Source organism: Pinus tabuliformis, chromosome 1_2 (assembly GCF_031772625.1).
Source record: "Pinus tabuliformis cultivar Carrire ecotype Pingquan chromosome 1_2, CPIR1, whole genome shotgun sequence".
Classification (NCBI taxonomy): domain Eukaryota; kingdom Viridiplantae; phylum Streptophyta; class Pinopsida; order Pinales; family Pinaceae; genus Pinus; species Pinus tabuliformis.
In genome coordinates, this window is record NC_142298.1 from 1014875154 (window position 1) to 1015019332 (window position 144179).

Genomic DNA, 144179 nt, shown 5'->3' on the forward strand with positions numbered 1-144179 from the left:
GTGCAAGTACAAGTAATTTCTCTTATACATTTCTAAAGTACACGGGGAAGTTAAATCAACCCTCTAGAAATTACAAATCTATCTTTGTACAAATAATTTCACTTATATATTTCTGAAGTACACATGATAGAATTGCATTTCTAGAATCATGAAGACTAATTCTTTATTCTAGAACTCAAATAAAAATACAAATAATGTCACTTATTTCCAAGTACACATGATAGAATTGAATTTCTAGAACTATTAAGACTAATTCTCTATCCTACCATTCAAATAAAATAAATTTGAGATGCTTCTGCATCGATTCATCTCTCCTTTAAATTAAATTAGATTTATTTGTTTTGATTGGAGGATGCTTTCTTACATATTTGAGTAAGGAAGTAAATTAGTTCTGGAACAAGATGCATCTCTGCAATTTTAAGGATAGATTGATTTTTCATCTTGGTCTTGATGATAAAACACATTAAAGAGTTCGAAAACCAGCAAATATTAATGTTGTGATTAATCTGAAATTCAATTTCAAAATATTTTTTTAATATTTTTAAATATTTTTTTTATTCAATAAATTTAGATAATTAAATAAATATATTTAATTGCATTATTTTTTCTATCCTAGTTGATTTGCTATGTAGGAAACTAGACTATAGCAAAGAAACAGCTGTAATTGTCTATAATTATTCAAACATAGTCACCAAATTAACTAAATAAAATAAACTAAAAGAGTCTAATAAAGTAATACATAGCGGTTTTCTTCATTACTTGCGTTAGCAATCAGGCTGTTGTAACTAAACAAAACAAAGTAAACTAGAAATATCATTTAATTGGAGGGTGAGTCAACCTAAATGGCCTCAGGAGGGTTTGTATCTCTTGTGGAGTCAGTGAACTCTAGATTTGGAAGCTTTTTAGTTAGCACATTGACTTTTACATCCAATCTTCTAAAGTGTAAAAGAACTTCATCTATACCCTTGAAAAATTTCTTGTTGAGACTCGGAGCACTCAACTAGTACCTTCCTTATAATTATTTTCAACTTCCAGTAATGTCAATTGTCTGCATCTACCTAGTTTGCTTGGTCCTTGTGTTTTCAGTGTTGAGGATCCATCCCCCAGCTCCTCTACCTATGCATCTGACAAAAATCTTCTTTATATTCCGGCTTATTTCTCAACATCATGAATTTCCCTTCTTATCCCTGGAGGGGTTAATTGGATGAACATTGCTACTAAACATTCTGCCCAGGACATTGAGGGAATCCTTGAGCTTCTTCTTCCTCTTCTATCAGTAGATCCCAAAGCTCAAGGCATGATGGAATAGGTGGTCCGAGAAGGAATGGTAAGAGATAGAATGGTAGGGAAGGTCCATATGAAGCTTACTATGCTAGTTGGGGAGTACCACGGGAAGAAAACAGAGGGGTCAATCGAGACCTCCACAAAGGATAAGACCAAGCAGAACGAAGCAGGACAAGTAATAACACTATAAATTCCCAGAATCCAGAACCACGATAGCACTGGATACTCAATACCAATAACATATTTGGGGTACACTAACCTACTACAAAGAACCTTAGACACTAGGAATAGAGACCAGATAAGTCGTCCAGACACATGAACCATCAAATAATGAGCCCAAAAAAAACTAACAGAAGAAAAGAGATGGGACTAACACAATAAGAACCTGGATGCCACCGACGGGACGAACACAATAGGAACCTGGATGCCACCGATGCAAAAAGAGTTGATTTTCCTATCCTTGCCATCAATGCATCTACAATCTATAAACCATTGCCTCGAACGTACCGTTTACATGTGATCCGGCATGGGTTCGCTGCCAAGTGGATGGATCTCTCAATCTCCACTCCCCTCAGCTGTCTAATCCATTGGATTTCCACATTCTCATGGTGACTACACACCGAAGGTGGGTGATGTTATAAATATAATATTGATTTTGGTCTTTTTCTAAAAAAGTTGTCTGGTTAATTTGATCCAAAATATAGTAGGGATTTGTTGGAAACACAAGTTTGAAATGTGAAATCTGCATAATTCAAGTGTTCCGAGGGGTTTTTCAAGGTGCTGAATATATTTATGCATTCAAAAATATATTTTAAATAACAAAAAAAATGATTTTGCCAAAAATTGTATTGTTGTATTCCAATGAAAAAAACTAAAATTTAGAAGAGTTAGACTCTGTCTATTTTAAGTGGCATGTTTTTTATTGGATAATGATGATGAATCAGCCTGCATTCGTAAATAGAATGTTGAGTGTGTGTTATATTCTTTCCACGACTAGCCCCACATGGGGGGGGGCATAGAGGGGGCATTAGCCCCCAATGTTCGTTGCGTCGGGCACAGCAGGGGGGGTCACATGGGGGACGGAAACCCCCCCTGTCGGGGGGTTTGCAGGGGGGGCAGTAGCCCCCTGCACGGGGTCGGGGGAAAAAAATTGGACCCTATACTAAGTGGGCGGACCTACCTATGGTTTTGTTCATAGATTTCGCACATGGTTTTGGGAATGATGGTTTTTTGCCCATGGTGTTTTGTAGATCCGGTCAAGGGAATTACGGTTATGTTCTAATCCAGGGTTAATGGATTGGGGTTTATGAATACTTTGGCATATATATATATGTATTGTAACATTGAAAAGAACATAATGAAAAATCAATCTGGTAGTCCCAGTTTTGGGATTATGTTTTCGCCATTGTTTATTTTCTGTTTTTAGAATTTGTATGCAGGTAATTTCTATACGGGGTTAAAACCTACATAGAAACCCACTATAACTATCCTCACTACTGGTTGACAACTGAGTTATAATAAAGTTTACCACTTTCAAAAAGTAAAAAAAGAAATCAATGTCAACTTTTAAAAAGGGATTACCCCAATAAACTTGGCATTCTAAGAAAAACTTATATTCTCTTCTTGTGGAAGCTAAGGATGAGATGCCAACTATGTAGGGACGACTAAACTCCGTGGACACATCTTGGCTGAATGACGTATATTTTTTCAGTACTCGGCACTTTTATTGTTAGTAATGAAATAGAAAACAACTTGTAACTAATCTTGAAAAGGCCTCAAACAAGGAAAACTACTTGTATTCCTAAATTCAACACTCGTAAGAATAAGAGTTGGAATTCAATCAGTGCTTGCTTCGTAGTAAGAAACCAATCAGAATTTTATTGCTTTAATAAATAAACAATGAAATTATCATTTCTCACACCTGATAAATAATGGTGACAACAATGGCTGTTAGCATACAAAACATATTTCACAGTTACCGTCATGGACATAGAGAAGATGTTGAACGAATTCAGTTCACAACTCTTTTAGGATAAGGTGACATTATACTGGGATTTATAGCACATTACTGCCTTCCAATCCTTTCAGGACCAACTCTTCTAAGGATTGGGACCAACACAGTAAGGCCGACTTTTCAGGACCGACTCTTAAAAGAGCTAAACTTACCACTACCCAAAGCTATACTTAGCTTTAGGCTCATATTAACTTCCATCAATACAGACAATCAGGCACAACCAATCTGAAAGCCGTGTACATACAACACCCTGCTAAAGACTGAAAATATTTATGTTGGAAACCAATAACTTTCTAGGAAACTCTGAGAATTTAATTAACTGCTGGACAGCATATGCATTGGCTAAAGATGGACCTTGTCTTTTGCTTATCTTTCCTAGATGGTGAAGCAACAAGCCTTGCAGGTGATTCCCACACATCCTCAGCAGACTTCAGTTGAGCATTTCCTTGTTCTATTGGTGCAGAACTTTGTTTGGGAATTGTATCAGGGACATCTGTCAAATGGTGGCGCAGAGGCATGCGGAGTTTCTCAGATTCTGTCCTCTCCAAGGATACCTTAGAGTTATCCAAGTTTAAGTCACTAGGCAATACTGATTCCTTCTTTACTTCAGGTGATCCTTCTGCTGTGGCAAGTAATGGGGTTTTCAAGTCATCTCCACTCTCCTCATGCCATGATTCTAGCTTTGGACAGTTTACATAATCTGGAGATTGCAGTGATTGGTCAGGATGTGATGAACATATTTGTTTATTGGAAGATGTGACCTGATTTTCTTCCCGTTTTGGAATTAGGCTTTCATTGGCCAAATCTGGTCCAGGTTCACCTAGTGCATTGGCTGCAAAAGAAATAATGCAATTAGGATTTATCATCAGTTTGTCGACATGTGAAAATCAAAATTCAAAGTGCAAAATCAAAGCATAATGATTGCACAGAGAGAAGCCATAAGCACTCTAAATCCCGAGTATGGATGAAGTGTAATATCCATGTATAATTTTTATAAATCAAAATGGAAAAAATTAAATCTGTGATAATAAAAAAACACCTAACATAATGTTTATATATATATATATATGAAAGCATATATATAAACCGGCATAGAGTCCCAAGGGTTAGCTCAAGCTTGAACTATTTGCCCAGGGTATGTTGTCCATGGGGAGGCCATGCTGCCATATGTCACAAGTTGAAATCCAGTAAAGTCCCTTAGGGTTACCAGGAGCTGTTGTAGCTGGCAGTTGGGCGGGTCTCCAATGTCCATCCAAATATTCTGGGAAGGAGAGGGATCATGTCAATAGATCAATCTTTACTCTGGAACTTTTAATCATTGAGAGATTTGCTCCTGGGTTCTTTTTATCCATCTCTGCACTTAATAGATCCGGGGTTAAGATGGATCTATTCTGGTGTAAGACGCGAAAACAATGTGTTGGATGGTGAGGTTGCTGGTTCATTGAGGTGAACAAAATGTTAAGCTCTCACCAGAATTTCATTATTGCTGTGATCCGCTCTACCAGCCTGGCATGAGTTTCAAAATGGATGAGGCTAGCTGCAAATTCCAGGTGATTTTGGCAGAAAATATACCACTTATAATTGGTAGCTAAGCCAAAGGAAGTCTGTTATTTTCGGTGGAGCCTCTCCAGCGATATGGCGATGCAACCTCTCAGTCAGTGTTTCTCTAATCATGTCCAAGAAAAGAGAATGGTGTGTTTGGCAACTTAGGAGTTTATGGTATTTTAGGACAACCTATGAACGTTTTATTAAGCATTATACAATATGAAAGCTAAGATTGAGTTGGACTGGTCAAGAACAGGATGACTGATTGGTGTTACGTTTGTTTGTAAATTCAAATAATACCTGTTGTCATATTATTAATAGGCAATGTCAGAAGATCGTTATCTGCAGTGAGCAGTCTACCATCCTTTGAACTCCTAGTGTCAGTACTCAATCCATTCACATCTTTGTTTTCCACTTCATATAATGAATTTCCACTTATATCTTTCCGTTTTCCAGGTGGATGGGCTTCGTTCAGACATTCTAAGCTCTGCAACAATTCATTTGAATTGTCTTTAGTTTCACTTGAATCAAATTGAATCCTGGAAATAGGACATTTCACAGCATCTGCCTTGTTAACTTCGGATTCAAAATTGTCCATCCTATCTCCTTTAGTTGTTCCCATAAATGTCTCCTCTGAATGTAAATCATTTTGGCTCTGTAAAGCTTTATCTTTCGTGTCAACAATTACAGAAGAAATTGCAATCTCTTTTTTGGGAATGCTGCATGCTTGGGCTATATCTTCAATCATGGTTACAGGAACAAAAGGTTCCATCTTTTGTGCTTGCCGTTGTATCACACCAGCTGACAATATGACAGAGGTGCTCAATGACTTATCTTTGGTTTCAACCAACAATGCCATATTTGCTCTATTCAAAGATTGTGAATCAGATAACCCTTCAATTGCTTCCTCTGCAACAGCCAGTTTTGTACCATTGTCGTACCCATTCTGATGAACTTCAACAGCAGACTGTGCTAAGGAAGGTTTTCCCAGCACCTCTACTGCAGTGGAGACCTTAATATTTTTATTATTGCATGATTCATCCTTCAAATCCTCCAATACGTTCATATCTTTATCCTCTGCAGACCTTTTATTACGTAGCAAAGTTATGGACTCCTGAATTACTTCAATTACAGTCAGATTTGTGTCCCCTTCCTCTGAAGAAGATTGCTGAGTCAATGGAATTTTAATTGCCTCCACTTGAGAGATACCAGCTTCCTGTTTCTCCTGTTCGTGTTTTTCTTTTTCCAGTATAGAGTGCAGACTAGTAGGATTTTCAAGCTTTTCCACTGACGATACCGTTGTTTCCTCACTATCATTTTTCTTTTCACCATGTATGATTTCACTGTTCATTTCTGAAACAAGGAAATGACCACCTACTTTTTCATTTTCAGTACTAGTTCTTCCCATTCTTCTATAATCGATTGTTTCTTCCAAACCATTTTCTTCAGTCTGCATCGTCTTTTGTGGCAGGTGCAACACATCTGTAGCCGGTTCAGTTCCTGAGCAGGGCCGCAAGCCATTTGGCATTGAAGTTGAGTCAGCATCACTCGCACATGATTCTTTAGCAAAGGCCACTGTACTGGTTATGGAGTTTTTACCAAATCCTGTCATTTTGAGACAGCAAAAACCATTAACAGAGTTTTAAGTTCACAAGTCATTAGCATCTAATTATTGTCTTATATGTTGCAGGCAAATCTTGATAAACATTATATCAGGCAAGCAACTATTTAATTTTCTATTCTTATGCATGATACTTACAAAATAAATCAATCTGGAATGTTTGACACCATAGTCATACAGACAGCTAAAAGGTGAAGAGAATTAGGAATATAGAAAGCCAAAATCAATCATTTGTTACATAACGAATGGTAGGTTAAAAGAAAAACTGGGAATGTAGATGTCATAAGCATGAATACAAATGAAGCAACCTTCAAAAGCCTCAGTAATAATAAAAAATGTTGAAACATACCTCTATCTTTGGGGAGTATTGTTCGCTATATTTGTTAATATTGTGTTTTATGAAATGCCTGGATTTCTGGGGTGAAAATAACAGTCAAATGTCTTCTAATACTAGTGAGAAAAGACGGAGATGGCTAGGAAATGTCTATAGAGTCTCAAATCCATTTTGTCTTTTATAAATCTTTCCAAAGGTTTTGGTAAGATATGTCCAAAGGAACCTCAGCTACATTGAGCTTGACCAAAGATGTTTTGAAAAGATAATTGAACTTCAAAATCCACTGTATGTTAGGGAAACATGAAACAAGCAGATTACTCCACTTTTAAAATTTTAAGAATTTCTATGTCTGTGTGTGTACAATATACACACAATATGTGTGTGGGTGCACGCGCGTGCCTGTGCATGTGTGCTTTTTCTCACACAGTCAGTCCTCACTGCTCCAAAAGCCTACTTGGACAATGGAAACAAACAGATAACGGTGAAGATGGAGAAAGTATTACGCTATGAAGAGAGTGTTGCAAGTAATTCAGGTAGTAGTAATAATTTAACAATTTCTAATGTAGTAGTTTTCTGAAGCTGACCAACTAGTTGCATCCAAATCCATATAAGCTAGGTTGGCCCTTGGGTACAAGATGGGAATGAAGTATATGCATCTCATCTATGTTTGGCTATTATCAATTTGGGGTGTTAATGTTGATAAAGTGTGGCATGATGTTCTCTTCATGACTGATAATCAATGATCATATATGATGTTTCAAGGAATTTGTGGCTTTTTATTGAAAGTTCATTCAAAATGTTAATAAGATTGCAGTACCTATGATCTCTCTGATGAAAGCCAATAAGAGCATTTTGGGGAAAATGGCAGTGAAAGAGAGTTTCCAGATTCTTAAAAGATGAGGAGAAGAAGCTCCGGTTTAAGCTCATGAAGACTAAGTTTTTGAGCAGTACATAGGAAGGTTATCCCCTAATTACTACAATGAAAAGCCTAATGAAGAAACTAAGAGATTGTGTGCATGATTAGGAAGTATATCATATGTGAAATTTCATAAACCCTACATCAGTGGAGGCATTACTTGATAACACAATCAAGGATTATATCTTATATGCAATTTTATAAACCCTACATCAGTGGAGGCATTACTTGATAACAAAATCAAGCTTTGAAGTATTTCTGCAGTCAAGACGGGTTTGCTTGTCATGCTATTTTCAAAGTTTCACTTTACAGCTGTAGCACAAGGAAGGTAAAACAAATATGGTATCACACTGTCACAGCCGTAAGTTGAGGGAGGACACTGCTGATAACTATGACCAATGAGATTCTAGGTTTTGAGCAGCAAGCAAGGATGCTTATGAGGATGATCCAAACCTCAGATTAGCTTTGGGTTATGCAAGAACTGGCTATAGGGGATAGATGCATAGGATGAAATTTTATTTTGGGGGAATCAGTTATGCATACTAAAGGTACAATGAGGGATATACATGTACATGCAGCACATGCTAGAGCTCTTGGTTGATAACTTGTTAAACCTCAAACAGTTGGAAGACCATTATTAGTGACCAAGCATGGACAAAGGTGGCTAAGTTAGTAGTCAAGTATCACATTTCTCAACTGTCCAAAGGTAACCAACAAAATATTAGCAAATAGTAACCCTTGACTGTACCAACTTCCAAGGAAATCCTGGGAATGCATAGCATGTACTTTGTGTTGGTTACTGCAAACATAAAGAGAGGATGACATTACATTTGTTGTCATTGATTTCTTTTCTAAGTTAGTATATTATCATAGCTTGTAATAAACATGGAGATGTGACCCATGTTGCAAAGCTTTTCTTCAAAATTTTGGTTCAGTTACATGGACTCCTCTCTCTATCACCTCCAACCAAATTCTTGAGACCCTTTTTGACAAACACTACGGAAGATGTTGGGAATGAATTCAATTTAGTTCTTCCTGTCATCCTCAAACTAAAGTAGTAAATAAAATACATGGTAACTTGTTGTATTTAGTAAAGAGCCACTAACATAGGACTTGATGTTACACCTCAAGCTGAGGTTGCTCCTAAAATTTCTTTGCACTATGCTACTGGGTATTTGCCTTTCCAAATAGTATATGGACACTCACTTGGAGGGTTGAAATAATTAAGTCTTATGCCATCAAATGTTTGCATTTCTGCTGCCAAATAGTTCATAGAAGGGATGATGGAATTCTTTAACCAAATTCAGAAAAGCGTTGAACAACATAAGGATGTCTATAAGGATAGAGCTGATATGAAGAAATGAGAAAAGGGGCATCAGTTGGAGTTATGACGGTGTATCTATGAGGAAAAGTTCTCAAAAGAATACGTTTTGTGAGAAAAAAAATATAGGAAGTTCAAAGCTTCCAAACTAGGAGGTTTGAAGTAGGAACGTGATCTTATCGGAGGGGCTTCATGTAGGAGTTTCCTCTAATTAGTAATTAGTGATCCTCTTTTGACAAGCAAATAAAAGAAGAATCATATCTATGTTATCTCTTACGGAGGTGATTTTGGTGGGTTTATTAGGAAAACAAGCGGGCAAAGTTCCCTAATTAAAGGGTTGAGGTGCATTATTTTAAGCATATTTGTAAGGATGCACTTAATGAAGTTGAGATTTATAGAATCAGTTTGCCTCGAATTTTTAGAGTAATTAGCTATGTTGCACTGTTTTTCGGGATGGGGGAACAACGGGGATGAGTGGACACATCCTTGCAATGGATAGAGTGCACCGCCAAATTTTTCAGGGGACGGCATGTTTGAGACACTAATAATATAGCTATATATATGAAAGAATATGTCTTGATGATGAGTCCTGTTTGTGACTCGAAACGTAGACACTTAAAAATGACAACTGTGGATTTAATTCCGGAACAACATTCCTCTAATCTCAACCACAGAAATCTACAAACAACAATATTAAAAAATTCAAAATTCACCATAAACATTTGTAGTTGCCTCAAGCTTGTTAGCATAACAAGCTATACCATATAGTATAATAGTATTATGCACAGCCAATAAGCTCAACCAATTTAAAAAAGAGGCTAAGTGAACAAAATGCAGTTTAGCTTTAGGTAACTAAGTGTAAGCATTTTCAATTAGCAATGAGATCTGAGAAGGGTCTATGACACAGAGAACTGTCTCTATAGAATATTTCTTCCTCATATTTTTTGTTAATGATGATCATGTTAAAAAAAAGGCATTCCCTTCTCAATAGGTCTTCCAAAAGTTTACAGGTGTGTTGAAAACCACTATAAAAAACTTTGGTTCTGTAAAAGATTAGATCATATTTTAGATTAAGAAGGTAATTGAATAGGAATTTATTCAAACATTTAGTACCTAATCCAAGTCACTACTATTTGATTGTTTTCACAATGCTTGAGGTTGGGATGGTGGAAGCACTGGACTTGAATGACTCCTGGAAACCAATGTACAATATGTAAAAGATGAGATGACCCAAAAAATGAGAAGAACAAGAGCAATAACCACAAAGATCAGCCCTTTGAAATGCTGCATTTCCGTCTTCTTGACATGGAGGCTTTGCTTGTTGTAATGTTGTTGTTGAAAATACAATGTTTAAATCACTAGAAACCCAAATTGAAACCCATCATAAAAAAACCCATTTTTTGAGCTGCAACTTGCACAACATATTTGGATTTAGTGCTATACAAAAATAATGGATGAGAAAAGTAATCATATTGTCCAATCATCAATGTCCATGATTGTCAAAACTGAATATATATGCCATGAATATCCCTCAAATATGCCCAGAAAATCCTTGATCTCTGCCCAAAACATCCTTAAAGTCTGTATGGAATGTCCCTGAAATCTGTTTGGAACGTCTTGGTGACAACCAGCAAGTCCCCAGTGATGTCATCAGCAGTTTGGGGACATTGTCCAAGGGTCCCCAGATCATCAAAACAAAGGAATGTAGGGTACATGGGTGTTTTTTGGGTGGTGGATCCCCATGCAACATGGGTAATTAGCTCAGAGATTGTACGTATAATGTTCAAGGTTATATTTAGTGCTTTCTATTATTCTTTAGTTAGTTTATCTGTTATTTTCTAGTTATCCATCCAAAACAATTGATAGAATGTATTTAGTTTATCTGTTATTTTCTAGTCGTCCATCCAAAACAATTGATAGGATGTATTTCCACTTCGAATCAAGACATGATGATTCTTATCTCTAGAATGCTTAGAGCTCATCTACCAAATAAAACGATGTTTAATAACATGATATTACTATTCTCTCAGTGTCAAACATCTATTGATCAATATTATCACTATTGATTAAGCATTAATAAGAGGGGCCATTGTCTAGACTCTTGACACTATAACTATAATGTCTCAAATATTGCAAGATAAGGATGTCGCAAACTTTCTTTTACCCTTGAGAAGAGTTCAAGGATAAATCTATCCTTCTGAATTTGGGAGGGAAAAGAAAGGAATTTATGGAATATTAGATGGAGGGGGCGAAGATTCGGCATTTCAACCTTAGTCAGTCCACACAAACAATAATTTGAGAGAGATTTTTTTCTGTCCATGGTATCAATGAAACTTTTAGCTTTTAGAACCTTGATAGTTGAACCAACTAGGTTGATACTTTGATTTTCCATGGCCTGGTTGATTGAGCCATGCCTCTTAATACTATTCATGCAGAAGTAGCAATTCTCTGACATACCCTAAGAAACATACCTTTTCCAAAGTAAGGTTCAATAGGATATTTAGCCAAAGGTTTTAGGTGGAAAGGCAGATCATAGATGTGTATTTTTCATTACTTGGAAGACCTAGGATGTTCTATATGCTTATATTCAAATAATACAAAAAAATTGTTTGAGAATGCCCCATAGAGATTCAAAGCCATTGAAGTTTGAGTCATTCAAGAAAGTAAGGACCATCTATGTAATTTCCTTGTTAAAGGGAGGAGGATAAATTCAATCTTATTTTGTGGTCCTATTACCCACCACAAATGGGTGACCCCATAGGAGAATTTTTTTTCCTAGATTTATCTTCAGCTGACAGCCAAAAACCCTGACAACCACCAGTGTAGCCAATATATATTGTGTCAGTTGATCTCCTCTCCCTAAGCTAGTCATATGTCCCCTCGCCCATCTATTGAGAGCGTATGTTTGAAGGTGGGCCATCCAATCCTAAAGGTATGTTTTTCATTATGCAATCAGGTGTTTATGCTTGTTTTTCCTTGGGAACATTGGGTATGGATCATTGGGTGACTTGGAAGGAGGAACGGTTTTGACTGTAGTGTTGTTCCCTCACCTTAAATGGGGGGTAAATCCTCAATCCTACTCCCATGAGATCTTCCCTATTGACTTATAGTTTCAAGATGGGCACTACTCGGGAAACCCCAATTTTGGTAGTGTGGTCCCGTTTTCCTGTTTCATATTTTTCACTCCCCTCCGCACATTGCATGCCTGATTTCATTATCTTTCCTTTTTAGGTCCACATGACCACTGGTTCTGCAATGCTTTGGTACTCCCCCTCCCCTTGTCCACTTGTCTAGGTCGAGCTTGAAACGTTGGCCTGAAGGTTGATGCAGCTAAAAAAAGGATTAAAAGCATATCATGGCCACATACAAGAAATTAATATCACAAAAAGCAAAAGATGGTCGGGACATTATATTAGCGCGTGGAAAAAAGTCATACATGAGCTCTATGTGAAAATTCCAAACCGGAATCCTTTTGTAGCAACTAGAAATTATTCTCCTAATTGTTAATTTAATTTAACAATTTATTTATTGTTTGCTACAACAAATACTGAATAAATCACACTGCAATCTACACAAATAAAACTATGGAAGAATAAACGCTGGAAGAAATGCTAGCACACACACAAAATAACACAATTATTTTTGGACAAAAGTCCAAGAAAAACCCAACTTGGGAAAACTGGTGCAGCAACTGAGGGTTTTATTATTAAGTAGCGGTGAAATAATCTGAGTACAACTGGATGCCCAAACTAGAAATCCATAGATAAATATTGGAAAAAATCTGGAGAGGAATTTTCCTCGCCAACAAGCAATCTCCTAGCATAACTTTCCTTCATAATTTCGGCCCTCTGAGCCTCTACGCTGCGTTGCGTAGTTGGATGGACGTCTAGCCTCAAGCTGGACTCTGATGAAGTCGTTCTACCTTCTGCTTACCAGAAAGATGCTTGGACTCCTACCCTGCCTCAAGAACTGAAAATATCAATCTCTCCCAACAAATCAACTTTGCCTCTAGAGGCTATTGCACTGCCCCAACATCAACCTCTCTGTGGCTCTTTTGCCTCTCTGCAAATGCACTCACCGGATCTGGAATCCTTCCTCCGGCGTCACTGTTTTTTCCCCTCTCTCATTGCTTCGATCTCAGTAGCTCTCTCTCCGGCAACTGACTGCTGCTACTCTGGAAATCAATCTGCTCAAAAATCGAACCTTTCAAGTGTCTTCTCCAAGTGCCCGTCGACTTCTTCTTATAATCCTCTATTGGGACTCCAACGGCCAAGATTAAATCTTAATTGATGGCTAGGATCATCTTGAAGTCGATTTGTGTGAGTTTCTAGATGATTCTCGCCTTTACGTAATTAATACTGATTAATTAACCATATTCCCTAACTTTAGACTTAGGAAATATTTAAAAACTAGTTAATAATCTAATTAAGTCATTTCTAGGCGGAATTTCCAAAAATGATTTCTGAGTTTTGGAGATCTCATGTATTCTAGCCTCTCCACAAAATTTTACAGCTAGAACACATCGGATGCTACAAAAACTAACACTCCCTCTTAGCGAGGAATGTGTTCTAGTGCTACTGCATGCCCTGTAGCAGCACCCTATCTTTGCATCATCTCCTGTCACGCTACTGATCCTTGCCCATAATGCCCACCAACTACTGTGCAACTCTGATATATGCTACAGCTATGTTGTTGCTAACCCTGTTGAACTGCTGCCAACACTGCATCTGCACTGCAACTCCCTTTCATTTGTTGTTGTTGCAAGTGCAACATCTGCAACTAAAAATCATCCAAAAGACTGAATCAGTTGTGATCATTATAATGCATCTGTCACCCGAGTCTCTGACTGCTGCTAGTATCTGCATTGTCACTGAAGAATTTGCGTTGTTGCTGACTGTACATTGTTCCAACTGCACCGTTGCCAACTCTGCACTGCGATCCCCAGCATCTGATTGCTACTAGTCTCTGCAACTATCACTCTGGCATCTGACTGCATCAACTGTGATTGATCCATCCTGCTACTAAATATTGTGGGCCCATGTAGCCAGGTAATGATCCATGAGGTGGACTCCTCAAGGATCCTACCCAACTGTAGTGCTCTAGGGCTACAATACCAAATCTCCCCACCTCACTCCTCGAGGTATATCAGCGAACATAGTGAAGTCTTCCTCCAGCCTGGAGGATAGCCTATCGATCTCTACTAAAGTTTTCTATTGGTCTTGCTTCTCCTCCATTTCCTTCTTCCTGAGAGGACACTGGGTCCTATAGTGACCAATCTCACCACATCTGAAGCATTTAACCTTTGATAGGTCCTTCTTCTTCATCCTCTCCTACCCTTGTCCCTGACTGGGACCCTTCAATGCAAGGGCCACATTCTCCTCCTCCTTCACCTACTTCGATCCACTGCTACTGCTATTGATGGAGCTCTTCAATGGAGCTCGTCTCAACTCCTCCTGCTACAAATCGTCCCACAGCATGTTCCATCTTGGCAAGGTATCTCTGCCCAAGACACTTTGGACGAATACCCGCCACTCCTTTGAGACATTTTTTAGTGCCAATCGCATTAGCTCTGTGGGTTGAGGCACTGCCCAACAGCTGCAAGCTGGTCCCAGATCACCTGAATCCTGGTGGGGAAGGGGTCTATGTCTTCTCCCTTCTGCATCCTAACACACCTCAGCTTCTCTTCTAGGTACATCCTCCGCTCCTCGAAAGTACCCTGGTACAGTGTAGAGAGGGAATCCCACATCTCTTTGGCAGTATCTTTGCCAACTATGTGTGAAACCACATGATCTCAGACACCATCTAGGATCAAATGTTTCACTCGGGCCATCTCCTTTTTGTTCTCCTTCATTTGATCTATGTCCTGGTGAATTGCTACTAGTGCATCGATATACATTTTTTATTTCAGACCAAACTCATCGATAAGGAAGGACATCCTTGCCTTCCAGATGACATAGTTGGAAGCCCCATCCAGCCTGTGCTAATCAGAAAGCCCAACAGTGGCCATCTAAACAAAATGTCCATAATATCCTCTTTCCTTTTGCTCAGCTAGTGTTCAGTTATTCGCACTGCCTTATGGAGTGAGAAGATCTTCTCACAACGACTGTTGATCTGCAAGGAAAAATCGAACTTCTTGAGACTAGAAGTTCCCTGAGGAAAATTTTCCCTCTGTGTGTGCTCTTCTTCCTTCCACCGAGTGTTGGTTCTGCTCTAGTGAACTGCTGCAAAAACCATTACGTCCAGCTAGAGATCTGCCCAACGAAAAATCTAAGCTGATCCCTCTGCCTCTGGAATCACTCGATCCGAAAAGATCGAATTTTTCTGCCCTCACTCAGAAAAATCGAACCTCCTCAAGCAACTCAGCCTCCTGGAAGAATGACTGCGTTGCCCATGGGAATTGCAGCCTACTGCCCACACTAAGCAGCAAAATTCCTTCTCTTTTCGCCTCTAAGTTGTCCGACTGATCAACTGCGATCTGATACAATGTAAAAATTCCAAACCGAAATCTTTTTGCAGCAACTAGAAATTATTCTCCTAATTGTTAATTTAATTTAACAATTTTTCACTGTTTGCTACAGCAAATACTAAATAAATCACACTGCAATCTACACAAATAAAATTGCGGAAGAATAAACACTAAAAGAAATGCTAGCACACACACACATAAAATAACACAATTATTTTTGGACAAAGTCCCCAGAAAAACCAAACTTGGGAAAACCGGTGCAGCTGCTGAGGGTTTTATTATTAAGCAGCAGTGAAATAATTTGAGTACAACTGCATGCCGAAACTGAATCCTACAAAGAAATACTGGTAGAAATCTAGAGAGGAATTTTCCTCACCCCACAAGAAATCTCCTGGCACAACTTGCCTTCAGAATTTCTAACCTCTAAGCCTTTGTGTCAGCCTCTGCGCTGCTCTACATCGCTGGATGGACGTCTAGCCTCGTACTGGACTCTGATGAAGTCGTTTTGCCTTTTGCTAACCAGAAAGGCGCTTCTCCGGCACTTTGGGACTCCTTCCCGGCCTCTAGAACTGAAAACATCAATCTCTCCAGCCAAATCGACTTTGCCTCTAGAGGCTACTGCGCTGCCCCAGCGCCAGCCTCTCTGTGGCTCTTCTGCCTCTTTATAAATTCACTCACCGAATCTGGAATCCTTCCTCCGATTTCACTATCTCTGCCCCTCTCACTACTTCGGTCTCACTATCTCCCTCTCCGGCAAATGATTATTGCTACTCTGGAAATCGATCTGTTCAGAAATCGAACCTCTCAAGTGTCTTCTCCAAGTGCCCATCGACTTCTTCTTAAAATCCTCTGTTGGGACTCCAACGGCCAAGATTAAATCTTAATCGATGGCTAGGATCATCATGAGGTTGATCCGTGTGAGTTTCTAGATGATTCTCGCCTTGACTTAATTAATACTAATTAATTAACCATATTCCCTAAGTTTAGACTTAGGAAATATTTAAAAATTGGTTAATAATCTAATAAATTCATTTCTAGGCGGAATTTCCATAAACGATTTATGCGTTTTGAAGAGCTTATAATCCTCTAGTTGAGTAATCAATGATGCAGATTAGATTCTAATCAATGGGTCAGATCATTTGGACTTGATCGTTGTCTTCTTCTAGAAGTTTCACCCTCTGTTTGATTAATACCCTTTAATTATTTTAATTTCCTAAGTTTAGACTTAGGCACCCATTAAAAATAATTAATTATTTTAATAAAACTGTCTATGGTTGGAATTTCCCAAAATGATTTCTGGGTATTGTGGAATACATGTGTCCTAGCCTCTTTGCAATTTTTGAGGCTTAGACATACGATGCTATAACACTCCACCCCTTCATTATGGCCATCACCCTGGTTCCTAGGGCCCCATGAGTGTCCCCTGCATCATTATGGAACCCATGCATGTCCCAACCCCTGGGGGTGATGAACTACCCAACCCTAAGGGGGTAATCACTGCTTATATCATACACAACAATCTCTCATCTCCTAGAGCCTCGAGCAGTATAATAAAGAAAAATTAAGAAAAAACAAAAGGCAAATGAAGAAGGGTGTAAAAACAAAGCCCAGGGTAATTCATGTACCACGATTTCTCCCTCCTACATCTATACACTCAAATATGTGGACATCCCTCATCATTACCACCCTTGAACCCATGTCATTTGGCCTTGAAACACGTGTCCCAATCCACCTCATCATTATCCACATGACCCCTATCACTTAAAGGATGTACCTTGGACAGGCCTTTCCCTTTAGGGGTTGGGAACACCTAATAGGGTTGTTTATTAGCCACTCCTACCTAGGGAGGTAACATTATTAAATGCTCAAAGCCCCAAATTTGGAAGGGAAGCCCATTATGAAGTCTCATTTGTGCCCTTGATTAACAAGCTTAGTTCACTTAGATGCACTAATGAATTATTGTACTTGATGGTGAAGAGATGCATTAAATCTTATATGTAATTGGTAGGTGGTTTCATCATGGGTTGGGCAACTTAACTGGGGCCCAAGCCCACCAGAGGATCATATTGACACTTGTAGGGGATGCGTTGAGAGCCATGGGACTCCGTCATGTGATAGAGCATTATTTCATGTCATGGGCACCTTCAGCACCTTTAGCAGCTTGTTCGTTGCCCCGCATTATTCGCAAGATGATGCACTTGAACCAGTATTGCCCCAGCCGGTTAGCAATGTACACATGTTTTGGCAACCAATCGAAGTCCCAAAGGAGGATTGTCTCACCCTTGAGACACGGGAGGGAAAGAACCATCATCAATACCCTCATTTGGAGTAGTCTACAAGCTTATCTTTCACCAGGAGACCCATGAGACTAGTATTTGTGCCCCAAAGCCACTTTGGAGCACCACATGATGACTTACATGGACATTAAGGGGCCATCCCCTTGTGCATCATTTATGGAGCCCTCTCTCATATTTTGGCACTTTGAAGACTCAATGTGGCATTCCAACGGCCTCACTTCATCATTTTCGCCTACTATTGGATGGTTTGTTCAGAATTTTTGAAGCTACTGGGTGGGCTTGTCACCAATGCCTTATTCTTGCACATTAAAACAATGTTAGGGGATTAGAATAGGAAATTCGACCTCTAAGGTCATGTATAAATAGAACTCACTCTCATTGTGAGAAAGCATCACCATCACTTGGATTTCTCTTGTAAAAGGCATTCATACTATTTTCTCTTGGACGAATTGGAGACTCTTTGATGCATTTCAATATCTCTGGAAGCTAGAATTTCGATCTTTCTTGGAGCTACTTCTTAATTTGTGGTTGGATATATCACATTGTCACCGTGTAAGTGCTCTTTGATGAATATTCTCTTTTGAAATGATGTCTAATATATGGAATTGTTGCAACTAATTAATGTTATTGTGCCCTAGTTTATTGAATACAATTGTAAAAGGTTTTTGCGTTGGAAATTGCATATGTTATCCATTGCATGACAATAGATTAATGTTCCTCGTGGATGAATTTCTTCCATGAAAATCCATAGATCTTGGGTGGGTAAATGTTAAATCTTGGTTGTTATGGCATCCATCTTTAGCCTCCTTGAAGACAATTTTGGAAATTTTTGAATCATCTTAAACTCCATAGACAAGGGATATAGGCACTAGTCCAAGAACAGTAGTGATCACCCTCTCTTTTCCATCTATTTTCTTCTCCCAAAAATTTTGGCCCCTCTCCATAGGACGGATAGCTAGGGCATCCTGCAAATTCCATTGGAGTGAGAATTTAGGGATTTCGTTTGGATATAACACTTCCTTTGTGTTGTCTCTTGATGATCTCAAATTTTGGTTGAGTTCCCACAATGAATTCTCCCTAAATTTTTATGCCCTGGAAGGGAAACCTAGTTAGTTTTCCTTGGATAAGATGGCCTTCTTGAGGGTCATATGGGCCTAGTATTCAGTGGAATAATTCTAAAGAGACCATTTCCTCTCTCTTACCTTAACCTAGTGAACACCTTGAAGGAACTCCTCCCACAATTATCTTTAAAACCCTAGGTATAGAATAAGATCTTTTTAGGTCTCTTAAGAAGAGCAAAAATCCTATTTAAGGTGTCACATCATCTTGTAGAGATTCTTGAGAGGTCCTCTCTCTCCTTTGCAGTATTCACTTTAGGCATATTTGTCATCATTGCAAATTTCAAACCCTAAGTCTTGATCTCCATCCTAGATCTTTCTTGGAGAGCCCATAAGCTTCCTTGAACCATTGTGCCTAACATAATGTCTCTCTTTGAATGGGCCTTGGGAATCACTTCATACCTTGTCATTGACATTATCATTACAAGTGGTTTTCTTCATCTTGGGACTCCTCCCATCGGTGAAAGTCTGTAAAGAGAAGTGGACATTGACTAAGATGACAGTGGATCTTTGTCCAATTACCACTCAAACTAGCAGGGGACCTAAGGGGAATCCCTAAAGGGAAAATGCTAGGCCAAGGGCAACAAATGGAGTCTTAGCCCACTGTCACCTCAACTAAGGCTCCCTTCTATTTACGTAATTTCACCAATGGGAGGAGACCCGATATGTATGGAGTCACTAATGAATAATAATTCAATGGATATGAGTGACCGAGACCCTTTCCCAGAAGGTTTTGAAAGATGGAGCTTGCTTGCTTTCTAAGGAAGGTACTATTTGCTTCTAGGGAAAGGAAGAGGATTTTGGGGGTTAGGTGTATGGGAATAGGCTTTGAAAGGAGTTCCCGACACCCTAAAATCCTTGCTAGAATTGGTATCCCGGATGGTTCTTTAAGAATGGTCCTTTGAAGGTGCGGGACCACACGGGGCCAAGTGGACCCGGTCTAGGGTATGAGGAAGGTATGAAACAATCAATGATATTTTTACCCTAGACAAGGTGGGAAGGATAAAAGAAAGTATTTCAATCAATGGTGTTGCTTTGACCCTGGGAAGTGCTAGCCTTGGGGATGGCAGGGCAAGTTTTTGTGTTGGAGCTAGGGCTTGTCTTTTCTCCCAACTACACCATCGGAATGTCTTCAAATTTGGATGAGGGCTAGAGGAAAGGCCAACGCAGGAGACCCAAGGAGATTGAACTTTTTTCAGTGGCTAACTTGTCAGAAAATTGATGCCCTAGGCACCCCAATGTGGCTAGGCTTGGGAGAAGGTGAAAGAATAATTGTTTTGGTGACCACCCTTGGTAGATCAGTGCCTTAATCATTGGGAGAATGGAGTCTATGTTGATTATGTGTAAGTCTTCTTGGTTCCCAGTAAAGGAGGCCTCAAAATTACTTCACAAACCCCTCTAGGTTAAGTGAAAGCAATCTTGCAGCTTTTGTACTACAAATGGCACAATGAGCTACCTAATGGCTGCAAGGGGTTGCTGGCTACCGGTTGAGGACCATCTTGGAGAAAAAGTTTCTCCTAGGGATATTACCCATAAAATGGTGGGTAACATTTGGCTCCAAATGGGACGTGATCTCTCGAAGAAGTGGGCGAAGCTACTCAAACGAGAGGTCACGAGAACTCCAGCAATCTCTTGGTTATCGTAGACCTATCACCTGCACATATAATAGATGGAAAAACATGGGGCAGCATGCTTTCGCAGCGTCTCATGATCGCACATGCTAATATGTTAGGCCATAAAATCAACAGAAAATAAAATATGCAAATATGCATCTGTCTACCATGAGAAATATCATATAACGTTATTTCTAATGCAAAAATCAGCATGCAATGCATCCTACTCTACCATGCATATGACACAATGTCAAGTGCTAGGTATAATCATAGACCCAATGCAACCAACATGTCAATCAATCAATACAAGAATGCATGCTTCCATGATTATTTTTGTAATGGACTGGCAATGGGAATAATAATATGAGGGCTTGTGAGGGAGGGAAGTGGGAAAACAAGAGACCCATATGTCATAGAAAGGGATCCTGGAAGAAGGAAAAGGCACCATTCGAGAGGAGGATTGGGTTTGACCCTTTAACCAAGAGATGGAAATGTCAGTAACCCAGTATATGAATCCTTGATGGAGAACTATCCCAGGGTTATCATCCTTAGGGTAAGAAGGGGGAAAAGACTTAGACATATTTAGGATGATACTGTTTTGGTCATTGGGAAAACAAGAGTGGGCTTGTCATCGTACTTGGGGAAAAACCATGATTCCTAGTTCTTTATAAGGGAAATCAGTTCTTCATCAAAAGTAGGGGGGTGAAAATCATCACAAACATCTATCTCTAGGGTAGGGGAAGAAAGCTCAAACATGGAGGAAAACCCTTTAGCGGTGGCATGGCCTAGGGAAGTATCCTCCTCAATTTCTTCTATGTTAGAGTCATCATAATTTCCCACAATCTTGGAAGGCTCTTCTTTTATTGAATCATCTTGGAACATAAAGAAAAGACCTTTCCAATCACTAGGAAGGGCTTCATAAGGACAAACATTGTTATTCGGAAGGGGCGGAGCATTTTCTTCTTCCCTAAGCTCATTCTTATGGTCTTGAGGAACCATGGGGTCTTCATTTCTATAATCATACCTAATTCCCCAATCAACAGCCCCAAAGTCACTCGTAGGTTCTCCGTTTATTTGACTTCCGTTTATTTGACTATCATGATCCTCCCCAGAATCCTCAAATTCTTCACTATATATTTGGTGTTGGTTAGAATTCCATTCATTCCCTTCTTTAGATAGGGAGGATTTTTCCTCCTTCATTCGTTCTCGAAGAATGATCTCCAAGGTATTTACTACATGATTTCGAATAAATGCCTCAAGAAGAAGGTCATCGGTAGGATTCTCTTTATATATACTCTTTGTGTTACAGAGCCTTTCTAATTGCTCACAATAGTGGGAGAAAATCTCTTGAGAGTCATATGTGGCCATCAGTTTCTTGCAAGACTTTTCATATTCCATCATCCATTCTTACAATGTCTGAGGGCTCTCAGGGTTGAGATCTTCCTCATCATCTTTAGAGGATATGCTTTCCAATTCATGAGTCTCTCTCTTGGCATTATTATTAAAGTATGCATCAATAAGAGGCCCTTCTTCAAACATGAAACCATATTCAATAACTTCCTCCTCTCAAAGGGCCATATCTAACATTTGGGATATGTCTTCATGAGATTGGAAACTCGATCCTTCATGCAACAAGAACTGCATAATCAACATCGGAAGAGAAGGAATTATTTTAGGTTTACATGATTCAAACCAATCAGTATTTGGGCAATGGATAAGACAAACAATTCCATTTGGTCACAAGGTTGAGTTATATTTTGCTTTGAAAGGTACCTTATGAACCTTACCACGTGGTTGGTTGCGGAATGTGGATCCCCATCGAACATTGGCATATTCTTCGTGGATTTCGATGAAGGTCATCTTGGGGTCCCTATCATATCTATGGTAGGAAAATATGTGGTCAACAATTGTTGGGTCCTTAATGACATGGGAGTCACCAAGGTGAATGAAATTGCCTTAACAAATGCTTGTTTCAACCTACAAGCATTGACTTTGAAGTTCAATGAAGAATTATGGCTTTGTTCTTCCAATGGAGTCACCAATAATGATATGTCAATATGTCGTATAGGAAACAAAACACACGTTTCGTGTCCCCGACAATTGCGCAAAGATGTTATTGCTCAAACTAGAAAGGGACCTAAAGGGAAAATGCTAGGCCAAGGGCAACAAATGGAGTCTTAGCCCACTATCGCCTCAGCTAAGGCTCCCTTCTATTTACGGACTTTCACCGATGGGAGGAGACCCGATATGTATGGAGTCACTAATGAATAATGAGTCAATGGATATGAGTGACCCAGATCCTTTCCCAGAAGGTTTTGAAATATGGGGTTTACTTGCTTTCTAAGCAAGGTACTATGTGCTTCTAGGGAAAGGAAGAGGATTTTGGGGGTTAGGTGTATGGGAATAAGATTTGAAAGGAGTTCCCCACATCCTCAAATCCTTGTTAGCATTGGTATCTCGGATGGTTATTTAAGAATGGTCCTTTGAAGGAGCAGGACCACATGGGGCCAAGTGGACTCGGTCTAGGGTATGCGGAAGGTATGAAACAATCAATGATATTCTTACCCTAGACAAGGTGGGAAGGATCAAAGAAATTTTATTACTCAATGATATTGCTTTGACCCTGGGAAGTGCTAGCTTTGGGGATGGTGGGGAAAGTTTTGGTCGCGGAGCTAGGGCTTGGCTTTTCTCCCAACTCCACCATCGAAATGCCTTCAAATTTGGAGGGCTAGAGGAAAGGCCAGTGCAGGAGACCCTAGGAGATCGAACTTTTTCAATGGCTAACTTGTAGGGAACTTGATGCCCTAGGCACCCCAATGTGGCTAGGCTTGGGAGAAGGTGAAAAAATAATTGTTTTGGTGACCACCCTTGGTAGATCAGTTCCTTAATCCTTGGAAGACTGGAGTCTATGTTGATTATGTGTAAGTTTTTTTGATTCCTAGTGTTGACGACTACGTGTCAACGACCCATAGTAGTACCCCCCTTTTTCGCAAAAGGAATAGCGCCTGATTGATGTGTCCGTGCCGTTCAACTATCATCATCAGCCTGATCATCATATTATATTGTAAACCCTTTCTGCATGTGTAAAATGTAAATAATCTCAGCAGATTTGTGTCATGTATGTAATTGCCTAGGTAAACCTACTATTCTGGTGATGATCTACATTCCAGGAAGTTTTTTGTTTCACTGATCCATTCTCAAATGGTCGCCAGAGTTTTCCTTCAACCTTACTCCAAAGCCGGAATGGATTTTGTCACTAGGATCTTAGGCAAGTCCTAGTGTTCTAGATCGAATCTATGTAAAAGTGATTTGGGAATAATCCTAACTGTTTAGTTAGGTTATTTTATTACAAATTGCTTGGTTTGCTGGATTATATTTGTGTCGCAGAAAATGGGAGTCTGTGAGGGTCTATTTCAAATGGGTTTTTCCCCTTGTGATGTAAAATATTATGAAAATCATGATGTAAAGTGTCTTGAGGGTTAGAAAAATAATTTATCCCCTCATAGGTTAATTAATTAAATTTTCTAGCCAAAAATCAAAATCCTAAACCAGAAATTTAATTAATTATAGGTCCTAGGTAAATTTAAATTCTCCGAAGGCAAAATTCATCAGTCCTTAAAAATTAAATTTTAAGAGATCCAGGGACTAAGGTAAATTAATTATTTTGATCAATTTTAAGCATTTGTTTCCTGGGGTTAAGTCAAAGTCAAATGTTTGAGGAAATTAATTCAAAAAATTTATTTTTGAATTAATTAAAATGCATTTAATTGAAAAATTCGGATTTCCTCAAGAATTTAAAATTTTGACGGATGAGATTAAACGAAATTTTGATCATCATCAACGATCGAGATTGCTTTGACGAGGATCACTCGAACTAGTCGTTGGAGGATTTATCTTTAAATAGTAAGTCATTTGCCAGTCAATTCATCCGACCTTTGAGTCGTGTGCTAAGTGAAAAGTTCTTCTGTAATCTTTTTTTGAATAATAAAAAAAAAACTTTAGGGTTAAATTTCGTCGGTGTTACTCTTCATGGAAATACTATAAGATGTATCGTTTTTCATGTGTAAATTTTTTTTTAGCCATTGATGACAACTTCTTAAGTGTGATTTGAGTACAGGTATCTTGCTCAGTCACTGAGGTTTGAATAATAATCCAAATTCTGAACGCAATAGCAGGTATCTCTATTTGTCTGAGTTTTAATATTGTTTTCTCGCTCTATTTTGATGGCTGAATTGAGTTTTGCAGGAAAATCTTGATTTTTAGATCATCGGGCGTTCGGGGAAGTTTTCAGTTGCACCAGCCAACTCCCGATTCATGTTTTATGAAGAGCCCATTGTGGGCTTATCATAAGATTTCTACTGGTGATGCATGAAGGGTTTTGAGCTCAGCACCTCCTTTAAACTTTAAAAATTTAAATTTTTTACATGAAAAATTGATGAATCTGGCTGTTGAGAGCCTTAGATTGTCAGATCAGGGAGCGTAGTTGGACTCACACTCCTCAAATCTGATAGATCTACTATTCATGTCCATAGATCTGTAAATTATTTTTGGTTTTCTAACTTAGGTTTTTCTGCGTCATTGTATATATCGTTTGGGTATTTCTTGTTGTCTTGCAGCTACAGATCTGAAGAAGAAAACTATGTAAAGTCCAGATCTAGGCCCTGGACGGTAAGATCTGGATCTCTCGGGTTCATCAACATCATTTTTGCAGGGATTCTATCCAGATTTTTGCAGTCCAAGGGTTTAAATTTAAATTTTTACTTTTGATCTCGAAATTTCGTGAGGGTTTCAGGGTTGAATCTAAAACAAGTGGATTCAAAATTTTAAATTAAGATTTCTGGATATTTTCTAAAGAGGTTCTGGGCCACCATTTTCGCTGATTGGTTCGCTGCCTGGGTTTTTGGGTTCACTGTGCAATTTCGAAATTTCTTTTAAAACCCTTCTACTGCAGCATTCCCGCAGTCATTTTTAGCGTGGCCTCCTTCCTGCAAAAAATGTGTTTTTTAAACCCTCGCGAACAGTTGTCTCATATTCCAAATTTGTTGTCGCTCCTCCCTCTGCAACCCACATCTATTTTTCCCTCCGCAGTTCACCATCGCTGCATTTTCTAATCTATCTACTGCTTCTTCATCAAAACAAATCTACCAAATCATTCGCAGTCCTCATTGCCCTCTCCCCATCTCTACAGCTCCATATCTGGAAATGCACACTGCCATCCTCACACCCCTGCCTTCCTGCGAAAATCACCATTCATGCTGGCAGCTCCATAGTCCGCTCCTCATCCTTGTTGCTCGTCCATCAAACCTGCACGCTGCTTCATCGACCAAATTCCCTCGTCGTTGCAGCTTAACCCTCAGCTCATCGCTTGCCTTTCAGCGACGGAGTCCATCTTGAGTTTCCTGTTTGCAGCTTCCCGTCACTTTGCAGCTTCCTCTCCCTAATCTATTGTTTGTCCATCTCTGCTCCTTGCTCCCTCGGCCACCATCTAACCTGCACCCACAACAAACATACATTTCGACTTTTTTTTATTTGCATATAAAGTACACATATGAATTAAGTTAGGTTTTTTACAGTTTAAGTGTTTGTATACAGTTAGGGTTAGCGTATGCACATTTTTTTTTTTATGTTTCATTTGATTTTCGACTTAGGTTAGGCCCCTTTTCTTTTTTAAATTTGATTTTATTTTTTCATTTTGTTTTATTTTCGATTTGGTGTTTTGACTTTTATTTTTTAACTTTTTTTATTTGATTTTGATTTTCTTAATTTTTTTTATTTTTTATTTGATTTTGAATTTTGAATTTTTTTTTATTTATGGTTATGATTTTATTATGATTTTCATTTAAAAATATCTAGAATCCTAAAAATCTTAAAAAAAAAACATTAACAAAAAAATCTAAAACATTTAAAAAACCCAAAAATTTTAAATTATTGGTGACATGAGAATTAAGAATAAAATAAATTAAGGGATTTGTGCTTAAACATTAACTTTTTTTTAATGTGGCCTGTGGCCCATTACAAATTTGATTTATTAACCCATTGATTTGTTTTACTTCTTTATTTAGCACATTGAAGTTATTGCCTAAGAAATAATTAAAATTAAAATTTGAAATTCTTTGGTGTTTCTGGTATTAAGTGCTAAGTCTTAAATTTTCATGATTCTTCTATTGTCAAGGTGCGATAAATGTTTCAAGTAATATTGGCGAAAGGAGAAAGTTAAATGTTCTAGATTTGAATTCCTAACTAAAATCATTTTAAGTCTGGAATCCCTTACATGATACAGTTTTGGGCGTTTACATTTAATCGTTCATGATTGTCACTATTCGTCACATATTGGAAAAGTGTTCTGGATAACTTGTTTTCTTACTTAATCTGTGGTTAATTCAAATCAAAGGCACTGGTCTATAATCATTTCTATCTTGTGGTCGTGTCTTGGTTACATAAGCGTTTAATCTATTCATCTAAGTCAATCGAGATTCGTTTACATTCGTCAAGTTTTCCATCTTTAAGTCTCTTAGAGCCTGTGTTCCACAGGCTATTCTCATTCATCCACCTCAGGGACTACCCCCCTTGATTTGTCTAGGAGAGGGTCTAAACGGAGTGAGTAAGGATTAGAGTGACAACCCTTACTCTAAGCATTGTCGCGGTGCCTAGACACTTTGTGCGACAACACCTAGTAAAGGAGGCCTCAAAATTACTTCACAAACCCCTCTAGGTCAAGTGAAAGCAATGTTGCAACTTTTATACGCCAAATGCATAAGAGGAATGACATATCAAAGTTAGATTTAGCCCTAGGAGATTTCGCTCATGCTACATGGCCCATACATGGAAAGAATGTTATAATAGAGACAATCCCACAATATTAAGCAATAATTTGCATGCAGCAATTAGCCCTAAACAATGAAAATCCCATCCAGCATATATGAGAAAAGTAACAAGAATAACATCCAAATTTAGTACCTACAGGCAGTAGAGTATATCCAACCATTCACAAATGACAATAGAGAAGCTCCAAGAGAAAGTAGACCAATAACCATACCTCAAAATTCATCCATAAATGCTCCAATTCATCCTCTAGAAAAAGTGTGAAATTCTCTAAGGAAGAGAGAGATCCAATCCAAAGTGATGATGAGAAATGATCTCACCTCACTTATATTTATACACATCTTAGGAGTTCTAATTAGCCTCCTTGGCCTACATAAGCCCCAAAAATAAAATAATGTTCTAATAATACAACTTTTAGTGACAATCCCACCAAACTAGCTCATAAATGAAAAGATAAGCCTCTCAAGAGATCAAATTATAACCTATGCATTTCGTAGGGACCTCTAAGAGGCCTAATGAGGTCCATGGGTGCCATAATGAAAAGAAGGACCCTCAAAAGCAGTGGACAAGGGGGTGACCCCTTGTAATAACCTGTGGTGCTCCAAATGACATCTGGGGGCACACAAGTGTCCTCATGGGTCTGAAAACAAATCGAAGATGCCTGTAGGCTGCCCTCAAGGTCTAGGATGATGGTGTAGGTAATGCCACATCATTGTGGAAGTCTTGGATCCTCTGTCAAGTGTATGGTGTAGATCTAGGGTCGGCTGGGCATGATGGATCACATGCATCCTCCTCGTCCAATAAGTGAACCACGAGCAAAATCTCTGAATGGCCGTGGGGATCCATGGAGTGCAATCTACTGTTGTGGAGGCCCATGGCTCTCAACGCTCACCCTACATGTGCCAATGTAGCCCTCTGAAGGATTAGGACCCCGTATAGGGAGACCAAACCCAAATGGAAACCATCTGCAACCCTGCATAAGATCCAATGCATCCCCTGGCCTTCCAGTACAACAAGTTATTAGAGAAATCGAGTAAATGAGCTTACCTAATCATGGACCAAAAATGGGGACTTCATAATGCTCTGTCCTTCCATAATGGGCTTCGGGATGTGCCAATGTCTCCTAAACTCCAAATTGGGTTAACCAAGCACCCTATTAGGTGGTTTCTACTTCTAAAGGGTACAATATTCAAGGTACATCCTTCGAAAGGTGGTGGCATGTGACAGATATGGTGAATGAAGTAGGGGGTGAAAAGGGGTAGCCTTAGGTCACATGTCGGGGTGCAAGGGTCGCTAATCAAGGGAATCCCACACTTGGGTTTATAATGTATAAGAGGGAGCAATCGTGGTACATAAGGTTCCTCGGCCTTGATTTTTCCACCCTTCTTTTATGCCTTTTGTTTTTTTTTTATGATTTTCTTTGATCAACTGCACGGGGCTCAAGGGATTAGAGCATGATGTGTAAGATATAGCAGTGGAATCCCCCTTTTAAGGTGGGGTTGTTCATCGCCCACCAGGGGTTGGGACAATTATGGGTTCCTATATGATGAAGAAAGTTCATAGAACATGTAGGAACTAGGGTGATGGCCATGATAATGGGGTAGAGCTCATGTATTGGCTTTTTCCCACGTGCTAAAATGTTTTAGTCCGGGCCATCTTTTGCATTTTGTGGTACTTTTCCTGTTGAATGTGGCCATATATGCTTTTAACTTTCTGTTCAGCTACATCAATCTACGGGCTTCATTCCAGGCCATGACCCAAGGTGTGGGCAACGGGAAGGGGCAAGCTAACCCTATGTGGACCCAATGGAGGAATGTGGACCCAAGCGGAAAAAATGATGCATGGGGTCGTAATGAATGGAAAGAGGGTAATATAAGCGGATAAGGGAGTGGGACCACACAACCAAAATTGGGGTTTTCCGTATAATACCATCCCTGAAACCAAATGGTCAATAAAAGAGATCCCACGGGACTAGAATCCAAGGTTTATTCCTAAAAGAGGTCTAGGGGACAAAAGCACAGACCTAGCCCATCCTTTCGCCGAATCCGCCCATTATTCCATGCCTTGAAGTGTCCATGATAAGCAAACTACAATACTCAATTTCAAAATGACAAGGCATATCTTCAAATTCGGGAGGCCCACCTTCAAACATACGATCATGGAAGATGGGCGAGGGACCACATGGCTGGCTCAGGTGGCGGAGAAATGGCACAATGAGCTAGCTGATGGCTACAAGGGGTTGCCAGCTGCTGGCTAAGGACCATCTTGGAGAAAAAAATTCTCCTTGGGATATTACCCAAAAATGGTGGGTAACATGTCCCATTGTTGTCACTTAGTCTAGTAGTTGTACCCTAGTTTCCTCTCCTAGGGCCCTACTAGATTTTGTGGTAACAGGTCCTATATTGATCCAAGGCTTCATGACTTCCAATCTTGAAGTTATTTCAACCCCAAAATGGTTGTTTCTAAACTTGGCTAGGGACAACAAAGACTAGGAAACGTTTTTATTTTAAAATGAGTCAATTGAAAAGAATGGTTTCAAAATTATTCTCAATTCAATCATTTCTTTCCTCTAACAATTAAAATGTCTCTCTATTTGATTTGCATGCAAGGAACATTGCCCATTTGCAAGCCTTAGTTTGTTTCCCTTCAACTTCTTTGGATAGAATTTATTAAAGAGTACAGTGCAACATCAAATATGGTGAATGTGTAGACAAGTTTAGAGATGATTTTAATCGTTCATTTTGTGTGACCAACCTTATTGTAATAGACTTCCTTCACTTGATCGATATGTTAAACCAATAGTAAAAAATATTAGAGCTTATAATGCGAAAGAATATTACTTTGAACCCTACTAAACCCTACTTTAGGTTTGGGTGTTGCCACACTCTATTTGGAGGAATCTTAAAGTAGATTACACTTCAATTTTTATGGTGATCTATACTAGAACTTATTGGTGCTTCGATACCAAAACAATCTCACTTGGAACTCTTCTTCAACCTCTTATACCAAATTACGTGTTTGGAACCAAAGATCTTAGCTCTAATATTGGCATATAAGCTTGATCCAACCTATATCACAATATTAGTTTATGACACAGTGATAAAGACCTATATTATTATAAACAAGAAACACAAAATAGGCACAACACACAAAACAAAAATTTTCTCATGATTCGTTCAAGTAATTTTTTTTGGGTTTTTTAAATATGTTAATATACATGAGAAAATAATAACTCCAATTATAGTACTCATTTTCATTCTCTTCTCTCATTAACATGGTACCTTTGTATGTTCCCTCTAGAATGGAAAGAAGAGTCCCCACAAGGCTCTAAGACTTCATTTTGAGCAACTAAGTTCTTGAGAAGAACACTGTTCCATTTACCTTGGACATGTTACCCACCACCAGTGGGTGTCCCCATAGGAGAATTTATCTCCTAGATTTGGGATCAGCCGGCAGCCCCTGACAACCACCAGTGTAGCCGATATATTGTGCCAGTTGATCTCCGATCCCTAAGCCGGTCATATGTCCCCTCGCCCATTGATTGAGAGTGTATGTTTGAAGGTGGGCCATCCAATACTAAAGGTATGCCTTTCATTGTGCAATCGAGTACTTATGCTTGTTTTTCCTTGGGCACATTGGGTATGGATTATTGGGTGACTCCGAAGAAGGAAGGGTTTGGTTGTAGTCTTGTTCCCTCACATTAAATGGGGGGTTAATCCTTAACCCTAGTCCATGGTATCTCCCCTATTGGCTTATAGCTTCGGGATGGGCACTAATTGGGAAACCCCAATTTTGATAACGCAGTCGCGTTTTCCCGTTTCATATTTTTCACTCCCCTCTCTGTGAAAATTTCTAAAGTAAAATTCTACTACTGCAGCAACTGATTTATTTCACCTACTTATTATTCACAATAAGTTATTTACGAAATCCCTTCGGCAAATATTAAAATAAATTCTACTGCAGTTATCACACAATTACCCAGAGAAAAATTACATGCACAAGAACTAATCACATCAACACAGTTATTTTTGGACAATTGTCCCCGAAAAAACTAATGTGGGAAAACCGGTGCAACAGATAAGGGCTTTATTAATCTTCAGCAACAATTTCTTTTACAAGGAATGATTTTACAGAGAAACTGAAAGAAAACACCTGAGACTTTCCCTTTGAGACCTTCTGACACTTTGGAGACCCTACTCCCACTTCTGCGTCACCCCTGCGTCACTCTGCGGGGCTCTGCGTCAGCGTGCGTAATCTCTGCGTCTCTCCTCTAGACTACGTCTCTCTCTGCGTTGTCTCCCACTGTCCCTGCGTCACCTCCTCCTCAGTCACTGCCTGCTGCTGATGCCCTCCTCTTCCTCCACCCTGCAACTCTCCCTTTGAAATCGTTCTCCTCTATTTGAGAATTGATTTTCCTTGAGATACTGAGTCTCGTCGGTGTGTCTCCAAATGATCCTCAAGTATTCTCTTATACTTTTCCTATTGACAAATCAACGGCCGAGATTAAGTCCCTAATCAACGACTAAGATTAAAATAGACTTGATCCTCGTCTCTTAAAAGCTTCTCACCCTTATCTTTATTAATACACACTAATATTTTTATTTTCCTAATTTTAGACTTAGGAACCCATTAAAAATATTAATTATTTTAATAACTCCTCATCCGGGTGGAATTTCCCAAAACGATTTCTGGGTCTTGGAGATCTCATGTGCCTTAGCCTCTCCTCCAAATTTCAAGGCTAGAGCACATCCGATGCTACCAAAAATCAACACTCTGCAAATTACATGCCCTATTTCATCATCTTCCCTCTTTGGGTCCACATGACCACTAGGTCCACAAGGCTCTAGTACTCCCCCTCCCTTTGTCCACATGTATGGGACGAGCCTAAAAATGTTGCCCCAAAGTTTGATGCAACTAAAAAAAAATATTAAAAGCATATCATGGCCACATACAAAAGAAAATAATATCACAAAATGCAAAAGATGGTTGGGACATTATAATAGCGCGTGGCCAAACATGAGCTCTACCCCTTCATTATGGCCATCACCCTGTTTCCTAGGGCCCCATGAGTGCCCCCCGCATCAATAAGGAACCCATGCATGTCCCAACCGTTGGTGGGCGATGAACTGCCCCACCTTAAGGGGGTAATAATTGCTTATATCATACACAACATGCTCTTATCTCCTGGAGCCCCGAGGAGTAATAATAAAGAAAAATCATGAAAAGTCAAAAGGCAAATGAAGAAGGGTGGAAAAACAATGGTCGAGGTAATTCATGTACCACGATTTCTCCCTCCTACATCTATACACCCCTGTGAAAATTCCTACCTCCATAGGAACCCCTACTGCAGCAAATCTGAATCTACTTCACGTACTTGATTTTTAAATTACATTCATCAAGTTATTCTTCTGAATATTGAAGAAAATTACTTATGCAACCTACACTAATAAAATATTTGATCTCATGAAACAGAAAACAAAGAAAAGAACAAGATACATAAGATACACTTATTTTTGTATACAATAGTCCCCGGAAAAACCTAATGCGGGACAACCGATGCAGTAGTTCTAAGGGTTTACTATTATGCAAGAGAAATATTTGAATAAAAATCTAGGACGCTCATCTAGCAATCCTTTACAGAGAAAATACAGGAGGAAAATCTCAATGATTTTTACCTCACTTCACCCGGCAGAATTCTGGCTAATCTGGCACAAGACTGGCTAACTCAGTTATTTCTGCGATGGCCTTGCGTAGGCTCTGCATTAGCCCTGCGTCACCTTTTCTTCCCTTTGCGTCAACTATCCTGGTTGTTCCAACAGTTCTAGATTCTGCGTGACAAACAAATTTTCTACGTCAACTCTCCCAGCTATTGCGTTGCCTTTGCGTCAGCTCTCCCGGCAGTTCCCGACAGTTTCGGTTGTTCCGGCAGTTCTAGATTCTGCGTGACAGACAGTTTTTTTGTGTCAGCTCTCCCGGCTACTGCGTTGCCTCTCTGCAAGCTCTCTCTGTAGAAATTTTGAATAATTTAACACATATTCAACAGAGATTATCCTGATCATGTACTATTGCGGAATACATACACAATACATAAGCTCCTCTACGTTGATCATCAATATAGCAGCATCAATAACAATAAAACATCAAGAGCATTCACACATTAACACAGTATGTAACCCGGGGAAAGCATCTCGCTAAAAACCCCACATTATCTGTATATTAATGATTGAGACCATGTAACATTACAAAGTACAATGCTTATCACAAGCAATCCAGTACCAGCTCCACCTGTTACACACAATACAGCTCAGATCTGATCTCCAAATCTATTCCACTGCTTGCCTGCCTCCACTGCTCAATACCTGCTCAAGAATTGATGAGAATGGCTTACCAAACTCGTATTTCACCTCAAAATAATCACTCACACTTTGTTGGACGTGAGCAAAGGCTACAATACTGGGCAAATACATGAGCAAACTCATTGGCATACTCAATCCCTTGATTGTGCAAGATCTGGTGCACAACTATAGTCACAACTGATAGCAATCTGATTCTCTACCACCTGTCCCTGTTGAACTGAACATGCACTGACATGCAACTGAGTTAACTGATGTATTCATTAGTTGCATCATGAGTTAATAATTAGTTTAACAACTCATCACTAGTCTATTTGCAGTTAGACTAATTACAACTAGTTTAACCAAGTCAAACTGAACACAACTCCATCAACTCCACAATCAACTCCACCAAACTCAACTGATTGAGTTCTAACTGAAGTCATGCATGCAACAACTCAACTGACTCATAAGAAAAGCGTATTTCCTTCTGACAGCTACATGTGCCACCTCTGTAGCTCAAACTGAAGTGCTCCAAGAGAATAAGATCAAGTTTATAGTCCAAATATTATTATGAGACAATAATATTTGAATTTTCTATTTTTGGCAGCCAATCTAAAAATAGACCTTGATCACTCACACTTTGATCAAAAATAGAAGTCCATCTATTTTTCCCAACTTGACCAATCATCCATAAACAGCAACCTGCAATCCATAGACATGATCCATATGTCTAAAAATAGACATAGTCTAAAAATAGACTTGCGCCAAAAATAGCCTGCAGGCCCACTTAGTGAAGGCGACTCTTTTCACTAAGCTCCATCATCTTGTTGCAATCTCAACACTCTCCGCCTCTCTATTCTGTACTTTCCATAAAGTCCTTCTCCGGGATTCTCTCTACCCCTCAGCTACAAGATCTCCCCAATCGATTTTCCTCCTGAGAACATCTCACCTCAGAAAATCAATTTCCTCAATCTCTCTGTGTGTGTTTCCAAATGAACCCCAAGCCTCCATTTTATACTTTCCTTTTGAGTCTTCAACGACCGAGATTAAGTCTCTAATCAACGGCTAAGATTAAAACATGACTTGATCCGCCTTCTAGATCATTTTCACCCATATTTTGATTAATACCCACTAATATTTTAATTTCCCTAAGTTTAGACTTAGGACTCCATTAAAAATATTAATTATTTTAATAAAAAACAATCTGGGTGGAATTTCACCAAACGGTTTCTGGATTCTTTAGAACTCATGTGCCTTAGCCTCTCCACCAATTTTCAAGGCTAGAGCACTTCCGATGCTACCAAAAACTAACACTCCCTCTTAGCGAGGAAAGTGCTCTAGCAACAATGTCCACCTGCATGCTGCTCTATTTCTGAAGCACCTCCTTTTTGCACTGTTGCTGCCACCAACACTGTGTTGTTGTTGCTACTGTATTGTTGCCCATGACACTGCCACTGCCGCATCCGTACTACAACTCCCTCTCAACTGCTACATATGCTATGCTACTAGCATTGCCCCTGTTAACACTGCATCCATACTGCAACTCAGTTGCTGAAAGAAGCAACTAAAAAACATCTAAAATTAGTTGAACTTAACTGTGTTCAACATAATACAATGAATGTTGGAATCTGACTGCTGTTGATTCTAACCCTCTGAATCTTTTGCGCTATTGTTGACTCCTACATTGCGCCAACTGCACTACTGCCAACCTTGCTCTGTGTTGATTAGTCTCTGGTCCCAATCCACTACATCTGTCCTCCAAACAATCCACTGCATCATCTAACACTAAGTCCATCTCGCTACACTGAATCTTGGGCTCCCGTAGCAAGGAATTGATCCAAGAGGTGGACTCCTCAAGGATCCTACCCATCTGTAGGTCTTTCGAATTACAGCTCTAAATCTCCCCACCTCCCTCCTGGAGATGCGGCTGCCATCTCTGCCAAATGTCGAATGACCTCTCTCCTCTCCACAGCACTAGACGGACCTACGCACTCCCTGCTGGAGCTTGTAGATCTGCCCCTTTCCATTGTTGTTTAGCAAGTGAAGATTCAGACTCCTTGGTTGGAAGTCCTCTGAGGAGAAAATTCCCCTTCTATGTGTCTTTGCTCTTTTTCGACAGTTTTCTGCCCCGGCAGAAAATGCGTCCTTCAAGCATTGCGCTGAGGCTCTGCGTCACTCCCTCTACCTCTGCAAACTCACGAACCGGAAATTGTACCTCTTTGTTGTCTCATTCAGAGAGAGATTTACTTGGATTTGTTTCCCGGCAAGGACTGCGCAATCCCTTCAAGGGGATTCAAATTGCTGCCAAGTGCAGCTTTTGGCCTCACTGCTCAGCACTGGATCTACTCTTCGTGTTTCTGTGAGAATTTCAGAATCTACACATCATAAATCCTACTGCAATCACTATTTTATCATCTCCTACTTGTTCTTTACATTTAACAAGCTATTTAATCACTTAAACAACGATGAAAACATTATTGCAGCCTACACATACATACAAATCATGAACTGAAATAAACTGAGACAATCACACAAGGGACACTGTTATTTTTGGACAATCGTCCCCAGAAAAACCCAATTCGGGAAAACTAGTGCAGCATATAGAGGGTTTGTATTATTAAGTAGATTTCTGAATACAACTAGGGTGCCAAATCTGGCTCACCCAACAAAGAATAAACCTGGTAGAAGTACCTCTATCCGGAGACAGATATTTTGACAATTCCAGCAACTAGATGATCAAACCCCACAAATGACAATTGTTGTTCCCAATGCTGGGCAGCGATGGCTGCTCCAAGCTCTACGTTGGAACTGCGTCACCTCCTCTAGGAGTTGCGTCACCCTCCTAGTGAGCCTCTCTTGCGCAGAAGCTGATATGTTGAACTGTTGCTCTCTCTGCCCCACGGAAAAACCCCAGCGTTACCTCTAAGGCACTACGTCAGCACCACTAGCTTCTGCGTCACCCTCTCTAGAGTTGCGTTGTCTCTCCTGTCGCTACTCTGCCTCTCTGCTATGTATCCTCGGCCTTGGACTAAAGTCCCTCTGTCGAACTGCACCTCTCACTGCAACTCAGATCACTTAGCTCGACTTTCTCAGCAAACCACGCCCTAGAAAAATCGAACTCTTTGATCTCTTGGTGTATCTCCAACTGACCCTCAAGCCTGATCTTATACTTTTCTTGTTAATGAATCAACAACCAAGATTAAGTCCTAATCAACGGCTAAGATTAAAACAGACTTGATCCTCGTCATTTAGAAGTTTCTCACCCATATTCTTGTTAATACCCAATAACATTTTTATTTTCCTAAGTTTAGACTTAGGAACCCATAAAAAATATTAATTATTTTAATAACTCCTCATCCTAGTGGAATCTCTCCAAACGATTTCTGAATTCTGGAGATCTCATGTGTTCTAGCCCCTCCACAAAATTTTGGAGCTAGAGCACATCCGATGCTACACAAAATCAACACTCCCTCTTAGCGAAGAATGTGCTCTAGCAATACTTCCCCATAGAAGCATTACACTGAACCACTGCATCAGTGCTCTGTGTTGCTGATGCTCGGCCTGGTGCCCTTCATCCACTGCACTATTGCTTCATGTATGCTGCCCATGACTCTGCCACTGTCACTGCTACATTTGTATTGCAGCTCCCTCTCAAAATGCTATCTCATGCTGCCCATAACACTGCCACTGCTAATTGTTGCACTGCAACTCAGTTACTGAGAAGTAAGTAACTGAAACTTCACCCAAACACTGACATCCTGGTCAGTATGGATGCCTCATGATGCTGAAGCTACCTCTTCTGCTATTCTATGTTGGCCCTCTACTGCAAACTGCTCCGTGCCTCTTGCACTGCTACAACATCCACTACGCTGCCTCAGACTTTGGCACTCTAGCTCTGCCACTATCACTCCATCACACTTCGCTCCAACCGATACACGTCACTTTACTACTGTCGTTAAGGGCTCCCGTAGCCGTATGTGATCTAAGAGTTTTGGCACCTCAAGGATCCTACCCCACATGTAGTCCTCTCGACTACAACCGCATATCACCCCACCTCTTCTCCAGAGGCGCACGAGCACTCATGGCACAATCGTCATCCTTGACATCCTTGTCTGCTTTCGCTAGAGCGGCCTTCGATTCAAAAGCTTCCCCCTTGCCCTTCTTCCGGGGGCACTGAGTGGCATAATGTCCCAGTTCCCCACAGTTGAAGCATCTAACCTTCGTGATGTCCTTCTTCTTCCTCTTCTGCTGCACTTGCTGTCTCGACGATGCGAGAGCTGCATCCTCCTTCTTAACTCAGGCTCCCTTGCCGCTACTCCCTCTCTTGGCCATCCTCCTGAGCTCTTCTTGTCGAAGAGCTACCCACATCTCCTCCCAACTAGGGAGAGTCGCTCTGCCCAAAATACTTTGGACAAATGTCTCCCAATCTTCGATGACAGCATTCAGGGCAATCCTAACCATGAACTCAAGATCTGGTGTAGACCCCATGGAAGTCAACTGTTTGCGAATCCCTTGCAACCTGAGAAGGAAGGGATCGATCTCTTCTCCTTTCTGCATCTGGTACTATCTCAGCTGATTTTCTAATAGCATCTTCGTTGGACGGAATATAAGGTGGTCAGCGCCTCCCACATCTCCCTTGTTGTGTTCTTCTCAACAATATGTGGTACTACATGATCTTTGACCCCATCTAGGATCATCCACTTGGCCTTAGCCTGGGCCTCCTCGTACTTCTTCAATGGATCAGCATCGATTGGTTCAGCAACTACCTTCAAGGCATAGTCCTTGATGCGATGTTTGTCTAGGATTGCCAGGATCCTGGCCTTCTAGATGACAAAATTGGATGCTCCATCCAATCTATCTTGATCCCTCAACCCATTCATTGCCATCTCTGCTAAAAAATAGGACTAGTTCTCTTCTCCCTCTCCTACTGTCAATCTAGCAAGACTTGGATCTGGATTTCTTTGGCGCAAGAAACCCTCTAAGGAACAAGCTCCTCTAGACTCCCTCTGAGTCTTAATTTCCTTCACGGAAATCCTTCTGCCAACTGTCGAATCACTTCCTCTCCAATCCTCCTTTGTTGTTGCAACCCGGATCTAGATTTCTTTGGCTAGAAATCTATCAAGGCAGTGACTCCCTCTACCTCGGCTCTGTCTCCACAGACACTGTTTTGCACCAACAGAAACAATGTCCCACCAGCTCCTCAAATCGAATTTGCTCTACTCCTCCAGCCCCAGCAACTAGCTGATTCGAACCTTTCAAGCTCTGCGTTGGCCCAAAGAGCTAACGCAATCACTGTGTGGGCTCCTCTCTAGCTCTATGTCACCCTCTGCAGGCTCGAAATGCTGATGCAAGCACTACGTGAGCCTCTACGTCACTCCTCTAGCTTTGCGTCACTCCTGCAATTGCTTCTCTGCTCCTCTAAAACAGAGTTGTCATTCGGGACAACTACTTCTCTGCAGCAAATTCTCTGGAATTCTCGATTGGTGTCTTCAGTGATCCAAAATGGATTCAGTTTTGCCTCCGAATCAAAGTCTTCAAATGCAAATGAAAGTGGTATCAGAGCAACGAAGCACAGTTGTTGGATCAGTCAAATCAACGAACGAGAGTAAGGGAGATAGGCGGTTAGGATTAGGTCGCGCAAATTAAAGTTAAGAAATGAAGAGATCAGATTAAGCCACATGTTATCAGAACAGAGGAGTATTATTCATAAGTGGTAATCAGTATCTCGCGCACTTATAAAATGGTAAACTGTATTCCTCAATTTCACGCGATTAACCTTAGCGGGCGACACGTAGCACGAGAAAACCACTTTTCTCGCACGCTCTCGATCTAATATTGGTCGTACAAGATTTTGCGCGAGATTGCGCGATAGCCGTTCGATTGGACAATCACATCGACGGTGGAGATCGTCCGAGCTAGTTAGCGAACGGATGACGCGATAGCCATTGGATCACGCAGGATTGATCGACGGTAGAGATCGGCCAAGATAGTTAGCGAAGGGGTGAAGCAATAGCCGTTGGATCAGATGGGACTTGGTAATAGATATGATAAACTTGTATTTATTTTGGTGTCAGGATCTCCGCCGGAAAAAGGTCGGATGGTCGGGGTCAACCCCACGACCGCCGATCCTTTGATTTTATGTTATCACATTATCCCACATTCACCGCAGATTGCAACTACATATGGTATATCAATACCATATCACCAAAACAGAACCAAGATGCCGAAGGGTGGGACTTGGTTAACCAAGCCACCAATTTTTTAAAACCATTGCAGGTGCCGAACCCGCCCTACCACCAGCACACAGTCCGAGGTGGTTTTATGCAGGCCAAGGCAGTTTTTTCCAAACAAAGGGTGGTTTTGCAGGGACAGAGGTGGTTTTGGACCATTCAGGGGGTTTGGAGGTCACAGTGGCCAAATATGGTCGAGTTTATACTCGTTTGACTCGAAATTTCGAGCTGAACGCAGTGGCGATGTCCATTTTCTTATTTGAGACTCTGTTTTTGAGCTCATACCTGTAATAGCAATTTGAAGACAAAATAAAGAGGTCAGCACTGGAAGCGAAAGGACCAGGAGACGTAGCCAGAAAGTCTGGTGAACTCCTTTATTAAATTTGGTTGTGTTGATGTCTTTGAATGTGTTTTCAAGTTGTTTATGTGTTTATGTTATTCGCAATCTTTTCGATCTGTTGCACTAAGTAACATAAGCGAATTCACACATAGTCTATAATACCTTTTTCATTAACGGATCATTCAATCTCCTATGATCTGCACTGCTCTGATACCATGTGAGAATTTCTTAATCTACACATCAGAAATCCTACTGCAATCACTGGTTTATCATCTCCTCCTTGTTCTTTACATTTAACAAGTTATTTAATTACTTAAACATCAATGAAAACACTATTGCAACCTACACATACATATAGATCATGAACTGAAATACACTGAGACAATCACACAAGGGACACCGTTATTTTTGGACAATCGTCCCCGGAAAAACCCAATTTGGGAAAACCGATGCAGCATATAGAGGGTTTGATTTATTAAGCAAATTTTTGAATACAACTAGGGTGCCAAATCCAGCTCACCCAACAAAGAATAAACCTGGCAGAAGTACCTCTATCTGGAGACAGATATTTTGACAATTCCAGCAACTGGATGATCAAACCCCACAGATGACAATTGTTGTTCCGAGTACTGGGCAGCGATGGCTGCTCCAAACTCTGCGCTGGAACTACGTCACCCTCCCGGTGAGCCTCTCTTGCTCAAAAGTTGATATGTTGAACTGTTCCTCACTCTGCCCCACAGGAAAACCCCAGCGCTGCCTCAAAGGGACTGCATCAGCCCCACTAGCTTCTGCATCACCCTCTCTGGAGCTGCGTTGTCTCTCTTGTTGTTGCTCTGCCTCTCTGCTATGTATCCTCGGCCTTGGACTGAAGTCCCTCTACCGAACTGCCCCTCACTGCAACTCAGATCACTTAGCTTGACTTTCTCAGCGAACCACGCCCCAGAAAAATCGAACTCTTTGATCTCTTGGTGTATCTCCAACTGACCCTCAAGCCTCCTCTTATACTTTTCATGTTGATGAATCAACGGCTAAGATTAAAATAAACTTGATCCTCGTCACTTAGAAGTTTCTCACCCATATTTTTATTAATACCCATTAATATTTTTATTTTCCTAAGTTTAGACTTAGGAACCCACTAAAAATATTAATTATTTTAATAACTCCTCATCCGGGTGGAATTTCTCCAAATGATTTCTGGATTTTGGAGATCTCATGTATTCTAGCCCCTCCACAAAATTTTGGAGCTAGAGCACATCCGATGCTACCCAAAATCAGCGGTTTCAAAATCAACTACTCTAATACCATGTGAAAATTCCTACCCCTGAAGGAACCCCTACTGCAACAAATATGAATCTACTTCACCTACTTGATTTTTAAATTACATTCATCAAGTTATTCTTCTGAATACTGAAGAAAATTACTTTTGCAGCCTACACTAATTAAATATTTGATCTCATGAAACAGAAAACAGAGCAAAGAACAAGATACATAGGACACACTTATTTTTGGACACAATAGCCCCTGGAAAAACCCAATGTGGGAAAACCGATGCAGCAGTTTTGAGGGTTTATTATCATGCAGGGGAAATATCTTAATAGAAATTTAGGATGCTCATCTAGCAATCCTTTACAGAGAAAATATTGGCGGAAAATCTGAGTGAGTTTTACCTCACTTCACCTCGAAGAATTCCGGTTGATCTGGCATAAGACTAGCTAACCCCGGTTATTTCTGCATTGCCCCTGCGTAGGCTCTGCATCAACCTTTCAAGCTCTGTGTCAGCCCTATGTCACCTTTTCTACCTTTTGCGTCAGCTATCCCAGTTGTTCCGGCAGTTTTGGACTCTGCGTGACAGGCAGCTTTTCTGCGTCAGCTCTCCCGGCTATTGCGTTGCCTCTGCGTCAACTCTCCCAACAGTTCTCGGTAGTTCTGGTTGTTCCAACAATTCTGGATTCCGCGTGACAAGCATCTTTTCTACGTCAGCTCTCCTAGCTACTGCGCTGCCTCTCTGCAAGCTCTCTTCGCCTCTCTGTTCTGTATTTTCCGGAAAGTCCTTCTCCCAGATTCTCTCTGCCCCTCAACTGCAAGATCTCCCCAGTGAATTTTCCTCCTGAGAACTTCTCACCTCAGAAAATCGATTTCCTCAATCTATGTGTGTGTGTTTTCAAATGAACCTCAAGCCTCCATCTTATACTTTTCTTGTTGAGTCTTCAACAGCTGCGATTAAGTCTCTAATCAACGGCTAAGATCAAACATGACTTGATCCGCCTACTTGATCATTCTCACCCATATTTTGATTAATACCCATTATTATTTTAATTTCCCTAAGTTTAGACTTAGGAACTCCATTAAAAATATTAATTACTTTAATAAAATACAATCCGAGTGGAATTTCACCAAATGGTTAATGGGTTCTTTAGAACTCATGTGCTTTAGCCTCTCCATCAATTTTCAAGGCTAGAGCACTTCTGATGCTACCAAAAACTAACAACCCAAATGTGGGGACATCCCTCATCGTTACCACTCTTGAACCCATGGCATTTGGCCTTGAGACCCCTGTGTCCCAATCCACCTCATTATTATCCACATAACCCCTTTAACTTGAAGGATGTACCTTGGACATGTCTTTCCCTTTATGGGTTGGGAACACCTAATAGGGTCATTTATTAGCCACTCCTACCTAGGGAGGTAACACTATTACATGCTCAAAGCCCCAAATTTGGAAGGGGATCCCATTATGAAGTCTCATTTATACCCTTGATTAACAAGCTTGGTCCACTTAGATGCACAACTGAATTATTGTACCTGATGGTGAGGAGACGCATTGAATCTTATATGTAATTGGCAAGTGGTTTCATCATGGGTTGGGCAACTTAACTGGGGCCCAAGCATACCATAGGATCATATCAACACTTGTAGCAGAGACGTTGAGAGCCATGGGTCTCCATCATGTGATTGAGCATTATTTCATGTCATGGGTACCCTTAGCACCTTCAGCAGCTTGTTCATTGCCCCACATTATTCCCAAGATGATGCACTTGGACCAGCATTTCCCTAGTCAGCTTAGCAGTGTACACATATTTTGGAAGTTGATCCAAGCCCCAAAGGAGGTTTGTCTCACCCTTGAGACATGGGAGGGCAAGCACCATCATCAATACCCTCATTTGGAGCAATCCACAGTCTTATCTTTCACCAGTAGACCCATGAGACCAACATTTGTGCCCCAAAGCCACTTTGGAGCACCATATGATGACTTACATCGACATTAAGGGGCCATCCCATTATCCATCATTTATGGAGCCCTCTCTCCCATTTTGGCACTTTGAGGACTCAACGTCGCCTTCCAACAGCCTCACTTCATCATGACATCATCATCTCGGCCTACTATTGGATGGTTTATTCATAATTTGTTATGTAACCAGCTCACAAAATAGAAGAAGAGATAGATCAACGACTTCAAAATTAGTCTCTTCGAAGGGGAAACCTCCTTTACATTACACAAATGAAAATTTCTTGAATGATACAAACGACAAGACCTCCTTTCTATATATAGGAATCTAAGGGGCCACAATATAATCAGATCCTACATAATAATAATATTGTAAGGGCACAACAATAACAATAGTGGGCTTCTATGGAGCACAACAATACAATAAGGGGTTGCACTAATAAAATAAGGGGATACACTAATAGTATAGGGACCTAACATGCCCCTCTCCTTTAAAAAAGTGTTGTCCTCAACGCTTGAGTAGTTCTGGATGCTTCTGTATATAATTCTCATCCTCCCATGTGGAATCTTCAACGAGTAAGTTCTTCCACTTGATGAGATACTCTAAATTTGATCGATTTCGTAGCTGTCAGGTTCGTGTTTCCGTGACTGCTTCAAGTTCCAATATGATTTTTCCTTCTTTGTCAAGTTTTGGCAATATTGTTTGAACTAGGAGCTTGTCACCTATAATCTTCTTTAAGCATGAAACATGGAAAACTAGGTGCACTCGGGAAGATGCAGGAAGCTCCAATTTGTATGCCATAGTACCAATCTTTTGCAACACCTTGTAAGGACCATAGTACTTTGGTGATAATTTATTATCCTTCTTAGTTTGCTTGAGGGACATTTTTTTGTATGGTTGTAGCCGTAAAAATACCTAGTCACCTACATCAAAATTTCTTTTGCTGCGATGTTGATCGGCCTGTTGTTTCATTCGATTCTGCGCCAAAGTGAAGTTATCCTTTAAGGGTTGGAGAACTTGTTGTTGATGCTTGATGTGATCTTCCACTGCTTGAAACTTAGAATTTTCTCTTAAAGATGATGTGATGGATGGTGGATCATATAAATAAAGTGCCATAAATAGGGTCATTTTTGCTGAAGCGTTATACCGCCATTCAACCAGAGGTAACCACTTGACCCATTGTGTTTGTTTATCAGATACAAAGCAACGAAGATATCCTTCCAAACATTTATTCACTATCTCTCTTTGTCCATCTAACTTGAGAGTTTGAGTGGTAATTCCTGCCAATGCATTAAAAGATATGGTCGGATTCATTCTTTTTTCTCTGGAGTTGGTTCCTGGTGTATATCCTCTTATTTTGACGTTTCTTGATCCTTTTCTTCCTCCTCCTCACAATCTATGTAAAATAATTTATTCTCAGCACACTTATGACCTTTAATGTATTTTTTATCACAACTGTAACAAAGCACTTTTGCTCTTTTTTCTTCCAATTGTTGAGGTGTCAACCTTGTAGGTTGTGGAAAGCTAGGAGCAACAACACTTCCATCTTTATAGTTGTGAGTGGTAGGATTCCTTGTTGCCATAATTTTGCTTTCAATTTTTCTTGCCAACCTGAATGCCTTCTCCAATGAATCAAGTTCCCAAATACAATCCTTTAAAGTTCCTATGAAGACATCAATCCTAGACTCATCTGGAATATCATTTACCCTTATATTCAATTTTTGAAAGTCCTCAATGTGCTCCACCACTGAACCCTTTTGTTTGAGATTTATCAATTGGCTAAAGAAGGTGTTGCTCTTTGTATCCTCATAATGTGCTATCATTTCCTCCATAAAAAATGACCAAGTGACAATTTGTTTACGAGAGCAAAGCCATCGATACCACACAAACTGATTGGGTTCTAAATATAAAGTTGCAATACGTACCTTTTGTGTGTTTTACACATTATGGAGATCAAAATATTGCTCCATCTATAGAATCCATGTTACGGGATCCTTTCTATCGAAATTCCTCATATCGATCTTTGGAATATCGTGGGTCTTCAATCCAATGTTAGATTTTGTGAAATCATGTTTAACATTTCTTTTGTTTTCATTATGAGTTTCCTCTACTACCTTTTCGTCATTAAGGAGCCTTTCTTATAACAACTTTGTCCAACCTTCCTTCAAACATTCCATGTCTTTCTTCAAATATTCCATGTTGCCTTTCAATTTTGCTTCTATATCGTCGATCTTAGCTTCCATGCCATAGATAAAACCATTTATCTTAGCTTCGATCGCATTCTTCAACCATCCATCCAATTTTGCTTACTAAGTGTTTCTATTTTCTTGATACGAGTCATTATTTTTTCTTGCTTTTAGGAGCTCGATCTTGAAATGATTGTAACTCTGTAATTTCAGATCTCCAAGTTATAAAATTTTGTTTTGTGGTAGCCCTCTGAGTACAAGACTGATCGAGATTGGATTCTTCAAGAAAGAGTTATGCCCAATCTCCCACGATGACCTGATTATAAATTGGTTCCGTAGAGTGAACTTGTACAGAGTGCCACATGTCACTGTTTCGATCTTCGGCCCTGAAAGTTATACTCAAGAAACTACAGTCCGTCTTCTTTCTGTTACTTTTTACGAAATTTAAATCTGATGCTCAGAGAGAAAGTTATGACGATTTTCCCAAGGTCACCTATTTGAGATCGAATTATGGAGGCTGCAAGAATCCTAACTTCGTTGGATCATATCTCCAAAAATATAGCGAAACAGGATCTGAAATTCGTACTCGAGGTTTACCAAGATTTCGGCTCCATGGGGTTTTAATTTCAACCTCTTAAGCTTCGTAGAAAACAAGTTATAGCAAAAATGCCACGATGCCCTGTTTGAAGCGGAAAAACCCTAGAATCCAAAGCTCTAATACCAAATGTTATGCAACCAGCTCACAAAATAGAAGAAAATATAGATCAACGACTTCAAACTTAGTCTCTTCGAGGGGGAAACCTCCTTTATATTACACAAATGAAGAATTCTTGGATGATACAAATGACAAGACCTCATTTCTGTGTATAGGAGTTTAAGGGGTCACAATATAATTAGAGCCTACATAACAATAATATTGTAAGGACACAACAATAACAATAGTGGGCTTCTATGAGGCACAATAATAACAATATGGGAACTACATGGACACAACAATACAATAAGGGGGTTGCACTAATAACAATAAGGGGCTGCACTAGTAGTATAGGTACCTAACATAATTTTTGAAGCTACTTCGTGGGCTTGTCACCAAAGCCTTAGTTTTTCACATTAAAATATGCTAAGGGATTTAGAATTGGAATTTGACCTCTAAAGGTATCATATAAAGAAAACTCATTCTCATTGTGAGAGAGCATCATCATCACTTGGATTTCTCTTGTAAAAAGAATTTCACACTTTTCGCTTGGACGAATTTGAGACTCTTTGATGCATTTTGATATCTTTAGAAGCTAGAATTTCGATCTTTCTTGGAGATACATCTTGATTTTTGGTTGGATATATCTCATTATCATCTTGTAAGTGCTCTTTGATGAATATTTTCTTTTGAAATGATGTCTAATGTATGAAATTGTTGCAACTAACTAATGCTATTGTGCCCTAGTTTATTGAATATAATTGTAAAAGGATTTTTGATTGGCAATTGCATATGTTACTCATTGCAAGACAATAGATGAATGTTCCTAGTGGATGAATTTTACTTTCTTCCATGAAAATCCATAGATCTTGGGTGGGTAAACGTTAAAGCTTGGTTGCTAGGGCATCCATCTTTAGCCTCCTTGAAGACAATTTTGGCAAATTTTGAATCATCTTAGACTCCATAGCCAAGGGAAATAGGCACTGGTCCAAGAACATTGGTGATCACCCTCTCTTTTCCATCTCTTTTGTTCTCCCAAAAACTTTGGCCTCCCTCCATAGGACGGCTAGCTAGGGCATCCTGTGAATTCTATTAGAGTGAGAATTTATGTTGTCTGTTTGGATATAACTCTTCCTTTGTGTTTTCTCTTGATGATCTCAAATTTTGGTTGAGCTCCCATGGTAAATTCTCCATAAATTTTTGTGCCCTAGGTGTGTCCTAGAAGGGAAACCTAGCTTGAATTTCCTTGGATAGGTGGCCTTCTTGATGGCCATATGAGCTTAGTGTTCAGTGGAACAAATCTTAAAAGACCCTTTCTCTCTCTTACCTCAACCTAGTGAATACCTTGGAAGAACTCCTCCCACAATTATCTTTAAAACCCTAGGTCTAGCGTAAGCACTTTCTAGGTCTCTCAAGAAGAGTGAAAAGCCTATTTAAGGTGTAACATCATCTTGCAGAGCTACTTGAGAGGTCCTGTCTCCCCTTTGGGGTATTGACTCTAGGAATATCTATCAACATTGCAAATTTCAAACACTAGGCCTTGATCTCCATCCTAGATCTTTCTTGGAGAGCCCATAAGCTTCTGTGAAGCATTGAGCGTTATCTTGTGTCTCTCCTTGAATGTGCCTTGGGAATCACTTCATACCGTGTCATTGAAAAAATCATTACCAGTGATTTCCTTCATACCGAGACACCTCCCATCTGTGAAAGTTTGTAAAGAGTAGTGGACATTGACTGAGGTGATAGTGGGTCTTTGTCCCATTCTTTTCACTTAGTCTCGTAGTTGTCCCGTAGGTTCCTCTAGTAGGGCCCTGCTAGATTGTGTGGTAATAGAACAAAAATTTCCCACAAGGTGCAACTAAGTTCTCAAGATGTGGTTGAGAAGATGAAGACATGAAAATTCAAGAATATGGATAAAGAACAATCACAAGAGAGACAGAAAAAATAAAAATTTTAAATATAAAAAGATGAAAAATGAAATTAAATGGGCCCTAACATTGTGCAACTCTACTATGTGGTGCAAAGTCAAACAAAAATGAAATGCAGTGCCAACTCTCCTCTAGGATACAAGAGTCTCTTGTATTATTTTACAAAATTTGTGGTAACAATGACATCTTCATGGCTTTATAAAACTATTTTATTATTTAGGGTTACGGTTAAGAATTTATAGTAATGTTTTTCATTTTTCCATTGGTATTGTTTATCTGACATGGCCTATGTTTCTCGAGAAATACCAATGGTTTCATAAATAGATGGGCAAGTTTTGCAAATAATGGAGGGGTTTTCTCAAGAAATAGCTTAGTCATCAAGAAATAGAAAATTGAGTACCGGGGTACAAGTTTCTTACAAGTAATGGATTTCTCCCAAGTACAGTACCTCAACATTAGGTTAGCGGTAACTTGAAGACTATTCTTCATTATTGAATCAACCAAGAATCCAAGGTATATGTATGTGTCTTTTGACAATATTATCACTCACATCATCCAATAGAGTTTACATAATCATTGACAAAAAATTGCACATGATGTTGATATAGTTCAATGTATAGAGTTAGTTTTATTCAACTCCAAAAGCTTTTTAAGGAATTACACAAAGCAATGGGACATGAATTACAGCTCCAACTCACCTAACAAAATTGAAGAATCTAGCTATTAACTCTATTTCTAAATGGAACTTTTGAAAATCATGTCAAAGACTACAAAAATTGTATGAGATATACTATTTTACAAGTGTTCATTAGCTGTAGAATGCAAGCTCTGATGATCCTAGTCCAGATTTAGATCTCAAATGTCTAAGGATGTCAAATATTGCCTATCTATCCCATTTTTTGCTAGAGTTCGTTATTATACTTCTAGATGGTTAATTAATCCATTAATTTAGTTACATATACATTAGTTGTAAACATATATGCCTATAATTGTCACGACAATTGCCAACTGTAGATCATAGGCACAATCTATATTTGGTCAGTGTCCACTTGTTACTTCTTTTTTGAATTGAATGTCAACTTAGGAATGGAGTTGACTTGCAAATTTAGACATCATTTTTGAAGTCGGATATGAATCATCTAGCATCCTCCAAGAATATATCAAGTTACTTTTGATCACTACTAAAAGCAAGATTGATATTAGCCATCATATGTTTGGCCAAGATAGGACTTCAAAAAGTGATGGGAATTCTCACAAGGGCTACGATGGTGAGTCCATAATAGAAATATTTGATAGTATTGGCCTCTGCTATATGGAAATTTGACAATGGTATGACATTCAATGAATTTTTGTATCACACAGATACAGTACAAACAACCTTGTTGACCACTACGTGTCAACGACCCATAGTAGTACACCCCCTTTTTTCGCAAAAGGGATAGTTCCTGATCGATGTGTCTGTGTCGATCAACTATCGTCATCAACCTGATTTCCAAGATGCTATAATGTAAACCCTTTCTGCATGTATATGATGTAAATAATCTCAGCAGATTCGTATCGTGTATGTAATGGCCTAAGTAAACCTACTTTTCTAGTGACGATCTACATTTTGGAATATTTTTTGTCTCACCGATCCATTCTCAGATGGTCGGCAGAGTTTTCCTTCAATCTCACCCCAAAGTCGGAATGTATTTTGTCACTGGGATCTTAGGCAAGTCCTAATGTTATAGACCGAGTCTATGTAAAAGTGATTTGGGAATAATCCTAACTATTTGATTAGGTTATTTTATTACAAATTGTTTGATCTGTTGGATTATATTTGTGTTGCAGAAATGGGTAGTCTGTGAGAATCTATTACATATGGGTTCCCCCCTTATGATGTAAAAAATATGAAAATCATGATGTAAAGTGTCTTGAGGGTTGGAAAAATAATTTATCCCCTCATAGGTTAATTAATTAAATTTTCTGGCCAAAAATTAATTAAAATCCTAAGTTAGAAAATTTATTTAATTCTAGGTCCTAGGTAAATTTAAACTCTCCAAAGAAAAATTCGTCGGTCCTTAAAAATTAAATTTTAAGAGGCCCAGGGACTAAGGTAAATTAATTATTTTGATAAATTTTAAATATTTGATCCCTAGGGCTTAGTCAAAGTCAAAATTTTGGGGAAATTAACTCAAAAATTTAAATTTTAAGTTAATTAAAATGCATTTAATTAAAAAATTTGAATTTCCCGAAATATTTTAAATATTTCAACAGATGAGATTAAAATAAATTTTAATCTTCATCAACGGTCGAGATTGCTTTGACGAGGATCACTCGAACTAACCATTGGAGGATTTATCTTTAAATATGAGGTCATTTGTCAGTTGATTCATCCAATCCCTGAGTTGTGTGCTAAGCAAAAAGCTCTTATGTAATTTTCTCCTGGATAATAAAGAAAGACTTTGGGGTTAAATTTCGTTGGTGTTACTCTTCATGAAATATTGTAAAATGTGTTGTTTTCATGCATAATTTTTTTTTTAGCCATTGATGATAGCTTCTGAAGACTGATTTGAGTACAAGTATCTTGCTTAATCGTTGGGGTTTAAGTTATGATTTAAATTTTGAATGTAATAGCAGGTATCTCTATTTATCTGAATTTTTATTTTCATTGTATCGCACTATTTTAATGGTTGGATTGAATTTTGCAGGAAAATATTTATTTTTAGATCCTCAGGCATTAGGGAAGTTTTCAGTCGGACCAACCAACTCCCGATCCATGTTTTCTGAAGAGCCCGGCTAAGATAGCTCTAGGCTTATCAGAAGATTTTTAGCAGTGATATACGAAGGGTTTTGAGCTAAGCACCTCCTTTAAAATTTAAAAAATTTAATTTTTATGTGCGAAATTGATAAATCTAGCTGTTGAGAGCCTTATATTATCAAATTTGAGAGCGGAGTTGGACTCATACTCCCCAAACCTAATAGATCTACCATTATTGTGCATAGATCTGTAATTTTTTTTGTTTTCTGACTTGGGTTTCTGGGGTTTTATTTATTTTTGTATATCTGGGTTATGGGTGTTATTGTTTTCAAGTACAGGTTGTGGATTTAAAAGTGAAGTTTGATTTGAAGCCAAATCTAGGCCCTGGAGGGTAAGATCTGGCCTCAAAATCATTTTTTCAGGGATATTATCCAACTTCTTGCAATACAAGGGTTTGAAAAAAAAAAATCTGGAAATTTTCTACGAGGCTTTCACTGATAAATCTAAAGCAAATATATCAACTAAATCAGAGATTTTCTGGAAATTTTTCTTGGGTTCTTTGGCTACCATTTTGTCTATTGCCTGGGGTTTTTTGCATTTTTGCTCCAGAAATTTCGAAATTTCTTTAAAGAAAGGCCCACAACCCTCTGTTACTGCCTGCAACCCTCATTTTTTGTATGCTCTTCTCCTCTCAAGAAGCTCCCTCAACGCTACCCATAGCCTCCATATTCCTTCAAAAAAAAAAAAAAAAAGCTTCCTAAACCCTTCTATCATCGCTCTCTCTGCCTGGCCCCTCAAAACCGCGTCGTTTTCCTCACTGCTTCATCCAATTTCTCCCTCTGCCAGCCCGCATCCTTCGTCCTTCTCTGCGGCTCCCTTTCCCTGCAATTTCCTCACCTGCAGTTTTAACTCCCGCGTCTATCCTTTCTCCTTGTTGCTCTGTCAGCGCCCTCTTTCGACCTGCATCTCCTACGCTGCCATCCGTTCTACTCCTTGAACCCATAGCTCTAGCCTTCCTCTCCAGCTGCGTCCATTCCACACCCCGTCGGCCTGCATTCTCCTCCCTCGCTCTCCTCTGCATAAACCCTCTCCATACATCGTCGCCTGTCCAACCTCCACACGCACAAACAACTCAAACACATTCGATTTTTATTTTTAGGTTTCATTTGTATATTTTTTTTTTTGTTTTATTGTATTCACGATTCAGGTTAGTTTCGATTTCAATACATTCAACTTTCCTTTGTTTTAATTTTCATTCTTTGCCTTAAGTTAGATTCTTTTTTTTTTCGATCTTTATTTTGACCCCTTTTTTTCACTTTATGATTTTAAATTTTTTTATTTTCATTCGAAAAAACATTCAAAAACATAAAAATTCTAAAATTTTTAAATTTTTAAAAATTAAGAAAATCTAAAAGATTTTTTTTGAATTCTTAGTAACTTTAGAATTCAAAATGAAATAAAATAAAGGACTTGCACTCTCACATTAAATATTTTAATGTGGCCTATGGCCCATTAAAATTTTATTTTATTAACCTTTTGATTTGTTTTACTTCTTCATTTATCACATTAAGATTACTGCCTAAGGAATAATTAAAATTCTAATTTAAAGTTCTTGGTGTTGTTTGGTGATTAAATGCATTTGTGATTTCTCTATTGTCAAGGTGCGATAAATTTTTAAAAATCATATTGATTGTTGAAGAAAGATAATTTTACTAAATTATCATGCATGTTAAAGTTTTGAGTATTTTATATTTAGTTGTTCATGATCGTCGCATTGCCACATTATAAATTGCTTTGGGTGACTTGTTATTATTTAGTCTTTGGTTAATTCAAATATAAAGGCACTGGTTTGTAGTCATTTTTATCTTGTGATTGTGTCTTATTTCAATCTATCTATCTCAATTGACTGAGACTCGCTTTAAATTCATCAAGTTGCTCATCCTTAAAATCTCCTAGAGCTTGTGGACTGAGACTCGCTTTAAATTCATCAAGTTGTTCATCCTTAAAATCCCCTAGAGCCTATATTCCACAGCCTATCCTCATCCATTCACCTTAGGGACTACCCCCCTTGACTTGTCTAGGAGAGAGTCTAAACGGAGTGAGTAAGGATTAGAGTGACATCCATTACTCTGAGCGTTGTCGCGGTGCCTAGACAGTCTGTGCGACAACAAACCTATTTTTTACTAACCTTGATACCAACTGATCTAGAAGCCCCCAAAGTACAACTCAAAAACCTCAAAATATTCTAAAAATCACTAAAGAAGCCGACAATATAAACTAGAATGAAAAATATTCGAGGAATGAATTATTTTTTACGGATTGTTGTGCATTCCTAAAGGTGATGTAAAATATAGAAAATGCATATTTTCCCATTGATGAATGTATACTTCCATATTGGATCCATACTAAATCTTTTCATTACATATTTTTTCTATACTAAATTGTATCTAAGCATGTGTTTGTATTCAAACCTTTCCACCACTGGCACAATCTGGAATGGATCATTATATAATTTTGCATCTATCTTGGTGCTTTTCGGGAGGAAAAATTGGAAGAATTGGCTTTCAAGGCCTATTTTAGGGGCAAGTCCAAGTTTGGTGATATTTTGGGGAAGAAACTTTGTAGCCTTAGCTCCCACCCCCTTAATGCTATTTTACACATTGTAATGTTTCTAACAAAGAAAAAATCACCTCAATAGGAATTTGTATACATAAGTTACGCCTCCTACAAGTTGACTTACCTATTGATCACCATGGGAGTGGATGCCATGCTAACCCACATTACTCACACGTGGGGCTAGTCATATGTCTACTTTAAAGAAGATTCTAGAAAGTCCATAACCCTAACAATGATTGAGGGTTGAGACATGCAAAAACCCTAACTATAATACTATATGGTTGTTAGTATATGTTAAATATTGGGCCACTAGGAAGAGAAATAGTTCCATTCTTTTAGTATTTGTTACTTTCATAGTTAAGCATAGCATCTAAGAGTGGGACATTGAAGCATTAGGCGGTAGAAGCTTCTATAGGGTCCATTCAGGCCACAGTGTCCATGGAAACTCCATGATGAGTACCCCCTTTATTTGAAATTGCATTTTGTTACCCACCAAAATGAGTAACCCCTTAGGAGAAATTTTTTTTCTCCTACATTTGATAGCCAACAACCCTTGACAACCACAATTTGATGATGATATGCCATTTGCATCAACCACATCGCTCTACACTTAGATGAAGGTGGGTTGCTATTCAAAGGGTATTTTGATCATTTTGCAATCAGGTGCTTATACTTGTTTGTTTTAGGAACTTAGTATGGATAAACGGGTGATCTGGAAGATTGACTGATCTTGACTATAAATTTGTTCTCTCACCTTACCAAAGGGGTTAATCTTTAGCCCTAATCCAGTGGGAAACCAGTTAACGCCTTACGAGTGTAGGAGGGGCACTACTTGGAAAACCACGATTGAGATAGCATGTTCATTGTCCCCTATACCATACTTGACATTTTCCATCCTACATTACAAGCCCCATATCTCACTATTTACGAAAAACTATTTTCCTGGAGATTGATGCAGTTGAAAGAATGAAAAAGCATATCATGGCCACAACAAAAGAAAATGAAGAAAATAAAACTGCAAAAGTTGATTAGGACGTAATATTAGCACATGGGAAAAATCCTAGCATGAGCTCTACCCTCCTCATATGCCATCACCATGTTCTTGAGCACATGATGCTCCTTTACATCAAAAGGAACGCTTGCATGTCCCAACGCTAAAGAAAGATGAACTAACTCATATTAAGGGGTAACAAAAATGTTATATCGTAAAGAGCAATATCTAACCCTTGAGCTATATGGGGTGATACAAGGAAATAATCAAGAAGTAAAAGGTGCACAAGACGGGTGTAAAAATCAAGACGAGCAGGTAGCTCATGCCTCCATGATTTCTCCCTCCTTTACGGGACTTGGTCTAGTTAGATATTGGAAGGTGATCCTTGTTTAAAGAATTAAAATGCCCTTAACACTCAAGTTTGGTCCACTTAGATGCATATATGATCTTAGTCTTTGATGAATGGTTGCATTCACTTGAGTTCATGTTGTTTTTGTAAGGTGGTCCATAGCAGCCCAGAGATGTCAAAGAAGTGTATGGCCTTAGCAAATGCAGCATTGAGACAACTAAGCCTCCTAATAGCATGAGCAGATGTTACATGTCCCAAAGCCCCTTCAGGACACAGGTTGTTGGTCTACTTTGACGTAACATTCAAGATTCTTCATGATGACACCACTGGACCCAACATGCCCCTAGGATGTCCTTGATACAACTTGACGGGAAGAACCTAATTCAGATCCTAGATGAGGATGGACTCCCATTGAGAGACTAGGGAGGGCTTGTTGCATGTGGAGAAGCCCTAACGTTGGTGTTGTAGCAACTACAACCACCCTCTAAATTTTTTCCTAAGCTTCGATTTTGGAGCCTTCCTTCCTATCCTCAAGAGCTTATCTTGTACTGATTCAGGTATTCATGCTTCGATTGAGACTTATCCTTTTCATTTGTGCTTGTGTTTACTTGTTTCCACACCTAACTAATGTTTCTAAGTCACAAGCTAATCTCTCGACTTGTTCTTACAGTAATTTTGGGCTTGCCTCTAGGAACTACGCAATCCTTGAGGGCAAGCAACCTTCATGATTGGAATTGCATAGTTCAGAATGGCAGTCAGCCTTGAGCTCAGAAACTGCACAGTGATGGAAGGCAGTGTAACACTAAGCCCAGAAGCTACACAATGGCTGAGTCGGAAAGTTGCCCAATTCCCCGAAATTGCGCAATCTTTCCTAGCAGTGTGCATGGCAAGTTTCCATTAAAAAGCAAAAAAGCAAAAAGCATCCCTAAAAAATAAGGATCCATTATTAGTATCCCGAAGGAGGCACACTCGCTATTTTTAGAAACTTTTGCCAAGTGTCGCTTTTTCCTTGATTTTAGGCATGCGCGTCATAAACCCTAATTCTCTCAAATCTATTTAATCGACACCTCTAGAACTCATTCGCACATTCGAGCTTGGAGCACTTGTTGGAATTTCTAAGTCTAATTGTTAGAAATTCTTCATGTACTTTCTGATTTATTTCTGCCTACTTGTTATGTTTAATTAACAAGTTATTTACCATATAAATACTGAAAATAAATACAAGTACATGCTCAACACATTACAGATCATCAACAGAAGGAAAAACAAGCACACAAGTGACATTGTTGTTTTTGGACCAATGTCCCCGGAAAAACACAATGCGGGAAAACCGGTGCAGCCATCTGAGGGTTTTATTATTAAGCAATTTCAGAATACAATCTGGGTGCCAAACCGGCTCATCCAACAGAGAATGATCTCGGCAGTGGTACCTCTTAGTCAGAGACAGATATTCTGGCTAAAACCCCGAATGAACAATCCCACAATTCTCAACTCCAATCTGCCCCACGAAATCCCTAGTGTGTGCCTCTAGGGACTGCGTCAGCCTCTCTGGCCCTGCGTCAGCCCAGCGTCTCCTCAACTCGCCCTGCGTCAGCCTCTGGAGGCACTGCGTTAGCCTCTAGAGCCTCTGTGTCACCCATGCTGGCTCTCTCTGGCCCTGCGTAGCTCCTAGCTGCCTCTATGTGGGCCCTAACTGGATCTACGTGGCCTCTAGCTGGCTCAGCATCCCTCTCTCCCAGTTTTTGTGCTGATGCTCCTAGTACCCTCTCTGCCTCTCTACTTCTGTATTCACTACCCCTTAGCTGCAACTCTGATCACTCCTTCGATTTCCTCAGCAAGCCCTACCCCAGAAAATCGAATTCTTGATCAACTCGGTGTGTTCTCCAAGTGACCCTCAAGCCTCCTCTTATAATTTCTCATTGACAATTCAACGGCCGAGATTAAGTCTCTAATCAACCACTAAGATTAAATCTGGCTTGATCCATGACTTTTGGACCCTTCTAACACAGTTTTATATTAATTCACATTAATATTTTATTTTCCCTAAGTTTAGACTTAGGGACTCCATTAAAAATATTAATTATTTTAATATCTCCCAAACTATTTAGAATTTGCCCAAAACATTTCTGGGTATTGGAGATCTCATGTGCTTTAGCGTCTCCACCAATTTTCATGGTTAGAGCACATTCGATGCTACCCCAAATCAACAGCACTAGCATTCCCGAGGAGATTAAGGAACCTTCGACGTGGTAATCATTGCTTTTTCAGGTGAGTTTCGCTTTTATCATCTTTTATCGCTTTTTGTCGTTTCGCTTGTGTGAATGTTGCTTTCCTTATTTCTCTTCATAGTTACCGGTGTTTCAACTTATTTTAGCTTGTAGAAGTGTTGTTCCAAGTTGTGTTTGTCTTTCACAAGTGTTGCATCGATTTTCTTGTTTTTTCACCAATGGTCGCCCTTGCGGCGACTCTCCTCACGTACTTGATTTTCCTTCTGCTTGTTCAGTTTTTTCATTTGATCTACATTGATTCATTTCATACTTAGTCAAATCTACTCTCAAGATCACATCATCACTTAGTTCTACTCGTTTTCCACACTTCCACCAGGCAAATCTGCACTTCCCTTGGCCAAATTTTTCCTTGCCCAGTTGGGCACTGGGCGATCCTAAGGCTCAAGCCGAGAGCTTGGCCTCTGGAACTACACAATACAAGTCGGCCCAACTGCGCATTACGCTTTTCCAGGGCTCAACATGTCACCTTGGCCACTGAGACTACACAATGCGCAGTCTCTCCCTGTCTCTGCCCAAGTTGAACTGCACATTATGCAGTCTCAAGCCTCAGGCTACACCCTTGGTTGTTGGGATTGCAAAGTGCGCAGTTCCCACAACCAGTCTCCCTTGCTTGTTGATGAAAATTGCGTAATCCCTCTCATCAGTTTCTCGATTTGTTGCTTGATCATGCTTTGAAGTTAGATTTGCAAAAGGCTAATGTTTGCTTGCCATGAGTGTCATTTTGTCCCACAGGTACCACACTTGTGAATCACTTCTCTCCAACAGTCATTGTTACCATGGCACCAAAGAGAGCTGCTTCAAAAGAGACCACTGAAAGTAGTACTAGGGAAGCAGTTGAGCAAACATCAGTAGACTTGCCAGTGTATGTGGACACTCAATTGTTTATAGAAAAGGAGTCAACATTAACATGGCAGCAAGTTAATGAAGCTCTTTCAGCAAAGAGCCTTGAGGTAGATCTAGAGGACCGGCAAGTTTATCTCAGTATCCGACAGTCAGGACTACACAAGGTTGCATGCAAATATCCATCCTTCCCATGTGCAGATGTCATCAGCTGGATTGTTTCACACATTGATGAGAAGACCATGACATTGAGCAATGCTAGCGGACAGAAGCCTGCTAGCTTTCTGGCAGAAGATTACTAGTGCATGTATCACTTGCCCGAGTCAATGAAGCTCATGGACTCATTTTTGTATGCCACCAATAGCTATGTGAACACAAGAGATATTGTTAAAGGTTGGGTGAAATAGCCATCGAAGGTTCGACAGAAACCCACCCATTCATACAAAACAAAGTCTCTCAAGAAGCCTATCATCTCTTGGTTATCTTAGCTTGCAGGATCCATGGTCAGCAGAGCATGGAGACCTTTCCTGAAGGGTGGGTAGTCTTATTGAACCAAGTTGTGAACAAGGGGAAGTCGTTCAACTGGTTAGATCTGTTGGCTCGACATTTGAGAGCCCACGCTCAGAATCCTCCCAAGGGCGAGCAAGCAAGGTCTTATTTGTCTACATATTTATTGGATGCAATCTGTGCACAACATCAGTTTCCTGGCATGAACTGGACATGGACACCACGAGAAATTGTCGTGCATATCTATTGCAAGCTACTTTCGGATTGCAGTCATCGAGGAGTAATGGAACACCTAACTGACCATTTCATCATCCCGCTTTACAAACTCATCTTTGAAGAAGAAACACCTGACATGTCACGAGGAGAAAAGTAGGCAATAACAAAGATCGCAAATTGGTTTGCCTCACCGGTTGGCACCTTCCTTGGAGTGTTCGACGGAGAGAATTCGCCGCATGTTTTTCCAAGGTATGCCACCGACAAGCTTTTCATGCAAGAAGTGTCATATCATCTCGCCACAGGGTTGTCAGCAGCTTTGCACAGGAAGAAGAAAGCACCATGGTCCACTCTTCCTTTTTAAATTGGATTATACGAGATAAAGAACTTGAAAGTCGCAGATACTAAGGGAAAGGAGATAGTGAAGTTTGCATTCGGTACTCGAGACTTTAATTCGTATGATCCTGTAGTATTTGCAAAGACCATTGTGCGAGAATTCACTTTCAGTGGCTCAGCGGGGCATTTCATTGGCCAGAGGAGGATCCATGGAGGAATTGCTACAATGCCTCCAAACTCTGTGAGCCATTCAACTTAGCAAGGACTTCACAGGCTACTCTGCAGAGGGCAGCAACTCTGAAAGCATCAGCAGCAAAAGGCAATAATCCCGTGCAGGATAAGGGAAAGAGAAAGATTTCCAACCGTCCAAACGGAGAACAAAGCTGCAAGATGAAAGCAGATCTGATTCTTATGAAAAAAACTTTAGCAGCAGAATCAAAGAGGAAGCAGAGGATACAGAGAACAGAGCGGAGAAAGAGAGAAAAGCAGAGCTTACATGGAGCAGAACTGAGATTGAAGCAAGCAAAACAAGAACTGAAGGAAGAACGAGAGCTAAGGAGGAAATAATAAGAATAGAAGCAGAAGAAATAAGAAGAAAAAAGGCAAGGCACCATAGCAAGAGAAACAGCGTCGATACAGGTTGAAGAGTAAGAACAGAATCGTCCAACAGTTGAGGAGGAGGGTGAACAGATGCAGGATCGGGAGCTTGCTTAGCAGATTGAACACTTGATTGAAGTTACAGACATGGAGATGGAACAGGAGCCGCAGAATGAAGATGTCGACCTGATGTCGAGCGCACCATAGGTCACTGTTCAGTCTCCACCACCTCCAACAGCAGAGTTAGCTCTGGGTGAAGAAGGGGATGTTGTTCCTCTTGATGATAATCCGGTAATGGACTTGTACATTTTGTCATTTGATGAGTTCCAAAAGAAGATTGTACAAGCACGGAGAAAGCATTTTCTGGATGATCATGCATCACCTGCATTCGTTAGAGAAAGGGTGATAGTGACGGACACCAAGAAGAATCCAAATGCCATTGTCGAAGCCAACTTGGCCTTTGTAGGTGCAACAAGATCAAAATTTCAATATTTGACGGCCAAGAATGAGCAATTGGCACAGAACTCAGTTTCCGCACAGGTCTACTTGGAGGAGATGAGAGCAGTGATACTTGCTGAAGTATCAACACTTGGAGAAACCATGCGGAACCTCTATGAGGATTTTGTGACAATACATAAAGAAGTTGTCTGTTTTCATGGCCTACAACCGCAAAGAAAAGATTTTGTTAAAACTCTCAAGAACATGCAAGTTGCCATTACCTATGTGCAAGAATGGACAATGCGATACAAAGGGGCACCGCTTTACTTGGGGAAGAAAATGAATCCATAGGCAGAGTTGGAAAGAGCGAGAGTTTGAATGTTGATTCAGAACAAGCAGCATCTCGCCTCATTTATTGGTAACATTCAGGCCTTGTATGTATGGTTATTTAATAGTTTGGATGTCTTGGTGAAAACACACAAGATCCCATTAGTTGGCTCGCTCACCAAAGCCAAACCCAAGAATTAGGTCTAGCAAGAGATCGAAGAGTACTTGGAGCAGCTGAGACAGATTGCCACTAAGGAAGATTTGGAATTTAACAAACAGAACATGCAGAACTACATCGGTGGTCCTGTCTAAATTAGAACAATGTGTGAAAATTTGGAGACCCCAAGTTTCTACTACAGCAACTGATAAACTTCCTTCTATTTGTTAAGTTACTAAACAAATTATTCACTACCAAAACTAATACACTGCATCCTTCACCAATTAAATTAAATGCGGAAACAACAACACAACACAACACCCTTATTTTTGGACAAATGTCCCCAAAACAACCCAGTGTGGGAAAACTGGTGCAGCAGCTGAGGGTTTGTAATATGTATTATTAAGCAATAGTAAATTTGAGTACAATCCGTTGGATGCCCAACTGGCTATCTGATACAGAGAGAAACTAGGAAAAAATAATAGTGAGATGATCTCACCCTATTACTAGAAGAACTAGCACTGATCTGCATTGGAGAGGAGCCTTTGTATTGTTCTTCTTCAAGCCTACGCAGTCACTGCGTCACTGCAACTAGGACTGCACTCCACGTCCTTTTGATCCTTTGCTAACTAGAAACTTCAGCTCTCAGGCCTCCCGGTCTCACACCCTGGCTTCTCACTCTTGAACTTGACTTCTTCAGCAAAATTTCGATCTCCCTCTGAAGCTTTACATTGCCACAGCATAGCTCTGCGTGGCCCTACGTCAGCCTCTTTGGACGTCTCTCTGCCCTCTCTGCCTTGTACTCTCCGGCCCATGAAAACTTCCCTCTGAATACTATCCTTGCCCCTCACTGCAAGAAATCACTTCGAATCTCTCTCTGGCAGTTGTTGCGTTTCTCTCTTCATAAATTCGATTTTTTATCTCACTCGATGTCTTTTTTGAATTCCCATCGATGTCCTTATAATCCTCCAGTTGAGTAATCAACGGCCCAAATTATATTCTAATCAATGGCTCAGATCATTTGGACTCGATTTCTATCTTCTTCTAGAAGCTTTACCCACAGTTAGACTAGTAACCTTTAATTATTTTAATTTCCTAAGTTTAGACTTAGGCACCCATTAAAAATATTTAATTATTTTAATAAAACTCTCTCCGGGTAGAATTTCCCAAAACGATTTCAGGTATTGTGGAATGCATGTGTCCAAGCCTCCCTACAAATTTTTAGGCTTAGATCACATTTGAGGCTACCATAAATCAACACTCCCTCTTAGCGAGGAATGTTCTCTAGTAATGTAACTTGCTGAAGCATCACTCTGACTCTGTAACATCTCCCTCTGCGCTGCTGATGTCTAACATCACTGCCCACCAACTACTACAAATGATGCATTTGTATCGTTGTTGGCCCTACCACTGCCAACACTACATCTGTACTACAACTCCCCTCAAATTCTGCATTTGTGCTATTGTTGGCCCTGCCACTACCAACACTGCTTCTGCACTACAACCTTCTCCAACTGCTGCTACTACTGCATCAGCAACGGAAAAAGCATCCAAAATTACTGAGCAGGTGTTTAGTATGATGCATCTATTGTTGGAGTTTTCACTGTTGCTAGTCTCTGCGCTGACCCTTTGAAGCCTCTGCGCTGCTGCTGACCTCTGCTTTGTGCCAACCGCACTGCTGCCAACTCTACTCTGCGATGCTCAGTCTCTGGCACTCCTAGCCACTGCAACTGTCACTCCAGCACTCCTCTACACTAACTAACACTGGTCCATCCTACTACTTCAGATATGGGCTCCCATAGCAAGGTATTGATCCAGGAGTTGGACTCCTCAAGGATCCTGCCCATCTATAGTTCTTTCAAACTACAGTACTAGGTCAACCCACCTCTCCCCTGGAGGTATCTAGGCAACCATGGCAAACTCCTCCTCGATCTTTGCAAATGCAGCCTTTGGATCATGCTTCTCATCCTTGTCCTTCTTCTTGAGAGGACATTGTGTAGCATAGTGACCATATTCATCACACTGGAAGCACTTGAACTTCGAGACGTCCTTCCTCCGCCTCTGTTGCTCCTGTTGCCCCTTAGATGCAAGAGTTGCATTCTCTTCCTCCTCCTTGGGCTTCGTCACACTATTGTTGTTGCTGTCAATTTTGCACTTGACCAAGTCTCTCATCATCTCTTCCTGTTGAAGAGCGGCCTACATTCCTTCCCAATCTAGCAATCTCTCTTGCCTAGGATACTCTAGACAAACACTTACCACTTCTCTGAAACTGAATTCAGGGCCAACCTTACCATCTCGAAAGGCTGAGGTGTTGACCCTACAGCTGCAAACGAATCTCGGGTTTCCTGAAGCCTTGTCAAGAATGGATCAATGTGTTCCCCCTTCTACAGTTGTGTGGATCTCATCTTTTGCTCCAAGTACATCTTTCTTTGCTCCGAAGATCCTTCGTATAGTGTAGCCAATGCCTCACACATCTGTCGGGTTGTATCCTTGCCAACAATGTGACAAACTACATGATCTTTCACTCTGTCGCGAATCCATCACTTGGCCTTTGCCATCTCAACTTTGTACTTCTTGAGCGGATTTGGATCCATGGGTACAGCTACCACATTGTCAACATAAGTTTTGAGATCTGCTCATCCAGAAGGCATGAGATCCTTGCCTTCTAGATCACATAGTTGGATGCACCATCCAACTAATCCTAATCTCGTAACCCACTCGTTGCCATTTCTGCCAACGAAAATGTCGAACAACCTCCTCTCTCCTCTGTGTAGCATTGGGTTGGCCTATGCACCCCCTGCTGGAGTTAGTAGATCATCTCCTCTCCATTGTTTCTCAGCAATAGAGAAATCGAATTCCCTGACTAGGAATTCTCTGAGGAAGAAATTCCCTCAACAGTTTCTCTCTTCTTCCTTCTGACGTTTTTCTGCCCCAGCAACTACTACAGAAAACTGCTCTGGTTTGAAGCTTCAGCACTGCCTCTTCTGACAATGGCAAACTTCAATATGGAAGTCTTTCTCTCTGTCAACTCACTCAGAGAGAGATCTTCCTCAAAAAAAATTCCCTCCTGTCCTGGACTGCGCCATTCCTCTGGGGATTCGATTTGCTTCCTACACAAAACTTCGACTTCCTTCCTTCTCTTTTGCGTTGGGCTCTTCCAGCGCTACTCTCTTGTTTCACCTGCAACTCTGAATACCATGTGAAAATTTGGAGACCCCAAATTTCTACTACAGCAACTGAGTAAGTTCATTCTGTTTGTTAAGTTACTAAACAAATTATTTACTGCATCCTAAAGCAAATACAAAAACTAATACACTGCAGCCTTCACCAATTAAATTAAATGCGGAAACAAGAAACTAAGCAAGAAAGAAATACACAACACATGACACCATTATTTTTGGACAAATGTCCCCGGAAAAACCTAGTGTGGGAAAACCGGTGCAGCAGCTGAGGGTTTGTATTATTAAGCAGTAGTAAATTTGAGTACAATTCGTTGGATGCCCAACTGGCTATCCAATACAGAGAGAAAATGGGAAAAAATAATAGTGAAATGATCACACCTTGTCACTGGAAGAACCAACACTGATTTGCACTGGGGAGGAGCCTCTGCGCTGCCTCTGCACAGTTATGCGTCAAGCCTACGCAGTCACTGTAGCTAGGACTGTGTTGCACCTTCTTCTGATCCTCTGCTCACTAGAAACTTCAGCTCTCCAGCCTCCCGGTCTCACACCCCTGCTTCCGGCTCTAGAACTTGACTTCCTTAGCAAAATTTCGATCTCCCTCTAAAGCTCTGCACTGCCACAGCGTAGCTCTGTGTGGCCCTACGTCAGCCTCTCTGGGTGTCTCTATGCCCTCTTTGCCTTGTACTCTCCGGCCCAAGAAAACTTTCCTCTGGATACTATCCCTGCCCCTCACTGCAAGAAATCACTTCGAATCTCTCTCTGGCAGTTGTTGCGTTGCTCTCTTCAGAAATTCGACCTTTGATCTCACTCGATGTCTTTTCTGAATGCCCATCGATGTCCTTCTTATAATCCTCCAGTTGAGTAATCAACGGCCCAAATTAGATTCTAATTAATGGCTCAAATCATTTGGACTCGATACCCTTTAATTATTTTAATTTCCTAAGTTTAGACTTAGGCACCCATTAAAAATAATTAATTATTTTAATAAAACTGTCTCTGGGTGGAATTTCCCAAGGATTTCTAGGTACTGTGGAATGCATGTGTCCAAGCCTCCCTGCAAATTTTGAGGCTTTGAGCACATCCGATGCTACCAGGAATCAACACAATGTTGCTCATGCTTCAGGAGGAAGTTGAAACTGGTTCCAAGTAATTGTACCCGGATGCCATGGAGGCTAGAGTTCGCTTCAATCCAAACACCATCATGCAGTTTGGGGATGTCATCGCATAGTACCAAGCTTGGAACCAATATGTTACAACGAAGCATCAAATGGAAGCTGTTGAGCTAGAGTTCTCCCAAAGTCAAGCATCATAGTGTCTTGTCTTGTTAGGTTGTCAAGTTGTCCCTACCCTATTTTGTCTTATATGGGTACAAATGTAAATTGTAATATTATTTGTAATTATTTTGTATGTGAAATTCCAAGTCTCAATATTGGAATATGAAGAGTCATGATATGATGTAATAAGTCATTTGAAAAAAGTTGAAGATTCATGAGGGTAGTCCAAAGGTCATAAAGGGGAGTTGAAAGGTCATCCACCCCCTTGTTATAAATAGAACCTCTTAACTCATGTAAAGGGCTTTTGGGAGCCAAGCTTTTGGCTAGGCTTCGGCTTAGGAAGAGCTTGGGAGTTTTGTGAGAGCCTTGGCTTTTTCGTAGCGTAGAGCAAGTATACTTCTTTAGAGGAGCAGGGGTTCTTGACTTTAATGTTCCATTATTGGGGCTAGTGGTCCATCAATGGCATATGTATGAATGGAACTTTCACTTATAATAAAAATCAGAGTCGGCACGCCTTCATGCATATGTTGTGAATATAGTAGGATTATTCTTGTTGTATTTGCAATGTATGTTATTTAAATTTGCAATGTATTTATGAACTATTTCTTTTGCATTTGTACGAATCTTGTTGAATGCGTGTTGATGTATTAATTTGTCACCTTAACTTGTGGACTATTCTGCATGTTAGCTCGTGACGTCATTATGCTCGTGTGTTCCTTTTACGCTGCGTACTATTACAGGCTCCTAAGGGGCTCACTCTCTTTTCCCTTCGTGTGTTGTAACCGTTCATGAACACTTGACTATCCGCAAGGTCACACACTTGTTCTCACCAAAGACACTGTGCACCACTCTATGCGTATTTGCAACCAAGGCAGATCATTAACACCCTACTGCTAGGACTCCTACTCCAAATGGTGTGAGGTCTAATTGGGACTTCACATTGAGGAGATCCCCTGAATGTTGATGGGTCCAACACTGTCAATAGCTGGAGAGAAGGAGGCCTTATTTGAAAATTGGAGACCCATGGAGAGCACATGATGGCACCCCAGCTACACTTAGGACCCCACAAGAGGATTTGAGATGGATTTGAGGGGTGATTTCTCAAATTATGGATGATCCAAGCATTTTGAAACTCTCTCACACCTCAGCACACATTGGCATGGCATTTTGAGCCCTAAAAGGGCATCACGTCAACATTATGAGAGGCTATGGCTCACATGTGTGGGCATTTATGGTCTGATTTGTCATTAAGCGAGTGGGTTTGCTTGTCACCCAAGTTCAATTTATGTCAAACATGTTATTAGGGGATTAATTAGGCTAAAATAACTTGAGTTAGACCTCATATAAATAGAGGTCACCTTCATTTCATTTGCATCATCACTTGTGGACCAATTCAGCCCTCTTAGAGATTTCATTCTAGCTCAAATTTGTCTTGTATCTTGTGGAGATGTGATCTGTTGTGGAGTTTTTTCTTATGGAACTGTTCTCTTGTTTTGGAGATGTCATTTTGGAACAATAAATGATTGGTTCATGCATATTTCTTCTAAGTATTCTTTGTATTTGAATATCTTGATGGCTATTGCATGGAATGGATATTGTTAGGGTTTCTACGTGCTAGTTATTATTGAAATTTTTTCTATGAAATCTTGGCAATGGTATTGTGTGCATTACCCTATTAGGAATTTGTGTGACAATCCCATGAGTGATTCTTCATGTCAAGCTCTCCTCATTGTATTTGTTCCCTTTTAAAATAATAACTAGAATATGAAGCTAGGGTTTTCATATTCCCTTAATCCATCTTAGAGTTTAGTCTTTTATACTAAGTAAATCTCCCATATACTCCATAAACCAAGGTCAAGCACTTGCCCTATTCACATTGTTGATCACACCATAAATCACCTACAAATTACATTTTCCTCCTTGAGTCCCTAATGATGGGTGGTGAGACCACTCGAAATGTAGGACATCGGTAAAGTCTCACACAGCATATATCCATAAACTTATATCAACATATCAACATTACATTTTTCTCCCCTTTTTCTTCATTTCGGCCTCTTACGGAAAGTCGCTAGGCTAGGTTTGGGGTTAGACTTCAACTAGGGTTGATGTGTTGGCTTGTGGGAGGATTCAACACCTAGATATGAAGTCATTGCCTCAAAATCAGCTCTTTCCTGTGGCCAATTCTTCCATTTTATGGCTGACATTATTCGCCCTAGGCAATTCTCGTCCTAGATAAACCCTAGTCTTGCCATAGGATTCAACTTGGGGCTACTTGAAGGCTTGTTGTTCCTAAAAGTTGATCATATCTATTTATTCAAGCCTTTTCTTAGCCTTTTGCACCTAGGTAAGCATATTGACCTTGCTTATTCTAAAACCATAGGTCACTTGTGACCTAAATAGGACTTTTGGAGGGTACAAATTGCCTTCTTTGAGTTAGCTTAAGCCCTATTCTTAAGCTGAGTGCCCATCCTCGACCTTTCATTGTCACCTCCAAGCCCTAGACTTGATATATCTATTAGGTGACCTACATAGGGAAGCCTCCCTTATGGTGAAAATCCACTGAAGAGCAGGAAGGTAGTGGTTGTGGTGGCCTAAGTCACTGCGTTCGTTTTTGTGTTAGAGTTTGGAGACTTTGAAGTTCGAATAAAGTTCAACTGTTAAAATTTTGGCAATAATATATATATATATATATATATATATATATATATATATATATATATATAATTCAATTAAAGTTTAAACACATTTTAAGGTATGAATCCTAGTAGTGGCTCCTATCAGCTACGGCCCGCGATTGTGGAGTCACGACTCACGAGTACGAGAGACAAAGTGTGGTCGTCAACACTAGGCACTAGGTAATCGTTGCTCGTGTGGATTCTAGAATGATATAACCATAGACTGGAGTCCAAGTCATGACTCACGTTGATGAACACTATGACAGAGCACCGTCGAGCGTCGAGGCTACAAAGGGGCAACACTATAGCATTAGTGATCCAAGGTCTTTTGGAATGAATCACAATTGAATTTTCCGTCGTTGTCCAGACACAGGGGTTGACCCATGGGAGTGTGTTGTGGGTTGTAGCAATTGTGAGGTTGAAGAGGTAGATCAAGTGTTCAGTGTAGATGTATTAGGGTTTTAATTACCCACAGACGAAGACAAATTTCATCGAATTTAATGTTATTTTTGTGATTTTGTTCATGTTGGAGTTTGTGTTTGCGTTCAATGTGAGTTTGGGTTTGTGTTCACCTTCAAGTTTGGAAAACCTGATGGAATAAGTTTAGCACCCAATAAAATTCAGCAAACTTTGAACTTTAAGGATTTTGTTCGTTGAACACGATGACTTAGATGGTGACAATGGACACACCTCATAGTGTCATCACTTGGTCTAGCTTAGGCCTTGTGAACTCCCCTCACAAGACCTACTAGATTTTCAGGCAACACATTTCATAACTAAGAAAAAGAGAGTAGAGCATAGGCCTCACATTTTAGTTGAGTTTTCTCTCATATTGTGTTTCCTAAGTCGCCTCTTCTGCTAATTTGTGTGGATAGTGTGTTCATTTGCTTGTTTCTTTCATTTTGGTTTCAATTATTTCCATAATTTTTTATACTATGCTACTAATAGTAACTTTGAGATATAAGGTGAGTGCCCCTTTATTTGTACTTGCATTTCATAACTATGAAAAATAAAGCAAGAAGAGGGCTAATGTCGCTAAATAGTATAACATCAAGGTGCTTGAAATTTATGGAGATTAAACTGTCACATTTTGAAATGTCCAATGTTTCGAGTAAACACTGCACCCATCATCAGGAAGAAACAATGATATGAAAAAAACTAATAGTTTTGTTTTGTCTTTTTTGTTTTTTTATAGCTTTGTTTGTCCCTAATGATGGGTGGAGTGTCAAGCACCGATGTAAAACTTTCTGTAAGTGTAAACTATATTTATAAAGTGAAAGCAGATGTAGTACCACTTGATGTGTATGGTGTAGTGTTTGGAAGCCCCTACATGTATACAATGGATGCCATCTTCGTGAGGAGAAAAACCAGTACTGCTTAGTCAAGGATGGGAAATCTTTCATCATTAATGAACACAAATGGAAATCCAAGATCTCTCTTGTAAGTACTAACCAAGCCAATAAATTGATCAATTCTAGTAGGAAGTTTGTATTACTTTTCTTAAGAAAGAATCAACTAGGTAATGAATTGGTAGAATTAAAGACATCTCTAGAGGGATGTACGAAAGAATCATAGACCCCCATCATTGTTTCTTTTAGTTTCCTTAATTGTAGCACAATTTACTATTTTTGGCAGTTTTTTGGGTCCTAAACTTTTGGAGTCGTTTTGAGACCCTAAACGATGTTTTTTGGAAAGCGGGCAATTAGTAGGCATGCTTTAAAGGCCACCCACATCCAAGATTACAACTTTGGGAACTCTTATGTATATATATCCTTTTACCCATGTGATCCAAGTGGATATTGGTGGCCACCCACCTATTCCACTTGGACCCCCACCATTGTTTCTTTCAGTTTCTTTAATTGTAGCACAGTTTACTAGTTTTTGCAGTTTTTTGGGTCCTAAATTTCCATAGCCATTTTGAGGCCCTAAATGACAGCTTTTTGGAAAACAAACAAACCCATAGCTTATGGCACGAGTTTTCAATTGGAATTTGTAGTCCCTAGATCTTTCTAACGAGGTATCGTACGTGTCAAATGGAGATCGTATGCCAATGTTACGACCCCGAGAAGTTGAACCAATTTACCCCAACAGGGCCCACAAACTTTGGCACTTCATCTCCTAGGGTTAGGTTTTTGGATGTTTAGGGTTTTCCATTGTTTCTCAATAATAAATAGGTCTCTAAGCCTCATTGTAACAGTTCAGAAGGCATGTAGCCGCCACATCTCTTCTCAAAGATAAGCTACCATCGCCTGAACTAGTTTATTTCCATTCTGCATGTAACAATTTTAAGTACTTTATTATTAATGAATTAAAGTTATGTTTTCGTTGTAGCTCTGTGTTTTTGTTTTGTCTGTATTTCATTTCGTTCCTGCATAAATTTGGATCACCGTGATGCATGCAAAGAGGCGTACACAAAATACGAGGATTTTAAAGAGGTTTTTCATTAGCCATAGGGTCAATTTGTGTAGAAGAACTTGATGATAAGGCTGAATATGATCTCCATAATGGATTGATTTACTAGCTAGACAAGCTTTGTTTTCCTAAAGGTGAAATATTGCAACTTATTACACAAGCTCAAACCTCCAAAGTTACAAGGCATTTTAGTGTTGGGAAGATAGTTTCCAACGTACTATGGTATGTGTATTGACCCTGTTACCCACCAAAAGTGGGTGATCCCATAGGATAAATTTTTCTCCCATCATCTCTTCCAATCAACTAGCCAGTGGCCCTGACAACCACTACTAACCAATGACGATGTGCCATTCATATCTATAGTATACTTAGGGGGGATAATATGGGGTACACAAGGAAGTACCCAAGGGAATAATAATGGGATGGGCCATAGTAATAAATAAGGTGGTTAACCCGTATCATGTAAGGAACCACAAGTAGTTAGCAATAATGTAATAAGCCCATGGTATTAGATAGATGGTATTGAGGAAACCATGGTAATGACCCATGGTATTGTATGTATGAGGCCTATATAAAAGCTAGAGACTCCCCATTGAGAGATGTCAAGGAATATTGTATGAACAGGCATATGGCTTGTGGAGTGTTCTCCTTCCTTAAGGAGTGAAAGTATGGTGTTGCCCTACCTTAAGGGTTTGATTAATAAAGTGAAGCATTTCCATATTCAGATCTTGTTATTTCTTGGATATATTTGTATCATTTCATATATTTGCAGGTTAGATCTATAACAAGTGGTATCAAAGCACTTTCTTGGGCAAAACGGAGTACTGTTCTTTAATTTTTTGCAGGAATTTTTTGGGCGGCGAGTTTGCAAATCAGATCTGTATGTTCTGGTGCAAAATCTGTAGAATCTAATTGCGGATCTGGGTTGTTGGCGAAAAAATACCCAATTTGAAAAAAAAATCAGCCGAATCGGAGTCTGGATAAGGGAGATATCATTGATTTAAAAATCAGCTGTGTTGCAGACATTTTTCGGGGCGGCGAGTTTTGTAGATCAGATCTGTACGTTCTTGTGCAAAATCTAATTGCAAATCTAGGTTGTTGGCCAAAAAATACTCAAGTTGAAAAAAAAAATAAGCCAAATCGGAGTCCGGATAATGGAGATATTGCTAATTTAAAAATCCGTTATGTTGCAGACATTTTTCGGGGCTGCGAGTTTGCAGATCAGATTTATGCGTTCTGGTGCAAAATCTGCAAAATCTAATTGCATATCTAGGTTGTTGGCCAAAAAATACCCCAAGTTGAAAAAAAAATAAGCCAAATCAGAGTCTAGATAATGGAGATATTGCTAATTTAAAAATCTGTTGTGTTGTAGACATTTTTCGGGGTGGAAAGTTTGCAGATCAGATCTGTACGTTCTGGTGCAAAATCTGCAGAATCTAATTGTAGATCTGAGTTGTTGGCAAAAAAAATCCCAATTTCAAAAAAAAACAGTCGAATCAGAGTCCGAGTGAGGGAGATATCGCTGATTTAAAAATCCGTTGTGTTGCAGACATTTTTCGAGGTGGCGAGTTTGCAGATCAGATCTGTACGTTCTTGTGCAAAATCTGCAGAATCTAATTGCAGATCTGGGTTCTTTGCAAAAAAATATCCAATTTCAAAAAAAAAAAAATTGGCCGAATCGGAGTCCGGATGAGGGAGATCTAGCTGATTTAAAATCAGCGCCTTTTTCAGAAATTTTTGTGACAGTGGGACAGTTGAAGCACGAATCTGAAATTCCAGTGCCTAGATCAGAATTTGATGAAGATGTATAAATTTCATGGCTCTGAACCGACAAATATGGGTAACACAAATGGAACAATATTTCACTTTGAATCACATCGTAGATGATGAAACTAAACTAAGTGTGGCAGCCATTTACTTGGACCAAGAAAGATGGCAATGGTGGCAGTGTCATCAAAAATGCTATCCAAGGACAATTACTTGGAAGATGTTCGCAAAATCCATTTGTGACTGCTTTGACCCTAAATCTAATTTTTTGGGTTCTCTTACTAAGCCTCAGACAAACAGTGACACAACCTAGCAAAGATTTTATTTATACAGGAAAGAAGGAAACCAAGAAACCTAAAGGATTATTTTCTGCTAGTATCTCCTTATTGCAAGTTCATGGATGTATTCAAAGGGAGAAGATCATTGTGTCTATAAATCCTAGCTGCAAGCATAATTTTATCAATGTTTGCAAGTTCTAACAAAACACATTGACAACACACAGGTTGATGATGAAGATGTTCAAGTTTATAAGAATTTGAAGCTTTCTATGGATAAGTATGTGTTGCATTGTGATTTTTATATTTCAGATATGGATAACATGGATGTTGTTTTGGGATATCCTTGGATGGAATCTGTGGGTACTGTCAATATTAATATGCAGAAGAAATTCATGAAACTTTGGTATAAAAATAAGAAAATTGTTGAAATTTGGTACCGGAGGACAGGTGGTTCCCTAAGGCTTTGATCTTTGGCCTAGGGAAAAGTGTCCAAAAGAATTTAATTTTTCTCCTAAAGTAACTTTATAATTTTTTATAAAGTTAAATCTAATTTGAAAGTGACTTTAAGTGATAAAGTTACTAAGTCTAATTTTAAAGTGACCTTTATAAAGTCAATGAAAAATTAGAAAGGAAAAGTGACTTTGGAAATAAATGACTAAGTGGGTCTTTATTAAAGTGGGGTGAATTAAAAAATAGAAAGTGAGATTTAAATGAGCATTTAATCTCAGCCATTGATCTAAATCTATTTCAGCCATTGGATTTAGGGATCACCCAAAAGTCATTTAGGGTTGGGTTAAGGGAGGAAAAGGAGGAAAAGATCATCCATTCTTTCATGAGCAGATTGGATAAGGAGAGCAAGAGAGCTAGGGAGATTTCTGGACAAGGAGGAGAAAGAGGCAGCAGTTTGGCACACATACAGGCAGCACTTCAGCAAATCCGAACAGCATAAAGAACAAGTAGAAAAAGGCAGTTTTTGTGAGCAAAACAGTGGAAAAATTAATTTTCAGCACGAATATCGAGGAGGCGATTTTCTGCACATTTTTCGAGGTCTGTCCGTACAAGTCCGTACGGTCGTCCGTACAGTCCGTACGGTCTGTACAACTCGTACAGCACTTTTCAGATTGTCTGTTGAGCTGAAAACAGATAAGTTTTGCTTGCTGGAAATTTCTGTTTTTGCTGAAATTTATTTGCTGAAAATTTTCTCTGTAAAAAAGGCATTTTCCAGAAATAAAGAAGAGCTCTCTAACTGGTTTTCCCCAAGAGTTGTAGAGGGTTTTTCCAGGGTCAAGTTGACCAAAAATATCAGTGTCTTAATGTGTTTTAATGGCTGTTTTTAATTGCTGATTTTTATTTCTGCAATTTCCAGCACTCTGAAAAAATTTCTAGAATTTGTGTTTTCAGCAATATTTATTTTTTCAGTCTGTTAAATGTATGGCTATGGGAATGGGCATTTAACTACATGGGAAAAATAAGGTGAAACTGAAAACCGGGGTGGGAAAACAGAAAATTTTACATGGTATCAGAGCTTGAGTGCTGAAGGGCAGTTTGGGACAGCAAAAGGAAAAAATACAGCTGCTGATTTTCACTCAGAAAATTCCAGCAAGCTGATTTTTCATAAACAGCAGTTTTATCTTTACCACAGCAGTGCTATTTTTCAGTTTTAGGACAGCAAGATGTCATTGGGATTGAGGGTGGAGGATAGGTTGGATGGGCATACAAATTACAGCGTTTGGAAGGAGAGAATGCAGAGTATCTTTGAGGAGGCAGAAGTCTGGGATATCATGGTGCATACAACACAGCACCCTGTTGTTGTGCCTACTAATGCTACTCAGTTGGCAGCTTATAATAAAAAGAACAACAAGGGTAAGAGGCTGATTCTAGACGGAATCAAAGACCATTGCATTCCTCATGTGAGAGGAAAGAGCAATGCCCATGAGATGTGGACAGCATTGTCCAATCTCTACCAGAGTACCAATGAGAACCGGAAGATGGACCTGAAGGAGAAGTTGAAGAACATTAAGATGGGGAATGATAGTGCAGCTGGATATCTCACAAAGATTACCAACGTGAGAGATGAGTTGGCAGCGATTGGAGAGGCCATTCCATCCACTGAGTTGGTGCGTATTGCAGTGAATGGCCTCCCCCGTTCATGGTTGAACTTTGCTGATGGGGTTTGTGCACGTGAGACCCTTCCCACGTGGGAGAGGTTTTGGGATGATTGTATTCAGACAGAGATCAGGAAATGACAGCTTGGGGCAGCCAAGCCAGTTGAGCAGGATGAGGACGTAGCACTGGTGGCAGGAGGCAAGAAAGGCAAAGGGAAGAAGCAGGCTTCCACAAGCGGTGGTGGAGGCAAAGGCAAAGGTAAAGGTAAACAGGGCAACTCACAGAAGGACTATTCCAAAGTGAAGTGTTGGAATTGTCAGAAAATGGGACACTATGCAGTTGTGTGTCCGGAGAAGAAGAAGAAGAAGGGGAAGAACCAGGATGTGGCAGCTTCAGCTGAGATTGAGGACTTTGCAGGTCGTTTTGACCGGGAGTTTGCGTTCATTACATGTGAGTCCTCTAGTGCAGGATCACCTGCCACACAGGTTCAGAGGGAGCATGCTTTTCCCTCGATTAGCGGAGCATCTACAGGTATCTGGTATGTGGACAGTGGGGCTTCACGCCACATGACAGGAGTCCGGGAGTACTTCTCAGAGCTTTCAGAGAGTGGCATTGATATTGAGGTAGTACTCGGTGATGACAGAGTTGTTAGAGCAGTCGCGGTGGGTACACTGACATTTCAGAGGGAGTCCAGACCTCCCTTGAAAGTGTCAGATGTTCTTTATGTGCCAGGGATGAGGAAGAACCTCATATCCGTCTCAGCTTTGGAGGACAGAGGATATGAGGTACTGTTCAGGGGAGGACAGGTGTTGATGTATCCCAGGGGCACTCCAGCTGATTCAGCTAGAGTGATAGGTGTACGCCATGCAAAGGTGTACAAGTTTGCATTCCAGCCCCTTTTGGCATTGAGCAGTAGTACCGACAGCAGAGCTAGCAGTTCTGAGCTGTGTGAGATTTGGCACCGCAGGATGGGACACATGTATCATGGAGCCTTGAGGACATTGCGGGAGATCACTACAGGTGTGCCAGATTTCAGTACTGATCACTTTGATACTTGCAGAGGTTGTGCGATGGGCAAGTTTGCCAAATCCCCTTTTCCCAGCAGTGACAGCAGAGCGACGGGGATACTTGATTTGATTCATTCCGATGTGAGCGGTCGGATGTCTCATGTTTCCTTGAGTGGATATGAGTACTATGTGTTATTCATTGATGATCACTCCAGGAGAACCTGGATTTATTTCTTGAAGACCAAGAGTGAGGTCTTCAAGCGGTTTCAGGAGTTCAGAGCTCTTGTGGAGACTCAGACAGGTCGAAAGATCAAGTCCTTGAGGTCGGACAATGGAGGAGAGTACACCCTTGGAGAGTTTGTTGACTATTGTGCGGAGGCAGGCATTAGGAGGGAGTTCACTGTTCCTTACAACCCCCAGCAAAACGGAGTTGCAGAGAGGAAGAACAGATCCATCATAGGGGCTGCTAAAGCCATGTTACATGATCAGGGGTTGCCATTGTTCTTGTGGGCAGAGTCCTGCAACACAGTTGTTTACTTGCAGAACAGGAGTCTGCATCGTGCCTTGGGGCACATGACTCCGGAGGAGGCTTTCTCTGGGAAGAAGCCTGATCTTGGTCATCTTCATATCTTTGGATGCATTACATACTCCTATATACCCAAGGAGAAGAGGACCAAACTAGAGCCCACCGTAGAGAAGGGTATCTTTGTGGGCTACAGTGAGACCTCAAAGACCTTTCGGATTTACATTCCTGCACAGAGGAGAGTTGTTGTCAGACGGGATGTGAAGTTCGAGGAGGACAGGGCCTTTAGGAGGTCACGGGAGTTAGAGTATCTGGATCAGCCAGACTCTCAGCAGCAGTTGAGTCAGTCGCAGGGATCCAGTGGGCAGGGATCAGGAGGATCCGGAGGTACATCTATGAGGATGTCAGGTCCATCAGTGAGCAGTGGCTCGCCGAGTCAGAGGGGTGGTGCTCCGGGCAGCATGCAGAGCAGTTCACTAGGGAATCCACTGATGGACAGTTCACACGGTACCTCAGCTTCTACAGGTTCAGGTGCAGGCAGGAGGACAGCAGACAGACAGTCAGGAGTTCAGGCTACTGATGGTGATGAGGAGGAGGAGTTTCATTCTCCTATGGGAGAAGCATGCTCAGGGAAGAGGAAGCCCAAGTGGCTTCAGGACACCTTGAGAGATGCCACATCTGTTGCTGAGCCGAAGAGGCCGGTCAGAGAGAGTAGACCACCTGAGAGGTTTTGTAGTTATATGGCGATGGTTACCAGCATCCTTGACTCTGAGCCTTCTAGCTATGAGGAGGCAGCTAGCCAGCAGGTCTGGAGAGAGGCCATGCAGGAGGAGTATTCTTCTATCATGAAGAATGATGTTTGGGAGGTGGTGTCGAGGCCTGAGGGCAAATCCGTGGTTACTTCCAGATGGCTTTACAAGGTAAAGCATGCTGCAGATGGCAGCATTGAGAAATTCAAAGCGAGGTTTGTGGCTAGAGGGTTCTCCCAGGTAGAGGGAGTTGATTATGAGGAGACCTTTGCTCCCGTGGCTCGATATACTTCGATCCGCTCCATTATATCGATAGCAGCAGAGATGGGTTGGAAGATCCACCAGATGGATGTGAAGACCGCATTTCTCAATGGCTTCATACAGGAGGAGGTGTAAATTGAGCAGCCACAGGGCTTTGAGGTGCATGGGAAGGAGTCCCATGTGTGCAGATTGAAGAAGGCCCTTTATGGCCTGAAGCAAGCTCCCAGAGCTTGGTACTCCAGGATAGATGCATACTTGCAGGGGATGGGTTTCACAAAGAGTGAGGCAGATCCGAACCTTTACTTTATTGTGATTGGTGAGGAGCCTCTCATTCTGGTGCTGTATGTGGATGACTTGATCATTACAGGTGCAGAGAGACTCATAGAGCACTGCAAGAGAGATCTTGCGGCGGAGTTTGAGATGAAGGACATCGGCTTGATGCATTACTTTTTGGGTTTGGAGGTGTGGCAGGAGGAGGGGCATTTCTTCCTGGGGTAGGGGAAGTATATTGTGGACATCCTTAGCAGATTCCACATGGAGGATTGTAGACCCATGTCGACACCGATGATCACCAACTGGAAGAAGCTTCATGCTTCGGATTCCGAGTTGGTGGATCCCACATTGTACAGGCAGCTGATTGGTTCCTTGATGTATTTGGTCAACACTAGACCAGATATCTGTTTTGCAGTCAACACGATGAGTCAGTTTATGTGTGAGCCTAGGAAGGTTCACTGGGTGGCTGCAAAACACATTTTGCGGTACTTGCAGGGAACAGTGGATTATGGTCTGGACTACCGGCAGGGAGATGGAGTGAGATTGGCAGGATACACTGATTCTGATTGGGCAGGTTGTGCTTCTGATAGGAAGAGCACTTCAGGGTGTTGTTTTGGGTTGGGTTCAGCAGTAGTGTCATGGTTCAGCCGGAAGCAGCAGTCAGTAGCACTGATTTCAGCGGAAGCAGAGTATATGGCAGCCAGTCTAGCTAGTTGTGAGGCCATCTGGCTTCGCAAGATGTTGTTTGGCTTATTTGGTCAGCCGTTGAGACCTTCAGTGATTTACTGTGATAATCAGAGTTGCATTAAACTCACGGAGAATCCAGTATTTCATGACAGGTCAAAGCATATCGGGATCAGATATCATTTCATCAGAGACTATGTTCAGAAGGGAGCTGTGAAGCTTGAGTATATTTCCACTGATGAGCAAGTTGCAGATATTCTTACCAAAGCCTTACCACGGGGCAAGCATGTCTACTTCAGAGACAAGATGGGTGTGGTGAGGAACACCTTCCTCGGTAAGAGGGAGTGTTGAAATTTGGTACCGGAGGACAGGTGGTTCCCTAAGGCTTTGATCTTTGGCCTAGGGAAAAGTGTCCAAAAGAATTTAATTTTTCTCCTAAAGTAACTTTATAATTTTTTATAAAGTTAAATCTAATTTGAAAGTGACTTTAAGTGATAAAGTTACTAAGTCTAATTTTAAAGTGACCTTTATAAAGTCAATGAAAAATTAGAAAGGAAAAGTGACTTTGGAAATAAATGACTAAGTGGGTCTTTATTAAAGTGGGGTGAATTAAAAAATAGAAAGTGAGATTTAAATGAGCATTTAATCTCAGCCATTGATCTAAATCTATTTCAGCCATTGGATTTAGGGATCACCCAAAAGTCATTTAGGGTTGGGTTAAGGGAGGAAAAGGAGGAAAAGATCATCCATTCTTTCATGAGCAGATTGGGAGAAGGAGAGCAAGAGAGCTAGGGAGATTTCTGGACAAGGAGGAGAAAGAGGCAGCAGTTTGGCACACATACAGGCAGCACTTCAGCAAATCCGAACAGCATAAAGAACAAGCAGAAAAAGGCAGTTTTTGTGAGCAAAACAGTGGAAAAATTAATTTTCAGCACGAATAACGAGGAGGCGATTTTCTGCACATTTTTCGAGGTCTGTCTGTGCAAGTCCGTACGGCCGTCCGTACAGTCTGTACGGTCCGTACATCCGTACGGTCCGTACAGCACTTTTCAGATTGTCTGTTGGGCTGAAAACAGATAAGTTTTGCTTGCTGGAAATTTCTATTTTTGCTGAAATTTATTTGCTGAAAATTTTCTCTGTAAAAAAGGCATTTTCCAGAAATAAAGAAGAGCTCTCTAACTGGTTTTCCCCAAGAGTTGTAGGGGGTTTTTCCAGGGTCAAGTTGACCAAAAATATCAGTGTTTTAATGTGTTTTAATGGCTGTTTTTAATTGCTGATTTTTATTTCTGCAATTTCCAGCACTCTGAAAAAATTTCCAGAATTTGTGTTTTCAACAATATTTATTTTTTCAGTCTGTTAAATGTATGGCTATGGGAATGGGCATTTAACTACATGGGAGAAATAAGGTGAAACTGAAAACCGGGGTGGGAAAACAGAAAATTTTACAAAAATAACATTGCAGGATATTTCTATTAAGACCCACGCAGAAGCTATGGAGGCAGAAGCACAAAGCTCTAATGACACTTACACATCAGATGATGAGCCTTTGATGGTCGACAATCAAACACAAACGTCAAACCGGATACCAGAAAAACAGGTAGTGTCCAAGGAGGCTGAAGCAGAAAAGGTTACAGGTACTGATACATCAGATGAGGACTCAGTGGTTGAAGTAATATTAGAATATAAGAAACAACAGCAGGCACCACAACATGTACCAGATACCAATCAGCCTCCATTAGGTGGTGAATTAAAGAAAAATACATCGTTGGTTAACACTTCAGCATATCACCATCCACATCACCCCGCAAGAAAACAACCAACAAGATGGCAACGAATTAGCCACAAGGACAACAACCCCCGCATAACAGATAAAGAGGAGCGACGATCCACCTACTACACATCAACACAGAAGAGTCGTCAGGGTCAACTTCCATCTCAAGTGAGCGAGGCACTAGCTGGATCGAGGGTTCACCTTTCTCTTGGATGGCTAGATGCATGTGCATGGTACCAGTGGACTAGTCTTTTGAGTAGATCTTATTATTTGTGTTCTTCATATGTTTTGGGGACAAAACATGTTAAGGGGGGTGGAATGTAGTATACCTAGGGGGTATAATATCGGGTACAGAGGGAGGTACCCAAGGGAATAATGTAGTAATGGGATGGGCCATAATAATAAATAAGGTGGTTAACCCGTATAATGTAAAGGACCACAAGTAGTTAGCAATAATGTAATAAGCCCATGGTATTAAATAGATGGTATTGAGGGAACCATGGTAATGACCCATAATATTGTATGTATGAGGCCTATATAGAGGCTAAAGACTCCCCATTGAGAGATGTCAAGGATTATTGTATGAACAGGCATATGGCTTGTGGAGTGTTCTCCTTCCTTAAAGAGTGAATGTATGGTGTTCCCCTACCTTAAAGGTTTTGAGCAATAAAGAAGCATTTCTATCTATATTCAGATCTTGTTATTCTTGGATATATTTGTATTTTCATATATTTCTGGGTCAGATCTATAACAATATCTCTGCCACCTGCATCGGTCATATGTCTCCTCTCCCATTTGGCAAGAGCACATGTTGGAAGGTGGGCTTCTGATGAAAAGGTACTTTATTCATTTAGAAATTGAGTGCTTATGCTTGTTTGTATTTTGAGCATTTGACACAGATTATTGGGTAACCTGGAAGGAAGAGGGGTTTTGACCGTGATCTTGTTCCCTCACCTTAAATGGGAACTCCCCTCACAAGACCTACTAGATTTTCAGGCAACACATTTCATAACTAAGAAAAAGAGAGTAGAGCATAGGCATCACATTTTAGTTGAGTTTTCTCTCATATTGTGTTTCCTAAGTCACCTCTTCTGCTAATTTGTGTGAATGGCGTGTTCATTTGCTTATTTCTTTCATTTTGGTTTCAATTATTTCCATAATTTTTTATGCAATGCTACTAATAGTAACTTTGAGATATAAGGTGAGTGCCCCTTTATTTGTACTTGCATTTCATAACTATGAAAAATAAAGCAAGAAGAGGGCTAATGTAGCTAAATAGTATAACATCAAGGTGCTTGAAATTTCTGGAGATTAAACTATCGCATTTTGAAATGTCCAACGTTTAGAGTAAAAACTCCACCCATCATCAGGAAGAAACAACGATATGAAAAAAACTAATAGCTTTGTTTTTTCTTTTTTGTTTTTTTATAGCTTTGTTTGTCCCTAATGATGGGTGGAGTGTCCACTCGAAATGCTAAATGTTTCAAAAAATGTACATAGTTAAATCTCCAAAAATTTCAAGCACCGATGTAAAACTTTCTGTAAGTGTAAACTATATTTATAAAGTGAAAGCAGATGTAGTACCACTTGATGTGTATGGTGTAGTGTTTGGAAGCCCCTACATGTATACGATGGATGCCATCTTCGTGAGGAGAGAAACCAGTACTACTTAGTCAAGGATGGGAAATATTTCGTCATTAATGAACACAAAGGGAAATCCAAGATCTCTCTTGTAAGTACTAACCAAGCCAATAAATTGATCAATTCTAGTAGGAAGTTTGTATTACTTTTCTTAAGAAAGAAACAACTAGGTAATGAATTGGTAGAATTAAACACATCTCTAAAGGGATGTACTAAAGAATCATGGACCCCCATCACTGTTTCTTTCAGTTTCCTTAAATATAGCACAATTTACTATTTTTGGCAATTTTTCGGGTCCTAAACTTCTGGAGTCGTTTTGAGACCCTAAACGAGGTTTTTTTGGAAAACGTGGAATTAGTAGACATGCTTTTAAGCCACCCACATCCAAGATTACAACTTTGGGAACTCTTATGCACATAAATCCTTTTACCCATGTGATCCAAGTGGATATTGGTGGCCACCCACCTATTCCACTTGGACGCCCACCACTGTTTCTTTTAGCTTCTTTAATTGTAGCACAGTTTACTATTTTTTGTAGTTTTTTGGGTCCTAAACTTCCATAGCCATTTTGAGGCCCTAAACAACGTTTTTTTGGAAAACAGAGAAATCCATAGCTTATGGCACGAGTTTGCAGTTGGAATTTGTAGTCCTTAGATAGATCTTTCTAATGAGGTATCATACGCGTCAAACGGAGATCGTATGCCAATGTTACGACGCCGAGAAGTTGAACCAATTTACCCCAACAGGGCCCACAAACGTTTGGCACTTTAACCTCTAGGGTTAGGTTTTTGAATGTTTAGGGTTTTCCATTGTTTCTCAATAATAAATAGGCCTCTAAGCCTCATTGTAATAGTTCAGAAGGCATGTAGCCACCACATCTCTTCTCAGAGATAAGCTACCATCGGCTGAACTAGTTTATTTCCATTTTGCATGTAACAATTTTCAATACTTTATTATTAATGAATTAAAGTTATGTTTTCGTTGTAGCTCTGTGTTTCTATTTATGTCTGTATTTCATTTCGTTCCTACATAAATTTGGATCACCATGATGCATACAAAGAGGTGTACACAAAAGACAAGGATTTTAAAGAGGTGTTTCATTAGCCATAGGGTCAATTTGTGTAGAAGAACTTGATGATAAGGCTGAATATGATCTCAATAATGGGTTGATTTACTAGCTAGACAAGCTTTGTTTTCCTAAAGGTGAAATATTGCAACTTATTAGACAGGCTCAGACCTCCAAAGTTACAAGGCATTTTAGTGTTGGGAAGATAGTTTGCAGCGTACTATGGTATGTGTATTGACCCTGTTACCCACCAAAAGTGGGTGATCCCATAGGAGAAATTTTTCTCCCATCATCTCTTCCAATCAACTAGCCAGTAGCCCCTGACAACCACTACTAGCCAATGACAATGTGCCATTCATACCTCTGCCACCTGCATCAGTCATATGTCTTCTCGCCCATTTGGCAAGAGCACATGTTGGAAGGTGGGCTTCTAATGAAAAGGTACTTTATTCATTTAGCAATTGAGTTCTTATGCTGGTTTGTATTATGGGCATTTGACATTGATTATTGGGTAAACTAGAAGAAAGAGGGGTTTTGACTGTGATCTTGTTCCCTCACTTTAAATGGGGAGTTAATATTTCATCCTAGTCTAGTGGGACCTCCCCTAATGGACCAATGGGTATAGGAGGGGCACTACTTGGGAAACCCCAATTGAGATAGCATAGTCCCATCTCTCCCTATTCCATACTTACCACTTACCATCTTACAATATAAACCCTCTACACCACCTCCCTTCTTCTGGCTCAATTAACCATTGGTTCTTTGGGATTCGACACCTTACATCCTCATACCTGGGTAGGGCCCAGAACTTTTCCCTGACAAGTTGATGCAGCTAAAAGAACAAGCAAAAGCATGTGATGGCCACAAGCAAAAACAAAATAAGATCAAAATGTAAAAGATGGCCAGGACATACACAGTATCATGTGGGAAAAATCCTAACATAAGCTCTACCTAAATCATTATGGCAATCACCTAGTTCCTGAGCACAAGTTTCTCTTCATATTATGAGGAGGAACCCTTCCAAGTCCCAACCCCAAATGGGCAATGAACTACCTCATCATTAAGGGGGTAATAATTGTTATACATCATACAAAGCAAGCTCTAACCCTTTGAGCTACGAGCAGTAATACAAAGAAAATCAAGAAAAGGTAAAAGGCGCACAAGAGGGGTGGAAAAACAAAAGCCGAGTTGGAAACTCATGCATCCATAATTGCTCCCTCCCCACATATGTACACCCAGGACGAGGAGCCCATCTTTGTTGGTCCCTTTGACCATGGCACTTGGCCATGAAGTCTTTCCCCCTCCATTCCATCATTATTTACGTGACACCTATAAATTGAAGGGTGGACCAAGGACATGTCACTTCCCCTTAGGGAATGGAAACACCTAATAGGGTGGTCTAGTAACCACTCCTAGCTAGGGAGGTAACACCATTGCGAGTTCAAAGCCTTAATTTTAGAAGGCAAACCTTATTTGAAGTGCCAAATTTCCCATTATTTTCAAGTTTGGTTCATCTTCAATGCAAAAATGATTAAATATACCTAATGATATAGTTGATAGCACTGGATATTGCGTGTAAGTTTCAAGTGGTTCCACAGCCATGGCTTGGGCAACTTAACTAAGACCGAAGTCTTCTAGAGGATCAAATTCACACCCACAGGTGTGGCGTTGAGAACCATGGGACTCCAAGCAACGACAGAGCATCATACGTACTCGTGGATGTCTCCAGCACCCACAACATTCCAACACTTTTCCCTACATTGATGACTTTTATGGGATGACGCACCTGGACCTAGCATGCCCTCAGTCACCTTAGCACTATTAAAAGAATGACAATTGATCCAGGGCCCAGGGGAGGATGGTCTCACACTTTGAGACATGGGAGGGCTAGCACCACCTTGAAAGCCCCAAACATTGGAGTAGAGACAAGCACTTTGTTAAAATTGGCAACTAGGGCCAAACTCCATGTGGGTCATATTATTTATAGCAGCTGATATTTTTATTGGATCCCTCTCATTGAGAGATGTAGGATTGATCTAAAGATCATCCAATTCCGATAAGTATTTATAAAGTTATGAATTTATTTATGTTATGGACAAATTGTTAAGTCGACCAGCAACTTATGTAGGCTCAGAAGCCCAACAGTCATGTCTATTCAACCTCTACGTTTTAGTATAAATAGAAGAAGACTTCAAGTCATTTCTGCACACACTTGGATCTCTTCCTCTCTCTACTTGTCTTTGGGTTTTAGTAGGAGGAGAGATCCTAAAGAAAAGCCAAAACTGCCAGAAAAGCCGAAACTGCCAGAAAAGGTGGAATAGCCGGAAAAACCAGAAAAGCTGGAACTGCCGGAAAACCCGGAAAAGCCGGAACTGCCAGAAAAGCCAGAACTGTCGGAACTGCCGGAAAAACCTGAAATGTCGGAAATACCGAAAAAAGCAGAAAAGCCGGAAAAGCCGAAAAGGCCAAAAAAGCCGGAAATGTCGAAACTGCCGGAAAAGCCGACACTGCCAGAAAAGCTGGAACTACCGAGACTGCCAAAATAGTCGGAGCATCTATCTCCGAAGGAAGGCAGCATGATGTATGAGATCATGGGCAGCATAATAAGCAGTATGATGATATGAGCATGGGCAGCGTAATGATGAATGAGATCATGAGCAAGGCAGCTTGATGATGAATAAGATCATGGAAGATTCAACATGATGAGCAGCATGAAGATGAGAGCAGCTCAGTCATCAAGGTTCAACACATGTGACAGTACAGCAAGGTGTCACACGGTAATGTGCAGCAAATAGACGAGATGCAGCACTATGATAGGTGAACGAGTCACCTTAGAGAATCAGTTGAAGCAATATGTCTTCAACTGATCTCATGCCAATATCAAAAGTCAAAGTGATTGACTTCTATTGTAAATGTACTATCTCTCTCACTTTCTCTGCTGAACTTTGAAGAACGTAAAAGAAGAATTGATCAAGGGTTTCCCCACATTGTGGGGTTTGTCCTTGGCTAGCACCACATGTTGTGTCCTCATGTCTTGGCTTGTCTTCTGCGATTTATATTTATATTCTATCTGTAGTTTACTTTATGCTGATGTGATTGCTAATGTGGAAAAGAAATTGAAATAAATAGCTCTAGCATAGAACATACCTAAAATTAACATGGTATCAAAGTTGAAGCGAAGACAATGCCCAAGCAAGAGTGAAAGAGCAATCACCAAGGACAATAGGGACAAGACAAAAGGATCAATGAGTTCCACATTTCTCTTCTAAGTTCGCTAAGGGTGAAGTGGAAGCAGAGAATATTATCCGAATGGCATGGCGGAAGATCACTTCATTGGGAAGTTCAGATCTAAGGGTGGAAGGAAAGGCAGATGCCTTGGTTGCAATAAGTTCGACCATCATGCAAAGGAGTGTCCGAATAGCAGAGACACATCTCTTGATGAAGATAACAATCATTCCAGGGACATCTTCAATGATCAGAGGAATGATAAGTAATGCAGGTCATCAAGGAAATGGTCGACTCTTCAAAGAAAGCAAGGAACCCCAGAATCTCTTTTATGTACCTGATCGCAAGAAGAACCTGGTGTCCATCTCGGAAATGGAAGTTTAAGGTTTCAGGGTGGCACTCATCGATGGAAAGGTACATGTTTGAAAATAGATTTTTCAAAGATGTTTTAGAGTTCAAGGTTGTATCAAGTCCACGGGGGACCATGTCCATTGACTCAGCATCGGAGGTCTGTGAGTCAAATGGTGACCGGGATGCTTGAATTCAAAAAGAGCATGAAGGTACATGTCTGAGATGTACCGAAGGAAAATCTTACAAGGGGACCATTCCCCTCATGTAGCAGGTCCACAGGTTTGGAACAACCGTGGAGTTTGAGATTCATGAACGGGAATCTCATGTATACAGGTGGAAGAAAGTCCTCTATGGCTTGAAACAAAACACCCCGGGCATAGTATGAGAGGATTGATAGCTGTTTGATGAAGCTGAGATTCACTAGGAGTGAAACCAATCCAAACCATTACCTGAAGGTTGTGGATGATAGACCTCTCATACTAGCACCTCATAAGGACGACCTATTTCTGACAGGTGCAGACCCTCTCATTTGCAGAAGTAAGAGGGAGTTGGATTCCGAATGTGGAATGATAAACTGCAAGCCTGTGACTACCTCGAGGATATTAACTTTCAGAAGTTATATGGTAGTGATGTCGGACCAGATTTGGGAAATGCCTCTGAGTTTCATAAACTCAATCACGTTGATGTTCTTGGTGAACTCCGGACATATGTTTTGCAGTTAGCATGGTGAGCTCATATTTGGTTGAGCCTCACTGGATTGGTGCCAAGAATCCTCTGAGATATCTTTGGGGCACAATCTCTCATGGATTGAGATACACTACCGGAAATATGAAAACTGCATGATTATTCGAATGTTGACTGGGCAGGCAGTGTGGAGGACCATTAGAGCACTTCTTAGTGTTGGTTCTCTTTGGATTCTGCTTTGATATCATGGATGAGCAAGAAGTAGAAATTGGTTGTTATAAGTACCACCGAGATCGAATACATAACTACGAGTATGACCTCGTACGAAGTTGCCCGGTTGTGGAAACTCTTCAGTGAGTACACATGATGAATACCACTGTGATTCTCTGTGACAACCAGAGGTGGGATTCAATTATTGAGGAATCCCGTAGTCAATGATTGCTCCAACAGATAGACATCAAATACTACCTTATCTGGGATATGGTAAGTCGATGAACAAGGAGGCTCCATCGCACTAAGATGATGTACAGGTCGCTACACTTTGTCAGAGCCCCGAGGAAAGATCAAATTTGTGATTTTCCCGAACGACTTGGAGTCGTCGAGAGACTCTTGTAAAAGGGTCCTGCATGTTGCATACATTGAGCTCTGGGAGCTCTAGGGGCTTGCGGTTCTTACTGGAGCAACATACGACCACAGGGTGACTCACCCTCCCTTGGTGCACACTGGGACAGGATGATTCGCTCTCCTGTGGACAAGATGATTCGCTCTCTTGTGGGACAAGATGATTCGCTCTCTTGTGGGACAGGATGATTCGCTCTCCTATGGACAGGATGATTCGCTCTCCTGTGAACAAGATGATTCGCTCTCTTGTGGGACAGGATGATTCGCTCTCCTATGTAGCAGGATGATTAATTCTCCTGTGAGGTCTGGATGATGTGTTCTCCATGACGATTGTGTAGCAGGATGATTAATTCTCCTGTGAGGTCTGGATGATGTGTTCTCCATGACGATTGTGTAGCAGGATGATTAGTTCTCCTGTGAGGTCTGGATGATGTGTTCTCCATGGCGATTGTGTAGCAGGATGATTACTTCTCCTGTGAGGCCTAGATGATGTGTTCTCCATGGCGATTGTGTAGCAGGATGATTAGTTCTCCTGTGAGGCCGGGATGATGTGTTCTCCATGGCGTTTGTGTAGCAGGATGATTAGTTCTCCTGTGAGGCCTGGATGATGTGTTCTCCATGGCGATTGTGTAGCAGGATGATTAGTTCTCCTGTGAGGACAGGATTGATTAAGTTCTCCTGTCGAGGCATCCTACCCATGCAGTCTAGGACTCATGGAAAGTACCTCTCATCTGATCAATGAGCAGGGAAATGAGGATAAGGACCATAGTAGTACCGATGGACGCATCGTTGTATCTACCATACTCCCTAAGCTAGGATGACCTTCATTGATCTGGGATGAATGATACTGGTCTGAGACCAGTGGTAAGAGTTGTACCCACTATGACACTGACTTCGGGTCGGTTGAGGACTGGTCTGGGACCAGTGGTACATACTCTGAGACCGACTTCGAGTCAATAGAGTATTGGTCTGGGACCAATGGTAGGAGTTGTACCTACTATGACACTGACTTCGGGTCGGTTGAGGACTGGTCTAGGACCAGTGGTACACACTCTGAGACTGACTTCGGGTCAGTGGAGAATGGTATGACACATTCTCGATCAATTCTTCTTCTTCATGGTCCAGCGGAGCTAAGTTGAGCAGAGCAAAACCAGCAGAGCAGAGCCAACAGAGCAGAGCCAGCAAAGCTGAGCAGATCTGAGCAGAGCAGAGCAAAGCCCGCAGAGTAGTGCAGGGCACTGATGGCAGAGATAGTACAGTTGGACATATGGATCAGCGGATGGAGTTCTCCCTAGTTGAGAGGGAGTGTTAAAATTGGCAACTAGGGCCAAACTCCATGTGGGTCATATTATTTATGGCAGCTGATATTTTTATTGGATCCCTCTCATTGAGAGGTGTAGGATTGATCTAAAGATCATTAGATTTCGATAAGTATTTATAAAGTTATGAATTTATTTATGTTATGGACAAATTGTTAAGTCGGCCAGCAACTTATGTAGGCTCAGAAGCCCAACAGTCATGTCTATTCAACCTCTACGTTTTAGTATAAATAGAAGAGAACTTCAAGTCATTTCTACACACACTAGGATCTCTTCCTCTCTACTTGTCTTTGGGTTTTAGTAGGAGGAGAGATCCTAAGGAAAAGCCGAAACTGCCGGAAAAGCCGAACTGCCGGAAAAGTTGGAATAGCCGGAAAAGTCGGAAAAGCTGGAACTGCCGAAAAAGCCGGAAAAGCCAGAACTGCCAGAAAAGTCGGAATTGCCGGAAAAGCCGAAAAAGCCAAAAAATCCGAAAATACCGGAAAAGCCAGAAACCCGGAAAAGCCAGAAAAGCCAGAAATGCTAGAACTGTCAGAACTGATGGAAAAGCCGAAACTGCCTAAAAAGCTGGAACTACCAGGAACTACCAAAACAGCCGGAGCATCTGTCTCCGAAGGAAGGCAGCATGATGTATGAGATCATGGGCAGCGTAATAAGCAGCATGATGATATGAGCATGGGTAGCATAATGATGAATGAGATCATGAGCATGGGCAACTTGATGTTGAATAAGATCATGGAAGATGCAGCATGATGAGCAGCATGAAGATGAGATCAGTTTAGTCATCAAGGTTCAACACATGTGACAGTACAGCAAGGTGTCACACAGTAATGTGCAGCAAATAGACGAGATGCAACACTATAATAGGTGAACGAGTCACCTAGAGAATCAGTTGAAGCAATATGTCTTCAACTGATCTCATGCCAATATCAAAAGTCAAAGTGATTGACTTCTATTGTAAATGTACTATCTCTCTCACTTTCTCTGCTGAACTTTGAAGAACATAAAAGAAGAATTGATCAAGGGTTTCCCCACATTGTGGGGTTTGTCCCAGGCTAGCGCCACATCTTGTGTCCTCTTGTCTTGGCTTGTCTTCTGCGATTTATATTTATGTTCTATCTGCAGTTTACTTTATGCTGATGTGATTGCTAATGTGGAAACGAAATTGAAATAAATTGCTCTAGCATAGAACATACCTAAAATTAACACATTTTGACCACCTGGAGACCCATGAGACCACTTTTGTGCCCCAAGATGAAAATTGGGGTCCACAGAGGAGCATTGACAAACACCTAAGGGCCAACCCTTAGGAGGAAATTTCAGAACACTTCTACTCACATCTTGGCACCAAGAAGCCTCAACGCTAGCCCTAGAAGGGATCACGCATGGATGACATCATCAATTTCTCTATTGCGGGCCTAAAACACCCATGGCAAAGGCAACAAGGGCAGGTCGAGGCCTTTAGAGGCCTGCAGCTAGCCTTTGAAGGCTATAAAAGGCTGACGCAAGGGCTTCAAGGGTTGGACGGCTAGGGCTAAGGGGGACATTGTGCCTAGAGGCCCTAAAAAATTTCAAACGCTTGCCAAAAATTCGAATCTTGCTTCAGATATTCAATTTCACTGCAAAATTCTTGAGTTGTTGGCCTTGCAAAAATTTTAGAGACTAGGTCTTACTCTCAAGGGCCTAGATCTAGCTCTAATTCAGCAAATCTTCTTGGATCTGACCTGCACAAATGAATTTACAAATACCCAAAACCTCAATTTATACTAAAAAAATCAAAACCCTAATACATACAAAAAAAATCAAAACCCCAAGCCCCGACTGCAAACAAGGGTTAGAAAAAAAAAATTATTCAAAAAAAAAAATTACAAATTATACAAATGTACAATGTTTGAAAGATTTTTGGAGAGTATTTTGTTTTTACAAAATGTGACAATGGCTAGATGTATTTCGAAAGATAGATATTTAACGACAGCTTTAGCGAAGCAAAAAAATCACATAAAATATTCGAAGTCCAAACAAGTTCAGTCTGTGCCCACAGTCTGTGAACTTGGAGCCCAAGGATCGAGGAAACTGCAAACTCTATATATTTTCTCAGGAAGAAATCGTTAGAACATACAATGAATCAGATCACTTAAGATAAGCCCAAAACTTACCAATAGAATGTTCCTATCATCTACAAATGAAATAACGATTCAGATAATATTGAAGCACAATATAGGAAAGCACATATCACAGATCAATGAGACATGGACACCATGAACTATACCCCAAAGTCTTTTATTATGATGTTCAAATGTTCCTAGCAGAATAGTGGCTTCACACCAGCATTTACAAAATTACATCGGACCCAATATCATAATGATCCAAATAGAATCAAAATGCCTCCTATTTATAGAGAAATTCCTCCAAGTGGAAAATAATGGCTAGTTCGTTTGATCCCCATCAAAATAATCTCGACCATCGATAAATCCTTAATCAATTTTTAATCTCTGCCGTTGAAAATAATTATTTTTGAAGAATTTTCGAATTTCTCATTGAAACCATTTTTTATGAGTTCAAAAATAATTATTTTGAACTAATTTCCTCAAAAAACTAACTTTGACTTAACCACCAAGATCCAAAGGTCCAATTTTTTTTTAAATTTCCAAAATTCCCTTGGTGGAGGACTTCCAAAAATCAACTTTTTTTAAACCTGCGAATTTTTCTACTTGGAGAAATTAATTTCTCTAACATTTTAATTTTGACTCTAAATTAATTAATTTTATAGCTTAGGATTTATTTATTTTTTTGCCAGAAAAATTAATTAATTGACTCGTGAGGGGATTAATTATTTTTCCATCTTTAAATATTTTAGCCATGGTGTCTAAGTATGAGGGACCATGCACTAAAATATTTTTTACATAAGATTTTACAAATTCAACTCTCAAAGGGGAATACCTGTTTGTTATAGACCCTCTTAAAATTTAGCCAATTCTGCGACACAATATAATCTAGTAAACCAAGTGATTTGTAATACAATAATTTAGCCAATTAGCTTAAATTATTCCCAAATCACTTTCACAGTAAACTCGCCTAAAACACTAAGACTCACCTAAGACCTTGACAATAAATTCCACCCCTAGCTTTGGGATGAGGCTGGAGGGAAAAACTTTGTCGATCATCCATGTTTCTATCAGTGGAACTAAAAACCTCCTAGGATGAAATTCTTTGCCAACATCATAGGTTTACCTAGGTTGTTACATAATTAACGGTCGTACTAGCATCATTTCCATTACAATTTTGCAAAATGGGTTTACAATGACCTGAGTCACTGACAGAGTGTTGGCTGATGATTTTGAACTTTGAAAAAATTCCTTCAAGCTTCTGTATCCTACTTCCTTGGAATGTTGAAAAAATGGGTGCCATGACTCCAATATAGAGTGTCTTCTCCTTTTTATGTGCATTATTTCCATTTCAAACAAAAGAAAGCAGAGCCGCCTCACCTTCTAGTTGGTTTTTTCCCATAAGGGTTTCTTGGAGCATATCTTATGTTCATTGTGGTTGGTGCATAGTTTTAAAAACCGTTCCGGTCCAACCGGTTACCGGCCTAACCGGCCGGTTGGGAGGCTCACCGGTCAGAACCGGTGAAAAAACCCGGTTAGAAGCCCCATGTGCCCGGAAAATTGACCTAACCGGTAAAAACCGGCCGGTTTAGGTCAAAACCGGCCGGTTTATTGCTAACCGGCCGGTTTTGTCCTAAACCGGCCGGTTTATGGACAGCCCACTGAAACATGACAAAAAATGCAGTTGTTTAGTGGATTAGTGGTTTAGGGGTTATGATTTTCATGACTTTATCAATAGGAATGATACATGTTCTAGATACTTCATCTCTCAAACCTTACTACAATTTTCTAAGTTCTTAAAATATCACTGCAATTCGGGAAAATTGAAATACCATTGTAATTCAGACCTTTGTAATCCACTGAAATCTTCAGACCTTCTTTAGTATCATTATAGTTTCGGACCTCTATTAACCAAGGAAGATTTTGTACCTCTGCAATGTTATTAGGCCTACAATCTTCGGACTTCTATACGAAGTTACTGTGATTCTTGGGTTTCTGTAATACTCCGGACTTTGGATCTTTGTGATTCTTGGGTCTCTGAAATACACCAGACTTTGAACCTCTATGATTCTCGTGTCTCTGAAACACCTCAGACTTTGGACCTCTATGCAGACCTATTTTAATTTAGGGGCAGACTTTTTGTCTGTCATTTGGTTCTCTTCTTTTGTATAAGCTTCTTGCTAGTCTTGTTATACTTGATCTCCAAATGATCAAGCTACAGATTAAATAGTGATATTTCCAGCTACCAAGGATACAAACCATAGCTTTGATACCATGTTGGAAAATGGTTAGGGCAACATATTAAACCTAACATTTTCCTTAGATGAAATTTACTTGTGATATTAATATCTTCTTAGTGGTTTAGAGCCTCATTGCTTATGTATTTTGTCGATGATATGTATTGCACTCGGTGCCATTTTGATATATTCACCTTTACATGGTATATAAATGAGCAATCTTTGCATATTTTGTCTCTATTGGCTTGGAATCATGCTTTTAAATCTTAAAAATAGTTTTTTTCATTAAAAAATAATTATTTAATGTATTTTTCTAAAACCGGTTCGTTTAGACCAAACCAGTCCCGGTTAGACCGGTTCCGGTTGGTAAACCGGTTCATTAGGTGGACCGGTCCGATCACCGGTTCCGGTTTTAAAAACACTGGGTTGGTGTTTGATTGTATTTAGTGTTCTCTATTTTCCGTAATTTTTATCTATTACATGCATAAGTATAAAACAATAATTAATAAATATGGAATCTAAGGAAATTAACCCTCACAGTGTTTTAATTATAGTATTGTTTTTAGTCTATTTTTATCAGATCTATTGTGATGAACTGTCCAATGGAATATTCATGGTAGTTCATTGATCAATGTTGTAAAATTTGTTGCGGCGAACTAATCCCGTGGAATATCCACAATGATATACAGATCCAAGCAAGTGTTGTTGCCATTATCGCTCATAAGGGCAGGGGCCTAACTCAAGTTTATTATCATATAGATCCACATGACTCCTACATTCGGTTTAAGTTGTGCAATATTTGTATCTAGGGATAGTGTTGACTCCTCTAGTTAGGAAGGTGGGTGGTGTATAGAGAGAGTACCATCCATTTAATGGATACAGATTGTAACTTGTTATGAAGATTGTTACATAAATGGTTAGTTCAGGTTGAGGAGTGGATTGGCAACAACAATTTTCTTTCCCTTGGTGAAGTCCGTGGCTATGGAAGACTGCACAGAGACCAGGTGCTTTAACATTCATATTCTTGGATTGTTATTTGGTATTCAATTAATTATGTTGTGGGAGACATTCTATTGGTTGATTAATCTGCTCAAAATCAAGAACAATATCCATGAAGTCTTGTAGGATCTGAGCCTTGAGGACTTCTAGAATGCAGATGAAAGAGCTTTACAATTCATTAGGGTGACATATGCTTCACGTGGCCAACTTCAAAGGTCATGAATGTCAGAGCAATGAGCAAAAGTCTAGTGATGCAGATCCTCTTAGCCAGAGTGCTTGTTAGACGTAGAATGCTTTGGCTCTTTGTGGCTGTCTGTCTAGCTTAGTGTGTTTATTATGTACTCTAATCAGATATAATATTTATGCTTTATCTTAGATAGTCAATGTCACATGGTTCGGGTTTGGCAATGATTAGGTTCGGTTTGAGTTCGAATTTTATGATGAGGTTCGCTATTAGGTTCGTATATATATATATATATATATATAACGAATTATAGGATAAAATAGTAAGAAATCAACATCATTAAACATCAAAAATGTTATCACGGACATGGAAACTATAAGGATAAATTACAAGCTTAAGCTGTGACATGAGGTTATGAGTTTTGATCTATGCACTTGGCCAATGGCTATGAGGTTCGATGAGGTTCGTCGAACCTCAAAACTTTTTTAAGGTTCGCCAAAATTTGAAACTCAAGGTTAAAGTTCGACAAACCTTGTGACATAGTCATGAAGGAGGTCCACTGAGCGGTTCTGAAGTTGACCCCAATAGTTAAAATTTCTGTTCCATGTTTTCTCTGCTTAATGAATTACAGTTCAGAGGAAATCTCTTCTAAATACCATCTTTCAGATCATTTTATGTTTCCATTAAATTTTATACACAGGTACTAGTTGAAGCATATTTAGACAACTCACCCTTTGCTCTTACCTGCCATTGGCTATAGGACTGTTCATGATTCAAACGAGGTCAGCTTAGCCATGTTTGTACTTTAGTTTGTGCAACTTTCTGTTGACTACTTGTTGCCCACTAGATTCACCTTTGATTCTACCATTGGTTATAGGACTCTTCATGATTCAAAGGAGGTTAGCTTAGCCATGTTTGTACTTTGGAATCTAGATCATGCAACTGTCTATTGACTTCTTATCACCTACTACCTTCAACTTTGATTCTCCTACTTTATATCCTGTATGTGCAGATTAAAAATTTCTTTCAGAAAGATATCAACCATGACTACCTTTAGACCATACTGATTTTCCCTCCTAAGCCTCTCAGTCCAAGTCAGCATTTGTGCATTTTCTCTACAGAACTAATAGCATTATCAAACTAGTGCGTATTCTCAATCTTCATTAGTAAAGCACCCTATGTTTGGTTTTGAATCAGAATCATTATTGTGAGAAAATCCCACCAATTTGAGCTGAGATGTTTGGTGGCAAGCCCTACAGGAAATATTGTGTCTTTAGATGGTGCAAAGCCAATATATCCGTCATCAGAGATTAGAGAATTAGTTACATACAACTATAAAAATCAAGATGATTGCTGATCACAATGGTATTTTGAATAATGATCATAGACAGAAAATATAAAAATATAAGAGTGGGAAATTTCACATATTATGCAGTTATATCAAATAATTTACTGCCAATATATAATCACATTAGCATTTTTCAGATTCAGTTCAAAATCTTATCATGCTCCTTTACAATGCATTCTTTCGAATTGAGACATTGAGAACTTTTCTCGTGAATATTCTAAAGTGGTAACATATAGTTCATAAGCCATTTCACACTTGCATGAACTTTCATTTAACCCCATATTTTCCCCTGCCAGAAAACGTACAAGCAAAAGCGAATGAAAATCAGTTTAAGACAGGGCCAGAAAATTAACAAAAAAAATAGTCCTTTTACTAAGCCTTCTTTCCTTGGAAATGCGAGTCTCCTGATCCCCCACCAACCCTACTTTATTCTCCTGAATATCACAGACTTTTTTTCTGATGGAAACGAATTTAGGACTGAATGAATGAAAAAACTTGAGAGTAAAAGTCCTTCAAAAAATGTCTTGTTAGACCACCGATCTAGTATCAAGGTATGACAGGATAGATCTGATTTAACTACGCAAGGAAGCAAGATACAATCCGAATCTTCAAGAAATGTATGAGCAGCACCATGACATAAGGTACTGGACTCCATTGGATACAAGAACCTTCAATAGCGAATTCACAAGCAGAAATTCATAAAGTCCACCAAGGACAATCTACATATAAGAGAAATCACTGACTAAAATCCATGATCTAAAAGAAGCATAACATTCATATAGGTCAACGTAGCAAATAGCATTCATTCATGTAGGGATATTTTTGCAGTACAAAGATCCAAAAGGTGAAGGTAGCAAATACCTTAAATATCTAATAAATGTGTGCCTTCGATCAAAGTTTAAACCTTAGAAGCAGTAGTTGATAAGGATAACTAGGCTATTGAATTTGTTGACACCTAATCTTTGGGATTAGGTAAATCCATGTAAATATTGTAAATAGAAAATAAGGAGAATTAGAAGATGAAGAGACACTGGGAGATGAAACCCAAGAGTCTCTCCCTCCATGTATATATATATGATCAATCTTAATGCAAGAACACAATTCGATTTGAGGAGTTACCTCCTAGTCTGATATGGTATCAGAGCCAGCCCCTTTTTGGCTTCCTTTCTGCCCTTGTAACTCCCTCTTGCCTCTGTTCTGCATATTTTGCAAAACTGACAACTCTGCAGTTCAAAAAATCTCTCCACTCTCCTGCTCTTCGCTTACCACCTTATCGACTCTGCATGCAATAAGAATGACAAGTAATACACCAGCCTAGCACATGGGTATGCCCAAATGTCCGACTCCTCACACCTCTATTATGTCAAATAAGTTGAATGCCTCCTTGAATTCGGAGATCCGCTTTTCTGTGAGCTGCTCAACGATTCTGGTTGCTTCCATCGCTGAGGAATATCACCCAACCCATCGATCAGTATAGTGATTGCGTAGCCTCACAGTGCTCTACGCTAACACATTACAGTCCCCAATTCTTTTGTTGTGATACAATCATGCCGGGGAAACTCTAATACTCTCTATTGCACCATGACCATGTATGCACCATGTGATTCGTGAGAGTGAATTTCTCTGTGTGATCTTCCACTAGCATTCACTGATTTCACAGGAGAAGGCACCATTTTCCAGTTTGGTCAAGAGAAGCACACCTGCATCTTCGCTTGGCGACACGCTCTCCCACGGCTCTGCAACTGCAGGCACCTTTCCTGTGTTGTCATATATATTGTTAAATATGTATTTCAGTGCCATCTGAGGAGTATATCAAGGTTGGATGCTGAATTTTATGGCTCACTGTATCTGCATGCATTTTGAGAAATGTTATATGAAGGTTCGAGATGCCTAACAAGCTAGGAATGATTGAGACGCTACATCGAAGAGCCATGAACACCAGAAATTATGTTGAATCTGGAGGACTGAGTTGCGTGGAGGTCTGAGTTGCCATACCTTTTTTAAAAAGACTGGTCAATAAATCTTCTCTTTGGACCGAATGGTATGTTGACTGATTTCTTCAAAATCTTCTCTTTGGCTGGTCGATATATTGAATGACAGAGGTGTGAAATTGTTGTATGGTGAATGTATTGGTTGGTATAGTGTGACTGGCACTTAATTCGATGGCATGCATGGTTTGAATAATGTTTTTTAAAGGCTACATATGTTATATAATACATATGAATAGTTTATGAATGGCATGAAGTGCATACATTAAGTTGGAAAATGCATAGGTCGAGAGGTGATATATTATAAAAATATTGACTTGGTAAAGTGAAAAGTGGAGTTTTAACATGTATATAATTAAATCAATCTTTTACTCAAGAAGATAAAGGCTACATTATTTTGAAAATAAAAAGCACAGTCCTCTTTTTTTTTAAGAATGCATTCACTCATATCTATTGTGGGAGTGGTTCTCACAGGCAAGGAGAACTATCCTGAATGGTCCCGGAAGATAAAACACATTCTCGTTTTCAATGAGTTGTGGAAAGGGGTTTGTGAAAAAGAAGGAGACAATGCACCTACAAAGCCCACTTAAGATAAGGAGCTTGCCATTTGGGAAAACAAGAACAGCAAGGCCTATGCCTTAATTGCAGCATTAGTAAATGAAGAGGCGAGTCACCATATTTCTCCATTTTCAAATGCCTTTGAAGCCTTAAAGAAGTTGAAGGAATTGTACGACTCACACATTGAACTTGAAGTTGTTCAATTGATGACTAGGTTGTTCAGTCTTGAGTTGAAAAACGATGACCCTCTGGCCTTAGCATCAGAAGTAAGATCCATTATGCATGACCTAAAAGTCACTAGTGTTGAGATAGATATTCCTCTCATAGCTTATGTCAAGGCACTATATCCTACCTATTCACATCATCTTGAGTCATTGCAAGCAAGTGGAAACCTTAAGGAGATTACCTTTGCCTCCCTTGAAAAGAAGTTTGTTGAGAGAGAGAAGGCTTTTGGGAAGAAGACTGCTCCTCAATCTTCTGAAGAAGTTGTGTGTCTTGCACATAAAGAGAAGAATCATGCAAAAGATTCTTCTATAGGAAGATGTGGCTGAAGAGGAAGAGGAAGGAGGAATTTTAGAGGTAGGGGGGTAAATAGTTCCAAGGAGAAAATTTTGATCTCCATTGCATACGATGCAATAGAGATGGACATGATGCTTCCACTTGTAAGTTTCCTTGGGACCGAATTGAGCAGGAAAGAAATGAAGGGAAAGGTAAAACAACTAACAAAGGGAAAGGTAAGGCACCCGAATCCGCTCATTATGTTGTGGCACATTGCAATATTGGAGTAACTGAAGACTTGTTCAATGCTTCACTTGCTTCATGGAAAGATGATTGGTTGCTCGATTCAGGAGCAACTTGCCACATGACTTTCAAGAGAGTTTTCTTTGAAGAATTAAGGGCTTGGCACCATCAGGCTCAAACTGTTTGGTCTTCCATACTTTCTTCTACATGATGTTCTATACCTCCCAAAGTTGAGGAGAAACTTGTTGTCTTTGGTCCACATCTGCCAGCAAGGACACTCCATTCATATATTTGATGGCAAGGTCGAGGTCAGAAAAGCATCAAATCACTCACTTGTCATGACAAGGATAGAAGAAGAAAGACTTCTAAAGCTGCAAGGTACCTCTGCTCATGCACAAAACTTTTCATACAGTTCTCACTATGATGAAGGTACATTTCCATCAAGTCTTTTATGGCATGCTAGATTTGGACACTTGAACTATGATAGCCTTTGTTTGTTGAAGAAAAATGGTGTTACTGGTTTGCCTACAATTCCTAGGAAACTTAAGCAATGTGATGCTTGTATCTTAGGAAAGCACAACAAATAGTCTTTTCATGATTCTCATTCCAGAGCACATAGAAAACTTGAATTCATTCGTTCTGATTTATGTAGTCCAATGTGTTAATTTTAGGTATGTTCTATGCTTAGAGCAATTTATTTCAATTTTTCCATTTAGCTCAATAGTTATTCCAGATTAGCAATCACATCAGCATCATATTAAATTGCAGATCGAACATAAACATAAACATCAGAAGACAAGCCAAGACAAGAGGACACAAGATGTAGCGCCAGCCAGGGACAAACCCCAATGTGGAGAAACCCTTGATCAATTCTTCTTATATGTTCTTCAATAGTTCAGCAGATAGAGAGAGATAGTACATATACATCAGCAGTCAACATTTTGACTTATCATAATAAGAGCAAAGATCATCTCCAAGAAGATGATACATGAGGTAGCTGAACTCAGTTGAAGACATGATGCTTCAATTGATTCTCCAAGGTGACTCCATCACCATGCTGCACCTATCATTGTGTTGCATCTCATCATCATGTTGCACCTCACTGTGTTGTACCTCATCATCATGTTGTACCTCATTGTGTTGCACCTCATCATCATGTTGTACCTCATTGTGTTGCACCTAATCATCATGTTGTACCACTGTCACTAAGCAACTCTCAATCACTGAGCTGCACCCAATTATTATGATGCACTACACTGTTGTCTCTGACACCTTGCTGCATTTAACTGTTGCATGAAGACATGTAGCATCCAACCATGTAGCTACATCATACATAGTGTTGTACTATGCATCATTATGTTGCACCCTTTTTACAGAATGTTGCACTATGCGGCATACTATCCATCACTGTATGTTGATTGCACTATGCTGCACTATGTATATAGCTGTCATATACTATGTTGTCTATGTCACAACATTCATCACATCAAGCTGCACTCCTTTGGGGTATTCAACACTCCATGTTGACCCAACATGTGGCTCCCACAGGTTGTTCCGAGTTTGATCCAAATCTGGTCAATATCCTTGACCCAACGCACCTCTAAGACTGTTTCAAATCTGCTTCACACTTTGTTGTTCGTCACTGTTCTAGTTAGGGCACTTGGGCATACTGCTGCAACCCTAAGTTCCTCTCAACAATCCTCGAACAGCACTTCAAAAACTGCGGACTAAGCAAGGAGAGATGCTCCTCCTCCACGTTGAAGGTAAGGGCTCAAGACAGCCCTCAAATCTACCCACGCTAGATTTTAGTGGTATGGCATGTGGCCTACCACAAAACACCACTGCTGCTCACGACACCCTCCAACAATGGTACAAACCATCTGTTAGCCTTTAAACAAGCTAGCGTTCAGCTCCCAAGGCCTCGGCCTAGCACAACAAGCATCACGGCTTCCTACAACAGACTTCAGACTTTGTTCAACCCATGAAATAGTCCTCCAACCCATGCTGCCCTAGCCTCCCATGTTGTGGCCTAAAAACAAAGATCTCCCTTTAGACTTGCAGCTAGGGCTATGGCTTGAATGCACAGCAGTTTAGGGCATATAGTAAACCCTTATAGGACAGCGAGGAAGCCTACTTCAATCTCCTTCATGACAGCGGTGAGGGTCTCCCTTTGGACAACGTATTAGACAAGGGTTGTCTTCTATGACAACGAAGAGGATTAGGGCATGTCTGCTTCTTAATATGACAACGTCCTGGATCTATGCATAGGGCTTTCATGAGCTAGGGCATCATCCTCTAGGACTGCGTTTTTCCCTTAGAGATTCTTCTTTCCACTAAAACCCAAAACAAGTGGAGAAGAAGAAATCTCAAGAGAGTTGTGTGTACAAATGACTTGCAAGGCACTTGTATTTATACTAAAACGTGGAGCACAAGTGGGGGCAGTTTGGTTGCTGACTGACCTTGACGAATTGTCCCATAACACAAATAAATTCATATCTCCATGAATACTTATCGGAATCGGATGATCTTTAGATCAACCCTACACCTCTCGATGAGAGGAATCCAAGAAAAATATCAGCTGCCATAAATAAGAAGACCCACATGGAGTTTGGCCCTAGTTGCCAATTTTGACACAATGCATGTTCCTTCTGCAAATGTTAATAAATATATGATGGCATTTATTGATGACTACACCAGAATGTGTTGGGTTTATTTATTGAACAAAAAATCTGATGCTTTTGAAACACTTAAGAACTTTCATGCATGGATTGAAAATGATGTACAATCTCATATTGGCTCTATTCGCACCGATAATGGAAAAGAGTACACTTCAAATGAATTTGAAAACTATCTTCGTTAGCATGGGATCAAACATCAAACAATCGTGCCTTATAATCCCCAACAGAACGGAGTAGCAGAAAGAATGAATAGGACAACCTTAAATATGGTACGTTCCATGATGTTTTTCAAGAATGTTAAACTGATCTTTTGGGCTAATGCAGTTCTATGTGTCGTGTATATAAAAAATAAGTGTCCATCTAATGCTATCAAAAACTAGACTCCCTATGAAATGCGGTATGGCCACATTCCTTCAATGAGGCATCTCAGGGTTTTTGGTTCCACCTGTTATTCCTTGATACCTAAGGAACAAAGAAACCAACTCGGTGCAAGGAGTCGCAAATCTATCTTCTTGGGGTACTCAAATATCGAGATGAAGTGAACAAGAAGTTTATAATATCTAGAGATGTGATATTTATAGAATCTTCCAAGACTGACAATGTTGTTGAGCAGTAGCCTAATTGCTTGGACAGATTCGGACATGCAAAATCTTTTCAAGAATTTGATAATGAGATTCCACATCTTGAAGGGGGGAATCCTATACTAGATCAATCTATGGAATCTTCTTCTGAAGCACTCTCTCCCCACATGAAGCCCCAGCCACTGATGATACTTTGAGTGATGTGATTGACAAAATTGGGAGACTAAATCTTGATTCAGCCCCATCTAAGTCAACTAAGCAGCCTAGGCCATCTCAGAAAGATCCTCCAAAATGGCTGACAAAGACACTTGAAAGTGTTCATCCTGATGAGGTTGGAAAGACAGGAACAAGAAGCTCAACCAGACAAAATGGAGGTGATGTAGACGATTCTAATTCACTTGTTGATATGGATGTTTCTTATGATTGTGAACTGAATTTGTCTACAGATTTTGAACCAACTTCCTTCAAAGAAGTCGCTTCTCATGATGAATGGAAAGAAGTGATGCAGAAAGAATATGATGCCTTGATAAAGAATGGCACCTGGAAGCTGGTTGATCCTCCATTGGGAACCAAACCAATAGGCTACAAGTGGGTCTACAAGAACAAGTATAAAGTTGATGGCTCACTTGACAAGCACAAAGCCAGGCTTGTGGCAAAAGGTTTTTCACAGAAGGAAGGGGTCGACTATGAGGAGACTTTTGCCCCCACAACAAAATGGGCTACCATCTAGACACTCTTTGCCTTGGCAGCACAGAATGGTTGGAAAGTCCATCAAATGGATGTAAAAACTGCTTTCTTGAATGGAGATCTGAAAGAGAATGTTTTTATGTCCCAACCAAAAGGATTTGTTGTGAAGAGTCAGGAACATAAAGTATGCAAGCTTGAAAAATCCTTGCATGGCCTCAAGCAAACTCCGCGAGCCTGGTACGAGAAGTTAACTGAGCATATTCTGAAACTCAATTTCAAACATTATGATCTTGATGATGAAACTTTGTTTGTCAAAAAAGTTGGCAAAACAGTTGTATATCTTGAGGTGTATGTAGATGATCTTGTGATGACAGGGAACAGTGAGAGCTATATTGCATCCATAAAGAAGGAATTGAGGAAAGGTTTTGAAATGACAGACTTGGGCTATGTTCACTACTATCTTGGTATTGAAGTAACTCAACATCCGAAATTTATATTCTTCTCTCAGAAGAAGTACATTGGAGATTTATTGAACAGATTTGGCATGACTGAGTGCAATCCTTTAACCACTCGAATGGAACAAAATTTAAAGCTCACATCCACTAAAGGAAAAGAATTCGAGGATGCAACAAAGTATAGACAGCTCGTAGGAAGTCTCAACTACCTGACTACTGCCAAACTAGACATTTCATTTGTTGTTGGAACCCTCTCTAGGTTTATGCAAAAGCCTTGCAAGAGACATTGGTTTGCTGCAAAAAGAGTTTTAAAGTACTTGAAAGGAACTCAAGACTTTGGACTTAAGTATACACAGGTGGGCGACTTCAGCTCAATTGGATACTCTGATTCAGACTTCGAAGGAGATAAAGAAACTAGGGTATCTACTTCAGGTTATGTTATGAGTCTTGTATCAAGGGTTGTCTCCTAGAGGTCACGCAAACAATCAGTTCCAGCGGATTCCACAATTGAGGCCGAATATGTGGCAGCAGCTGAAGCAACAAAGGAAATTGTGTGGCTCAAAAAAATTTTGGAAGATTTGCAGGAGAAACAAGTGCATTCAACTCCTCTCATGATTGACAACACTTCTGCAATAAAGTTGGCCAAGAACCCAAAGTTCCATGATCGAACAAAGCACATCAATAAAAAATACCATCTGATTCGACATCATGTTGAGGCCAAGACAATCCACCTACGCCATTGTTCCATAAATGAGCAAATTGCAGACATCTTCACCAAAGCGCTTGGAAGATAAAAGTTTGAAAGATTCAGAATGATGCTTGGACTCACCAACATCCCTTCAGATTAAGGGGGGAATGTTGACACCTAATCTTTGGGATTAGGTAAATCCATGTAAATATTGTAAATAGAAAATAAGGAGAATTAGAAGATGAAGAGACACTGGGAGATGAAACCCAGGGGTCTCTCCCTCCATGTATATATCTATGATCAATCTGAATGCAAGAACACAATTCGGTTTGAGGAGTTACCTCCTAGTCTGACAGAATTGAGCATGTTGGATCCTATTTGGAACTTGAATGTTAATTTTCTGGGTCAATTGAACTCTTTACCAGATCTGCTTTACAATTAGGTCAACTGAATTTTCATGGGGAGCAAGCACAGCAAGTTTCGAACCTGGGTCATAATTGCTGCAAACACTCCAACATGTCAAAAGACCACAAAGCGACAGACTTTTTGAAACTTGAATCTTGCTTCACGTATTTAATGTTTCATCTATCAAGCATTCATATTAGCATAGATTCATCTTGATCATGGATCTGTTAAGTGTCTAAAGTGATCAAATATTTCTAGTGAAGATATTCTATGCTTAAGGATAGGGGTTAAGATGGATCTAAGTTTCTGTGTGTGTCAACAGAGAGCATGAAGTAATGGATATACCACCACCTGAGCTGTAGACTACCTCACTTCCTTTGGTGCAATTATGGATGCTCTAGATATCTTCTACATAAATTGTCAATGTGATTCTACCAAATAAAACTATATGTAAGACATGCATTCTCATGAGCCTTGAAATATTGTTTTCCGCATAAGAAAGAAAAAGCAATCAAAGCCTCAAAATCTACCTAGTTCAAAATTCAAATTGAAATCTTCTGTACAACAGAAATGATGGTAGATCTGTTTGTTTACACAGAATTCATTGAAATGAATATTTAAGTTGGATAATGCTGAAGTGCAACTTACTAGGGTCAATGGATAAGAACTCCTCATTTACTGACAATCCATGTTTTGATTTAGTGGCTTCTTCATCTGGCACAGCTGCTACTTCATGAGTACTTATCTGTTTTTCCTCTTCCTCTGCTGCATCAATGATCTTGCCACCTGACACATCTTGAAAACCAGCTTAATTAGGTCATCATTGCTACAAGCACTTCAACTTGCCACTAGATCTCAATGAATCACATATTTAATTTTTCATCCATCAAGTATTTATAACATAGATCCATATTGACCCCAATTTTATTAAGTGTTAAAACAGATAGAAAATTTCCAGTTGCAGATATCTCTACACTTACAAATAGGGCTTAAGATGGATCTACACTTACAAATAGGGCTTAAGATGGATCTATGCATGTGTGTGTAAAGAGAGAGCACGAGTTAATGGGTATCCCCCCCCAACCAAACCAGGCCCTTATGGATGCTCTGATAGTTTTCTATTTTTAACATAAATTGTCCATTTGATTCTACCAAGAAAAACTATATGTAAGACATGAACTCTCGCTAGTCTTGAAATATTATTTTCTGCATAAGAAACAGTACGCAATCAAAGCCTCAAAATCTGTCTAGTGCAAAGTTCAAATTGAAATTTATGTACAACAGAATGATAGTACATCTGAATGTTTACCCAAAGCCCATTGAATGAATATGGAAGTTGGATGATATTCAAGAACAACTTACTAGTGTCAACGGCTGAGACCTCCTCATTCACTGAGGATCCATGTTGTGATTCAGTGGCTTCTTCATCTGGCATGGCTGTTCTTTCACGAATACATCTCTGTATTTCCTTTTCCTCTGCTGCATCAATGTTCTTGCCAGCTGACACATCTCGAACACCAGCTTAATTAGGTAAACTGTAATATCATGGGGACAAGCCCAGCAGGTTTTGAACCTGGGTCATCATTGCTGCAAGCACTCCAACTTTCCACTAGACCACAATGGGACAAACTCTCTGACACTTGAATCTTGCTTCACATAATTAAAATTTTCAATCACCAAGTTTTCATATTAGCATAGATCCATCTTGACCTCGGATCTATTAAGTATCAAAAGGGATAAAAAAGTTCAGATGTAGATCTCTCTCCACTTAAAGATAGGGGTTAAGATGGATCTACGATTTTATGTAGAAAGAAGTACTAAGTAATGGATATCCCCGCCAAGACTGGAGAACAAAGTAATAAATACCCCCAACTCAGGCCGTAGAGCACCTCGCTTCTCTAGGTGCAATTATGGAAACTCTATTTTTTTTCTTTCTAATTTTAACATAAATTTTCCACACCAAAAATAACTATATGTAATACATGTATTCTCATTAATCCTGAAATATTATTTTCTGCATAAGAAACAATATGCAATCTCAAAATCTGCCTAGTGCAAAGTTCAAATTGAAATGTTCTGTACAACGGAGACGATAATCGATCTGATCGTTTACCCAAACCTCATTGAAATAAATATGAAAAGTTGGATGATGCTCGAGAACAACTTACTAATGTCAATGGATAAGAGCTCCTCATTCGCTGATGATCGATGTTTTGATTTCGTGGCTTCTTCATCTGACACCAATGCTCTTTCAGGAGTACTACTCTGATTTTCCTTTTCCTCTGCTGTAGTAATGGTCTTGCCAGCTGACACATCTAGAACACCAACTTCGTGTGCTGATTTTTGCTGATTCTCTTCAGATTTCAAGGCTGAAAAAGGTTGATCAACCTCTACAGGAACCAAAGTATCCTTATGTATCACTGCATCTTCCTTCGACTCCGAGCCTAAATCATCTTTAGGGCCTTCTATTGAAGGCGTTGATTTGGGCATATCCTCGACCTTGGAACCAACAGAACCAACGCTAGGCTCTTGAGGATTCTGATTATCAACACTATCTTGCTCTGTCTCACCACAGACATAATCAGCTTCATTATGCCTAGTCAAGTGTTTAACAATGTATATGCAATATATATAGAAGTATCAGGCACTATCAGAAACATCTAAAGCACAAAAAACAAACGGTACCTGCATCAGCTAACACAGTTCTGTTAGGCATCTCATTACCCATCTTGGCAAACCCAATATCTGATTCAACACTGTACTAACAGGTGATGTACAGTTGTGGCAGGTTGGGCTACAGATTCTGGGTCTGTTGGATATATGGAGTTCTATTCACAACAATCAAGATTGTAAGAGAAATCCCATACAATGACCTATTGCTATCAATTTTGCTGTCATGGGTCGTCACTAAAAAGTCCCTCCATGTTTTCTAATACACAAGCTGGGCCATATGTAGCTGGAAATCTGTGGTAGAAGTGGAAGGATCAATAGGATGTGACACAGATGGGTCCAGCGTACCATGAATTCTATTTCAAAATTCACAAACTATAAGTACGGGAAATAGTAGGACAACACCCCATATACTCGAGTCTGTTGATATACATGCGTACTGACAGAGTTTGAGGCTGGCTAATAATAATAATAAATCAACTCTATGATACACAGATGTTCTGGAAACCATACATTGGAGTCATGATTGCACAAACACTGTTGTAAGTGCTGTTGTATTGAGGAGCAGAAACCAAGATGAAGCAATTCATATTTTAAAATAAGATTAAGCAACAACCAGTCATGAAGATGTAATTCAAAGCACTGTAAATGTTTAGTAAGGTGGCGCAATCTATTGATAATGCAGAAAAATATCTTCATCATGAACATTTGGCTTTCTAAATGAAAAATTATTCAAATATTTTTGAGTAGTCAGGAAAGGAAGTATGTAAACGCTGACAGAAGAATACAGTTTTAACTCTTGACAGGTTGGAGAAAAACTTCGGAGCTTTTTGTTGGCACAGATAAAGAGGAGGATGAAAGACCAAAATCGAAAGTGTTTTTGGAGGGTAACAGGACTACTGATTTATTGCCACCCAACATAGGGAATTGAGCATGTGGGTCCTTAATTTAGGCCCACAATCCACTTATTTCACATATGCTCATCATTATAAAGATGTAGATTTCTTCTTCTCTGCCATTGCCGTGATCTGTTTCTCTTTTAAATGACTGCACAGCTATCAACTTTTTTTCTTCCAGTTATATTATATAGATCAATGGGACTCATCTCTAGAGTGTCCACTTATATTTTTTTAACTTCAACGGCCTTCGATTCTTGCTTCTTGAGAAAGGAAACCTTGTTTTGTTTGAATTACTGTTATAGGATCATCTTCATCTGTACAATGTGTATAAATATCCCTTTCACACCCAATATTACGACAATTATATATATATACACACATCATCTAAGCTATATATATATAATTACATACGTGCATGCCTCTATGATTAAAACCCTTACATGAAGCATAAAGTTATAACTATCTCAATTATGCAGAATATAGTTTTATGGGATGCTTACATGTGAAGATATAGGGTTACTGATATCAATTAAAGAATTTGTACGTTATTAAGGCTCTGAGTCATTAAGGTTATGAGTTATGAAATCACTCGTGGGACCTAATGCTAAAGTGAGAAAATAAAAAGTTGTTGTTTTACTCGATCTCTCTGCACACAGTTTTATAATTTTGACAAAAAGGTATTTAAAATGGTTTACTGTAGAATATACAATCCTGAGTGTAAAATATACATTTATTTAATAGAAATTTAATTTAAAAGTTTTACCATTTATTTAATAAAAGTTTAATTTTAAAGTTCTGCAATTTAACAATTTATATAACTTTTTATATTAAATTATAAAATTTACATTTTTTTAGTTTTTTAAGATTTTAAAATAATTATAAGATGTTAAATTCATTATTTAAAATAAAATAAAATAGATTTAATAATAATAAATGATTCTGAATAAAAACGATTGCTTTAATAAAAGTAAAATATTTTAATTGTTTTTAATTAAAATTTAAAAATTTTGTCTACCGGACATAGAATAGATGGTGATGGGATGCATTATTAAGTTACTCTGTGATGTAGTGGTTATCAGTTCAAAATTTTGTGGGAAAAAAGTTAGGGATGTTAAGGTTTGATGTGGTAGTGCGATCCGAGGTGATTTTGACTTCTTAGATGCCCATGGGTCAAGGTTTCTCAAACAACAAGTCATGATGTAATCTCTAAAGGACTAAGACAATTTTGACAAAAAAAAAATTAATAAATATCATTTCTTTTAATAAGTTACTTTCTTTTGTTGTTTATCCCATATAAATTTCTCACTAAAAATATTCTCACCGTAATTGTTATATTATAGATTTAGGTATTACCTATAAATATTTCTAAATTAAAAAACTAAATACATTTCAGACAATAAGATGAAGTTCAGCGTTCAGCTAAAATATAACTAGTACAACCACATTAAATATATTAATGTGGTTGATATAGCCGAAGGCTTCATTTGTATCTACCATTGATAAAGACATAACAAAAAAATTTATTGGAACAAAAATATTATTATTAACTTTGATTTTACTTAACCCTTAAGAATCCCAACTCTTGATAAAAAACATAAGTATTGAAGAGTTTCTATCCGTTACAACCAAGATATAAGAAAGTTTTTCTAAAATTATGTGTGCTATGAAAATCCCTAAGAAATTGGTGGGCGTTTGGACTTCAATTTTTTAAAATTTATTAAAAATCCATGCAACCTAACAAACTCTCTAACACACTACAGTCATTAATAAGCATTCAGAGCATATTCCCTTGAGAATATAGATGCTAACAATTATATTTGTTTCATACATAAATAATGTTTTCAGTGACATGATAACCTTTTTTGAGGCAGCAAAATTCATATGAAAGTTATAAAATTATGAAGTGTTCTAAGGCTTAGTTATGGTTAATTAAGAGATATTACAATGACCTTTAGTGATGGTTAATTAAGAGATATTACAATGATGTAAAGAATGGGTGCAAGATAAAGTTGTAATGTAGATTGACATTTGAACTTCAAGGCATACTATAGGAGAGAAGCACAAACATGTAACCTCATATTGTTGTATGATTGTATTGAGAGGTTCTTTCTACAATGTAGTATGTGGGAGATGTGTAACTCCTTAGGTGTTGAACATGTCACTAATACATGAAACTTTTTTAAAAAATGAATATTAAGTAAACCATTGTAGATCGACCTTAACTTTAGATCTATCATAAGTCGAGAGAGATCAAATTTCTTGAGGTGTGAACATTTTTTAGATTGTAAAAACTCGAGAAAATGTTGTTCTTCATTAGATTTGATCCCTCTCAATGCATGATAAATCTAAAGTTAAGATGGATCTACACTTGTGGAAATGATGGGAAAAACACTAGAATATTTAAGGGTCTAAGGTTGTGGACAAGAAAAAGTTGTAGGTGTAGTTGAAGGCTTGCAATCCCAAGTTGTGGGAAGAGGTGGATGGAACCCCTATTTTGGAGTTGGAGAAGATAATATTATGAGGGCATAGGACACTTTCAAAAACATGACTGATCATGTCTCTATCTTAGTGAACAAGTTTTCCAATATATGTTAATTGTTAAGTCTGATACATGTGGATGTTGGTGGCCACCTGCCTATTTCACTTGGACCCCCACCACTGCCTCTTTCAGTTTTTCATTTTCCTTAATTGTAGCACAATTTACTATTTTTAGCAGTTTTTTGGGTCCTGAACTTCCGGAGCCGTTTTGAGACCCTAAATGACGTTTTTTTGGCAAAATGCAACCATCAATTTCCAAGGAAATCGTGTTAGTAGTTGTAGTCCTCGTAGATATATTTCCAACGAGGTATCATACGCGTCAAATGGAGATAATATGACCAAGTTACAACCCTGTGAAGTTGACTGCCCAACTAACCCCAACGGGGCCCATAAACTCTTGGTGTTACATCTCCTCAAATTAGGGTTTTGGTTGTTTAGGCTTTTCTCTTATTGTTCAATAATAAAAAGGCCCTTGAGCCTCATTGTAACTCAATTCAAAGGCATGTAGCCGCCACATCTCTTCTCAGAGATAAGCTACCATTGCCCGAGCTATTTTATTTCCATTATGTTTGTAAGCATAGTTCAGTATTTTTCTATTAATGAAATGAAGTGTTTTTTGTTGCATCTCTGTATTTATGATTATATTTGCAAGTTGTCGCGTTCCTGTTTAAATCCGAACCAAAGCCTCTCCATGGATTTAGTACCTCAAAACATTTATGAACATTTCATTTCATTTACATTGAAGTCATCACACCAAATGATGCTTTGTGCAACCCAATATAAGGGAGATGTGTAATTCATTTCATGCTCAACATGGAGTTGACATGTGGCATTTTAAAAAATATTTCAATACTGACCATAAATAGAATATTTGAATGAATATATATATATATATATATATATATATATATATATATAGCAATAGAGAGAGAGAGAGCGTCTCATGCTCATTCTAAAATTAAGATGTAACATTTAAAAATTATTAATAACAAAAAATCTTTCAAGTTCCACCTTTTATATATATATATATATATATATGATAAGTGCTTTACACATCCTAATATGAGAGAGATGGTGAAATGTCTAACAAGGAGTTGACACATGGTATATATATATATATATATATATAATATGAATTGAAAGTAAAATAATCTTATTATGCCAAAAGGTACTTTCCATAGCCTAGTATGAGGGAGATGTATAATTCCTTTTGTATTGAATATGGAGTCAAGACACGACATATAACGGCTCTGGGTTAAAGTTTCATGTAATAAAGGATAATAAATGCAAAATAAGACCAAGGTCATGGGGCACGTATTCCAAGTTGAATGTTGGGAAAACATTATAGTGGACATCTCTAACATTTTATTAATGGCTATGGAAATTGACAAAGGCAAGAGATAATAATTGGCATTTAATTATGAAAATAAATTAAAATGGAAGAAAAGGACGGTGAAGAGACACAAATTTGCATGCAAGGGAAATGAGAGGAAAATGAAGTGTCGATGGTGCTGGAAATCCGTCAACCAAGGGGTCTCCTCGATGTGAAGTCTCCATTAGACCTTACACCATTTGGAATAGGAACCCCACCCGAAGTATCAGCCTGGTTTTCATGTATTCTTATAGATTTTCCTTGGCTCTAACTGTCAACACGAGAGAGGAACATGTGTGTGCCTTCGAAAAACATTAAGGTGTGTCTGGTGAGTGTTCGGTTGTAGGTGAGTCAAAGTTATTCTACTACGGAGGGAAAGAGTAAAGTGAGCCTCTAAGAGACAGGTAATAGTACCACCCTAGTAGAGACACACGCAACCAAGTAGGATCCGTCTAACATCCAACAGAATAGTCCACAAAATATGTGATAGTCATTACAACCAATCAATGAGAAAGATTTGTCTAGTATCCTGCAGAATAGTCCACAAGGATGGGACAGTGATAACAACCATTAAAACACATTCTCAATAATATAAGTACTAAAATAACCGAAATAGTTCAACTACTTTAGCACAGATGAAAGAAAACATGAAATACAAACATCTGCAAAATAGTCCTACAAATATTCATAATCCATGCATGAAGAACGTGTTGGCCTTGAAGGCTTTTGTTATTAAGTAAAAGTTCCAAGACACATGTATACAATGAAAATCACTAGCTCCAATAGTGGAGCATTGGAGCCACTCCTTGCTCCTCAAAAGAACTAGCTTATCTCTATAATGCCTTTGCAGGAGGAGCCAAGTTGAAAAAGTCCCTTTCTTATACAATGAGGGTGTATATATAACCAAAAGGTGATGTTTCACCTTCCTTGTGACTCTTTGAATACCCTCATGATTGTTTGAATTCATGACTTTTCAACTTTACATGACTCTTCATATTTTGAATGTGTCCTTTGGACTTCGACTTTAAAATACATTTTGAATAGGTAACTGCATAATCCACAATCATGATGTGGCATATGATGACTTGTGACAGGACATGACATGACAATATTGACATGGACTGCATGATGATGCGACAATGCCAAGTTGTCCTTCTTGCTACTTCTTTCTTTATGCCTTCTTAAAAGTTGATACATGTTCTTCTTCTTCCTCCTCCTTATGACTTGAGAATGAGGAGTCTTCCATGTGATCTTGATATTCATCTTTTGTTATATTCCAGTGTTCCTTCGTCTTCTCGCCTGATGATCATCTCATCTCTTCAGATCCATGTGTGTCTTCTAGCATGTCCTCCTTCTCCATCTCCTTCTTCATCTTGCCATAGCATGATAGATTACCTACATCTACAATCCACTCATGATAAGACAACATCAGTTTGATAAACCCCTAGTCTAAGATGGTGCATATTAAGCTGAAACCGGGTGACAAGTTGGGAAACAGGATTAATAACTGCACAATTGTGCATCTTAGGCAGTCAAGGGTGAAGCTCAAACCTTAAGACTGTGCAATGCGCAGTTCAAGTTGGGCTGAGGAAGAAAACTGCAGAATCTGGGAGCTCAGTGTGATAGGCTAAGGGGATGGGCAATGGATTAGCTTATTGCATAGTTCTGGAGGATAGAGGAGCCCAAGTGATTACACAATTGCGTAGTTCAAGAGCTCAGGGCTAAGGCTTGAGCCTTGAGACTGCGCAATGCACAGTACTGACTGGGCAAGAGAGAGAAATTGCGTAGTTTTGGGAGTTAGTGAGCCAAGCTGAAGGGATTTTTCACTGTTTCAGCCAATTGCGCGGTTTTGGGAGGCAAAGAAGGCCTCATGATTACACAATTATAGGAGGAAAAGAAGGCCTATTTATTATGTATTTCAAGAGCTTAGGGTTTGATCTTGAGCTCAAATACTGCATAGTGAACAGTTGGGGCCAGGATGGAGGGATGGATTGCATAATTATGGGAGCCAACAGTCGGGCTGGAGCATTGGAACTGCGCATTTCAGAGTCCTTGGAAGCATGTCAAGCTGTGCATTTCACAGTGTCAAAGGATAAGGGTGCAACTTGAGGGTTGGAACTGCACAGTGTGCAGTTGAGGAAGGCCAAATGAGGCTAGATTGTTGGGGAATTTCCGAAAATTGGCTAAGTGTGGGACCAAAGAGACTGATGTGAACAGTGATATGACTTGACTGTGATCACACACTTGAAACACTTTGACGACACAACAACATAGATCATCCAGAACACATTAACAACATATTTCCCTCAATGCGAAAACTTTGCGACAAGTGCGACACTGAAGGTACACTTTGCGACGACAGTGACGACACTTGCATGACAATGCTTAAAACTTTGTGAATGAGTGCGACTAATGTTTACATGGTTAGAAAAACTCATTCACACAAAGATAACCCATTGAAACCACTTGAACAAACATACATACATTGTGCAACAATTAACATGCGAAAGTACGACTATTGGTACAATGTGACTGCTCTTGCGATATGTGAACAACAATGAAAGTAACGAATTCTAGAGCAAAGAACACGAAAATGACAATAATTAAAGTGAAATCAAGTGAAATAAACAATCGAAAACATGAAAATGGCACTCGTGAAAACAATGGTGCGCAAAAGCGACAGTTTGCAAAACTCACCGAAATGGAAGTAAAAACACAACTAGAATGTGAGAAATTGTCGTTGTCAGTGCACACTTACTGTCGACATGGATTGGACATCGCATATGCATAGTTTTTATGGAACGTTCTATGCTTGTCCAAGCTTGCATAAAATAATGCGCTCATGCATTTGTTACGGACTGAGCATATGTGAGCTAATGACTTCGAAATTTCCAATCCAAGAAGGGAGCTCAAGAGCATCAGTTGACCAAGAAGTGACTAGAAAACAACCGATCACAAGATCTAAAGTAGGGTACAAAATTCAAGTATACGCAAAATTTTTGAGGGTGTTTGTCGCAGTGACAACACTTGGCGACACAATAGTAGAACTCCAGTTTCTCTGCATTGGTCAATTACTTCATGCAGGGTCTAGTCCTTTAGGAAGTTTTGATTCATCATTGAGATTACCATGGTTTCCTCCCTTACCCCATGCATAAAAATAATCCCATTTATTCCTTTACTCGGTTAAACAAAAACATAAGATCATCAGTCACACATTGTTTCAAATCAGGATAGGGTATTGAATTTCGTGAGCTTTAGATTTTCAGAGTATAGTTTTTCATCTCTAGTGTTTCTTTATTACCAGTAGGCCTGGACAGTACCCCATCGGAGTCACTTCATGGACACAAACATTGCTCTGCTGCCAGCAGGCTTAGACAGTACCCCGACGGAGTTGTTTCAGGGACACAAACATTGCTCTACTGCCAACAGACCTGGGCAGTACCCCGACGGGGTTGCTTGCTTCACCTCTCCATGCATGAAGATTTTCTCTTCTTTTGCCTTTATTTATTATTTTATATAGGACTGTGTATCGACACTTATTTATTTCATGGGCAGAAGAGGGATCCCAACTTATTGAGAGCATGAGAGATTTTCCCTTCAGAGAAGCATATATAAGACCTCTGATATTGGTTTTCTCATTTAGATTTTCCCCTTATCCTTATTTACTTGATTGGATCAGGCTGAAAACACGGAAATATAAAAACCTAAGTGCAGGCATGAGGTTTCCAGAATAGACATGGAGGTCATGGTTTGACACAAGGCTTTCTTAACGCAAGGATCATATTTTCTGTCGGAACATCATCAACCAAAAGATGTAACCAAGACAAGGAAGAAGGACAAAGAGTTAGCCAAATGTTGCAGTTTTACAAAGTCCTTTTCTATTTTTCCACATTACCTTTGAGCCAACAAAGCCTCTTCATGCACGGTCTCACAAAACGAAAAGAAAGGAAAGACAACACACAACAAGGAAACAAAACCAGAAGACAAGACAAAAAATGGATAAAGATGTGTAGGAAAACTAAAATGCAACTAGACCTACTCCTAACCTAAATAGCTAGAAGGTCGGGGTCACGTATAATGGAATTTACAATGTAGCCATGGTAATTTTTTACGACCTAAAATCACAAAGATGTGATCGATTAAAACAAATATAAAACAATGTGCAATAGAAAAGATGAGAACTTAAATAACTTGCACAAAACTTTGAAAGTCTCTCATGTCAACAGAAATATAGGCCATAGCCATCACTATGAAGCTTCATGCGAATGTGTCTCCATCTACACCGAACTCCTTAGCAAGCGTGAGGAAAGATCGAAACTTGTTATTTTCGATGGAGCTTTCCAAGTAAGATTGGTCCAACCATTTAGCGATTGGATCGTAAAATTCATGATAATCCTCTTGAAAACCCCGAAATATTTGAAAAAAATATTTTTCAATTAGAGGCACGGGATTACGATGAGAATCTTCTGAGGAAAAATAGATATGATCATATTCATCAGTCATGTCGAGACAGTGAGGACTTGACATAACCAACAGCGCAGGCTGAAGTGCCTCAACTGCTTGACCAAAACTTGAACAATGCGATGTTAAACCATAAATATTGAAGGGTGTAAAACAACTGTCATTGGATGTGCTGATGGAAAAATAGTAAGTTGAATGACAATCATGAGAGACATAATTATGATGAGATAGGTTGGTTAAAGTATCAGATTCCCAGTTTGTAATTGACAAAGATAAATCAATTTGAGTAGCTCTACGAATGCTATGAATAATCGAACCAACTCCCTCACAGAACGAAAGTGACGAATCATTTTCCTCGAACTGGTGATGAATTGTACAAGCATCGAAATCATCGAGAGAATTTAAAAAGGATGCCAACACAACAAACACATGATACCAATCAGGACATAGTGAGCGGAGAAGTATTTTATTATGTTGTAGCGGCTACAACCACCCTCCAAAATTTTGCCTTAGCTTCGTTTTGGAGCCTCCCTTCCGAACTTCATAGCAACTTGCCTTGCTTCGTCAAGTTCACAAGCTTGAGTGTTTTTCTTGCACAGTATAGCTTATCGATCACAGTTTGATGCACTGCCCTCACAGGTTGTTCACCCGGACTCAGTCCAGCTGCAGATTGAGCACCTTCCCCAAGAAAATTGCACATTACTCTTCCCTCCAAAAATTGTGCAATATTATCTAGTAGCCTGCTGGGCTCCAAGATTGCGCAATCATGCTAGCCAACACTCCCAACAGGAATTTCGCAATTTTCCTCAGCAGGGCTGCTCAGCACAGAATTTGTGCAAATCTGGGCAGCATTTAGTTTCTCTGCCCAGAAATTGCACAAATCACTTGGGTAGTCAGCCTAGCTCCCAGCCAAAAATGCACATTTCCTTCAAGCAGTCGAGCAGTCTCTTGAATGTTCAGCTGAGTTGATTAGTTCCCTCCAAGACCGAGTAAAACATACTTGCATGCACAGATTGCTTCTCCCAAGGCAGCATGGAAAGGCATCCCTTGTTTCTGGGATCTATGTTTAGCAGTTGGAGGTTACATGCAAGGACCATTTCAGAAACCTCCCACCAAGTGTCGCTTTCCCTAGATTTGTGGCATGCACGTCACAACTTCGATGTTATCAAAACTCATCAACCGGATGCTACAGAGATCATTCCTCACATCAACCTTGCAGCTCTGACATCCCACATCACCTCTAGGAGCAGCCGGCACATTAAGCTCAACTGTTTTGGGGTAAGCCCGCTTCCCATGCTTTGTGTTTTCATTTGTATGAGTAATGTTTACTTGATTTCTTTGAACGCTTGCTATCATTTACATGTATACTAGCTTGTCCTAGCACTATTTCAGTTTTTGTTGACATCTCACTATTGCCACATGCATGAAACTGTTTTTCCCGAATGGCCACTGATTTGGTGACTCACCTCACCCACATGCATGTTGTTCCATCTTCTGAATCTGTCATTCACCGTTTGCATGCATGATCATTCACTTATGATTACACTTAGTATCACCATGCATTCACACTCACATTCACTTTCAGTTGCCCGTCGGCGTGTCTAGCCAACCTCGGCCCGAACTCAACGTCCCAAGAGCCTCACCAAGACAACATTGTGCAATCCTTAGAGGGAAGGCTCTGCCTTCCTCCCTAGAAATGTGCATTTTTTCCTAGCAGCTGTTCCCCAAGCCTGCTTTGCGTAATCCTGAGGAACAGTGACTTCTAGCTAAGAAAATTGCGCAATGCAGTCACTGAGCCTGCAACCATTGCCAGCTGAGATTGTGCATTGCACAATCCTAGTAATCAGCAGCCAGATTGGACTGTGCATTATGCATTTCCAATAGTCAGTCAATCTCTTAGTAGCCCAGATTGTGCCTTGTGCAGTCTTGGTAGTCGGTCTCCCGACCTCCCGGCCGAAATTGTGCAACCTTCATGATCAGTCACACAGGTATGTTGCAAATCAGTTCTCAAGTTCATTTTGGTTTTCAACTGAAAAAACTGCTTTCCATGAGTGTTTTCATGTCCCCAGGTATTGCAGGCGCTCATCTTCCTCTCAATAGTGTAGGAAAAATGGTTTCCAAGAGAGCAGAGTCGAAGACACCGTTCAGAGCACACCCGGAGATGCAGTTGATTAAGTGTCTATGAGCTTGCCTACTCACGAAGACATCAATTTGTTCGTAGACAAGGACATCAAGATATGACAACAGTAGCATCACAACGAGCAACATCATGAACAACAGATGAAGGAAGCATACCGAATGCAGCAAACGCAACGAATGCAAGAGGAAGGTTGTTGAAAACACAGAGGCGGGACATAGTTGCAAGCTCAAGCAGATCCAATGATAATGAAAGCAACTTTGGAGACTCAAGCTATGAGGTGACGACACGACATGAAGGTCATGCGAAGACAAAGGATGGAACGGAGAAGGAGTTGTAGCAGTAACACGAACAACAGTGGGTGCAACATGCACTCGCGGTTGAAACTTCACCTGTACAAGTTAAAGATCCATCCCAACAGCTGACACAGAGCAAACATGGTGAGCAGTGTTGTTGATCGCATGTAATGGATTCAGTAGCATGCATGTCATTGTGTGCACGCATGCAATCCAACCCAATCAACACACTCACCAAGTCGAAGACAAGAAGCAAGTCCAACTAGAGCTGAACATGTACTTTGGCAAGTTGATGTGCATGACCACCAACACACACTTGAATATCAGCATGGACACTATGCATCAGTGTGTTGTCAGTTCAACCACACCCAAGAAGACCATGTGCATGTTAGCAAATGAGTTGGATGAAGGGGCAGAACCAATGCACCGTTGCAATGGAGGCAAGAGTTCGCTTCAGCAAGATGTCACCATGAGGTGCACACACACCATCACGGACAACCAAGCTTGGCATCAGCTCACCACCTTCACCATCACAAGCATGTCAAAGAGTTGGTCTCATCATAATGGGCCGAGTGCCAGTGATGTCTTGCAAGGCTTTCTCAAGCCATGTTGTCTCACATGAGCACATGTGTCTTGTAATGTTGAGTCATGTCAAGTGTAATTCAAGTGTCAATAGTTGGATTTAACAGTCGTAGAGTAGGTGAAGAGTCATGAGGGTAGTTGAATTTTCACAAAGGGGAATGTCAAGGGTCACCCCACCCTTTGCTATAAATAGTCCCTCATAACTCATAGTATAGGCTTTTGGCATCCAAGTTTCTAATAAGACTATCTTTGAAAGAGCTTGGACAGTATTGTAACGCGCCTTGGCTTCTCCACTGCACGGATTTGGTTAATCTCTTTGGAGGAGCAGGTGGATGTGGTTGTAACATTCCACTATTGGGGCTAGCGGGTTTACATGGATGTATTGTATGAATGGAACTTACACTTCTTTATATAATAAGAGCCAACACGGTTTCACACATGTATTGTATCTGTTGTATGACTGATCTTTAACACTTATAATGCATGTTGCTTTAACCCGCGTTCTACTTCTGAACTGATTCATGTGTTGTAATGCATAATCTATCAATGGAAATATGTTGTATATGTTGTTAATGTTGTCCCGTCCGTGTCGATTGCTTATCAGACATCAGACAAACCTTTAAAATGAACCTTACTGTAACAATCGTTGCACTCGTTCGGATTGATCCGTGAGTGTTGTACGTGTTATCTTACCTTGTATGTTATGACTACCACATTCGAGTGGACTGCTCCGCTGGAAGATGTGTATGTCCTGTGTGTTGTGTGTTCCTAACTGAGTTGGGACTGATCCCTTTCAACCTGGAACTCACCTTCACCCTCATCTCAACCCACCTATGTTAGAACCTCTCATACACCTTCGTTAACTCACTGCAGCAGTCACACCCTGGCTACTGACAAAGTTATCTTATTTGCCTCTGTGCAACATCACGTCAAGGCATTGCTTTACAGCCCACTGTTGGGACTCCTACACCAAACAGTCTGAGGTCTAATTGGGAATTCTTATAGGGGAGATCCCCTTACATGTTGGCAGGTCTAGCACTGTCAACAGATTTGTGCGATAACTCATGCATTCATTATCACTCAAGGGGATTTCAGGTGTAATGAAGGGAAAGATGATTTGAAATACAACATTTGCAAGGAAAACCAAGAGCTGACTACTAAGAAATGAATTTTATAGGCGTGATCCCTTCAGCCAAAGATGGTCTTTGTAGATTTTCCTGTAGATTCACAGCTCATGTAATGTAATAAAACATAAGACAAGAATATACTCTACTCTTTAAATAGCGGAAACCAAGAATCGATGAAAACAATAATCGATAAGAGGAAGATAATCAAGACACATAACATAATTGTTTCTCTAGGGAAATCCACTGCTCAAAACACCAAATATCTATTGCATTAATTAGAAACCCGAGTGATAATATAAAGCTTGCTCTCACAAGAACAACTCCGCCCAAGTATGATCAACTCTCTGCCTCACAAGCCTGCACTGACCAACACTTAGCCAATTTATGTTGCTTGTTTAGCCCCTATTTCCTTGCGCAATTCCTGTTAGGAATATCCCATATTTAATTGGGAATTCCTTCTTCCATAACTGTGTAATCCAAAACTAGGTCCTCTTCTGATTGCATCCATGATCTGTACAACTAGGATCATTCTACAACTGATAGTACATTGTCCTTGCACTCTAGTCTCAACTGGGTCTTTCTCTGAACTGACATGCATGAGTTTCTGATGAGGGAATATTCAGTTAGCTGGAGTAGCACTAAGGATGCACCAGTGCACTAACTCACTACTAGGCCTCTACTAGTTCCACAAATAGTTAGAACTAGTTTAACTGCCTATAACTCAGTCAAACTGAGTTATCTAATTACAACTCAAATAAACTCATCCTGGACCCCTAAAATTTAGGGAGAACATATACATGACTACAGAAAGACTTCCAACTCGAAATTCCTAAGATAATTAAGTCAATTTAACTTAATTAACTATTTACAAGTTTCTATGAGAATAGAATTCGATTTTAATTCATAGTTTAATTCAAGGACAAATTAAACTGGAATTTCTTGTTGCCATTTCTCAACAGTCTTTGGAATAATCAACTTCGTAATTCCATGACTCTATGAGAGATACATATTCCAAACCCTAGTTTGATGAGAGATATTTGCATGAAGATGAATGAACTGAAAAATATTCTTGAATCCATTCAGAAGTAAAATCTTGAAAATTTGAAAGTTACATTTGAAATACCAAATATTTTTCAAAAAGAAAATTTCATCGAGTGAAACCATGCAAAGAGAAAGATTGTGTGAGAGAACCAGATTTGACTTAGTCCGGGGGGCTTACCAAAGTCGCCAAACCCTAACATAATCTAAACTTAAACAAAAATGCAACAACTTATAGATATAATCATAAAGATAGAGATGCAACAGAAAAACACTTCATTTCATTAATATAAAAATAATGAATTGTGCTTACAAACATAATGGAAATAAGATAGCTCGGGAGATGGTAGCTTATCTCTGAGAAGAGATGTGGCAGCTACATGCCTCTGAACTGTGTTACAATGAGACTGAAGGGCCTATTTAATATTGAAAAACATGAGAAGACCCTAAACAACCATAACCCTAACCCCAAGAGATGTAACACCAAGAGTTTGTGGGCCCTGTTGGGGTTAGTTGGGCAGCCAACTTCCTGGGGTCATAACTTGGTGTGTATGATACCTTGTTGGAAAGGTCTCGCCGAGTACTATAGGTTTCACTATAGGACTATAGTGATAATACAAATATTGCACTCGGTAACCAAGACTTCCCGGGAGGTCACCCATCCAAGATCACCTTTAGCTCAAGCGCACTTAATATGGAGTTTTCCCCACAATCAAGCCCACTTAGCTTGCTACCCCATTTGAAAAACCTTAGCAAGTATTGTACCTCGTGAACCATTCAAGTAGAGTTCCATTCACTTTTTTTGAATTAAGTATTGGGGTTTTTCACAGTGCATTATATTAGATATCAATCCCACTTCTTCACCCCTGTGAGCATCACCTTATGCAATGAGTGGTAAGTGGACTGTTTAAAAATCATGAGAAATTAGTTAGTTACGACTACCTACCTCTTATGGAAATGGTTATAGATGAATGACTTACTTAACGCAGTTGAATCCCAAAAAATGATATCTAATATAATGCATTGTGAAGACCCCCAATACTTAATTCAAAAAGAATGAAGGGAACTCTACTTGAATGGTTCATGAGGCACAATACTTGCTAAGGATTTGTAAATGGGGTAGCAAGCTAAGTGGGCTTGATTGTGGGGAAAAATCCACAGTTAAGCACACTTGATCCAGAGGCGATCTAGGATGGGTGACCTCCCGGGAAGTCTTGGTTACTAGGTGAAAGCCCCGGAAGTGATGATTGATGCTATGTGATTCATTTCACTAGTTTCAATCCCACTTCTTCACCCCTGTGAGCATCACCCGATGCAATGAGTGCTAAGTGGACTATTCAAAAATCATGAGAAATTAGTCAGTTACGACTACCTACCTCTCATGGAAACGGTCATAGATGAATGGCTTACTTAACGCAGTTGAATCCCAGAAAATGATATTAATATAATGCACTGCGAAAACCCCCAATACTTAATTCAAAAAGAGTGAAGGGAAATCTACTTGAATGGTTCATGAGGCACAATACTTGATAAGATTTGCAAATGGGGTAGCAAGCTAAGTGGGCTTGATTGTGGGGGAAAATCCACAGTTAAGTGCATTTGAGCCAGAGGCGATCTAGGATGGGTGACCTCCCGGGAAGTCTTGGTTACTAGGTGCAAGCCCCAGAAGTGATGATTAATGCTATGCGATTCATTTCACTAGTTTCAATCGCACTTCTTCACCCCTATGAGAATCACCCAATGCAATGAGTGCTAAGTGGACTATTAAAAAATCATGATAAATTAGTCAGTTACGACTACCTATCTCTCATGTGTGATTCATTTCACTAGTTTCAATCCCACTTCTTCACCGTTGTGAGCATCACCCAATGCAATGAGTGCTAAGTGGACTATTCAAAAATCATGAGAAATTAGTCAGTTACGACTACCTACCTCTCATGGAAATGGTCATAGATGAATGAATTACTTAACACAATTGAATCCCAAAAAATGATATCTAATTGTTCAACTACTTTAACAGAGATCAAAGCAAACATGAATTACAAACATCCGTAAAATAGTCTTACAAATATTCATAATCCATGCACAAAGAACGTGTTAGTCTTGAAGGCTTTTGTTATTAAGTAAAATTTCCAACACACATGTATACAATGAAGTGCACTAGATCCAATAATGGAGCGTTGGAGCCACTCCTTGCTCCTCAAAAGAACTAGCTTATCTCTCTAATTCCTTGCAGGAGGAGCTAAGGTGAAAAAGTCCCTTGCTCATACAATGAGGGTGTATATATAACCAAGAGGTGATGATTCACCTTCCTTGTGACTCTTTGACTACAATCATGGTTGTTTGAATTCCTATGACATTTTGAATTTACATGACTCTTCATATTCTAAATGTGTCCTTTGGACTTCCACTTTACAATATATTTTGAATAGGTAATTACGTAATCCACAATAATGATATGGCATATAATGACTTGTGACATGACACTGATGACATGGACTACATGATGATGTGACAGTGCCAATTTTTCCTTCTTGTTTCTTATTTCTTTGTGTCTTCTTGAAAATATGGTACATGTTCTTCTTCTTCCTCCTCCTTATGACTTGAATATGAGGAGTCTTCCATGTGATCTTGATCTTGATCTTCTATTATAGTCCAATGTTCCTTCATCTTCTCGCCTGATGATCATATTATCTCTTCAGCTCCATATGTGTCTTCTAGCATGTCCTCCTTCTCCATCTCCTTCTTCATCATCTTTCCATAACATGATAGAGTACCTGCATTTGCAATCCACTCATGACAAGATGACATTAGTATGATAAACCCCTAGTCTAAGATGGTGCATATTCATCCATTGACTGAGCCAGAACCAGGTGACAAGTTGGGAAAGAGTCTCAGTAACTACACAATTGTGCAGCTCAGGAGGTCAGGGGTGAAGCTTGAGCCTTGATATTATGCAATGCATAGTTCAGGTTGGATCGAGGAAGAAAACTACGCAATCTGGGAGCTCAGTTTGATGGGTTGAGGGGATGGGAAATGGATAAACATATTATGAAATTCTAGAGGAAAAATGAGCCCAAGTTATTGTGCAATTGCGCAGTTTAAGATCTCAGAGCTGAGGCTTGAGCCTTTAGACTGTGCAATGCGCAGTACTGACTGGGCAAGAGATAGAAATTGCGTAGTTTTGGGAGTCAGTGAGCCAAGCGGAAGGGATTTTGTACTGTTTCAGTCAACTATGTAGTTATGGGAGGAAAAATAGGCATGGTGATTGCACATTTGCATAGTTCAAGAGCTCAGGGTTTGAGCTTGAGCTCAAATATTGCGTAGTGCATTGTTGGGGCTAGGTTGGACGGATGGATTTCACAATTATGGGAGCCAAAGGCTGGGCTTGAGCACTAGAACTACGCAACACATATTCATAGGAAGAAGGAAATGTGCATTGTGTAGTCTAAAAGGACAAGGATGAAGCTTGAGGGTTGGAACTGAGTAGTGAGTAGTTGAGGAAGGCTAGATGAGGTTAGATTGTTGGGGAATTTCTGAAAATTGGCTAAGTGTGTTATTGAGGAGATTGGTGTGAACAAGGATATGACTTGACTGTGAGCACACACTTGAAACACTGCGACAATACAACAACATAGATCATCTAGAACACATTAATAACATATTTCCCTCAATGCGACAACTTTGCGACGACTTTACGACAAGTGCGACACTAAAGGTACACTTTGCAACGTCTGTGAAAATACTTGTGCGACAATGCTTAAAAAATTGGGAATGAGTGTGATTGATGTTTAAATTGTTAGAACGACTCATTCACACAAAGGTATCCCCTTGAAACCACCATAATAAGTATACATACATTGTGTGATAGCTAACATGCGAAAAAATGACAATTGCTAAAGTGCGAACGACTCTTGTGATATGTGAACGAGAGTGAAAGTAACACATGCCAGAGCAAAGCTAACATGAAAATTAAACTAACTAGAATGAAAGTGAGTGAAAGAGTAACCAAAAAGATGAAAATGACACTCGCGAAAGCAACATTTTGTAAAACTCATCGAAATGGAAGTACAAACACAATTAGAATGTGAGAAAGTGTGGTTGTTAGTGTGCACTGATTGTCGACATGGATTGGACATTGCACAAACACGATCTTGATGGAACATGATATGATTGTCCAAGCTTGCGTAAAAGAATGCGCTCATGCATTTGTTACAAATTGAGCATGTGTGAGAAAGTGACTTCGACACTTCCAATCCAAGAAGGGAGCTCAAAATCATCAACTAACCAAGAAGTGAATATGGAATGACCGATCACAAGACCTATAATAGGCTCCAAAATTCGAGTGTATGCAAATTTTGGAGGGTGTTTGTTGCAATTTCAATATGAAGGAAAAGGAAGAAAAAAGGGGACATCAATGATAAAAGGGCATCAGAGAAACAATTCACAACTTTTGGAAATTCAATTTTGGCTCTCTCCTTTAATTCTATCTCTCATACACTCTTGCACACTTAGAGCATGTCGAAGCCCAAAATTGTCTCTTTTTGACAACCTTCTTACACTCTGTCCTCCTACTTTTTGACTCTAATAACTCTAATTGAGCATCATTTTACAAGGTTCATGGCAATAACAGGTACTTAAACATCTTTTATTTCATAAGTTTCATTGCTCTTTATTATTTAACTCAATATTTTCATAAGCTATTGAATTGCACCAATTCTGCAGCTAATGACTGATTCTACAACATAGTTGAAGGTTTGATGGGTTTCAAAACTCCAGCCGAGGAACGATACATATGGGTAGGTGGATAATAGCTGGAGTAATGATATTTACCTATATTCATGACCTGGATCGATGATAGGAATACCATATAAGCCCAATCAATGTGAAATTCAACCAGCGAAGAAGGAGCCAAAGGCAAACCAGGAGAGCGAGAAAATTAATGGAAGCAAATATTTAGCCTCATGATTTGCTTCTACGATAGAAAATCACGAGGAAATCATGTCATATTACCTTCTTATGTTGTTTTTAGTCTCTTTCGAGTAGGATAGGCTAGTAAATCTCTAAAACAATTATTGATAGAGGTTATAGATCTACCTCTCGGCATGATAAAGACATACATGTGTATTGTTTTTGAAAATTTTGTTGACAGTTATAAAAAAATTGTTTCGTTTTATACCCTTATTGTGCGTTATCTCAATGCATATATAATCCTTTGAAGACGTCATGTTGTTACCTACATCTCGCACAAGGGCCCCTTGTAGTTGTAAGGTTTTATTGTTTTTAATTAACATTTCAATTCTGCATTTTATATAGTGTTTAAGTAGTTCAACTAACAGTGTAGTTTAGATTTTGAATGAATGTTTAGGACCGAATTTAAAGAAGGATTTGGTTAATCATTTTGTTGTAGGATGAATGAATGAAGCCAAGATCTCTTATGCACATGAGAAGTAGTAGACAGAGTGTGAAATAATTTGAGATTTGAGATAGAGTTTAGGTTACACTTGAGTGAAGAAAATTTCAATTAAGTGTGATATTTTGGATTAATTTCCTTTTTCTGTTGAAAGTATTTTAGGTTTATTGTTTAGTTTTCTATTCCAGAGTAACTCTATTTCTGCTAGTGTGATCTTTCTTTTGAGCGTGTGATATTTATTTCAAGTGTGATCTTTCTTTTGAGCAAGTGTGATATTTATTTCAAGCAAGTGTGATGTTTCTTTCAAGTAAAGTGTGATATTTCTTTTAAGCAAGTGCAATAATATTGATTTCATTTTTGTTAAGAGTGACATATTTACTTTCATGTAAGAGTGATAATTGTTAGAGAAAACATGTGCATCTTGATATCTCAATTTAATCTATGATTTACTTGAATAATAAGGACTCCTAGCACAAACAATGCACATACATTTCATCAATATACTAGCCTTGGTCGATAATTTATGTAGTAATTTTACATCGATTAAATTACCAAACATTTTGGTGCCATTGCTGGGGAAGTGCATATAGGAGTCTTTTAATTTTCACAAAAAAAATTATAAAACATATTTATGCATATGGAAAGAGATTCTAGAGGTAGATTCGTAAGTAGAGGTAGGATTTCAATTCCAACATCATCACTCACCCCACCACAACCTTGTAGTACCACACCATCCACCCAAACTCATATTCCATCAATTGCAAGAAGACAGACTTCTTGAGGTACATAGATCTGAAATCCAACCTAAAGATTCACCAACTTTCTCTACTCATGCCGTAGTAGTAGAAGAAGATCCTACATCCCCAACACAAGGAGTAATATTTCTATCTTCCATTGGAGAACAAATTCTAGGACAAGAACTAGAAATCCATAGTGAATAAGAAGAATAAACGTATTTTAAAATTCTATTGATAAAAGGATCAGAGGAGGAACTAGAAAATCAAATTTTGGAACCTTATATTACCTCTGAGGAATCTACAATGGGAGGAGAAGGGGAACATAGGATTGGAGGTGGAACAAGAGGAAATAGAGGAGGTGGAAGAAGTGGAGGATGAGGAAGAAGATCTGGTAGAGGAGATCCAAAACCTTTTGGATTTCCCATCTTTGATGAAGATACCACAACCACAATGAAAAATATCTCACCCTCTATCCTCCCTAATTTCCATGGATTAAGAAATGAGGATCCTGAAACATTTCTCTTTGAGTTTGAAGTCTTGTGTAGATCCTATGAATACTTTCTTGATACTCAAAAGTTCAAATTGTTTTCAATCACTCTTAAAGATGCCGCATTAAAATGGTTTATGGGCTTAGAAGCACATTCTATAAGAACATGAGAAGGAATAGAAAATGTGTTCTTAGAAAAATACAAGTATTATTGCATGCCCCATAACCTAAAAGATGAAGTCTTTAAAATGATGCAAAAAGAAGATGAAAATCTTAAAGATTTCATTGAAAGATTTGCTTATAATGTAAAAAGGGCTAAAATGCATACTCTAGATGAAGAAACCTTGAAAGCTCTCTTGCTGAAATCTATCAGAGATGAGTGGATAGATATTCTCAATTTGATGGGTAAAGGAGATATTTCTCAGTTATCATTTGGAGATATTTGTGAGTTATGCATACACATTTCAAGAGGAAAGGCAAGAACTGGGAAAAATCCAAGAGATCCTGTTATGTCTAGGATTAATAAATCTACAGTTGGGACAATAAGTAGGGCTGAAATAGGCAATTTGCTTGACAATTTTAAAACATATATTTTGGGGAGTCTTAGTGAACAAATAGATACCCTTAAAATACAAAACAAGCAAAAGGTTGAAAATGTTGCATTATCTATCTTTTGTCCAAAATGTAGAAAGAAGCATGCCTTGAGAGAATTCCCTCTTGACTTAAAAAGTGTAGAAACCTGTGTTATATGTGCAGAAAATCATGATACAAAGGAATTTCCTTCAATACTGGGTCTTAAAGTTGTCTATCAAGAGGAAGTAATGCCAAATCAAGTAGAACCTCTTTGTTTTATTGCTAAGATACCATGGAAAAATCCACAATCAAATATGACTCAACGTTTCGACACTCAAATATATGCACAACCATCACGAAATAATTGGACCGCACCCATGCCTTGGAAACCTTAGCCTCAACCTTGGGAACAGGGATGGAAAAATCCTTATGGCAATTATCCTCAATATCCTCAACTTCAACAATCTTACCCTGTTTTTCCACCACAATATTTTCCTTAGCTTGTTCAACCCTCTCAACCTCAAAATCTAAATCCACAACTTTCATTACCATTTCCACAAAAGCCAAATCAACTGCTTGCTCATCCACTTCCAAATCCAAAAAATAAAAAATCACAGCCTGTATACAACATAGAAGGGCATAATTTCCAAGCATACATGATAACTCCATTAGATCTAAACAATGTCCAACTTATATCTGGTAGAGTATTGGAAAATAAGTCACCACCTGTTGTTATCCAGGAATCTGAGAAGGATGACCTCTCTTCATCAAGAGAAAAATCCTAAAAAAAAACCACCCTTGTACATTCTGATGATACTCCAATAAACTCAACTTTCATTATAGAACAACCTTCCATTTTTGTTCAAAATCCACCTTTTCCTGAAAGATTGAAAATTGACAAAGGGGTATAAAAGCATATTGTGTTTTGTGATTAGGATATGATAGTTGAACTGAAGAATGTTTGTATAAAAATTCATTTGTTACAAGCTATCAAAGATATACCAATATTTGCAAATACAACTGGGGAGTTAAGTATTTAAAAACCAGGAAGGAAAAAGAAAATAAGTTAAAAGAATCCAGTTAGTTGGGAAAATTGCAGATATCATGATGGGAAAAAAATAGTTTAGAAATATCTAGATCTAGGCAGTTCCATTGTGAAAACAAACATTAATGGTATTGATATTCCAAATACATTGATTGATTTAGGAGCAACTATAAATATCATGAGTAAACAAACTATGAATCAATTGAAACTTCCTAATCTTCAATATACACCTACATTATTGCAATTAGCAGATAGATCTGTTATCAAACTTGATGGTGTGTTAGAAGATGTATTTGTATCCTTAGATTCTTGGGAATATCCTATTGACTTCATGATCTTGACACCCAAGAATAATCTAGGAGGACACCCATTGATTCTAGGTAGACCATGGTTAGCTACAACTGATGCTTTTATAAGTTGTAGATCTGGTGATATGTTTATCTTTGATGGAAGTTCGACAAAGAAATTCACATTATATCCTCTTGAAAAAACAACAATAGAAGTAGAAAGTGAAGCATGGATAGATGATGATAATGAAAACTTTGATATACGACCAATTTTTGCTACTTCACAAATAGATGAAGAAGATTAGATTTTAAATTTAATGGAAAATAATGAATCTTCCTCATATTGTGAATGAAATCAAAGTTTTCAAGAACAATGTAATATTGAATATTTATCATCTCGCCAAATGGCTTCACATTCTATGGAGAAATTTTACAATTCTTTAATATAAATTTTTCCAAGGAAAACTTTGAATATTAATGATAATCTAGAAGAATCTCAAAAGAAAGAATTAGTGAAGATGTTACAAGAACATTCCTATGCTTATGCATGTGAATATACTTATTTGACAGGAATTGGTCTTAACACTTGTATGCATCATATTTATATTGAAGAAAAGGCCAGATCAATCTGACAACCCCAAAGGAGGATGAATCCAAACCTAAGGGAAATTGTTAAAGAAGAACTACAAAATCTGTTAAATGTGAATTTCATTTATCCAATATCAAACAACTAGTGGGTCTCACCATTGGTAATTATTTCGAAAAATAATGGAAAATGGAGAGTATGAATTGATTATAGGGAATTGAATAAAGCTACTTTAAAGTATCATTTTCCACTTCCTTTTATATATCAACTCCTTGATACATAGGGAAGGAAAAAGTAATTTTCATTCTTAGATGGTTTTAGTGGATATAACAAAATCCAAGTAGCTCCAGAAGATCAAGATAAAACAACCTTTACCCGTCCATGGGGAACTTATGCTTATCCAGTACTTCCTTTTGGGTTATGTAACACATCTGCAACATTCCAAACGACAGTTTTAGGCATTTTTTCTGATCTAATTCATCATTGTGTGGAAGTTTACATGGATGATTTTACTGTCAATGGAAACCCTTTGGAAGAAGCTCTTAAAATTTTGAAAAATGTTCTCATTAGGTGTAAAGAAGCAAATCTCTCATTAAGCCATGAAAAAGGTTTAATGATGTTCACTGAGGGAATTGTTTTAAGCGACCATATTTCAAGAAATGGAATCAAAGTGGATGCATCTAAGGTAGAAGTCATTTCTAAATTATCAGTTCCTACTTGTCAAAGGGATGTTAGAAGTTTTCTTGGTTTTACTGGCTATTATAGAAGGTTTATAGAAAAATTTACGAAGATAGCCTCTCCAATTTTCAAATTGCATACAAAAGATTGTGAATTCATCTAGAATTCTAACTGCCAGAAAGCCTTTGAAAAATTGAAAGAAAATATTTCCCAAGCACCCATTTTAAGAGCACCAAACTGGAAACTACCTTCTCACATTTCTACTGATGCCTCGAATACAACTTTAGGAGTTGTATTAGGACATAAAGATTTAACTCCTTATGCCCTTTATTATACAAGCAAAAATCTGACCCCTGCAGAATTGAATTACACTATAACAGAAAAAGAGTTTTTAGCTGTTGTACATGCCATTAATAAATTAAAACATTAAATCACTGGTTATGAAACCTTCATTCACACAGATCATTCTGCAAATATATATTTAATGAATAAATCAATTACTAATGGTAGAATTACAAGATTGTTATTGTTATTACAAGAATTCAATGTTACTATTTTGGATGGACCTGGAAATAAAAACACAGTTTCTAATTTTCTATCTAGAATCCAAAATGATAATAAAGATGTTTTTGTAGAAGATAATTTTCCTAATGAATATATTTTTGTAGTATCTATTAAATCTCCTTGGTTTTCATATATTGCTAATTATTTGGCTACAGGGAAGTTACCATCATACTTGTCTTCTCGATAGAAAAGGAAAGTTATTCAAACTAGTGCATCTTATTCATGGATAAATGAAGAATTGCACAAAATAGGACCTGAATTAATCATTCAAAGATGTGTTAGAGAGGATGAAGTACCAGAGATATCAAAAGCTTATCATGATGAACCATGTGGAGGACATTTTGCTGATAAAAGAACTGCCTATAAATTCCTTCTCTTAGGATACTATTGACCTTCTCTTTTTAAGGATGACAAAGAATATGTTAGGAGATGTGACAATTTTCAAAGAATGTGAAAGTATGTTTATTCGAGTGAAATGTCTCTACAACCCCAAGTACTTATTGAACCTTTTGAGAAATGGGCTTTGGATTCTGTTGGTCCAATCAATCCACAATCAAGACAAAAAAGGTACATTCTTGTTTGTACAGATTATGTCACAAAATGTGTAGAAGTTAAAGCACTTCCTTTTGCTATTGAAAATGATGTAGTTTCATTTCTTTTTTAGGATATTTTCACTCGTTTTGGTGTCCCAAGGGAAATTGTGATAGATCAAGGTACTCAATTTACATCCAAGTTGGTACAAAAGATAATGGAGGAATACAAAATTAAACATCGAAAGTCTACTCCATATCATCCACAAGAAAATGGACAAGTTGAATCTACCAATAAATTAATTGAAGCAATTCTTACCAAGACTGTGCATCTGCATAGAAGGGATTGGACGTAAAATCTTCTAGAAGCTTTATGGGCATATCGTACCACATGGAGAAACACAATAGGACACACTCCTTATGAACTTGTTTATGGAAAGCAAGTCCTGTTTCCTATTGATTTCCAGATAAAGACTTTTAAAACAACAACCAAATTGGGTCTTGATCTATTAGAAGCCTAAAGACAAAGAATGAAGCAATTGAATGAACTTGATGAGATACAACAATATGCTATTCATAGAACCAATATAGTCCAACAACAAAGATCCATGTGGGATGATAAGTTTATCAAAGAAAGAAAATTCCAGCCTTGAGATTGGGCATTACTTTTTGATTCAAAGTTTAAAGATTTTTAAGGAAATTTTAAACTCATTCGCTTGGCCCTTATGATATTGAAACTATCTTTGATAATGGAGCAGTCATAATTAGAACCATTGATGAAGAAAAAGTAACCTTCCTTGTAAATGGTCATAGATTACAAATATGTCATAAACTATTAATAAAGGAAGAGCTCATAAGAATCTGAAAGATAATATTTATTTGAAGTTGGTCAAGGAAGATTCTTCTTCCTCTCCAACTTAGCCTTCTACTTTCTTTAAAAAAAAAAAAAATTGTATAAACATGAAAACCAACATTGTTGGCATGTTTATACAAAAAATGTAAGTTGAAAACCAAGAATTCTTGGCAGCATAGATTTTCTTTTTAATTCCCTATTCTTGTCCCATTTATTTTTATTCCTCTTTTGAAAAACAAAAAAACTACAAAATTGTCAATAATCTGCAACTCTCATGGAATTCCGCAGCTGACTTGACAGATTGCAACTAGGGAAAATAAAGATCATGGCAAAAGCAAATTGAATGAAGATCACAACTAAAGCAACCTGAGTAAAACCTACAAAAGGACAAATCCAAAATCAGTAAGGCAAGATAGCAGGTATGTAAATATTAGTTAGATAATAAAGGGAAAAACATTGAATTATGAAATTAAATAGATGAATTACCGTTGCTAACGCCACTTTGTATAATGATTAGCTTCATTACGACATGACTCCGGTTCTAACGAAAATATCTTGTCAAAAGGATATGAATCCGATATAAAACCTTGTTATAATTCAAACTTACTCCCTTACTTCCATATATCGTCCTACTTCCTTTGCATACCATCAAAGTTCCTTGCATCATATCCATTCCACTCAGTCCTGTTCCATTGTCGAGAATGCCTCACATATTACCCAAAATCTGTCTTTTTGACGTACTCCATAACCAAACTCCTTTCATAACCCTATCAAAAAGAGAAATTAGGGGCTAATACTTCTTCAGCATGGGAGTAATTGTACACTCATAACCGAATGAGGCTAATTTTCTTGAAGGATAACTAGAGGTGAAACAACAGTTGCAACAAACGTAGTGGTTAGGATTTGTTGAAAAAATTGATGGGCATGAGAAATAAGTTACAAAATCATTTTATCGGGCATATGATGGTATAAAAGCGAAGATTGGAGACACTAAATTAGTTTTAACAGAGTCATTTGTAGCAAAAACTACTGATGAGCCTCATAAATGGGTAATTATATGGGCTCATTTTACCTCCTAACCTAGTCAAATCAACCATTCTCTTAGCATTTGCATGATTTTCTAATTATATTTATGCTTATAGAGTGAGTTGAGTTAGTTATGATGCCATATGATGCCATGAGGTCTAATATGTGTTTAATGCAGATTATTATTGATTTTTGTGGTCAAAGTCAAGGATCCAGTGGACAAATGGTAGCAATAACTCGAAGTGGACAAAGGAGAGGAATATAGGAGGGAACCCCCCTCATTTATTACTCCCCACTTCGAATTTCCCTTCATTCAACTCGGAGTACAAGCAGCCAAGTCATGCATTAGTAGGCAGTCGAGCAAAGTGGAGGATAACTGATGTTTATCTCGAGTTTTGGGAGCCAAGCCTCCTTGATTTTGAGGAAGCTGTTGGAAGATTCATTTGTATAAGTAGAGAGGCCTAGGGCCTCACTAGGGGGTTGGTTGAATTTTTGTTGAATTGTTGCTGCAGTTTTGTAAACTCTGCTCAACTTCGAGCTTATTATTTTGACAATTCATGTAATCTTGTTATTGTTTTGAGAATAAAGATGGAATCCTTTTTGAGTTAGCACTGAGTTACCTCAGAGGGCTAAAGCTCTTGGGTTAGGGCCCAATCCAAGTAGCCAAGCTCCTCTTTACTTGTATTTGTATGTTTCATTTCAGTTTGTAGAATAGGTTGCTGTTAGATGCATTTCTTTTATGGTTAAGAATATGTTGTTTTTGATGATTAAGTAGTTTTCTTCCATTGGAGTTTTCTGTAGCAGGTTAAGCAGTGATAAAGAAAATATCCAAAAGGCTAGCAGCAGTGCCTTGGCCTCTCTTCCTCCCTATGGGACAATGATTTGAGGCAAAGACCTTCTTGCTGACCCAAAAACACAGATTTTCCTCATCTATCAGACTTCTAGTGTTTACAGCTTTCTAGTTAGTTCATAGTCTAGTTTTGCTTTGCTTTTGGACTCCTTCATCATGCTCATTTCCTTATTTGCAATAGTATTCTTCCATGCTTTCTTTTCATGCAACAGTTATCAGCATTTCCTTTCATAGATCATAGTTTATTTTGATGCAAAAACTCTATTTTTTTAGATGAACTTATTTCCTTGCTTGCTTAATCTCATTGGCTGATTGTCAGTTATTTATGCAGAAAATATCTTCTAGCAGTAGTCCATCCTATCAGACATTCCACCCTCCACCTGATCCATGCCCTATAGGTCGCCCAAGTCTCCTGTCAATTCTGCCTTAGTTTTCTGCATTTTCCATAGACTTTCCTCTTCCTCCTTGAGCAAATCCAATCATATTTCTCTCTCCTAATGATTCTTGGTAGACCCTAGGTGCCCTAACACTTCATCCCAACCTTCATCTACCTTTTCCACCCACTCCTGCACCTTCAAAACAGTGAAAACTTCTCTCAGCCTCCTCGTGTAGGCCTCCTGTAGAACGTTGTTTTTCCTCCTGTAGATTTCCTGTGTCCTCCTGTAGATTTTCCTGTAGGCTTCCTTTTGAAGTTTGATTGTGGGAAAAGCCTCCAGAAGGCCACCTGAGACCTCGTAGGACCCATCCACACCATCCTACATCCTCTCAAGTCCCAAAACCGCCCTCCATCGCCACCTATTCTCTGCCACATTCACAAACAAGTAAATTACATGCATGGCAAATTTACATAAAAATACATAAAACTCCAAAAAGATGTTTTTTTCTCATTTCCTCCTAGAAATAGCTTAGTTAGATGTTGTTTAGTTCCTTGAGTAGATAATGGCTTTCTTTTCATGATTTTCATAGTGCTTTCTGCAAAAGTAGGATTAGTTGGTTAACTAGGATTTCCTTGATTTGCTTTACATTTTAGTCTTCCTTTCTGCAAGTAGAATAGCATCAATAGAGTAATCTCTCTTTTTCCTTTTATCATATATAGAGCTTCTTTTGGAATCCATAGAAGTTGGCTTGAGCTCCTAGTGATCTTGCACCGGCTGACCAAGTGACAACCTACAGTAAGAACTAGTACTTGTGCATACAACACCGTTGCTTCCAAGTTTGTTACGAACTACCGAGTTGATAAAAGTAAAGTTGGAAGCCCAGGAGTTGCAGCATTATTGTTGCAATACTAGTGCTCACCACCTTTTTAGCTTCGTTTCCGGGGAAGCGTCAGAGTATTTTGTGATTACTGCTTTCTTCTATTTTCTCTTGCAACATTCTACTAATAGTTTATTTCAGCAAAAGTAGAATAGACATTTCATTTCTTTCAGTTCTGCATTTCTTTTGCTTTCCTTTTCAATTCTTCAATTTACATTTCAACAAAGTAGATTAGTCATTTCCTTGCTTTAATTCTGCATTTCCTTGCTTTCCTCTTCAATTCTGCAATTTCCATTTCAGCAAAAGTAGATTATTCACTTCCTTGCTTTCAGCTCTGCATTTCATTTGTTTACCTCTTCAGTTGTGCAATTTCATTTCAGCAAATTTCATTCCAGTTAGTTGCAATTTGTTTGTTCAATCAATTTCAATTTTGCAGGTACTATCAGTGTGGGGAAAAAGAAACAAAAACCACCCAAAAAGATTTCCTTTCATGCCTCGTAGGAATAGAGATAATTCAGGTAAATTTTTGCCCAACACCCCCACTGCTTCACACAACCAACCTTCTCTCTTCTTCAGTGGCTGCGATCAAGAAGAAACCTTAGGTGAAAAACCAGTCATATTTGAAGAACCTATAGGGGAAGAAGAAGAAGAAAACATTCCTTTGGAACCAATGGCTGAACACAGAAATGCTAGGGGGGATGGAGAAAGAATAGAGGGTACCTTTCCCATTCGGGAGACCAATGGGGACACCAAAATGAAGAATATAAGCCCTTCCACCCTACCTCATTTCCATGGTCTGACTACAGAAGATCCTGACACCTTCTTGTTTGAGTTTGTTGTTATTTGTCGAACCTATGACTATGCAGAATATGAGAAAAAGTTGAAATTGTTCCCTTCTACTCTCAAGGATGCAACATTGCTCTAGTTCATGGGATTACCTGGCAACAGTATCACAACTTGGGCTCAGATGAAGCTAGCCTTTAACAACAAGTATCGAGACTATTGTAGGTCAAAAGATACTAAAGAAGAAATTTTCCGATTGACTATAAGAAGTGATTAGTCCCTGGAAGACTATGAGGAAAGGTTCTAGCTCAGTTACAAAAGGGCCATTTGTACACTTGACCCTGAGTCTCTGAAGATGGTCCTGCTTAGGGGAATTTGGGAAGATATTTTAGACACCATCCATCTACTGGACGGGGGGGACATCTACCAACTCTCCTATGAAGACATAATGACTGTTTTTAGAAACCATTCTAGAGAAGCCAGAAAGAAAGGTAGGGGGAGTCAACCCATAGCCAGTACCTCTTCCTCTAACTCATCCATCAAAGGAGAAATTGGAACCATGCTAGAAGACTTCAAGAGTGAGATGTTGCAGACTCTTGCCATCAAATGGATACCTTAAATATCAAAAGGAAACAAGAGGAAGCAAAGAGGGCTTTGGCCATCTTTTGCCCTAGATGCACCATGAGGCATCCCAGGAACGAATTCCCATTGAACTCTATAGAGGTTTTTTCAGTTTGTGAGGAGAATCATTCTATAGATAAGTGCCCTTCCTTGCCCGAACTTAAAGTTGTATATCAAGGGGCTGAGGGAGCCACTAAACAACTCTATTACATAAACCAAAGAAGGTTGCATGGACCTAGACCATACCAACAGGGGATGCAAGGGACATCCCAGGCATACTACCACCCCAACCAAGTCACTTCCGCACCTTCTTGGGGTCCCCCTTGTTGTTGGGAAACATATCTACTCAGAACGCCCCTATCCCACTCTAAGGTGTGACAGTGCCTTAGCAACAAACAAGGAAAACTACTTTCGTATTCTTCTTTATGAAATGTAAACGAAGAGGAAGGATGAACTAACCTGTGTCTTGCGCTAGTTTGTTGATCCAATCGCTCTCCTCTTTGACAGCTTCCAGCTACCTGCTCCCTTACTTGCCCAGCTTCACCAAGTTCCTGCAAGATCACAGAAGAGGAAAACTACACAAAGACATAGATTTACATTCATAAATAGCTCAGGATCAGATTTAAGCTAAACATGCAAATATAACAAAACAACATTGATACAAAAGCATGTAGGAGAAACTCAAATAGTTTTATTGATATAACAAGAAGATCTAGGAGGAGATACAACCAAGTGAGTCCCGATCCAGCATCTACCTCCCAGCAAAGGAATCCCTTCCTCACCTCCAACAAAGCATAAATCACCCAATGCACTAATCTCAATCTCAAAACCAACAGCAATTCTCTGCAAAGTACAAAATTCCAGCCTCTGGATCTCTGGGATGAGGGATCCATATATAGATGTAAGCAGAGAGGATGAGTCAGCTTATGTTTTGACTTGTGGCTTCTCTCTATCAGTTCTTGCTTCCACTTGGAGACTGAGAGCCTCTTACTCATCCTTGGTCGAACTCAGTGAGGCAAGTGTCATTGAGGAAGATTCTGGAAGCTTCCATTGTATGTCCACCTCGCGGAATGACACTGCCATTTGTCATTTCCCGCTCAGCGCACCCTGGTAGTGCATTTAGGTGCGTTACAACGCACCTAGCTAGTGTACTGGGGTGCTATGCAATGCACGTAGCTAGTGGAGCAGCTGAAATGATCTTGATTTGACTGATTCTGAGCAGTTTCTGGTGGAGAAATTCTGGGAGAAGCTGTAATTGGTTGACCTTGTTCCTTAAGGGGTAGGAACAACACTTTTAGGGACTTTGGATCCCTTGGATTATGGAAATTTCATGCTTAGAGCTGTAAGGCACAAAAATGTCTATAACAATTGCCCCCTAAAGTATGAGGCCGTTTATCGGGTGAAATGCTTTATTAGGAGGATCCGAAGTTCATTCAATGCTGGGAGGAGACCTGTAATAAGATACAATACAATACATTATTTTCATACTGTTTTCATGATCTAGCTGAGGCGGGCATTCCTATGCTCAACTTTATAAATTCATTTTTATGTACATAGGACAGACAATCGTCTGATGGTAGACTGATGATTTTGATGAGGTCATCTTCCCTTTGATAGGATGATTATCTGTGCTGCAATGTTGTACATGTCAATGTCTTTATTTTTCCTGAATATATATCGCAGCCCGGATGGATGAAACTAGATCCGGGGTCTTCAATCTCGTCCGATCTTCACTCAAAGTACAAGTCGATCCATGTGAAAAATGTTTTGAAGTCGAACATGGAAAGACATCGCTTGATTACCAGTCAATGATGTAAACTGTTAACAAGCGCGAGAGGAATCACCGATAAGGATGATGACCCTCAAGGTACTGCAGTACAATTCACGTGGTGTGAATAAAGGACTTGGCGTCGAACACCACGCAAAATCTTTCGGTCGAAGGTCATTGATGTATACTTGTCGCCGGAAGTGAGAAACTTGCCATTGAGGCATGCAAGCTTCAAAGTATTGAATGGGGTGTTCCTAGATCAACTTCTTGGATAATGAGCTGATGTCGACAAGAAGCGATCCGTCAAAGGAGGGCCTTGATGAATCCCACATCAATGACACGGAACGGAGCAAATGATTTTGATGGAGGTGAAAACAATCTGATGATATATGGTTCAGGGTGGCGGTCATGAAAGAATGAAGTATAATGTATGGTAGTGGATGGGACACGGGTGACTTCTCTGGATGACTTCTCTTGAACATGTCGGTGACACTTATGTGATGGATCGGTAGCATTTACCCCAAATGTGGATGGTATGGCGAGACCATGGTGATGTGACCAGTGAATGAAACAACCCAACCCGACTCAGGCACGGAGTGGAAGTGTCATGTTCAAGAGCAACTTGCTACCAATAAAGATTCTTTGAGTTTCTTCCCAATTTTTCCCCAGTCATTGCTGACCAGTACCTCTTTATTTTTGTCAAGCTTGAGGAGGATAACATATGCTTGTTCTATAATTTTCCCTTCGGGCAAACCCATCGCTATGTTTTAACGAGCCTAGCGATAGTGAAACTCGTTCTCGTCTAAAGACAAGTTTGTCGCTATTAATGTTTTTAACGAGTTTAACGACAAAGATAACTCGGTCCTTTTCATTTTTAGAGAGTCTGAAAAGGTACGTAAAGTTAACTCCGAAATTCCTTTTTCGTAATCTAATCCCTTAAGTTCGAAAAAGTATAAAACAATACAGAAGGGAAGAATTTTCGATAGTTTTAACGAGCCGAACAAAACAAGCGCTCGATCTTTTTGTGCAATAATCCCTCAGGTCCAAAAAGATTAAAATCTAGAGGAGGGATAGCACTTCTGGTTGCTTTAACGAGCTGGAAGGCCAAAACTCGGCAATCTTTTCATGTTTTACGAGTCAGATGAAAAGAGCTTAAAGAAGACTCGTCTTTTGAGGAACGAGTGATAAAATGGGTAGCAGCTGATTCCAGGTAAGGGTTGGAATTTTCCAAGAACGGCAGTGTCACAAGGATGGCTAGTGAAATCACTCTTCGCAGCTGTTCCTCAAAATGGGTAAACAATCAAATGGAGGTGAATGATCGGCCAATGGAAAAGTGGAGGTGACGGTGCAAACACGACCAAGGCTTTAATGGCTGATAATGTTACATTCACGGTGGTTATTTACCGGAGGATAGTTCATTTTTTAACGAGCTTAAACGTAGATTGAAACACTTGCTCGGCCTTATGTTTATTTTTTAACGAGCATGAACTATGTGCTAAAACTGCTCGATTATCCAGTCATATGATAAGAATGTCTCATATAAAATGGCAACATTTAGATTTTTGCCCCACATCCTTTCTTTATTCAAGTTAGGAAACGACTAATCCTACGAGTTTAAAGGGTTAGCCTACGGGTTTAAAGGGAGGACCTAAAAATTTAAAGAATAAATAGCCGCCCCTTGCTTGCTCTCCAAAAGGTTTGCATGCCCCCAGGTATAAAACAGAGTTTCAAGGTCTCCCTCTATTCGAGCTGACAAAACATTCGTTTTATTAGGAAGGGTCACCCTTTATTCGAGCTAACAAAACATTCGTTTTATCAGGAAGGGTACTACCTCTTACAGGCTACCAAAGATTGTCTCATTCGTGTTACAAATGAAACACTTCCTCGGCGATGTCTGTCGAGATAAACAAAGGTGAGTGACAATGAGCGGTGAGTGACAATGAGCGCCACACACATAACTTTGACAAGAGAATCTTATTCTAGAATAACCCCTCTTCCACCGACGGACGGGGTACAGACTAGTCATATTCTCCCGTGGAAACCTACCCTATACCCGAAGTTTTCCTGCCGAAGCAGACCAGGACGCATGCCCCCTGGGTTCCAGTCATATGCCTCCGAATTACTCGCGCTCATTGGGAGGACGGACCGTGGGTTGAGACATTTCTTGCGTGAAGAGACCATTTAGGGATGGTATATGACTATTTGCGATGCGTGATCCGGGAAATGAAAGCTGGTCCACGAGCTTGACCACTCTTCCTTCATGCGGAAAACACATTACTCTAAAGAGTGAGGAGACGATGGCTCCCATGCAATAAATATAGTCTCGTCCAAGGAGTAGGTTATAATCCAAGGGTCCTTGAACGACCATTACGTTCATTTGAACTGTCTTCCCTTTCAATGTTATGGGCACATTGGGGAGGATCCCTAAAGGTCGACTGGTTCCTTTATCAAAACCTGTCAGATTTCTCATCTCAGGAAAAAGTGATGGCGAACCAAGCGCTTTCCAAGCAGTAGAGGAAAGGATACTCACAGAAGCCCCCTCATCTATGATGGTACCAGCCATGACCATTCTATATATTTGGACGATAATTCTGAATGGTATGCTTGCTGGTAAACGGGGTCTACCTAGTTGATTCCAGTCGAAGGAGACAACTAGGTTGCTTGGAGGTGGGACTGAGTAAATGGTCGGGTACGGCTCTGACGAATTTCCTTCTTGCGATAAAGGAATGGGTAGGTTGCCCCCGTGTTTGTCGGAGTCTGTGTTGATGAAGAGAATTTGGACGGTGTCATCCTTGTTCTCTCCAGTGACTGTGTCATTCGAAGATAAAACCTCTGAAGGCAAGACCGGGTCGACTGCCGCCTCGACCTTTTGACTTTTATCGGGTATGGATTCAGCTGGTTCATCTTTAATGACAGGCGCTTCAGCTGACCACTTGAGCGGGCCAGCTGGATTCTCAACTAACGAAGGACTCGGCAAGAGTTTTTTATATCCAGGAGGAAGTCGTAACGGTGAAACCGGACGATCATCCAAAACTCTTTTAGCTTCGTCTAAGAAGGGACAACGGTGGATGGCATGATCGCCTTCGCACAGTTTACAGGGAGATCTAGCTCTCCCTTTTTGTCCTGGGGCTTCACTTTCGCTAGTTGACGGTGTGCTTTCAACATGGCCATCAGAGGTTGACGACACCGGATTGTGCAAACGGGGAGACCAGTCCCTTAGTATCCGAGGGATGCAAGGACAATCTCTGTGAAAGTGGTCTCCCTTGCAAATGACACATGGCGATTTAGGCCTGGTTGGTGGAGTGTGTGGATTTTCGTTAGACGACACTCGTTTGCCCCCATTCGCTTTTGGCTCCTTCTTCTTCTTCTATTTCTTCTTCTTTTCCTTCTTCTCCTTAGGGACTTGACTTTTGGCTTTGCCAGCCCCATCAAGCGAAGAGGAAGGAGGAGAGGAAGAATTAGAGGAAGTAGAAGGTTGGTGGGTAACTCTGGACTGGTCTAACTGCTGATTTGATTGTTCAGGAATAGTGGTGTTCTGAACGACATTGGTTGAGAAGAGCTAGACTGGCAAGCCAATTGTCAATCCTGGAAGCGACAATGTGGCCATATGGGGTGCACCAACATCTCCCCAAGAGGAGAAGGGACTAGGATTTCCACCAAGGGGAATTCCTTGGTTGGTAGACTCCATTTTCTCAACCTAAGATCAACGTAGGAAAAGGGTATGAATATTCCGTTTAAAATAAATTTTTAAGACGCTTGGACACAACTTGTTTTTTCAGTTTTTAAGAGTCGAGAAAAAACAAAAGATGACTCTAGTCTCCTTCGATTTTTAATGAGCCTGAAGTGACAAGTGCTCAGATGGACCTTTTCTATTAAGGAGTCTGAAAAGGAATGAAAGGGACTGCTCTGGAGATCTAGGTAGAGGGTGTGCCAAACCAATCACAAAACTGCAGAATACGTTTTACGGTATGACAGTCAATCTTCCCGAATGCTGTGTTCGGTGCATTGCGATCAGTAGGGCGGCCGACACGGCTTCCTATGGATAAAAGGTTTTAAGCCTATAGGGGTCTCCCAATATATACTTGACGGTACGTGGGAGCACAATCCGTACTGGCACTTATCGTCTCACAGTGGAGGAATCACCCAACCATCAGTGAGGACAACAGTTACCAGGTTTTACGACGCCGGAACACGTCTCTAGCCTAGACCTCTATGTTGTGCGTTAAGTTCCAATGCGTTGTTAGATTCATTCAATTTATTTTAAGTTGATCTTTATTAGAAGTTTGCCTTTTTGGATCACCACGAGATGTAGATGTAATTCCTAAATGCAATCTAAAGATGATAAGCAAGCTTTTATCTCTTTTCAACAATGAAAATCCTAGCTACAAGGGGAAAAGAAAGACACAATCTTTTCTCAAAGAGCAAAGAGCACACTGTAAATGCACTTTTCCTAAATCAAGCCACACAAAATATCAATATGCAAATGCACATATGCATGTATTTGTTTTCACTTTCTTAATATTGATGCCTAAAAAGAAAGTTGATGTACAAATCTGAATTCGCTTTCAAGTGAAAAACACAAACAAGCTTCTTTTTCGAAACCAAAAGGGTAGAGAAGATTACGACACTTTATGATTTTGAAATAAAGACTCGTTTCGACACTAGAAAGAGACAAATTCAAACCAAAGGTAAAAGTAAAAAGTATAATCAACTGTCAACAGCAAGCAATCTTTCTCCTAAGATTAAAATCGACACTTACGACATATCTAAATCCAAGGATGACAGTATGAC

General features: G+C 39.4%; 1 protein-coding gene across 2 annotated transcripts; it reads right to left on the reverse strand.

Moving 5' to 3' along the window:
* Positions 1 to 3142: 3142 nt before the first annotated feature.
* Positions 3143 to 107563, reverse strand: LOC149209553 (uncharacterized). 2 transcript variants are annotated; one of them, XM_089396394.1, is made up of 6 exons: positions 106899 to 107563; positions 106382 to 106774; positions 105576 to 105713; positions 104862 to 104999; positions 5144 to 6448; positions 3143 to 4130 (listed from the first exon to the last, which is right to left on the reverse strand). In XM_089396394.1, exons 1-6 carry the CDS (start codon positions 106939 to 106941, stop codon positions 3610 to 3612), a joined length of 2538 nt encoding a protein of 845 aa, XP_089252520.1. In that variant the 5' UTR covers positions 106942 to 107563; the 3' UTR covers positions 3143 to 3609. The 2 variants fall into 2 exon arrangements, with proteins under 2 accessions (XP_089252520.1, XP_089252519.1); XM_089396393.1 differs by having other exon boundaries at positions 104862 to 105008; positions 106899 to 107559.
* Between the last annotated feature and the right edge of the window lie 36616 nt (positions 107564 to 144179).

Bases quoted from the DNA above. Each gene is read 5' to 3' on its own strand.
- LOC149209553 (XM_089396393.1), bottom strand. From the start codon at position 106,941: ATGGGTAATGAGATGCCTAACAGAACTGTGTTAGCTGATGCAG. The intron at 6,449-104,861 runs GTAAGTTGCACT...TCAAAATGACAG, and splicing joins GTTCTTATCCATTGACCCTA to GATTTGGTAAAAACTCCATA. The intron at 4,131-5,143 runs GTATTATTTGAA...TTTCTTTTGCAG, and splicing joins TATTAATAATATGACAACAG to CCAATGCACTAGGTGAACCT.